Source organism: Ctenopharyngodon idella, chromosome 12, assembly GCF_019924925.1.
Source record: "Ctenopharyngodon idella isolate HZGC_01 chromosome 12, HZGC01, whole genome shotgun sequence".
Lineage (NCBI taxonomy): Eukaryota > Metazoa > Chordata > Actinopteri > Cypriniformes > Xenocyprididae > Ctenopharyngodon > Ctenopharyngodon idella.
In genome coordinates this window covers 26,203,437-26,343,542 of record NC_067231.1, presented here as the reverse complement: position 1 = coordinate 26,343,542, position 140,106 = coordinate 26,203,437, and the positions used below count along the sequence as shown (strand labels likewise).

Sequence of the window (140,106 nt, the reverse complement as noted above, 5' to 3'; positions counted from 1 at the left end):
TCCGATAGCACTTGAAGGCAGCATTAGTCACAAATCCCTCACAGCCTCGCTTTCATAACTGTCATGGCGTTGCTCTCAATTAGTAATGTTTGATTCTTGAACGAATCATTTTTTTTGAGCCGGTGTCCTGACATTTCATCCTACCCATCAGATTGTCCTACCCGGGCTTACTGCACGTGTGCACATCAATATTACATCATTTTTGTCATGATAAATTACACAAAATTACTGTATTTGCATTATTGTAAGGGTAGGTTTAGTGTTGTGGTAGGTGTAGACATTAATAAAGCACAATCTGATAAGTAGCATTTTTCGCTATCGATTTATACTTGTTCTAATGATTAATGCTATATCATATTGTGCTACCACTACTGTACTTGCATTATTATAAGGGTAGGTTTAGGGTTGGGGTAGGTGTAGATGTTAATAAAGCCATAAACCACGTTAATATCACACTGGAAGCACAATCTGATAGGTAACATTTTTCGCTGTCAGATTTTGCTACCCACTGTTTCAATGGGAGGTAGCAAAATCTGACAGGGTAGCACAAATTGTCAGAACACCGGTTCTCAGGAAGTAACCGGTCGAGCCGGTTCACTAATCTAACTGAATATAACTTTAGTTCCGGGTTGATGGCGCAAGACGCACAGCCGAAGTAGCACGTCTGACTCAAAAAGAACCGAATGAGCCGGTTTAACCAACCGTCGAAGTTTGCCGAGGATTACCGAGGAGTCTGATGAGTGATGATACAATGCAAGTCTGAGGCACGTACTGGAAATATGCTTATTATGACTACTGTTATTAAATACCATTTTATTAAAACCTGCAAAAACCTTTCTGTCGAGAGATGTTAATAAATTTTACAATGGTTTATTGTACATGCATAATGTATTTTAAGCTGTTAAGCGAAATCAATGAGTTTATAAGACATGTAGAACATATCCGCAATTGTGCATCAAATGTGTGCTGTAGTTGCGAATCTTATCCGAGATGTAGGCTAGCCTACTCAATATTGATCAGTCATATCCGACATAAAGGATCCGCGAATGAAACTGTGACCACAAGCTCCATTAAGTGAATGAAAGGCAATAATGAGCAATATACGTTCAAATAACTTTTTATTTTAACGTTTAAGTATGCGTTGACACAAATGACTTTATTTGAATGTTTCTTTTATATAACATGGCAGTGAGTTGTTAGAAAAGAAATGCATGGTGATATCGTTGCATGATGACGCAGGAACCTATGAATCTGCTGTTTGAACCGGTTCATTGAGCCGAACTGTCCGAAAAGAACCGGTTCGCGGAAATGAATCGGACTTTGCATCTATAATGAAGCTCTGTTTATACTTATGTGAAAATAACAACAGCGCGTGCTTTAAAGTCGGATGGACTGTGATTAGCTGTCAATGTTTTTGTCGTTCATCATCTTGGAAAATATTGCTCTTATAATTCGAATCATATCGTTGTTATCGCTGTTGTGGAATGTTTTTCTCTTAGAGGTTAGCAGTTTCGTTCTTTGTATGAACGAATCTTAAAAAGAAAACATCAGAGAACAAATTAGATCATGAGTGAATGACAATACTGTCATACTCCAAAAGGAAAAAAGTATAATAAAATGCAGTTAAAGTTGTCCATACGATTAGTGCGCAATATGTTTTTGTTGTGTGTAACATAAAAGTGGCGCATTATAGGTAGAAATTTGAATATGTAACCTCACATGTAGTCATTTTTAAAGCGTTATCAATGCCAAATCTTATTCATATATTATAATATATTATTAATATGTTAATTACATGTTATTATTGGTTATTTGCCAAAAACAACTGTTCAACCAAATGTTTCTGCATGTTCTCAACTCCCTGTTTAAACACAAACACACAGGTAATTGTTTTCAAAAAAAATAAATAAATAAAAAAATAAAAATAAAATGCACAATCAATTAAACAAGCTTTAAATAAACTTCAAAAAAGGGAGGAGAAAAACCTTCCCACATTTTTCAAAGCTTGTGTATCAAACCATAACCATTCTAGAAACAAGTCAGATTGCCAACATAAACAATGCGTCATGCCCTCATTCTCAAAAACCATAAACAAAACTGAAAAATTGTGACCCAGACTATGTTAAACATGAGGGGTTGGCACTGTGTTGCCAATTGATGTCCAGTGTAAAACCAGCTGAAAGCTGCTGTCCTAAAGCACTATCGTAACATTATTTTACACAGTAATGTCCATGAAAAACAATACACTCAGGTATTTTGACACAGATGAGTAATGCTTCTGGTAAATGGAGTTGTAGACAAAGAACAGGTTTAATTGCATTGTTCACATGCTACAGAAAAGTTTGATTAGTTTAAACCCCTGAAACTCGTTAAAGATATTTAAAAACACAAATCATTATAGGACAATAAAAAGAGAGGAACAATGATTATTATTTAAACTAAATTGGTTGGAACATATATGATTAATATAATCTATTTCACTATCTAATTTTATCACATTTCATTATATATGCTCATTTATGTTTGTGTGTGGATGATTTATGTTATATATATGTATGTGAGAATAAAAAGTTGAAGGGTGAGAAAATATAAAGGCTCCCTTCCTGCGGAGTGACATTCTTCTCTTTGTCAGTTTCTACATCTTCAAGGACACCATTTTAAGCCTTTTAAGTTCCTTCCATGTATTACAGATGTGTCTTTTTGATGTTTCTTAATGTCATCTCAAAGTTCCTTGACACATTATTACTGACCAGCACTTGTTTTAGCTGAAACAAAGATGGGCAGATAGATCAAAATATATTTTATTTCCATTGTACTCCATTTCTTATTTTAAAATCTTTTTTTACAGACTTAAACAATCAATAAAGTCACCACTGTCAGATATAAAGTCAGAGATATACGATAAGAGACAACTTTTAATTGAAAAGTGTGACTTACTTGCTGCAAAAAATCCTCAAAGTTTGCTTTCTTTGTCAGGTCTAAAAATGAACTAAGTTTTATTTGAAGTCCTAAGACATTTCCTAAAAGGAAACACACACATAATAAGGCATAATAGCGCACACACACACACACACACACACATATATAAACAAACCGATAATAGTAACACATCATTTTGATAAAACTCCTTCCTGTTTATTTTAGTATTTCATTTAGACAAAATGAAAAACAGAAATGTTGCCTTGGTTTTCTGTTAATGCTTATTTTATTTCATGAAAATGTTTTAATAGTGGTTTCAGTTAAGTAAAATAACCCTGGTAAACAGACGCTAAAGGGTGATTTTGGCGTCTCTACCGTGGCAAAAAGAGGTACAGTGGCAGTAACATGTGGTAGTATAAGATGCCTTGAATGTGAGAAAAAGTTCTGCAAAATGATTACTTGTTAGACTGTGCTAGTGGAAATGGTGTCTAAAAGGACAAAAATACAATTACATAACTCATGAACATGTTTTTCCTATGTATAACATAGTGACGATAATTATGAGTTATCCATGACTTATTACCTGGTAGGGCTGTGGTGTTTTTAGTGGTGGTCACTGAAAGAATGAACACATACAAACACCATTAAATACCTCATGAACTCACTTTTTCTGCATTCCAATTTAATCATTTGATCCATGATTTTGATCATTTGACCTTAATTTTATGAAGTGACGAGAATACTTTTTGTGCACAAACACAAAACAAAAATAACAACTTTATTCAACAGTTTTTCCTCTTCCCTGTCAGTCTGTTACGCAATTGGCGCAGTGAACGGATTGCACAGCTGTACAATTTTTGACGTAAAGTTGACGTAAAGAACGCAGTGCAGGCTTCCGTGTTTACATCCGAATGCTGACTCATTATTGGCCGGCTCCTGCGTCAGCATCACACGCATGCGTCGTGCTGCTCACGTGTACAGCATCAGCAAATACTGAACCGGCGTTCGGACGTAAACACGGAAGCCTGCACTGAGTTCTCTACGTCAACTGCGTATGACAACAGTTCAGATTGTTAAATAAAGTTATTATGTTTGTTTTGTTTTTGTGCACAAAAAGTATTCTCAATGTTTTTACTACTTTTCTGGACCTCAAAAGGTGCAATGAAGTTGCTGCCTACGTGTGGTTCAGAAACCCTCGGATTTCATCAAAAACATCTTAATTTGGGTTTGGGACGACATGAGGGTGAGTAATTAATGACAGAAATTTAATTTTTGGGTGAACTAACCCTTAAAGAACTCAATTAAAGAGTGAAGATATACTTCCTATGGAATTATACCATAAGCAGTGTTTTAAGGTGGGTTCTAATTTAAAGGTTCTTAATTACCTGCTTCTGTTGTTAGTTCAGGTGTTGTTGTAAAAATGCCTGTTAATGAAAACAAGCATTACATTATAAAACACTTCTGTAAAATACATTAAAAAATAAAAACAAAAAATGTTGCACAAGCGTATGATGAGTCTTTCGTAATTCGCAGCATTATTACCTGTTGTAACTGAGGTGGTTGCCAATGTGATGGGTCCTGAAAGCATGAAAGCAATTACAAACACCATTAAATAACTCATGAGCACTTAAAGAATGTAAATCTTTTTCCTATGTATAACATAGTGATGACAATAATGAGCTATCTATGACTCGCAGTCTTATTACCTGGTAGGGCTGTGGTGGATTCAGTGGTGGTTACTGAAGGAATGAACACATACAAACACCATTAAATACCTCATGAACTCACTTTTTCTGCATTCCAATTTAAAGGGATAGTTCACCCAAAAGTTGTTCCACACCCGTAAGACCTTCGTTCATCTTCAGAACACAGATTAAGATATTTTTGAAAAAAATCGATGGCTCAGTGAGTCCTCCATGATAATTTACAGCTTTCAATGCCCAGAAAGCTACTAAAGACATATTTAAAACAGTTCATGTGACTACAGTGATTCAACCTTAATGTTATGAAGCGATGAGAATACTTTTTGTGCACCAAAAAAACAAAACAACGACTTTATTCAACAATATCTAGTGATGGGCGATTTCAAAACACTGCTTCATGAAGCTTCGAAGCTTTACAAATCTTTTGTTTTGAATCAGTGTTTCGGAGCGTGTACCAAAACGCCAAAGTCACGTGAAACATTGAAATTTTGAAACACGTAACAAAGCCTCATTTACTGAAATCCTGTGACTTTCACGCTCTGAACCACTGATTTGAAAAGATTTGTAAAGCTTCGAAGCTTCATGAAGCAGTGTTTTGAAATCGCCCATCACAAGATATTGTTGAATAAAGTCGTTATTTTGTTTTTTTGGTGCACAAAAAGTATTCTTGTCGCTTCATAACATTACAGTCGAACCACTGCAGTCACATGGGTTATTTTAACGATGTCTTTACTGATCTTCTGGACCTCAAAATGACCTTGCTGCCTATGTTTGGTTCAGAAACCCTCGGATTTCATCAAAAATATCATAATTTGTGTTCCAAATATGAACAAAGGTCTTTATGGGTTATGGGACGACATGAGGGTGAGTAATTAATGACAAAAATTTCATTTTTGGGTGAACTAACCATTTAAGAACTCAATTAAAGAGTGCAGATATACTTCCTACTGAAACAGGAGGTTTGGGAGGAGGTTTTCACTCACTGATTTCCAGTATTTGCTCACTGATTTCTCAGGTTCATTCTTGAGTTTGTTCAATTCACATCATAATCAGTGTTTTAAGGTGGTGAGAAAAATGGGTTCGAATTTAAAGTTTTATAATTACCTACTGCTGTTGTTATAATGTCTGTTAATGCAAACAAGCATTACATTATGAAACACTTCTGTAAAATACATTAAAAAATAAAAACAAAAAATGTTGCATAAGCATATGAGTCTTTTGTAACTCGCAGCATTATTACCTGCTGTAACTGAGGTGTGCTTACAAACACCATTAAATAACTCATGAACTCACTAGACGAGTTCAGCTCAGCTTTCTTTTTCTGTTTATGTATTTTCTATTGAAACAGAAAGTTGGGATGGGCATTAAAAAAAACAACTGAATAATGCACTGATCTACTGTTTGCTACTTGCTAGTCAGAAGCAGGTGCTTTTAGGGGGAAGGACATTCTTATTCTAAAGAGAATTTGATTGGACAAAAAACTGTATAGAGTCATGTATAAGGAGTATATACAGTATTTTTGGTCCCTTTTCTTAGAAGAGAAAGACTTGTGTATATCAAGAAATGTGTATATCAGCTCAACGTTTAAAAACAGATCTGATTCTAATTCAAAGGTCTAAAAGTACCTGTAAATGTTCTAGAGAGAATTTAATTGGACAAATAATTGTATATTGAGTCATTTATGAGGAGTCATCAATCTTTTTTTCTTGGAAGAGATGGAGTGGGGTCAGTCCATCTCATGTGGTCCAATGGAAGGTGTAATATAAGCTTAACAAATAATGTAATTTAGTGCAAAAGTTAAGGCAAAAGCATATTATGAGCTCAAGGTTAACAGACCTGAACTAAAAGCAACAAAATAACAACTCTGATATCAGTTAAAGCAAAAAAGTATTGAGAAGTATTATAAAATGGATAGTGCCGATTGGTCTATAGCCAAAAACAATCAATATACTGTCAAAACTGTTTTATGTATTATGTGTTTCAGACAAAATTAACTATTTATTATTTATTTAATGAAGTACAAGTCTTCTGGTGTTATGTTATAAAAAAATGACAGCGCATGAGAACAGTTCCTAGTCTCAGTTTTTATTTGAGCGCCATCAGATGAGGCATTATATCTAGAAACATTCTCCTGCCATTTACTGTCACTGTCAAGGACTATTTTTGTTGTGGAACGAGGCATTTAATGATTAATTACTGCAAAAAAGTAACATATCAATACATATATTTTTGGCTATATTACTAGTTTTGTGAATGCAGTCACAACTGCAGGAGTTGCAGGCTTTGCGTTGGTCCTAACAACGCCCTTCAGCCGTGAATGTATTTACAATACAGCACGGCCACTCGTACCTTATTGCTTACATTGCATAGGCATGTGATGAGCCATCTATCAATCGCAGCATTATTACCTGGTAGGTCTGTGGTGGTGGATTCAGTGGTGGATTCTGTGGTGGATTCAGTGGTGGATTCAGTGGTGGATTCAGTGGTCGATTCTGTGGTCGATTCAGTGGTGGATTCAGTGGTGGATTCTGTGGTCGATTCAGTGGTGGATTCTGTGGTCGATTCTGTGGTGGATTCTGTGGTGGATTCAGTGGTGGTTTCTGCGGTGGTGGTTTCTGAAAGAATGTACAAATACAAACAACATTAAAAACCTCATGAACCTTCACTTGATGAGAACAACTTTCTTTCCTGATGAAGATGCTCACTGATTTCTCAGGTTCACATCGGGTTTGTTCAACTGACACCATTTTAAAAACAGATCTGGTTCTAATTCAAAGGTCTAAAAGTACCTGTCATAGTTCTAGAGAGAATTTAATTGGACAAATAATTGTATATTGAGTCATGTATGAGGAGTCATCAATCTTTTTTTCTTGGAAGAGAAGGAGTGGGGTCAATCGATCTCATGTGGTCCAATGGAAGGTGTAATATAAGCTTAACAAATAATGTAATTTAGTGCAAGAGTTAAAGGGTTAATTCATCCAAAAATGAAAATGATCCCATGATTTACTCACCTTTAAGCCATACTAGGTGTATATGACTTTCTTCTTTCAGACGAACACAAGATATATTGAAAAATATCCTCGCTCCTCGAAGCTTTATAATGGTAGTGAAGGGGGTTGACACATTTTGAAGCCAAAAAAAAAATGCATCCATCCATAATAAAAGTAATACATGCAGCTCCAGGGGGTTAATAAAGGCCTTCTGAAGTGAAGCGATGGGTTTTGTAAGAAAAATATCCATATTTAAAACTTTATTAATTATAATAATGTGCTTCCGACAGACGGCTGTACGCTTCGATTTGCAGCGGAAGAGTAACCTCTTATCCGAAGCAATGATGAACACGGAAGCGCAGAGGATAGAACAAAACAAAACACCAGTCACGAATTAGAAGTCTAAAATGAGAAATTTTAAAGTCTAAGCTTACAATACTCCTACACCCTGCGTCATACTGTACATCGCGTCACGGGTTACTAATTTGGCGCAAGTCGACTTGTGCAGTATGCGTACGGTCGTCCACCGGAAGCTAGTTATTTGAATTTAGAAAGTTTTAAATATATTTTTCTTACAAAATCACATGGCATCGCTTCGCTTCGAAAAGGGCTTTATTAACCCACTGGAGCCGTATGGATTACTTTTATTATGGATGCATTTTATTTTTGCTTCCAAAAAAAATTTGGCCCCCATTCACAACCATTATAAAGCTTCGAGGAGCAAGGATATTTTTAAATATATCTCCGATTATGTTTGTCTGAAAGAAGATGGTCATTTAAACCTAAGATGGCTTGAGGGTGAGTAAATCATGGGATAATTTTCATTTTTAGGTGAACTATCCCTTTAAGGCGAAAGGTTATTATGAGCTCAATGATAACAGACCTGAACTAAAAGCAACAAAATACCAATTCTGATTTCTGTTAAAGAAAAAAAGTATTGAGAAGTATTATAAAATGGATAGTGCCGATTGGTCAATAACAGCCGTGTTTTATTTACGATACTATGACTGCATCAGCGAACAGATCTGTGTATCACTGCACAACACCCTAAGCAACAAAAACAACCAATATACTGTCAAAACTGTTTCATGTATTATGTGTTTCAGCCAAAATTAACTATTTACTAGTCTCGGTTTTTATTCGAGCTCCATCAGATGAGGCATTACATCTAGAAACATTCTCCTGCCATTTACTGTCACTGTCAAGGACTATTTTTCTTGTGGAACGAGGCATTTAATGATTAATTACTGCAAAAAAGTAACATATCAATACATATATTTATGGCTATATTACTAGTGTTGTGAATGCAGTCACGACTGAAGGGGATGCAGGCTTTACACTGATCCTAACAACGCCCTTCAGCTGTGAATGTATTCACAATACAGCACAGTCACTCGTACCTTATTGCTTACTTATTAAGTATTCTGTAAAGTACATAAAAGCATTGCATAGGTGTGTGTTGAGTCATTTATTAATCCCAGCATTATTACCTGGTAGGGTTGTGGTGGTTTCTGCAGTGGTTTCTGTGGTGGTGGTTTCTGAAAGAATGTAAAAATACAAACTATTAAATGCGTCATGAACTCACTTGACGAGTACACTTTTCTTTCCTCATGAAGATGCTCACTGATTTCTCAGGTTCATATCAGTTTGTTCAGTTGACACCATAGACAACATTTTTAATCCAAAGGTTTATAGTCATTTATCAATCGCATCATTATTACCTGGTAGGACTGTGGTGGTGGTGGTGCTTCCTGAAAGAATGAACAAATACAAACCATTAAAAACCTCATGAACTCACTTGACGGGTACAGTTTTCTTTTTCTGTATTCCAGTTTAATCCTGCATTGATCCATGATTTTGCTACTCGCCACTGATAGTCAGAGAAGCATTAGATTGGACAAATGTATATTGAGTCATGTACGATAACTCATATTTTTGGTCCTATAAGGAGGAAGACATTTTAATTGTGTATATCAGCTATTTTGTTTTCACTCTTACACTAACATATAGATAAGCTCATGAGTATGAGGTGGTGTATGAGGTGGCTACTGAAAGAATGAATGAATGAAAGAATGAAAGAATTATTCACAAATGCAGTTTTCTTTAAGCGAAGCATTTAAGTGTGCTGTGGTATAATAATAACACTTGTTGGGAATTGTACTGGTGAGCATTGAGACATTGACATTTAGATGAAGTCTGAGCACTGAAACATACGCAACTAAGATTATTCACTAAATAGCTCTTTTAACCACCATCACTTCATCTCCGGCTTCTGCTCTTCCCTGGCTTTCTCAGTCAAACTCTCAGGCTAAAAGAAGACTGATATCTTCTGGCAGGGATTTGGCTTTCGGGTTCATATCTAATATATTTAATATTTTTGATGTGGAGATCCATCCGATCTAACAAATTCAAAGGTCTATATTTACCTATAGGCTGTGTTGATGCTGGTTCTGTTGTTGTGTCAGCTGTTGTTTGAGTTGACGTTTGTGCCCTGGCTGTTAAAGAAAAAGAGACGATTAAATTCAGAAACACAAAATTGTATATTTATATTGTCTTTGCCATAATAAGACTGATAATCAAACAGAAACTAAACCTTACTCAGGGCCAGGACTGATAAGAGCACAAGCAGAAGCTGTGAAACCGGAGACAATCCCATGATGATGATGAAGGTAGAGATTAATCCAGCAGACAGGAGTCCTTCTTCTGTAATCAGTTGAGATTTATTATTCTCACAAAACAGATGTTAGTCTTGAATAATGGAAATAATAATAACTTATTAGATATTAAAAATGTTCAACTTTGAAATATGACTGTAGGAGCCACTTTGTTGGGAAAAAAAAATATTCTAAAGGTCTTATTTTATACTAGACATCTTCAACAACCAATTCCACTTTTAAAACATATTCATTTCAACAAGAAATATATTACACAATAAACAGATTTATCAAATAATTCACATTTTGCCTAACAGTTCAAGAAACAATATAAAGTGTAACTGAATTCCACATTTAAGCCTAATTACATCTGCTATATACCTTAGCAGAACAATTCTGAGTATCACTAAAGGTAAATTTTTATTGAACACATATTGCTGTTTTATAAAATCATAAACACATTAAGCTACTTGATTTGCTATTTGTAGCAAAATATACCCATTATTATAATAATAGAATTTAATGTTGTTGTTCATTCCATCACACAGATAAGGATAATCTATGAAATATCTTACAGAATACTATTACAGATTAGAAAGATTTGACTTACCTTTCCTCTGAGCTGCTCTTGCGCCTGCTGTGTGTGAGCAGGAAGTTTCACTGATTTTAAACTTGTCCTGGCACTGTTTACAGGGAAAACATCTACTGGAATGGAGTCATTTTTAACCGCACACACACACACACACACACACACACACACACACACACACACACAAACAAACAAACAAACAAACAGGGTGAACGTGATTTCACCAAGTACAAAATGTTCCTGGATCAACATCTTTGTTGATCCTGGAACAACATTCCAATCAACCAATCAGATTTGAGGGACAAGTTTACCATTTATGTCAAGTTTAGGCTTGCAACCAGGGTTAGGTGCTTCTACACCAGTGTTATTCACACATCTTTCCCCTCTGATTTTATGGATAAGTTATGGGTAGGATTAGGTTTAGGGATAGGAATATGGTTAAGACTAAATTTTCGGACAGGAATCAATAAAATATGTTGAACATGTCTTACTTGGCAAAATCACGGTGACCCGCAAACACACACACACAGTCTTACCTTTAGAAATAATCTCACATAAACTGCAGATAAGAAAGATATTTTATAAAGCTCTGTTTATCTTTCGCTTTATCTAGTCACTAAAAAAAAGGTACAAAAAATTACTATGGTACATGATTCAGTATTTGAATCAAAATATGATACCATTACACTGCACAATTGTACCATCACAGTATTTACTGTGGATTTTTAGGGTTTACACATCAAATGTCTATCACACACCCTGAGAATATCTGCGCACACATCTCTTGAGTGAGCTCAGAAAGAATAGCATTGGCAATGTAGTACTGTCATCTATTATTAGTTCTATTACTTCAGTAATATTAACTTCCCAGTTCCTTTTACTGGCTTAACTGGCTCCTGTGAGGCCTTTTTTACAGACTGATGATGCACATAAGTATATACTTTGTGTCATACCGGCCTGGCATTTAATTACACAGTACTGCTCCGGTTTCTAAGCTTCTGCTGAGGGGAGTAACTTTTAATTTTACTTCTTTCTCACTACTGACTGTAGCCAATGACTGTGGATTCACAAAGAATGTATAGAACGAGGATCACACAGAATAAAAAAATATCAGATGCATGGTGTTTTTATGGATAACACCAGTGTTACTTTGAGTGAGAGTGACTAGTCAAATGCATTCATTTTTTCTCAACTGCTTACACACAAAATCCTTACTTGTCACACAATTTCTGAAACCTGACACTCAAACAGCAGAAACACACAGCAAATCTGCAAAACCATACACTAATTCTCGGCCTCTGAAGCAGTAGAAAAAAACTGTAATACTACAGTATGCTGTAGCATTTATTAATAAAGTGTTGCAAATACTATAATATATGGGTCAATGAAGTGACAGGCCATTTATTTTTTTTCGTCCAAAGGCCTTAATAATAATAATAATAATAAAAAGATATGACATCTAAAGTATGTAAGGTAGTACAACTAGATCTCTTTAATTGAATCCAAAAGGTTTTAATTATATTTCGCTACATATAAAAGGTATTTTAAAGATTTTGAAGTGTCAAAAGGTCATTCTTAAAATGTATTAAATGTATATATTTTTTATTCTGGCATGATTTTATAACATCATATATCAACATATTGTAAAATGTTATTAAAATTATGTGTAGAAGTCTTGCTTTGTTATGAGAAAGTATGTCCAGAAAAATGAATTTTATTTATGTCATTCGGAGTAACCAATATAAAGGGACCATTTTGGATCAAGTCATGCATTCAATATCATGTGACAGGATGTGACATCATTCAGACACCTGCGAAGGACCACATGGTCATGAAGCAAAGTAAGTAGCTCTCTTTTAACTATTTGAAAGATTTACGTTCTGGTGTATCGGAATGAGGGGTAAACTTACCTGCAAACTATGAGAGTAGCCTATAACGTTACTTCAGTTGGTGAGCGGACCGTGAAACCGTAACTATTTTGTGAGGTTAACGTTACTTAAAAAAATAGGATTCAGAATCTTATTTTTTACAATGAACAAGTTATTATATTTCAACGAAATTTTAAGAAAATATCAACTATGTAGTAAAATATAGATAATGCTGAACAATTTTACTGATTTATTTCTGGTTCATTTACTGCAGCGAACAGCTGTTGTCTCCCTCTCGTGGTGAGCAAAGGAACAGACAATTTCCCTCAGCCACAGGCACCAATTACCTAAAACGAGCTCTTTTCTCAGTCTATATCAATGGTTTGTTTGCCAAAACAAAAAAAGAATTTTTTGTGCCAATTAAATGAACCAAGACCTTTTTTACTTGCTAATTTGTGCACTAACCAGACAAAATAAACCATTTTCACTCAGTAATATAATAAAATAGATTATTTGAAGTTCTTTGAGATGGTGACCAGCAATCTACAAAATAAGCTGATAAGCTGATTCCCGTGACTTTTTAATGTTACTATATTTTATTATAGTATAATTATGTTGAAAGAAATACTATAAACCTGTTGTTTATTCATTAGTTATGTCATTCTACATTAGTTATTTCTATCTACTTATTAAGCCACAAATTAGGATGCCTATCTAAGCAAGCCTAATTTATTTTTAAGGACAAATATTTACAAAGATGTTTACATTTTGTAAATTACATTTTGTAATCTAAAAGAGACTTTTCTCACCACTGAGATTATTCAGGGTGTTTAAAAGTGAAAGCAATAGCTCACAGTTGGGTCAAGTATTTGTCTGCTTGTGTAAGTATGCTTCTAGTAAAAGGAGTTGTAGAGGAAGATCAGGTTTAATTTTATTGTTCACATACTACAGATCAGTTTGATTAGTTTTAACCGCTTGCAACCTTACAAGAGATCTGATAATACAAAAGCGTGACAAGAAAAGGAAAAAAAGAGAATTAATGATTATTATTCAAGCTGTGAACACAGAAATGAGTTGGGTCAAACACAATTAAAATATAGTTCTTTCGTATCATGATGTGGATTTGATTGATATGCATGTGAAATAAATTGAAGGGTGAGAAAATATAAAGGTTTCCTTCCTGTAGAGTGACATTATTCTCTTTATCAGTTTTTACATTTTCAATGGCAATGACATTCAGTATTTTAATTCCCTTCCATGAAGTTGATATTATGGCTGTGTCTTTTTGACATTTCTTATCTTCATCTCGATGCTACTTGAAAGTCCACGACTGACCAGCTCTTGTTTTATCTGAAACAAAGATGAACAGACAGATCAAAAAGTATTTTATTTCCATTATTATACTCTATTATGGAAGTCCATAAAAAAATAAAATGTTCCAGTGTCTTACTTGCTGCAAAACAGCCTCAATCTCTACTCTCTGTGTCAGGTCTGAATATGATCTAAGTCTAATTTGAACTCCAATGAGGCTTTCTAAAGGGACACACAAACATAATACATAAGACATTATAACATAAACAAACTGACACATAATCTTGATGAAACTCCTACCTGATGTACTGATAAAGGCCCATCGACCCGGAATGTTCACGTTACTCGTGTTCTTGAGGTTTTGGTAGTTGCCATTAGTTGAATCAGGAATTACAAAGCGATTTGTGGAGTTTATTGTGTCATATCCAGCCTATTATAAACCATGAAAAACAAATGTTATGAATACACACAGAGCTGGTATAGAGTATAGAATTTTAATTCAATCCTGTGATGTTTGTTTTACCTCCACTTGTTCACTTAACACAGCACAGTCACCATAATTCATCAGGAAGAAAGAATGACCATCACCTGAAATTAAAACCACTTGAAACAGGATTGCCTGAAAAGAAAAGAAACAACATCATGATTTATATAGTCTACTCTACACAGTCTGTGAACTGAAGAAGAAAAAAAAAATTACCGGGTTTGGCTGAAGAAGACCATACTGCCAAGTGACTACAAATACTGAAGAAGCAGTGAAGTTCTTCTGAGGGAAATACTGGTTTATATCCTGAGTGGCGCGAGTGAGCACACTTCCATTAGTGTACTGCTGAAATGAGAACATAATGGTACTGTACTGGTCGTCAGTATCACCCCAGAGAGGAGCAATGAAATCTTCAGCTCCTCTGGTGAGAATGTAGTTGGGTCCTGATGCTGACTGAGGTTGGTTGAATGTAAGGAGTCCATTAAAATGAACCTGTAATATGAGAAATCAGTTCAAATCCACCAGGAAAGTATGAACTTTCACAACATTTGCATTCATATTTAGATGGATATATACATATTGGCAATGGAACGGAATTCTCACGTATAACTGGTTGTATGTGCGGCCAAAGAACGTATATGGAGTGGATAGGCCAACAGATACGTGGCTTTCATCACCATAATTACTAAGAGAATGCTCAGTGTCTCCTGCAGCTGAGCCGAATGGATAGAATATCGCTGGTGCTGCCGAGAGAATGAACACAAAAAACACAAATGAATATGTGAGCAGTTTTTACAAGGAACCTCATAATTAAGGTTATTCTGACATAAACATATAATTAATTCATAGGTCAATAATTACCTGTCCATGGTGCTCCAGCTGTTTGTGCAATGGCAAAAAAGAGATTTCAATTATAAAACATTCTTCTGGACTAGATACGTTAAAAAAAAAAAAAAGCATAATCTTCTATAATTTGCAGCATTATCACCTGATATGGTTGCCAATGTGATAGTTTCTGAAAGAAATGCAAACACCATTAAAGGGGACCTATTATGCCCCTTTTCACAAGATGTAATATAAGTCTCTGGTGTCCCTAGAATGTGTCAGTGAAGTTTCAGCTCAAGGTCATTTATTATAGCTTGTCAAATTTGCCCCTATTTGGGTGTGAGCAAAAACATGCCGTTTTTGTGTGTGTCCCTTTAAATGCAAATGAGCTGCTGCTCAGAAGAGGGCGGAGCTTTAACAGCTCATGCTTCGGTTGCTCAACAACACAAAAGATGGAGAATCTCACGCAGCAAAAATGACGTTGTCAGTAACGGTGTTCAGCCTTACATTGTTCAAACCGGAGTCGGACACTGATGGAGAGACTCAGGAAGAAGTTACAACTTTTAGAATGAAACTGGACATTTCTGAAGGGTTAGTGGATACATTTATGTAGTTGCTGTGGAGTTGATACAACTCATCGTCTAGCATGCGCCATCATGTTAATCTTTTGTGCAAAACCCGTATGGACGCCCACTATACATGGTGTACCTGTTTGCCAACAGAGCCATACACCAGGCTAATGTTTATGATTGCTAACAAATGCTGTGAGTGGTGTAATATTTTGCGAGCTTGCCAGGATCAACTTTTGCCATGGCCTTAGAACTGGTACACCGAAAACAAAATGGCGGAAACGTGCAGATTAAGGGGCGGTGATATTATAATAAAATCCCCTTCCTACGTCACGAGGGGAGCTAAATCTGAATGGCTCATTTTTTCACATGCTTTCAGAGAAAGGCTTGCCAAAAGAAAGTTACTGGGTTGTCCTTTTTCACGTTTTCTGGGTTGGTAGATGCACCGGAGACCCGATTATAGCACTTAAACATGGGAAAAGTCAGATTTTCATGATATGTCCCCTTTAAGTAGACTACACCTCAAGACAGGGTTTCTGTTCTGTATTGATGTATTTGCTATTGAAATGGGAAGTTAAGGCAGGACATATCAAAGAACTAATTTTCAATTGATCCATTATTTTTTACTTGCTTGATTTACTTTTTAATTTTACTTAAGGCAGTTGGTATTACAGAGAAGGAATATTCTCACTCAAGAGGAGATTTGATAGCACTGCAGAATGAGTCATTAATATTTTTGGTCCTTATTCTTGGAATTTAGCATTTTTAATAACTTTTTAATATCAAGCATGTCCCACTTTATTTTCTTAATTATGTTAATTTTTTACAGCTACAGATTAGTTTTAAATTGTAGAAGTCTAATTAGCTTTAGGCTGTTATCTAATGTGTCAAAAACCCACTGAAAGCTGTGCAGAAGTATTTACATACTGTGATATAAACGATATGGCAAAATCTCTGTTGACTGACACTTAATATCGTGACCACGATGTTCAATAAGCAGTGTTTTTATGTTATTAAAATCAGATCATGTTTTAATTTAAGGTCTTTAATTTCCTATTGTCACTACAGTTATTGCAGCAAAACCAGTTAAAGACAAATAGTATTAAAGCATATCTGTAAAGTAGGCATTTATGGTGGTTCCCATTATGGTGGTTATTGAAACAATGAACACAAATACATATATGCCAGTTTTCTTAGATAAATACATTTTATCACATTACCTAGGATTGTGATGGTTTCAGGAGTGGATTCTGAAAGAATGAGCATAGAAACACCATTAAATACTTCATAAACTTACCTGACGAGTGCAGTTTTCTTAGATAAATATAGTTTATGACAAATTACCTAGGACTGTGGTGGTTTCAGGAGTGGATTCTGAAAGAATGAGCATATAAACACCATTAAATACTTCATAAACTCACCTGACGAGTGCAGTTTTCTTAGATAAATATAGTTTATGACAAATTACCTAGGACTGTGGTGGCTTCAGGAGTGGATTCTGAAAGAATGAGCATAGAAACACCATTATATACTTCATAAACTCCCCTGACGAGTGCAGTTTTCTTAGATAAATATAGTTTATGACAAATTACCTAGGACTGTGGTGGCTTCAGGAGTGGATTCTGAAAGAATGAGCATAGAAACACCATTAAATACTTCATAAACTCACCTGACGAGTGCAGTTTTCTTAGATAAATATAGTTTATCACATTACCTAGTACTGTGGTGGTTTCTGCAGTGGATTCTGAAAGAATGAGCAAATACAAACACCATTAAAAATCTCATGAACTCACTTGATTAGAGCCGTTTTCTTTCCTGATGAAGATGCTCATTGGGTTTGTTCAACTGACACTATAGGCAACGTTTTTAAAGACAGATCTGGTTATAATTCAAAGGCCTATAACTACCTTCTGCTGTTGTTTGTGTCCTGGCTGTTAAAGAGACAAAAAGACTATTAAATTCTGAAAAACAAATTTGTTTTATTTAATACTGATAATCAGACAGTAAATAAAACCTTACTCAGTGACAGGACTGACATGAACACCAACAGGAGTGAAATTCTCATGATGAAGTCAAAAGTAAGACCAGCATATAGTAGTCCTTCTGTAATCAGAGAGTACCGAATTCATTATCAAACCCCAGGTCCAACTTTAATATTGGATGTCTTTAACTATATCCTTAATCATCATGTATTACAAAGGACATATTGTGTACCATGAGGTTACTCAATACAATACTGCAGTATTAAAAAATATGGATCTTTATTTGTACCTTAGTGAATATAGCAAACATATATGCTATTAAAAGCATCTAAGATTTAGGGACCCTCTAACCAGAATCCCAAATGTCCATATTATTTAGAGATGTTTCCTTTAGCAGACTTTCATGTGGTATTTGTACACTGTGTTAATCTGGATGAACACATTAGTCCAGGAGTGACCCTATACCCCATGGTAGCAGAAAATGCAAATTCTTTTGATTATTTTGCAAAACAAGCACACACACACACACACACACACACACACACACACACACTGAGAATATAGTTTATCCAACATAATATTATAAGGAAAAAATTAACTTACCTCAGCTTCTTCCTCAGGCTCTTGATGTGGGTTAAATTACAATGCAGGAAGCATCGACTTTAAATGTGTCCCACCCCTGTATTCAAAAGCTGAGCATACTTTGGAATAAAAGAAAACATGTTTTCATGGGAATACTGCCAGTAATTATTGCAACCAATTTGAACAAGGACTTAAACTTCAGATATTCTTTTTATAATGTATTTAGTTATAGGGTTACATATAACAAGCCTTGAGATTGTTTTTATTTGTAAACAATCTAGGACTTGTATTTTTTATTATTAATGTATTTATGAGAATATTTAAATCAGTAGACAGTGATCTCAATCACAAAGAATGTACAGAATGTCTAATTATATTTTAAATGACGCATGAACAGACGTCTCCTAGAAAACAAATGCTCCTTTTTTTTTTAAAATGACACTTTAATATTTCATGTAACAATTAAATTATCTGGTTTTAAATTCAAAAATATTATTTAACAACTAAATCTACAACATGTTTCCACTTTTACCATAGGTGACTTTAGCATTACAGCAACATTCATTCATTCAAATGTAGCCTATGTGTCAGTATGGTCTTTTTAAAAACAAACAAAATTTATTAAGTTTATTGACATTAAAATGGTACTAGCAACACACACATATTTGCTGGTACCATTATATATACACATATATATACTTCTAACAGGACATCTAGAACAAAACATAGGAGACAGAACAACTACTTTTTAAGGGTGAGAACTGACAAGGACTGAAACAAATACGGGGTAATATGTAAAGAGGGAACAATAGGGACTGAACGAGATAATTAACAAGACACTATGACAACAGATGAACTGAACAGAACACAGTGCAAAACAAACTCAAACTCCAAATGAGAAACAGGCAAAATTTGACATTTTTTTATGTCAATGTATTTAACTGTTGAGATACTATAAACCTGTTGTTTATTCATTAGTAATGTCATACAACATTATTTCTGTCCACTTATTAGACAATATACGATATAAGATGCTGTTAAATGTTTCAGAATGAGGTATATGATTTCATTATATTATACTGTGTTGTGTTGAATATTATGTGGTGCCAAAACCTCATGTCTATTTTTTTAATATTTACAATGATGTTTAAAACCATTTTACATTTATGTACTGTAATCTGCTTCTGAAAGTTCTAATCACTGAGAGTATTCAGGGTGTCTAAAAGTGGAAGCAAGAAGTTTACAGTTGGGCGAAGTATGTTTTTTCTTACGTAAGTTTTGCTTACAGCAAATAGAGTTTTACTTTCATTTACTTTCATCTTTCACTTAGTTCAAAAGATGAGTTGAAAATCCTGCTGCTGTTCCAGACTTTTGATAACACAAAGCATGACGAGACAAAGCAAAGAGGAGGATCAATGATGATTACTAAAGCGTATGGATGTTGAATATAAACAGAATGTTCTCCTTCCCGTTGAGTGACATTCCTTTTCAGAACACACTGGTTTCCGAGAAGAAATAAATACATGTAAATATTAAATGTAGCTCTTAACCTGACAGCAGAAGAAATAGTTCACTTAAAAACATGGAATATAAAGACACATTAAATGTACTGAATAAGAAAAAAGCACAAATGAGGATTGAGGCTTTCAAGAATGCAAAAACACCAAAAAAGTGTCATAAATCGTGCATTATATTTTAAAACTTCAGTCAGGAATAGACTGAAATTGCAGCTGTTATCCAGGACTTGAGGACCAGATCATTCTCATTTGTGACTGAATCATTCAGATTAGGTTTGTAACAGCAGCAGCTGATTCACTGAAAAGATCTGAATCAAAAGATTGATTTTTTTCAAAATGGATATCATATCAGAACTCTCATTATCATACAATGAAATCTAGTGTAGATGTCAGAATGTTATACATCTTAAAAGCTTAAATTTCAGTCTGTTCATCACACAAAGCTAATGTAAGACCACTTTTATGGTGTTTATAGCCCTCAAATGAAACCACACTAATGTAAAACTGAGGTCTTTACAGTCTGCACATGATCAATGGGATATTTGTTGTGAGATGCTAAGTGAACCGGATTGTTTTATTTCTTTTCCTAAAGGAGACTGAATTTATGGCTTTGTCTTTTGCGCTTTTCTTAACTTTAGCTCTATGCTGCTTGGCAGACCAAACTTGACCAGCTCCTGTTTTATCTGAAACAAAAGATGGACAAACAGATCAATCTTTCCCACGTCATCCATTAGCACTGTATTTTGTATAATTAGTCAAGTTTGTATCTTACTTGCTGTAAAAAAATCTGAATGTTTCCACTCTGTGTTAGGTCTGAAAATGAGGAAAGTTTCACTTGAAGTCCAATGACGTCTAAAGGGGAACACACATAAACATAGAGTATACATATAATTATTTGTTGAATGTGTACATATTGTATGTGTATGTTGGTTTCTAAATTTGTAAACCGAAATCTTTTCCAAGTATGACAAAACACATTTTATGACGACGAACAAACTGATAGTAATGTGTGAGCTGTAAGGTTACCTTTGTTTGACTTTGCTCCACCTTCCACCCTGAAGGCCCATCGGCCGGGAACATTGACATTACTGGAGTTCTTGAGGTTTGAGATGAAGCTCCCGTTGATTGATCCAGGAATCATAAAGTAGTCAGTGGAGTTTACTGTGTCATAACCAGCCTAAAAAGTATGTAAAAACATTAATCAAACAAATAGTATATACAGTGCCTTGCTAAAGTATTCGTACCACTTCATTTTTTTTTTTTACACATTTTGTTATGTTGCAGACTTATGCTAAACAGCTTTAAATGACTTTTTTTCCACATTAATCTACATTCCATATACCATAATGACAAAGCAAAAAACAGATTTGCGACAATTACGCAAATGTATTAAAAATAAAAAACTGAAATAATTACATTGCATAAGTATTTTTCTGACCTTTTCTCTGACTGGGACACTTAAAATATAGCTCAAGAGCATTCTAGTTTCATTTGTAGATGTTTTCGAGTGGAGTTAACCTGAGGCAAATTCAATTGAATGGGTATGATTTGGAAAGGCACACACCTCAAAATGCATATCAGAGCAAAAAATAAAAAGCTATGAGGCCAGAAGAACTGCATGTACAGCTCAGAGACAGGATAGTGTCAAGACAGATCTGAGGAAGACTACAAAAAAACAAAAAACAAATCTGCTGCATTGAAGGTTCACAGAAGCATGTAGCCGCCTCAATTATCCTTATTGGAAGAAGTTGCGAACAACCATCACTCCAACACTCCACCGATCTGGGCTTTATGGCAGAGTGGCCAGACTCAAGCCTCTCCTCAGTGAAGACGCATGAAAACCCACTTGCAAAAAAATAGACAATTTGCAAAAAACACCTAAAGGACTCTCTCAGACTGTGAGAAACAAGATTCTCTGGTCTGATGAACCTCAGTTCCAAGCATCATGTATGGAGGAAACCAGGCACTGCTCATCACCTGCACGATACCATCCCAACAGTAAAGTGTGGTGGAGGAGCATCATGCTGTGGAGGTGTTTTTCAGCAGCAGGGATTGGGCGACTCGGCACAAGATGTAATATAAGTCTCTCATGTTCCCAGAATGTGTCTGTAAAGTTTCAGCTCAAAATATCCCACAGATAATGTAGCTTGTCAAATTTGCCCCTATTTGGGTGTGAGTAAAAACACACCGTTTTTGTGTGTGTCCCTTTAAATGCAAATGAGCTGCTGCTCCTGGCCCCCTTTCCGGGGGGCTCGCGCTTCGGTTGCTCAACAACAACAAAGCTGGAGAAACTCGCGCAGCCAAAATGACGATTGTCAGTAACGGTGTTCAGCCTTACATTGTTCAAACCGGAGTCAGACACTGATGGAGAGACTCAGGAAGAAGTTACAACTTTTAGAATGAAACTGGACGTTTCTGAATGGTTAGTGGATAAATTTATGTAGTTGCTGTGAAGTTGATTCCACTCATCTACTAGCATGTGCCGTCATGTTAATCTTTCGTGCAAATCTAGCATTGAACTGACCCTTCACAACTTCTGTTTGTGCTAGCATAAAGTAAATAGAGCTTATGGAGGCTAAGGGAAAGCACACGGAAAGTGAAGCTGCCTGAACCAAAGAAAAACATTGCATTACTTAAAAATACATTTTTTTTTTCATCTGCAGCTTTGCCTCAGTTGGAATCGCTCCCTCGTTCGGAACAACTTTGAAGTAAATCCTGCTAAGGTTGAGAAAGCACTCTGGCTTGAAGTGATTAGCGTACACAAGTAGGTTTTGCTTACTGTTTCTGGGGGATTTCTATTGAAAATAAAATAAATCCACTGCTCTTTTGTCTCTTCTGTGCAGCCAACGACAGAACAGTTAGCGTGCTTTGCTCAAACTTTTGCCATGGCATTAGAACTGGTACACTGTTTTCGTTTCCGAAAACAAAATGGCGGAGCCTGGGCTTGATCCCAATCGAACATCTCTAGAGAAACCTGAAAATGTCTGTCCATCGACAACCACATCCAACCTGACAGAGCTTGAGAGGATCTGAGGAGAAGAGTGGCAGAAAATCGCCAAATGCAGATGTGCAAAGCTTGTCACGTAATACCCAAAAAGATTTGAGGTTGTAAAGGTGCTCCAACTAAATATTGAGTTAAGGGTACAAATACTTATGCAATGTACTCATTTCAGTTTTTCCTTTTTAATAAATCTGCAAAGTTGTCAAAATGTGTTCTTAACACAGAAAACAAGTTTCTTTTACCTCCACTGGATGTCCCGTTACAGCAATGTCACCATAATTCATCAGAATAAATGAAAAACTACTGCCTGAAATTAACACCACTTGAAACGATGTTTCCTAAAAAGTTTGGGAAAAAAAAAAAAAAAAAAAAAAAAAAATTAGTAGAAACTTGCTTTCACTGTATCTGGGCATTACTGACAGACCTCATTGTTATTTATTTGTTTTAATTAATTATTATTTTCTCTGTCACTGTCATTTTGTGTACTAATGTATTCAATAAAGTATTTTAAAATTTGACTGAATAATAATTAATTGAATTGTGGATGAAAACATTCACATTTCAGAAGTTTTAAGTATCAATCTTACTGTGTTGGTCAAGGCATAGTAAGGGACTTTATCCCATGTTGCAACAAAGACCCAAGAAGCGTTGAAGGTCAGATTAGGGAAATGATTGTTTATATCCAGAGTGGCGCGTGTGAGAACACTTCCATTAGTGTACTGATGATATGAAACCACACCTCTCGCACGGTTGTCAAGGTCGGTCCAGAGACCAGCAATTATATCCTGGCCTCTATTTGCAGGAAATGAGTAGGGAACATACTGTGATGAAGGCTGGCTGAATGTGAGGTGTCCGTTATTATTAACCTGAAACATGAGAAATATTGTTTCACTGATCACAGATGAGTTTATAAAGCGTTCACCAATCACAGTTAGTGACTTAGTTGGTATCAAATTCTTACATAAATCTGCTGGTATGTGCGGCCAAAGAACAGAAATGGACTCAACAGCTGAACAACCGAGGAGTTTCCATCATCAGCAGCAGGATTTATTGTGTCTGAGTTGAATGGGTAGAATATTGGTGCTGCCAAAAGAATGAACAAAAAACATTTCTGTTCACTGATGTTTACATTTCACACTGATTTATTGGGCTCACGTTTGAATCTGGTTGTGATTAATGGGACGATGATGCAGAATAAAAAGTGCACCAGGTAACAATGTCTTTTATAAATATAATACAAAAATATAAAACAAAAATACACTAATATTGGCACCTTGGTAAATATAAGCAAATTGACCGAGGGGTGCTTCACATACTTTAACTCACAGAGGACGCCCCATTCTCGGGACATTTCTGAGATGAATGCACCATTAATTCAAAACTTCCTGTCTAAAAAGTGCATGTGACTCATCTTTATTCTAAAGAAATGTTTATACTTGATATGATAATAATAAATTTACTCAATAAATTTACCTTTCTGTCTTGTCATTGGTCTAACATAAATGAGTATAGGTGACTGGAAGTAAAACTAAAAGTGTAATTTTAACTATTCAGTATAAAACATATATATAAGTGGGAAACTTCTGATGTCCCTGTGTGTGTGTGTAGATATGTATAGTTGTACATGATGGTCTGAACATGAACTAGTTTCTTTTGCATCTGCAAATTTAAACAGTGTTTTATCTACAGTCTTTGGCTACAGACACAAACACACCCCTACTGAATGATAGATTTTCATGATATGTCCCATCAAAACTTCAGCAGTCAGTAGTAGGCGTTGAATACTACATTACCTGCCATGGTTGTGTTTGGAGTGACAGTAGCATTATTGATGGTAATGTTCCTAACATCTGTAAAACATTTAATGTATATTAATTAATAAACAGATACAAATATTAATTACATATGTACAAAATTCACATGTAAATGTATTTACTTCCACAGTATTCTAACAAACTCACAGATGTAATGCATTACTCAAACACATAGTATATGGGTGAAAGCAAAATATGCTTACCTGCACAGTATGTCAAATAGCAATTAATTGGGCGAACAAACTCATAGACGTAGTAATTGCCTGGGCAGGCTTTCACCTTAATGGGATTGGATTGGAAATAGCAGCAGTCACTCATCCAGTGACCGCAGACGCCTCGGGTGACCACTCCATCCTCAATTTTTGGGTGTGGACCGTTCAGCCACAGTGGGGCATGAGTACCACAGCTTAGCTTATCAACACATGTGTCTGGCATCTGAACGCTCTGACCCTGAATGAAAAGACGGTACCAGCCTTTCCAGATGACATTAGTGTCACACATTACTTTAGAGATAAGTTCATTGTAAAATGATAATTGTAACTGATTGTTGGTGGCTCTCCAGGAATCATCCAGCACAGTGTAGTTATAGCAGGGGTCTGTGAAAACATAAAAATAAAAAACAATTAGAAAATTAAATAATTGAAATTACTTTATATTATACACTTGTCACAAGCAGTGGAATAATAAAAAACACGACACGACAACCAGTGGCATAGTTCCTCAACAAACCGTCCATACCGGCGTGATGAATACGATCCTCAACTGGATGGAACTGGAATAAATACTTTAAATGTTGCGATCCCATCGGACTTATGATAGCTACCTGAATCATAACAAAGCACTGTTCGCCAGAGGAGAACTGGCCCCCCGACTAAGGCTGGTTTCTCCCAAGGTTTTTTCCTCCATTTTAACACCTATTTGCCACCTGATGTCACCTGTTGGAGTTTGGGTTCCTTGCCGCTGTCGCCTTTGGCTTGCTTAGTTGGGGACACTTGACATTTGATATTCAACAGTGCTTTGCATCTGCCTGCATTGACACCATTTTCTTTAAGAGCTGCTGTGCAGCCAAAATTATATACCAGTTTTCACTGTAAAGCTGCTTTGACACAATCTGCATTGTAAAAAGCGCTATATAAATAAAGGTGACTTGACTTGACTTGACTTGACTCAAGCGTTTCTAAACAATTCAAATGCAAGAAGAGGCAAAAGAGATCTCGATTCGCGATTGTGCGCTGTTTTCTGTGCACACACACAGCATGCATTCACACAGAGGTTCTTTTCAGATGGCGTGCGAACAGATAATCGACATCTGTTTCGTGACTCTTTGCGCTCAAACGAACACATACACACACAAAATGATCTCAAAACACCCTTCTCGACAAGTGTTCTTGTTTACAGTTGGTTATAAAGTCTTAAGTGAACCTAAACAGTTGAGATAACTTGAAAAAGAAATCGGATGTATTTCACCATATTGGTTCCGTTTGGTCGTGCATTAGTACCAGAGGTGTAAGTACTTGAGTAAATGTAATTAGTTACTGTACTAAAGTATCTTTTTGGCTACTTTGTAGTTGTACTGAGTATCAAAGATATTGGCAACTTTTACTCTCTACTTGACTACATTTTTGAGCAAGTAAATGTACTTTTTACTCCACTACATTTGTGATGAGTAATGCAATTAAAAATTACATTTTTCATGGCAGCTAACTTTTTCTGCAGCAGTTTATTTCTGCTATAAAGAAGCGATATCGCCATCTAAGGGCATTGAAGGTACTATATCTTGTGCATTTTGCCTTTACTCACCCAAAACTTGTCAACAAGGATTTTTTACGTGAATGTGAGTGCATTAGCAGGTAGTTGCTGATCGCAGATGTTTGATTTATTAGATGAGGAAATGACTGCAGCAGGTGATGAGGCTCAAACCAGCACATACAGTAGACTTTGACTATTTAATTTTACTTAACTTTGTTTTTTATCTGCTATATTGACAAGACCGTTTTGAAACATATTCGTTTACTTATGGCCTTTTTGTGCACTTGAGCTCAACTGAGACTTGAGAGTTTGCAGACGTTTAAAGTTGTTGTGTCGACCTTGATTTACTGCAACACTGAGGTGTTCAATTTTATTTTGATTTTAGAAAATAAACTTGATTTCTCATCTTACAAATCAATTGTTTCTTATTTTCACTGGCATGTCTCTCAGGACTAGTGCATCTCTGAGCCTACATTCAGCATGAGTAAAATACTTAAGTACTGTTAAAATCAGATACTTTAAGACTTTTACTCAAGTCGTATTGGAATTGGTTACTTGTAACTTGTAGTGGAGTCATTTTCGATGTAAGGTATCAGTACTTTTACTCAAGTATGGTTTTCAGGTACTCTTTACACCTCTGATTAGTACATCGGTTCCATGCATTTAGTGACAGCAGCCTAAAAATAACTGCAGTGTCATTAACTGTCAAACAACTTGTTTAATCTATATTTAATTTATACAGTGAACACTATGCATGCAGTGTAATTACAATTATATGTATTATTACATTTCTGTACCTAACTTTATTTGTAACTGTTCTATAGTATTTATCCATATTTTAATTTGTGTATTCTTATTTTTACTTTCTGTTCACTTGTCTTTCATAATAAAACAAAGTATACCCAGGGCTTTACCTTCAAGTGTTGTTGATCCAGATGTTGTTAATGGCATTGTTATTATATTAATGGAAGGTGTTGTCGTGGCAGATGTTGTTGTTGTAGTAGGCGTTGTTGTCAGTGCAGATGTTGTTGTCGTTGTTGTAGTAGGCGTTGTTGTCGGTGCAGATGTTGTTGGCGCAGGTGTTATTAATGGAAATGTTGTTTGTGCAGTTGCTGTTTGTGCCCTGGCTTTTACAGAAGAAGAGAGTTGATTAAATTCAGAAAAGGTCAATTCAGAAATTAGTTTATTTTCATTGTCTTTGCCACATCAAGACTATTAATCAAACAGGAGCAAATCCTTACTCAGTGACAGGACTGCTATAAGCACCAGCAGAAGCTGTGAAACCAGTGATAATCTCATGATGAGGAAGTCTGATAAAACCAGAATGTTTTCTGTAATCAGAGAGCATTATTAGAGCATCATGCACTATTATAAATGCATTTAAACCAATGTCAGTCTGGAATATCTCTCAAAAAAAAAACCATTATTAGAAATCAGATCATTCAATCAAATCTGACTGGAGTCATTTACATCCATTCAAAAACAGCTAATATTCAATATCGAATTATGGTAGCACTTAATTTGAAGTCCTGTTTTGCATGAACAAACTAAGTACTTATTGTAGTAATGACACTAAACTAGCTACTAACCCTGAACCTACCCCTAAATCTTAACTTAACCCATTTAGTGTACACTACTCAGTACTTTTGTGGTTAAGTACATTGTAAGAACATTGAAAGTGCACATACTGTAAAATAAAGTGCAACCCAAATTATTATTAAATTATCAAACATTTTTCTACTATGTTTACCTTACATACTGTGCACATACGTACATACTGTACATTCATACAGTACATTACACTGTACATACTATTGTAAATATGCAAAAAAAATATAGTAAGGATAAATAATCTAATCTGAGAATATAGAAGAGAAAGAGAAAGAGAAAGATTTGACTTACCTCAGACTGCTTCTGCTGCTGCTCTTGCACCTGATGTGGATCAGCAGGAAGTTTCACTGATTTTAAATGTGACCCGTACCTGTCTTTAGGAGGAAACAAACGCTTATCAGAGAAAGAGTGATCGAATGACTGAATGCATTAAGCCTAACGACAAATGTTTGTTGACAGGTAGCCAGCACTACAACAAATGGTTACAGAAGTCATTATGTCAGGACAGCTGTTTTCACTTCACTTTTGTATTGAAATTACATAGTCAAAATACTATAAACTTAGCTGCTATAAAATTATTTTTCAAAATTGTATCCACTTATTAAGATGCTTACATGTTTCAGTTGATTTTACAGACAGAAACCGGCAGGAAAATGCATTGTGACATCAAATGTTAGCAGTGTCTTGTTCAAAGTCAAGGTTTATGTAAAACTTGGAAAGCCATTATGATTTTCTTTAATTTTTTTTTTTTTTTTTTAAAGTATGTATACATCATGGAAGTATTTATTGTGATGCCTTTAATTAATGCTCTTTTAAATATAAGATGTTATTAAATCTGTATTATGGTAAAAACAGTGTAAAACAATGATTCTTTCATTTAAATCAGCTTAAATTATAGGCAGCACAACAAATACTTCTATGATGTATACATAATGCTAAGAAAAAGTATATATACAGTATGGGTCACATTTAACACACAAAAAAAATCATAAGAATAAAAATTACTTTTATTAAAATCTACAGTATATAAGCTAACAATTAGATATGATATATTATTTTTGCATTTTAGTCAAGCATTTTTACCCTATTTTACTTTTAATTTATTTTAATGCTGATTTTCTTCACTGTAATGCAGTATTTTTAAATTAAAATAAATAATTAATACAATTAAATATTAAAATCAGCATGCATTAAAGGCAGAGCATCAAACACCACCACCATCATGTGCACATACTATACAGTGAGATAATTATTTCATATTATGGACATTTTGGAGGGAATGTGTTTATGTGTTATCATGCAAAAAACAAAAATATCACGCGACCCGTACTGTCAAAATGAGTCGGAATGCGCACAGGCTAAACAAGTGGAAAATGTAAATTTTGGTCGAATTTAAGTTCATTAAGCCCTCGTCTAGCGACCACAATGCTCCAAATAGCAATGAAACATCTAAAAGTATCTTTATTTGTATGGTTTCTGAGAGGAGTACCTTTCCTTTGTCCATGAAAAATAAAAAGAAATTTTTCTCTGCTCGCTTCTGGACGACTGGCGCTTCCCCTCAGCACAAGTTTGGTATCGTTGTAAAGCGAAGCATTCCAACTTTGTGACTATTCATAGCGAATTCTCGATGACATGAGTCTGAACCAATGAAAGGTGATTTTCAAACTCATGGTGATGTAAATAAAATGATCTTACTCGCGCTGACTGACAGATCCGAAGCGCGCGCACAAAGACGCAGCGTTCCCGTTATAGCAGTATTTTAAAAAATATATAAATAAATAAATAAATAAACAAAAAAACCAAAAAAAAAACAAAAAAAAATCTGTCTTGGCGAGTATTCACACAAACATTTATGTTATGTTTGGTTAACTGTTGGGGAAAAACCAAAAAAAAATCTGATGTGTAACATTATATTACATCCGTGTGATACAGAAGGTCTTAATATATAGGCTGTCTGTTCCATTAATGTTAATCAAACAATTGTGGAATTATAGGAAAAAAGTTGAATATTTATTTCTTCCTATAGATATGGGTTTTGACTTAGTTTGTTCCAAATTTGGTGTTATTACCAGGGATTTTAAGGTATGGTTGCTGGTGATTTTGTTGTTTAGTCAGTTTGGTCCTAGTTATATTGACTCATCCATGAGAATTAGGTGGAAAACTGATCCATGGAAAATGCTAATCCATGCAAATGTCACATCAGCTATTTCATTTGAGCTTCCAAACCCAGACTTCCTCACATCCCATGATGTGCTACTACTCCACTATTGTTTCGATAGCTCCTGATTACATCAATGTAAATGGTCTCTAGCCTATATATATTTTTATATAAAACTAGAGGCCGAAACACATTTAGAAAGAGGAAACTATCATTACAGCTGTATAAAATAAAGCATCTCCCTCATTTATTTAATAGATTCATTATTAGTCATATAAAGCATTTTCACCAAAACAACATAGAGTTACAATGTTTAAAGGACATTTTAGTCATATGAAAGAACTGGAAAGAAAAGGCCACTTATCTTTCTAAATTCAAACAAATAATATTCCATGCATTCAGGAAAACACATTTTACAACACAATAATGACTTTCAATCTTCCGAGCTATTCTTCCTGTTTCACTTTTTCACTTTTTTAAAGCATTTACAGTAAGTCCAGTCCACTGAAAACTTTGAGTAAATGACAAATGTTCCTTGGCAACTAAAACATATGTTGTATGGAGTTGCACAAATGCCTTTAGACTTCAGCACAAGTTACTATAGCAACTGCTGCTATTTCATTTGCAAGGTTTTGTGTTAGCATTCTCCTGTTGCTTTCAATATACTGAAGGTTAATTGTTTGATCCCAGCAGGCTGTGGCGGCGCAGACAGATCAAACTAGCCCGGTTTCCTCAGAATGTAAAACTAATACAAAATATGTCTGCAATGCAGCATATCTGTCTTCATACAGTACTTTTGGGAATATTTGGTGTGTTTGTGTTGAAATGCTCTGGGCCCTCACCGGGTGTGAAATGTTATTTAATGATGTGACATTTGCATGGATTAGCATTTTCCATGGATCAGTTTTTCATCTAATTCTCATGGATGAGTCAATAAAACCAGGACCAAATTGACTTTATCAAGATGATTTGAAAATAAACTTGCAATACAGTTTTGAACCACTAAATGGCGCTTTAGGACATCAAAGAGTCTCCTATTGGAACTCAGTAGTGTTGATGGTATTTCATCAATAGCATCATTAGTTATGTGAAAGATTTGATCATATATAATAATTCATGAATGTGTAAAGCAGTCAGTCATTCTCATGAAACCTCTGAAGAATATGTCTAAATAAAAAATTCACACCAAAATCACAAAATAAGTAACTATTACTACCTCAGGAAAATATAATATTTTCATTTTTTGCATGATAACACATAAACACATTCCCTCCAAAATGTCCATTATATGAAATAATTATCTCACTGTATAGAAAGTGCACATGATGATGGTGGTGTTTGATGCACTGCCTTTAATGCATGCTGATTTTAATATTTAATTGTATTAATTCTTTATTTTTATTTAAAAATACTGTATTAAAGTAAAGAAAATCAGCATAAAAAAAAAAAAAACTAAAAGTAAAATGGGGTAAAAATGCTTGAATAATTTGTCCAGAAAATAAATGCTAAATATAATATATCTTATTAAATTATTTTTTTTCTTATGATTTATTTATTTTTATTTTTTTTTTTTTTTTGTGTGTGTGTGTTAAATATGACCCATACTGTATATAAATTATATTCTCCTGTTTTCCTGAAATGAGGCCTGTCTTTGGACCATTACAACTTTTTTTTTTTTTTTTTTTGCATTATGATGTATGTAATCATAGAAGTATTTGTTGTGCTGCCTTTAATTTATGCTAATTTAAATAAAAGAATTATTGTATTACACTAATGGCTTTAACATAATAAATATTTTAATAACATCTTATTTAAAAGAGCATAAATTAAAGGCACCACATCACTTCCATGATGTATACATACTTCTTAAAAAATGATCAATATGTTCAATGTTTTTAAGCTATTCAAATATCCTCAGACTCCAAACAGGACATGAACTAGCTCCTAAAACAGACTGCAATGATATCAGATCAAAGCTAGCTCAGAAATATCAGTAAAGACAAGTCCTGCTGGTTAACATAAATGGTGGAACATTTATAGATTGAAAGAGCGTTTACTGTTGTCATTCTTTATCACTCTTAATCACGATTCTTTGCTCTTTCTCACTGTCTTTTCACACTCACAGGCGAAACATCTGTGCTGTGAACAAATATTCATTAATAACTTACAAAGCCAGCTTACATAACATTTAAAGATGTCCTGGCAAGAGGAATTATCACTTGATAAGTGATAATTCATTTGGATGGCACTCAGTTTCACAGCATTATTATGTAGTGTTATATTGCACTATAAGTGACGTACTGTAACTGAAAAGAGGCTAACGTCTAATAAGAAAATTAAAAAAAGTTTTAAATGAAAAACCAAAATATTTTACAAGCAGTATAATTATGCATTCACAAAAAAAGTCTCATAAGAGAGTGAAAAAACAGGAGGAAAAAGAACAACTGCAAATTAAGTGCTTTCTATCCCACTGGCTCAAGCATTTTATTGCATGGAATCATCATGTCACAAACATCATATTCCGTGTCAGTTTTCCTATTATCCAATATGTGTATGATGATGTTCCTATTAAAGCAGGAAGGCAATAAACACTCCCGGGCTGCACGATATATCGTTTTAGCATCGATATCGTGATGTGCACATCCACGATAGTCACATTTCAGGATATACGCCAAGAATATGGACGAAGGACCAGACACCACCGTTCAAAACGCACGTGATTCTCGGATTAATTGCAAAGTTTGACAATCATACAATGAAAGTTTATCATTTGAACTTGTTTTAGGCCCTGTCACTTTAAACATTCAAGTGATTTTAGACCATTTGAACGCACAAAGACGCGAAAGAGAACTGAATTCTGAACGTACAGCTGTTTTCTGTGCACACACGCACACACACACACAACCGCGCAGATGCACGTGACACCGAATGCTGTTCCCTTTCACATCTATTTGTGCCTGACGCGAAAGAAATTGTCAAAAAAAATGGTCAAAATCCATGTAAAACATCTGGCATCCTCGTAAACACAGCTGATTGTGACTTAGGTGAACTAAACAATTGAGAAATAAAACCGGATGTGTAACAGTATTTTGGAATTGGCAGTATTTGGCAACTCTGTCTGAAAGCGACAGCAACCTAATATTCCTTTAACATTTCAGTCATGAATGTTAAAGGGTTAGTTCACCCAAATTAAAATAATAATATGTATTACTCACCCTCAAAACATATTTAAAACAATTCATGTGAGTACAGTGGTTCAACCTTAATATTATAAAGCGACGAGAATACTTTTTGTGCGCCAAAAAACAAAATAACGACAATATCTAGTGATGGCCAATTTCAAAATGCTTCTGCGAATCGAATCAGTGGTTCGGAGCGCCAAAGTCACGTGATTTGGAGTATGCGGTCTCTGCGGAACAAAAGTGGGCATTTCTGTATTTAATGGGTGTTTTCAAACTGGTGGGTGTTTATATATCATGCAATGAAAATGATCCCCTTCACCCGACCCCACCCCTAAACCCTACCCACACTCTGACGTGGGCAAATCAGGTAACGCTCTCAAAAATGCTTCTCTGTTTATGGCCCACTGATCAGCAGTTTCAGCAGTTTAGCAGTTTGATACACGACCCGAACCACTGATTCGAAACAAAAGCTTTGAAGCACCATGAAGCAGTGTTTTGAAATCGGCCATCACTAGATATTGAAAAGTCGTTATTTTGGTTTTTTTGAGACGCACAAAAAGTATTCTTGTCGCTTTATAGTAGGGAGAATGCAGGTAAAGTGGGCCACTTTTCGTTAAACGTTTATTTTAGATACCCAAGATGTTTTTTTTCTTTTCTTTATTACTTTTGTTAACTTTAGGGTCCTGCTATAATATTTCAATTTGAATACAGTTGATATACAGTGTTATTTGCAAGGTATATACCAATAAACATTTTGAGGTCATGGTCTCCCGACAAATTTCTTTTCAGGTAAAGTGGGCCAGTTGTTCTGGTAAAGTGAGCCATCCATGATTTATCAAAAATCATCCTGTATATTAATTAAAAACACATGATTTATAAACACATATTATCAAACAAACATATTCAACAACATATTTAACAAATCTAAAAGCATATAGCCTAGGTAAAATACTGAGTAAAATTAATCAGTTCACTTAATGCATGTGTAAAATTCAAAACAACTGATAGAAAATGTTGTGTTGACATTAAATTTGATGATATCTGAATATCAGAATATTCAGAAATCAGAATATGGATGAAAATGAACTCTACAACATATTAAAAATGGGACTATAACACATGCAACAACAGATAGGCTAACAAAAATTGAATATGAGGAATATTTAAAATGGTAACCAACCATATTGTAAAACTTTTTTCTGTCCACGTTTTCACTAAACGCTTTAAATTAACTTATATTGTGTCCATATTTTAAAATTTTATATTCTGCATCTACATGTTGCTCCTCTCATCCTTTCTTCACTCCACAGATTGAAATTAATGCCTCGACTTATTTTTATGCTCTTTCTTTCCTTTCTTCCAACTCTTGACTTGAATTTCCTAATGGCACACTCACTTCTGTTTTCTAAAAAGTAGGTTATACATGTCAACTATAAAATAATCAATGAATGTCAGTTTATTTAATGAATTTGAACATAATTACTGAAGGTTAAATGTTGCCCACTTTGTCTGAATCCCACTGGCCCACTTTATCTAACAGATTCAGCCAAAGTGGGCCAGTAAAATTTAAATACCTTACAAGAAAACTAACACATTTTTTATAAATTTTATTCTTTGCATTTTATTTCCTGTTTTCTGTTAAAAAGAAAAAAAAAAAAAAAAAGCATGGCCCAGTGTTCCTGTGGGCTGACAGGTTTGGATCAGTAAACAGAAGGCAGGGTGGGATTTGTGTAAACACTAAAGATCTACTTTCTTTAGTGTTTCTACTGGATACAATACTCAGCTAAACCTCATCTTAAACCTGTCTAGCCTGTATTATTTTTGTCAAAGTATAAACGCATTTTATCAGAAAAGCTAAACTGTATTATGAAAAAAAAATGCATTTATTTTGCCCATTACAAGAGCCTATATTAAATATAGACTACAGGGGGCGCTATAGCCTTGCCCCGTATGACATTTTATCCCATTTATATGCTCATTCCTTATAGAAATGTATCATAGTAATCATATAGCTTCGACTAAAATACAGTAGTACTGCTGATTTTGAGATCCAATTTATCATGATTTTACAGTAGGCCTAGAAACAAATAGTCTTTTAATCATATTGTAGCACAGCGATCTCCCCAGTTCTCACTTGGTGTGATATCCTACATGTAAATCTGATAACTGACAGACGGGGTGCTGATAATCCATAAGCAAATAGACCTCATGTGGACAGAGATTAGAGGAGTAAACGGATAGCATGACAGGGGCTTGTGTTCATGGATGGAGGTTTCATCTAATAGGCGACTGATCTGACTACGGTGTTTATGGGGCTGTATAATGGAGCTAATATTAGAACAGGAGATTTGATTGTGCTAGCATACTACTCTTACTTTTCCTGCTGTATAGCTCTAAAACTATAACATTTTAAATTATTTAAGTATAAGTATTCATATTCGCTACTTGAAATAAAATTTAAAAATGTAAACTGGAATATTTTTTAATTTTCATAACGTGATGTAGGCCTACTAAAATAACTAAAACTGAAATAAAATGAATAAAAACTCTATAAACATGTTAAAAAAAACTAATAAAAATGACAACTTTAACTAAAATGAAATTCATAACAGAAAAAGTGTTAAAAAAAAACTGTCAAACTATTAAAAAAAAAAAATTTCTATTAGCATCTTAATGGGACTAAAATAACACTGATATGTTTACTGTGCACAGAATGCAAATGTTTGCATAGATATCTGGATGACTGGCCAATCATATGCCAAAATGTGCACACTCTATCCCAAAATGCAATGCCAAATCCCAAAATTCCAGTCCAACTGAACTATACCCGGGATTGCAATAGCTTACTATGCATGACTGTACTGTTTACTAAACAAAAAGCATATGAAATATCCTCATTATGCCATGACAAACATTTAAAACATGATCTCATTACATGGAATATTTAATTATGTTTATTTATTATCAAGAAAACTTTTTTTTTTTTATCTGTGTGTTAAATTCATAACTTTGGATAACCTAATAAAAAAATTAAAGAAAGAATTTTTTTACTATTAATTTTTTAGTCATCACAGTGTATGACAGGTCATGATGAGTGCATTGCATTGTGGACACACAGGCTACTGGTTGCTTGAATAATATTTTTTTTCACTGAAATTTATCATTGGACGTGATGAAGTCTTGTAAATTTAAACATTCAATTGCTATAAGATGCGCAAGAGAATTCAGTTCGGTTGTGCGCTCAGAGTGACAGCTGCATCTCAGCACCGAATTCAAGCCTGGCGGGGAGTGTTATTGATTTCCTTGAAATAAGACAAGTTACGTGTCGCGACTAGTGTTGGTAGTAACGCATTACAAGTAACTTGAGTTAACGTAATCAGATTACTTTTTTCAACTACAACCTGAATTCCGGAAAAGTTGACGTTTTTTAAATTTGAATAAAATGAAAACTAAAAGACTTTCAAATCACATGAGCCAATATTTTATTCACAATAGAACATAGATAACATAACAAATGTTTAAACAGAGAAATTTTAAAATTTTTTATGCACAAAATGAGCTAATTTCAAATTTGATGCCTGCTACAGGTCTCAAAATAGTTGGGACAGGGGCATGTTTACCATGGTGTAGCATCTCCTCTTCTTTTCAAAACAGTTTGAAGACATCTGGGCATCGAGGTTATGCGTTTCTGGAGTTTTGGTGTTGGAATTTGGTCGCATTCTTGCCTGATATAGGTTTCCAGCTGCTGAAGAGTTTGTGGTCGTCTTTGACGTATTTTTCGTTTAATGATGCGCCAAATGTTCTCTATAGGTGAAAGATCTGGACTGCAGGCAGGCCAGTTCAGCACCCAGACTCTTCTGTGACAAAGCCATGCTGTTGTAATAGCTGCAGTATATGGTTTTGCATTGTCCTGCTGAAATACACAAGGCCTTCCCTGAAACAGACGTTGTCTGGAAACCTTTATATACCTTTCAGCATTCATAGTGCCTTGCAAAACAAGCTGCCCATACCGTATGCACTTAAGCACCCCCATACCATCAGAGATGCTGGCTTTTGAACTGAACGCTGATAACACGCTGGAAGGTCTCCCTCCTGTTTGGCCCGGAGGACACGGTATCCGTGATTTCCAACAAGAATGTTAAATTTGGACTCGTCTGACTATAGAACACTTTTCCACTTTGAAACAGTCCATTTTAAATGAGCCTTGACCCACAGGACATGACGGCGCTTCTGGACCATGTTCACATATGGCTTCCTTTTTGCATGATAGAGCTTTAGTTGGCATCTGCAGATGGCACGGCGGATTGTGTTTACCGACAGTGGTTTCTGGAAGTATTCCAGGGCTCATTTAGTAATGTCATTGACACAAAGATGCTGATGAGTGATGCAGTGTCGTCTGAGGGCCCGTAGACCACGGGCAATTGTCCCTTACGCATAGAGATTTCTCTAGTTTCTCTGAATCTTTTGATGATGTTATGCACTGTAGATGATGAGATTTTTTTTTTACGCACTCATTCACAGATTGGAGAGCCTATGTCCATCTTTAGTTCTGAGAGACTCTGAACACACAAACATGCCTAACTTCATTAATCTAATTTTAACTGTTAAAGTTTTTTTTTTAATTTGACCCAATTCAAAAATTTGACTTACACTGCTGGGTTATATACAGTGAAAGTCAAAAATTTCAAAACACCTGCTCAAAACCATTTTTTTATTCATGATTAATATTGCATTGCATAATGTGTGCTTATACAAACTGACAACCACAAGTGAATCGCATCCAATTATTTAATATAAATGAAAATAATAATTTTTGTTTGCAATTTCGAGCATTTACATTAGGAATATGCACTACGACTAACCCGACAGTCGTTTAAATTGAGGTTTTGTAATGACTAGTGTAAATTTAAAAAACCCTTAGAAAACGGTAAAACGTGTATACATGTGATTCATTTAAATACTTAATTTATTATTCGAATATACAAGTATGATACTAAATCCCACAGAAAAAAAGGGTTTATATTTGTGACATGCTGTCTTTGAATTTGATCATTGCACATTATAAACAAGACAAGCATTAGCTGAATAAACATTAGCCATATTTATAGAAAACATTTGACAATGAATAAACAGGACCAATAAGAGCAAAACGAAACGATTATTCAAGAATATCAAGTATAAGTAAGCTGAGTCCGATATATAACGAGGGGTTGTGTTAAGGGGTTTTATTTAACGAATTTTAAAACAGGGATGATAATACAAAATGCTTTCTGACATTCTGACCTAGCGCGTCAATCAATGATCTTCTCTCTCTCTCTCTCTCTCTGTGTGTGCGCACATTTGTGTTTGTGCAAACGCAAACCAGCAAACTTTTTAAAAAAGTTTAATAATCATAAAATAAATAAACACAAAAGTAAAGTAAAAGTGGCAGCCCCTCACGGACGACTGCCGCACATGCATAAAAATTATGGTCCTGGTCCTCTCTCGTCCTTCAATGAAGCATCAGGAGTGACAGAGACAAGAGAGGAAAAAAAATCTTGGCCCGGTTCCCAAACCACCATCCGGTCAACCACCAGCTGGGTGAACTCGTCCACGAAGCCTGGCAGCGGTGCTGCATAGCCCTCGGCCACCGCCTGGTGGACGGTGACGGCTCGTCCGGGTACCCGGCAGGAGTCCTCCGTTCGACGGCGATCACCCGCTCCCTCACGGACGGCAGCCGTCAGCAGTGTAAATGATCTGATTGAGACAAAATAAAAATCTGATGTCATGTGACAAGTCAAATTAGCATTTCCACTCTTTCAAACAAAGGCATCATGTATCATCGGAACATGAACAGACAAGGCCCAATTTGTAATAATTTTAAAGAATACAATGGAATCAATATAGACTTTCTGGACATCCGACTACTTTCCAACTGATTTACAAATATATGTATGTACAGGAATTGTACAATATCATACAAATATGACAAATTGTTGAATCTTGTGAATCATTAAGACTTTGAGACTATATTCTTACTGACTGGACAATGGAGTTTGTAAACAAAAAAGAAAAAGTTTAAGAAACAACAAATGTCTTTTTAATGCCCTGTGTGTAAAATGTTGGATAAAGGGTTAAAACCAACACATACATACCTTTGCAGCTTTCTGTCTTCTCCACAAACAAGAATGGGCTGACTGAGTCTGAAAAGCCCTTTTGGTCTAATAATTACATAATAACATATATATTTTTTTTTGGTTACTGTGCATTTACAACAAGAAATATCACATTAAAACTATTAATACTGTGGTAAAAGCATGCTAAATGTTGTTTTTACTGTGCTTCTGCTACAAATACCACTTTGGAACTACACTGGTAGTAGTTACTACTACTTTGATCCTCATATGAATTTGATTAACTGATTAAAGGTCTATAGCCTCTCATGTGGAGATGTTTAGTAACTGCATTATATCTGATTAATAACGACAAACAGAAAAGACTTGATATCAAACATTAGGACAACGTATTTACGACTACTCACCAACATGTGGCACACGTAAACTCCTTGAGGGTCAAAATCACCGCCATCATATCTAGGCGGTTGATGACAAAATCGACATAGGGGACGCCCATGAGCCAAAGCCTATTCCGCCATTGCACAGGGCGTCCCAGCCCATCTTGGAGGCATCCGCATGACCCTTCCTGGTAAAAGCGGGGTGATTGATTTCCAAGGGACCCAGGCTTTGACGCATCCATGGGTCACCTTGAGAGCGGGTCAGCCTGTGCGCCACTCATGGGGAGCAACAAAGCCTTTCACCCAAAGCTGGAGTGGTCGCACAGGACTTAACCCTTTCTTCATCCATCCTGAGGCGTGGGCACAGCTACAAGACCGGTGTGGCCCATTAGCACCTGTCATATCTTAGTAGGCAGGACGACTGCTAAGAACAGCAGGCCGGCAGCAAACAAGTTGTCTGGGTTTGTCACAACTTTTGTAACAGAATTTTCCACAAACTTTGCAAATCTACCTAATCTACCCCGTGACCTCTCTCTTTTATTTTTTTCAATGTATTCTTCTGAGGCCATAAGGAGTAAGTCCACATTGGTCCACGTGCACCTCACTTTTTTGCCCATGAGTTCCAAAGAATTCACAGCCTTTAGGGCATTTGCTGCCTGATACCTGTGTCTATAGCTCACAACAGCACTTCCAGTAGACCGTTTGGTTACTGGATGTCTGGAAAGCTGCAAATAAAGGATTGGTCCGTATAGGCGGAATAGTGTATACAACAAATCCTCAGTCACATTTTCGTGCAAATTGTCCACAATCAACGATGGCCCCGGCGTGTATGCCGATGGGTTAAAGGTACTTGTCCCTGCCATTTTCAGTTGTCCTTGATCAAAATGCTCTCAGTACAAAGCGACAGAAGCCTTAGACAGATCACACTAATGATATGAACAGCTCTGCTGCTTTTATATGCAGCTCTGAACGTTCCATTCTGATGACGTCACAAGTCACGCGAAACTCCTCAAAAACAAACTATTGCCTGTGACGTCACAACACGTGAAGCCGAACTGCATCAACAGAAAATAATCCGATTTTAAGGAGAAAACATTATCTTAAGTATGTATTGCTCATCTAAATACACAGTTTTGCTTTGAAAGGTAAGCGAATTAAGCTTAATTAGCTTTGTAGCTACAGCTATATACACTGTGGTTAGGCCTATAATCATGTTGTGCTGTATTGATTTCAGGGTCAAAACAAAATAGTCGATATTTTTAATCATACTTGCCTTTCGGCGAGGAAAGTATATTAGATATTAGATCCGTTCGTTTGTTTGACCCTGCTTCGTTTTACAGAGGTAACCGAGGCAACAGCGATATTCTGCCATCTACTGTCAGAGAGTGTCTGCTTTTTTTGTTCAGAACAATGCGAAGCTAATGTGTGTGGAAGATGTAGAATCATAGACATAATAAATACTTATATTTGTAGAATAATAAGGCATGTAGATAATAAAAAGACATCAGGAAAAATACATGATTCATAAATAACGTTGACTGCGTATCTTAGATAGCCTAGCCTACATAAAGCTTTATTTCCAAGCATTTACACTGACCCCTTTAGCCTATAGTCGAATTAATTACTGCTAATAGCCTAATCCCAAATATATGATCAGGTTTAACATTTCCTGCATAATTACGCACATAAAGGAATATATTTTGCAAGGTTGTCAGCTTTGGTTGCCTGGCTGGAGTGAGTTTTTGATACATCACTGATTCTTGAGATAAAGGACAAAACATGTCCTAAACACAAAAACCCTATTTGTGTTAAAAGGTAAGAATATCGTCAGAATAAAAATACTTAAAAAGTTACATCTAAGTGAAATTTGTACACTCTAGCCTACACATTTTCAAATAATTTCTTTAGTATTGTTTTAAATGCACACTCTATACTTGGAAACACTTGTAATTTAGCCTGTCCTCAGGTCACAAAGTAAAACTGCCAAACAAATTAAAAATGCAACAAATTAAAAAATATACAGTTACATTAAACGGCAGAGATTTTTAAGATATCAAACAATACAAAAAGTAAATTTTGAATTATATTTTCCATTAAAAAAATGGCTATCGACGTTGTGTCCTCAGGTAGTGTCATGGGCAGCTTTAAAGGGTTAGTTCACCCAAAAATGAAAATTCTGTCATTTATTACTCACCCTCGTGCCGCTTTACACCCGTAAGACCTTCGTTGATCTTCGGAACACAAATTAAGATATTTTTGTTTAAATCCGATGGTTCCGTGAGGCCTCCATAGGGAGCAATGACATTTCCTCTCTCAAGATCCATAAAAGTACTAAAAACATTATTAAATCAGTTCAGATTCGACACGCTGATTCATAACGCTCCGAAGCTTCCTGAAGCAGTGTTTTGAAATCGGCCATCACTAAATAATTCGTTATTTTGTTTTTTTTGGCGCACCAAAAATATTCTCGTCGCTTTATAATATTAATATTGAACCACTGTACTCATATGAAGTGATTTAAATATGTTTTTAGTACCTTTATGTATCTTGAGAGAGGAAATGTCATGGCCTCACGGAGCCATCGGATTTAAACAAAAATATCTCAATTTGCGTTCCGAAGATTAACGAAGGTCTTACGGGTGTGGAACGGCATGAGGGTGAGTAATAAATGACAAAATTTTCATTTTTGGGTGAACTAACCCTTTAACTCTCAGGAACACTTACTATTTCCGGCTCATTGTGGATCTCACAGTAGGACACAGTCCTGGAAGTTATATATATATATTTTTATATTTTAAACAAATAATATTGAAGTCTCTGTGGTCACAGCTTTAACATGTCAACTCCGTCATCGCAGTGTAATAGTTTCTGTAAATAATTCTGGGATGAATCTTGCCATTTTTTATGTTTAAGGCAACTACAACTGAGAAAAAAAAATTGGATAGGTTCAGTCCTATCTTTTTTTTCTGCTCGGAGCTTAGTACTCATGTCATCGCTCGGATGGAACATTAAGCAGCACTCCATTGGTTTGCCCATGAGTTCCAAAGAATCCACAGCCTTTAGGGCATTTAGTGCATGATGCTTGTGTTCAGAAGTCACAAAAGCATGTCCACGAGACTCGTTGGTTACTGGATGTCTGCACATTTGCACAGAAAGGATGGGTCCGTATAGGTGGAATAGTGTATACAAGACTTCTTCAGTGTTCAAATTCGTGAGAAGCAATGATGGCCCATCCAGGTATACTCGTTCACATAAATCAAATAAACAACTGTAGGACCCTGCCATTTTAACTGTCTTTTAAAGAAGAGTATTCTCAAAAAGCCAGTACAAAGCTGCAGAAGCTTCAGTCAGACCACACTAATGATATAAACTGACAGCTCTGCTTCATTTTTATGCAGCTGTCAACGTTCCACTCTGACGACGTCACAAGTCACGCGAAATTCCTCAACAACAAAAGAAAGATGCTAGAAAGATGTATTTATTCTTTTGTATTTTGGATGTTTTTAATTTTTTATGTGCCATTTTATACCGAAATACATGATGACAATCATGTAAAAAAACCACTATAGGTTGTTTGCAATCACGTGGTTCTGGTGACGCGCGAAATTGCGAATAATGGTAAGAAGTGAAAATTAGAATGGAAGAGATGGAGAAAAGTCCGTACTGTGCTGGTTTAGAAAGGTATAAACATAAAATCACAACATATGTTGAATGTGATCCTTATATTATGAAGAGGAGTGATTTTTCTACTGAATTGAAAGACTTGCGTGCCATCGAGGCGGTAGATATAGAGAATGTGAAGCCGCCGTCACGCCATGTTCAGTTCTAGTCTGGTTTGTTTATATTACGCAATTTACGCTGTCTTTCTGCTAGTGACGTTAAGGGCAGTATTTTGATTTTCTGTCGTGATTGTGAAAAATGTCGCCATTGTAGGTCATTTATGCTGAATCGAGAATTGTAACAGGAACTCGCATCATCGTTCAGGGAAAAACTGGATGGTGTAATACAATTTTCACCTTTTCTACGTGTAAAAACAAGGAAAGCAGGTTGAGGAGGTGACAGGAAGATGCCGTATAGCAAATCTAATAATGTCACTGATTAAACCCACTGCCTATCATTCAGTGAGCGTTTTGTATTTTGTTTGGTTTAATAATTTACATTTGCAAGTATGACTTTCACTCGGCTTGTGAATGAGTATAACTTGCACACAGCCACTTTAAACCTGTTCACGAGTTTCTATGGGTTTGATTTTGGTTGTCATTTGTTGAAATAAATACAAAAAATACAGTGTGTCGGTACCCTCCAATTCTCCGTGGCCATTTGGGAAAGTGAATATTTACAAAGACAACATTAAAACTACAGCTACATTTACATTTAAATACTGAGTTTGCTTTCAAGTGTTGCACTTGAACGGACAAATTCACACAAAAATTATGTTAACACGCCCATCTCGGGAAGTATTCTATCAAGTAGGTTATGTCTTAAGTGAACGTAAACAGTCGAAAAAGACCACACACCCCTACTAATTATGTACCATCCCTGTAGGTTCATTCAGAATCAGATGTAGTATGTAGTGCTTTTATTAAAATCAAAATGCATACGGCACCAAGTTTGAGAGTTAGGGCAAATTCTGCAAACACTGTCCTGAAAAGTAATGTTTCTTTGTTTTTTTTCTGTCCTTGCAGGTTCGTTCCGGGGATCAACCCTGATGGCACCAAATACCAAAGTCACAGATGAGATGGAAATCTCAAAAGGTCCAAAGAAAAGCTTCAGCCTGAACCCATCAAGGTGTTTCTCATCAGAAAGCTTGTCAACTTTGACTGCCGTAATTACTGAAATGTAACACAACACAAACTGACTTTTAAATCCGATGGCGCAGTGAGTTCAGTGGTTAATATTAATTATAATAATGGTTATAATATTAAGGTAGAACCACTGAACTCACATGAACTGTTTTAAATATGTTTTTAGTACCTTTATGGATCTTGAGATTTTCAATGGCATTGCTGTCTATAGAGGCCTCACTGATCCATCGGATTTAATCAAAATATCTTAATTTGTGTTCCGAAGGTGAACGAAGGTCTTACGGGTGTGGAACGACATGAGGGTGAGTAATAAATGACATTATTTTCATTTTTGGGTGAACTAACCCTTTAAGGCCTGTTTTGCTTTTCAGTATGTGTACTTTTTTTCCATGCTACAGAAGAAAGAAAATCTTTAAAATGATTAAAAAGAATATTATAAGGACAAATGTTCATGAGTTATTGTGATTTTTCCAGCTGCCAGTAAGTTACTGTAAAATTTACAGCAATCTCTTTACAGTGTACAGAATTTGATGCTGATCTGTCAAAGGACTATTCATGTCAGCAGTGACCACCATTAATCATGTCTAAATCTTTTTATAACTCTTAAAATTAGCAAAACAGATGTTTCTGTAGCTTAGATGTGTTATCTAAAATAGACACATCTAAAATATTTATCTCCAACCCTCATCGAGCACACCTGAAAATTTTAACCTTCATGTTTACTTATAGACAATTATAGGCAGGTGGGTTTGAGGTTGGAGCTAAATCTGCAGGACAGTGGATGCTGAGGGCCAGTGTAGCCCATCATTGCTTAAATCATGCAGAACATAAATGGACCTGACTGTCCCTTAAACTACTTAACTGGAATTGTTTGTGTTTTTTGTTTTACTTTTAGACCAGGACTGGAGAACGTCTGACAATGACGACTTCTTCCTCTGGTTGAGAAAAAGCTACACCACATCAGTGATCACATCTTTTGTTCATCAGTTCTACTGTAAGGTACAACTGAACAAACTGTTTAGAAGAAGAAGGACATGCAGACTTATAAGCGACATGCTTTGGCTGAAGAAGCCTTGGTGGTCATCGGCCTGCTGATTCTAGCATGCATCTGTATAAGAAGCGGCCATGGGAGTGCAGCTCATTAAATATGAATTAATGCACACACACACACACACACACACACACACACACAGGAATGTTTTCAGTCTGACGAGTGAAGCTCTGTGGATGTGGGTGTATAGGTTTAAAGCAACAAATATACAGCTTTGGTTCTTGAGTGTATTTGCGGTTGTGTGTGTGGGAGTGAAAAAAACAAAGCCTTTGTGACAAAGCCCTAAAAACATGCTAAATAAATCCACTCCACCATCCATCCATACTGCATCCATACACTCGCTCCTTCACGTTATCTCTCAAAGAATCACTTGTATCATTGTTTCACAGCTGTCCCACTGGATTGAAATATTGATCTGATGGGAAGTTTGCAGCTCGAACACAATTTTAGAAGATTAACAGCTTAACATACTTTAGCTACAAAACAAAAGAAAGAAAAAGAAAGGAAGTGGGACGGATGTTGGATTGTTAAAGCCTTGCCTGCCTAGAGGTTTAATACAATTTGAAGGTTATTTTGAATATTTGAATCGTATACAGGCCTTGTGAATTTAGAATATATATATATATATATATATGTATGTATGTATGTATGTGTGTGTGTGTGTGTGTGTGTGTGTATATATATATATATAGATAAGCCAAAAAAAAAAAAAAATTGCAATATATATATATATATATATATATATATATATATATAGCCTGGTTAAAATTTTAAATCTAATTAATCACAAATTAATTGCACATCAAATTTGGCTGGGAAATAACCCCCAAAAGATCATTTAAAGTCATTATTGTGTAAAGCATCAAATAGACATTACAAAAAAGTAGCTATAGAAGGAAATATTTTATTTGATTCAACATAGAATTTATTGCACAAACTTTTGGACCATGAGGCTGAGCAAATGATGACTGAATTTTCATTTTTGGGTGAACTATACCTTTAATGTTTTATTTTTTATTTATTTTGTCAGTGGATATGGAAATATGAAATTATTTTTTAATTAAATTGTACTCCTAAATAAGAAACTAAAACTGCCAGTACGTGGCGGTAAATGTCTAAATGATTTATGCTGCCTTCACATGCTCTCGGAATTATGGTAAATACGAGTTTCCTAGGTAAAAATTGCACATGAACGCCCTCCCATTTCAAAATGCGATGAGCTCGTAATCACGGCTTCAAAGTGGGAATTGTCAAATTTCCGATAGCATGTGAAGGAAGCGTAAGACATTCATTCTTTCATTCATTCGATTTGTTCAAACAGCTAATTCATTCAGGATTTATGTAAATGTTCCATTGAATCTTTTGCTCACTCCATTCAGATGCGGAATCGAAATTAAATGTCGTTGTGTGTTGCTCGAAGACAAACAGCAACATTTCGTTGGCAAAATTGAGCAAAAACAGACAATAGTGTGTCTAAAATAACACAATATTAACTTCTTATTTTTTGAACTGTTGTATAAAATCAGTATTGCATTTGCACTTGTGCAGTTCGGATACAAATAGCACTTGCTATTACTCGTGTGATAGCTTTACTAGCCTATATCATATGATGTAAATATGAGACAAAAACTCAAACTGGGGCATTTTTACCCCCATATCTTGAATTTTAGGGTCATTCTAACTACATTCTATGCTCCATCAAGCAGTGAGTTGTTGCTCTGGATCATATTCATCATCAATCAACTGTATGAAATGTCAGACTATATAGGTCAGGGGGCGGGGCGAGTGCGTTAAATGCGTTTATTTTAACGTGTTATTTTTTACCGTAACTAATTAATTAACACATTAAATCGAAAGTCCTGCACACACACACACACACACACATATATATATATATATATATATATATATATAAATACACACACAAGTATTTTAAGGATTCTCAATAGCTACATAATTTTGTATCTTAAAAAAAATTTTGTATGTCAAATTAAATTATCTCAAAATGAACCATTGCAGACGGTGATATGTTTGGTGGAGGCAGCTTCAATACATTTTGGAAAAAAAGCTTAACCTTAGTTATCTAATAAAATTGTACACTCTAAAAAATGCTGGGTTGTTTCAATCCATGTTTGGCTCAAATATGGACAAACCCAACCATTGGGTTTAAACTATAATTTAAAAATTCAAACCAACGATTTGGTTTGTCCATATTTGACCCAAACATGGGTTGAAACAACCCAGCATTTTTTAGAGTGTAATTAAAGTCTAATAACAGTGTGGTCAAGTCAATATAATAAATACTAGTTCATCGCTCGTTGTGTATGAAATATGGTCCAGGGTTTCTTCTCTTTCTTTTCTATGCACACAGGCAGAATGAATCTGACAATCTATCAAACAAACCAATTACTGTCATTATTCTCATCCCTCTTCTTCAGAAGCACACTAAACATCGACCACTGCATCGATCAGACGGACATGCTCATTTGGAAAGATTTAGACTCCCTGCTCTTAGCATCTTAAACAGAGGAGTATGAAGAGACAGACAGCCATTCTAATTTAATATGAACCTCATGTCATGCATGAAGAAAGTTGAGAAATTGCTATTGAGATAGATAGATAATGAGATTGATTGATTGATTGATTGATTGATTGAATGATTCTTGGCAACCGCATAGCCACGCCCTGGCAACCAAACACAACGCTCTTGCATCATGGCAGCAAGTTTTCCTCTTTAATCTCAGCGGTGAAAGAGAGGCTTTGTTTTGTGCATCCACTTTTAACCCAAACAGAGAGTTGAGCGCATCTACTCTAATCCTTCTGTGTCTCTCCTCTTATAGGCTACTCCCTGCGTTCTCTCTCTCCGGGCGGATGAGGGTTAGGCAGGTGCATCAGACACAGAGACTCTGTTGTGAGCCCTCTCAGTGATCTATCTATCCTCTCCTTCAGTCTCTCTGCCTCTTCACTCTGAACAGGTGCGTACAAAATCCCCTCTCTGGCAGCCAAAACGCACCCTGTGCCAAACATCCCAGACACTCAGATGAAGAAAAAAAATATTCAATTCTTTCCCAAACTGTTGTTCTGGAGTTTCTCACCACACACTGCTAAGACTTGATTTGCTCTCTCAATGTACTAAGAGAAAAATTTGTATAATTCATAATAAAGTCAAAAATTTTGCAGTTTGATGTCCATGTGTTGTTATTGTTAACTGAAACTAAAATGATTAAAATAGTTGTCGTTAATTAAAGGGTACATAACACACACAGTTTCTACCAATCTCATGTTAATCTTGAGTACCTATAGAGTAGTAGTGCATCCTTCATATCTCCGAAAAGTTTTATATTTATAAAAGATACATATGCTGTACCGAGTCTTTCCAAAAAAAGCAGAGCTCCTGGAGGCGTGCCTGCCGTGGGCAGAGCTAAAGAGTCACGAGCGCACGCAGCTTTTGCGTAGAGATCGTCTGTAAGCCGACATCATTATAAATAAAAAGGGAACAAAAACGTTCGTGCTGTTTACATTATATGCACTTGCGTGCCGATTGCCAACAAAACACAGTCATTTGACGCAGTTTTATATTCATTGTGAGGTGTAAAAAGCTGTAATTTCTTTCTTACTTTGCAATCTAATGGTTATTTTTCTTAAATGAGACTGCCTCGATGATGTATACAGCCTTCAAAGGGTGCAGCCCCTGAATTGGGACACAGCCATTGTTGAAAAATCTCTCGGCTTCCGTATCCCTCTGGGTGATGTGACAAGGAATTCCGCCCTTTATTACGTGATAAAGGGCCATACTCAAAAAAAAACTCTCCGAAACGCAGTCCAAAACCAGAAGTGGTGTATTTGGCACAGAAATACTCCCTCATACGTCCAACTCATGTTTTGAAACTATGCCCATGTTTAGCATGAGAATACAACTCTTTAACAGTGTAAATAAGTCAGAATGCATGAAATAGCATTAGCACCCTAAAGATTAAACATTTTCATGTATTACTGTCTTGGCAACTAAATAAGTTGAAGTTGAAGAACTAAAAGTACTAAAACTAAACATCAATCAATCAATCGTTCCATCTATCATTCGTTCGTTGCATCCATTATTCGTTCCCATCCATCTATTGTTTGTTCGTTCCATCTATCTATCATTCATTCCATCTACCTATCTATTATTCGTTCAATTCATCCATCTGTCTATTGTCCGTTCGTTCCATCCATCCATCCATCCCTGCAATGGGCCATTGGTTACTGCTTTTGTAATATTTTCAACATTTTGAAACAAGCTCCCTTACTGAACAGTGACACATAATAGACTTGTCACTTATTGACAGGAGGTCATCTTAACCAATCACATTTCATCCCTTCTGTCACCTGACTGCAAGCCTAACGATCACTTTGGAAGAAAGAAGCCGTTGCCATGGCGTCTTCAGAGGTAATGTGTTCTGACTGCAGCACTACGGCTCTATTAGCGAATAATCAAACTGCCATTTTGAATGGGCATTGATGAATAGCTCACACTCCAGCATCTAATCAATCATTCCACACCACGATGCTGTCTGAAGATTGCAGACAAATTGGATTATGTGCCTTAGCCTGAAAACAATTAATGAATTTCACAGTATCTCTTTGGCTTTTTTGATTTTGCATTGAGGCAGCTTCAGAGTCTCCTTTTTTCTGCTCTGATCTTCACAGTGTCTTTGTTGTTGTGATGAGTCATTGTTGGCCAAAAGCACTACAAAAATCAAACAACTTTCTCATCTACTCAGATAAAACGAGAAGACACACTGGCCTGCATTCTTTATTAGGAGTCTCTCTGACGTTAATGAAGGATGCATGGATGCATTTAAAATGATGAAAAATCCATATGCACAAATTCATTGCCTTAATGTTTTTCACTAGCTGTTTACATGCACCTTATAATGCAATTAAGTTGGTGCTCATATATATATAGAAAACTGATGATTATGTTACAAGTTACCAGAGTAACTTGTAAAACAGCACTGTGGTATAACCATAGCAACTGCAGTCTTTTGTGCGTGAAGGGAAATCACTGCCTCTCAATTTCTCCTGGGAAATGACAGAAAGGTCAAATCATTTTTCTCACCCTTCAATCAACTGAAAATACTCTGCAAACAGCAAATGAGAATATCACAAATACACAGCGGGATTCTCCACACTCACAAATTAATTTTAGGTTATAGCATCAACAGGCACCACACTTACAAGCTCTCTTCCAACACCTAGTGTGCTGACTATGTAGGGAACATTTTATAGCTCAAAGGCTATGGACATTTAAACAATTTTTTGTAATGTTATATTTATTAGCTTTTTGTGCCTTTATTCAGAGAGGACAGTAGAGAGCAGACAGGAAAGCATTGGGCAGAGAGAGGGGGGGCAGGATCGGCAAAGGACCTCGAGACGGGAATCGAACTCGGGTCGCCGCGAACGCATATGCGGCATATGTCAGCTCACTAACTTCTTCCCATAACGCATTGCGGCAAGCTCAGAGAAAAGGGAGAGAGAAACATGTTACTGGGTATAAATAAACTTGTTAAATAGCCTACGATCAATAAGAACTGATACAAATTATTCAGTGTAATTAAAAACAGATTTATGCAAATTTATGCTTTTTAGAGTACCATGCTATTAACTTAGCAGCATGTTATTGTCAAACTCTAAACTCTAAATCAATTGCAACACAGTTGCTGCATATGTAGATTGTTCCAAATCAGAGCTAGACATTTTGGATGCTGTCTTAATGGCAAAGTATATATATATACTTTTTACACGTACACAAGAGTCAGTGCGCGTGACGGGGATTTCATCATCAGAAGAGTACACGCATACTGGATTTTTGTTTCCGTGCATACTTTGTATGCGCAGGTCGCATATTCGCGTTTAATTTTTTTTTGCAGTAATTAGTTTGTCCACAAGGTGGCAACTGTGCCCTGGGGGCGTCGATTCACAAGGTAGTCGAAGAAAAACTGCATAAACAGAACAGACCGGAACGCATGCAAGCTACAGCGACGATGGAGGCCTATATAGACAAGAGATTGTGTGAAGACGTTAGAAAGTACCCTCATTTGTACAACTCTAGCATGAAAGAATACAAAGATGCTTACATGGGTTGTAACTCGTGGTGAGAGATTGCTCAAAACTGCACATGCATCGAATGCGCGTGTACGCGTACGAGTCAAACGAAGAATACTTTGCAAGGCTGTGCATTTGACTGTGCACGTACACTTGCGTATGCATAAAAAACAAAGTGTATTTTGGGCTTTGGACATCGAATTTAAAAAGAGGCTATGTGAAGAAGTCCGTCGCTACCCACACCTCTACAATATAAAGACAGCCAGATGTGCAATAATAATGATTTGTAATAATCCGTTTGTTTACTGTTCAAGCCGATGTACTGCGCATGTGTGGAACACATCCGCCGAGCAGACCCCTACACTTTCAGTAGTATAAATACAGGTAGTCCGTGTCCGTGTAGTCCGCAGCTGTCTGTGTACGTGTCCAAACGAGTATAACCGAGGCTGTATACTTCGGTCATCTGCGTCCGCATACCGTCCACATGATGTCATTTTTGTCATCAGGAGGGTCCACGGACATCCATACACCCTGTTCGCGTGCAGCCCATTTTTTGAGACCGCGTATGTGCGAGTGACTTAAAAAACAGCAGTCCACTAGAACTCGTCTTTCCGCGCTCACGGCCAAAGGAGTATACTTTGAAAGGGCTCGTGCGCAAGACGGAGCGGAGTGCGGAAAATTAAGTATACAGGGCCTTTAAGCCCAAAGTATAGTTCACTATTTACGTGTACATGATGGTCAGCATACAGTGCGCGTGATGTGAATTTTGTGATTAGAAGAGTACCTGCGTACTGTACGCACACCACCAGATTTTTGTGCGTGCAGGTCGCACATGCGCATTTAATTGTTTTTGCAGTAATTAGTTTATCCACAAGGTGGCAGCAGTACCATGGGGGCGTCAATTCACAAGGTAGTCGAAGAAAAACTGCATAAACAACGCATGCAAGCTACAGCGACGATAGAGGCCTACACAGACAAGAAGAGATTGTGTGAAGAGGTTGGAAAGTACCTTCATTTGTACAATTCTAGCATGAAAGTATACAAAGATGTTTACATGGGTTGTAACTTGTGGTGAGAGATTGCTCAAAACTGCACATGCGTCGAATTCCTGTGTACGCATATGAGTCGAATGGAGTAAGCTTTCCAAAGCTGTGCATTCGACTGTGCGTATGTGTAAAAAAACAAAGTATACCCAGGCTTTAGGAGGCAGCGAGGGTTTGGAATAGAGCGACAAATAGAAGTATAGCCGTATTTAAACGCTGTGCTATTTTCACATTTCTTACGCTCTTCAGAGTCGATAAGAAGCAAATATTCATGTGGCTTTCATATGGGTTTGAAAATCTCAAGTTTTTATTTCCTCCAATGTCAAGTGGTGCAAAAGCATTAACATTATCCTTGAATGCATATAAGTGTACAGATCTCAATTATCACTTTCAAAAAGGTTTTCAAGGCACATTTTTATTTTACAAATACCTTTGATTTTGTGAATAAAGAATATGGTATTTGACAACTTGAAATAACATTGTCATGACATAAAACATCAAGTTATTTGAAATTGTATAGACTTACTGACCTTGACGCACATTTATGAGTCTCAGGGTCAAAAGTTTTTCAAATATTATTATTTTTAAACAAAACATTATTATTATTATTATTATTATTTTTTTTTTTTGAAGAAGAAGAAATCACAATAAAGGATTTCAATATACTTACTGGCCCCATGAGATGCCTGAGAGGCTTTTAATGTGTATATTTGCAATTGCGTATAAATATTAGTCCTCCTGTCAATGTTTAGGAGTACACTAGCTCATATGAACTTGATTTTTATAAGAGTGTGTATGTTCTTGTTCTGTTGAACCAGATCTCTGTTTCTCCTTGACATTCGAGACACACACACAAAAATCACTTTGCATCTTTGATCCGAGCTTCTTGTTGGCTCACCACGTTTTCCTTCCTCCTGAGAGACTTGGACAGAGTCCATCGCACGCAAACAGTCAATAACCATTTCCACCACTTACTCTGCTCTCCAGAATGAAGTGCCAGAAGACACCTGAGCCTTCCGGAACATTCACCTTGAAATAATCTCAACCAAGTCAGGATGAGTTCTCGCTGTAAAGCTGCAAACGGCCTAATGCTAATGATGTCATTACATTCTTAAGAATAAAGATTCTTTATTTGAATTGACGGTTTCATGAAGAAACTTTAACATCCATGGAACCTTTCCATTCCACAAAAGGCTCTTTATAATGGAAAAAGGTTCTTCAGATTAACAAAATATTGTTCCACACTAAGGGAAAAAATGGTTCTTTGGGGAACTTTAACCTTTTGGTCAACCAGAAAAGAAAGAGGCACCCCATTCACTAGACACTAGAATATCATAGAGATTTGTACAACAAAGTAACCAAAGCCCTAGAAACCATTTAGAGCAACCTAGCATCTGGGGAGATGCGTAGTATATTTTTGCAATTTCACAAACGTGTTTGAGACTAACAATAATGTAAACCTTCCATATTAACTGCCACAGACAAAGAGATAAACTCACCGAACAAGGAGGGGTTAAATGAGTTAAATAGTAGTAAATGTAATAAATAATTTACATATTTTATTTAAAATATATATATATGTATTCTTGTGTCATTATTATAAAAAAAATATTTACTTTAAACATTCATTGGCCTCTCTTATACATTTTATTAAATATTATATTGTATATTTTATTTAAAATATAAACATTTTTATTTCATTATAATTTTTTAAAATAAAATAATTGCTTATTAAACAAGTTTATTGGCCTCTCGTTTTATTAGATATTCTATGTATTTTAAAAACAATATATATAAAGATATGTATTTTTATTTCATTTTTATTTTAAAATAAAATATATGCTTATTTTAAACATGTTCATTGGCCTCTCCTCTGATACATTTTATTAAATATTATATTTTATTAAAAATAGCCTATATAAATGTTTTTTTTAATTTAATTCTTTTTATTATTTTTTTTAATAAAATACATGCTTATTTTAAACATTCATTGGCCTCTGCTCTCGTACATTAAATACTATAATGTATATTTTATTAAAAACATTTATTTTTATTTCATTATTTTTATTATAAAATAATTTAAAATGTTTTTATAAAATAATTGCTTATTTTTAACATTTATTGGCCTCTTATTTTATTAGATATTTTATGTATTTTTTTAAAAAATATATAAAATATGTAATTTATTTCATTATTTTTATTATAATTTTTTTCTAAATAAAATAATTGCTTATTTTAAACGTTCATTGGCCTCTCCTCTTATACATTTTATTAAATATTATATTTTATTTCATTATTTTTATTATAATTTTTTCTAAATAAAATAATTGCTTATTTTAATAGTTCAATGGCCTCTCCTCTTTAAATCTCACTGAATTTCAAAACGAATATGAACAGAATTGCCAAAGATTTATACAGCGTGATGCAGTCACACTTACTGAGCTGTGCTGAGACCACAGACTGAATATTTCCATGCCATGAATGACCACATCAGACCTACTGGCAGGGCCATTGCAGGGATCTTAGTGACCAGCCTCATATCTCAGGAGCCAGGACAACATTCCCGAGAGTCCGTCCTCAACAACAGACCTGCATACAAACGCTCACTCTTTCATCCTGACATTCACAGATTAACCACATGCACATTATCATCTAAACAAAGAAAAACAAAGTCTAAAGCTACAGTATTATTGAAGAAACTCAGCCTAAAACACTCAATTGATTTTTTAAATATGTTACTATAGTAACAGGCAAGTTCAGTATTCAACTGAGGTCGATAAAAACAATATTTGGCTTTCTGGCACACAGAGAGGTGATTTGGCATTTATATTGAAATTCAGCCTGCTCGATCTCTGAAGAAAAAATACAGAGCCAAAAAAAAAAAGAAGCTTGAGTAAGGGATGCAGAAAACAGATTCATGAGAAAACAAAATATAGTCTCAGAATCTGATAGATTGCAATGTGTGCAATATTATATTTTCTTCACATCGTCTTCACAAGATTAAATCTCCTACTGCTTTCATGTGATGACTCCACATTTTGGACATTCAATCAAGATTCAAGACTCATTTAAAAGGAACTGTCCTCCATTTCTCTTGCTTCAAGGCCACGCCGGCATGTAGAATAATCATCATTTCAATTCACAACCCATTTTATGATGTATTTCTGAGTTGTTCAGCAAGAAATCTTCTGCATCTTTGAACCCTTTCCGACAATGACTATGATTTTGAGATTCATCTTTTCACACTGGTGACAACTGAAGGACTCGTACAACTATTACAAATGGTAAAAACATCCATTGACTCTCAATAGAGAAACACAGTCAGGGGGTGTAAATATTTGCACATGGGGTAAATTTAATCTTCTGGGAAATATGTAAGTATTCTAGGTAGTTTCTGGACAGTACTAAAAAAATATCTTTAAACAAAATAAGAACAATTTCCACCAATCATCTTGTGCAAAAGTTTACACCCCCCAGCTCTTAATGTGGTGTGGTGCTTTAAGCATCAGATGTTTACAGTTTCTGATCATTCAGGTGAAAACACACAGTATTAATTGATGCACCTATTTATGGACAAAAAAAAAAAACAAACAAACAAAAAAAACTTATGTTATTTCCATCAAGAGGTGCATCAATTTTTGGTCAAGATCTAGTACTGACAATGCAAGAGGTGAGCACTCTGTAAAGTCTCCTCCAGCACATCCCAAAGACTTTCAATGAATTTAAAGAGATAGTTCACACAAATATGAAAATTCTGTCATTAATTACTCACCCTCGTGCCATTCCAAACCTGTAAGACTTTTGTTCATCTTCAGAACACAAATTTAGATATTTTTGATAAAATCCGAGAGCTCTCCGACTCCTCAATAGACAGCAATTTAACCACCACAACAAGAATACTTTTGTGCGCAAAAACAACAAAAGAAACGACTTTATTCAACAATATCTTCTCTTCTGTGTCATTGTCATACACCGTTTACGTTCAGCACTTCCAGGTTCTACACCAGAACGTCGACTCATTATTGGCCGGCTCCTGCATCAGCATCACATTCATGCTGCTCACGTGAACAGTGTCGACCAATACTGAGCCGGCATTTGGACGTAGAACCTGGAAGCGCTGAATGTAAACAGCGTATGAGAATGACACAAGATATTGTTGAATAAAGTCGTTAATTTTTTTTTTTTTTTTTGTGCACAAAAGTATTCTTGTTGCTTCATAAAACTAAGATTGAACCACTGCTGTCACATCAACTGTTTTAACAATGTCTTTACTACCTTTCTGGTCCTTGAAAGTGGTTAAATTGCTGTCTATGGAGGAGTCAGACAGCTCTTGGATTTCATCAAAAATATCTTAATTTGTGTTCTGAAGATGAAGGTCTTATGGGTGTAGAACGACACGAGGGTGAGTAATAAATGACAATTTTCATTTTTGGGTGAACTAACCCTTTAAGGTCAGGACTCGAGGTGCCAATTAATGTGTGAATATGATTTTTCATGCTCCCTCCCAACTATTCTTTAACAATTTGAGCCTGATCAATCTTGCCAGTCATCCTGGAATATGGCCATAATGCCTCTTCCTACATGGTTGTTCAAGAAATAAAAAGCTACACACTTTATCAATTAGGGTTAAAAGAACTGTTCCCAAACATATAACATGCTAGAAACATGATAATCACTACAATAATGATCCAATCACACTCTTAAGTATTTGCCTTTTTATGGATGGATGGATGGATGGATGGATGGGACCTTGAATTCATACACTTATTCACACAATAAAGAGACAACTCATTAGTTCACATATAATAACCTGGGCTTTATTGTCTGATTCATGTTTGAATTGTCACATCTTTTTTTCACTTATTCAATAATATTTTTTCTTTTTTATATTTTCCATATTTTTTCTTTTTTTGCCTCCATCCAGATCAGACTAGAAAAGCCCTGGAGGAGGATGATTCAGTTCAGCCAGTGGACTGGGCATCAGAGATCCGAGCTCCGGACAAGTGTGTACCGCAGCAAACTGCGGTCTTGACTCGGAGCATCCTCTTCACGGAAGAGACTGAGCAGGACATTCCCAAAGGAAGGCACAACCTTTAACTTGTGGTTTTTGTCAGGCCTTGAAGTAGTCCAGAGTCTGCTGGATTAATGCGTTTAGAGAAGGCCAAGGAGATGACGTTCGTTTGGCATCCACCTCTTTTGCTCCTTCTTGGTCTTACATCATAAACCGGAATGATGACTCGGATGCAGCTGTGGTGGGCCGTTGCGCGTGACATTTAGCAACAAAGAATGAAGTCTTCCATTAAAGAAGCGCAAAAGACGCTTCACCACAAGAAAACAAAAAAACAGAACAGAATGCTAGAAATGCAAAACAAGATACAAAAATAACTCTGTTGTACAAAGAAATAAAAACGGGGACAAACCAAACAATTTCCATCGTATGAAAAAGGAACTGAATTTATACAAAAAGCAGCAATAAAATCAACTAAAAAAACAAAACAACAACAATCCAAAACAATAGTGCTTAGTTGACCCGGAAGCATTGGAAGCTCCCAAAGTGAAGACTTCATCCCTTGTTTGTCTTACTTGGGATGATAAAAATGGAAGATTCCTATAACCACCCCCCAAAATTTGCCCTCCCATTAACCCCTGAACCTAAAGGGCATCAGTCCCCCACATGTCCCATCCCTCCCAGAAGAAGAGGGGAAAATGAAATAAAATAAATAAAAATAAAAATGATCTGGGGGGAAAAATTTGCATGATACCATTAACATTCAATCCGATTCACAACGTGAACCAGTCGAACTTGAAAACGGGGAAATTTAGGAATTGACAGCTACCTAAACACTTACAACACCACAGGAAACAACTGAGGGGCACAGTGTACGAAAAAAAAGAGAAAATAACGAACATAAAGAACAAATAATTGTAAACACAGCACAATAAATAGGTAGAACAGCAGGTTTCCTCACCATGCACGATTATTCACACACTCACTTTTACCTGACCTCACGTTCACTCACACACTCCCCCTCATTCGCTTTTTCTCTTTTTGATTCCCCAAGTGCAAAACATCACAACTCAACAGTTCTGTATTCAAGTAGCGTATATACAAGGGTGGTGGTGGGCGTCTACAAATATGTAGTTCTGTACATTGAATATTAGCCATATTCTTAATTTACACATCACTTTTCTTAACAGAAATGGCATATGTTAAAAAACTAAAAAAGGGGGGTGAAAATAAAGAAAAACAAGAGACAAAATTTTGTGTCACGTTCAGACAGTTGCTGTGGAAACCCGCTGTCCTTTTGCTTCCCCAAACCCAATTGGTGCACAGCACCAGAAGACTGGACTGGGCAGAAAAAAAAGAAAAAGAAAAAAAGAACGTCGTCCAGTCACTACGTCACCTCCATGGCCACTGTGTTCTCTGCTATACTGTTGAGGGACTGCTTTTCCTGCTCGTGATTCTCCCTGTAAGCAAACAGAAAAAGGGATCAATAACCTGGTAAATAATCAAATAAAACCTGACTAATGTACTTGCTTAACATTTCCAACACTGCGTGCATATAAACACGAGAAAGCAGAACAGCAACAAGAGTTTAGATTTGACTTTTTAAATGTATTCAATAATAAGAGAATCATGCGCCTAATACGAGAACTCAACAAATGCTGTCTCGTTTCGAAGGCTGCGTCGCATTTGTCTGTTGCATGTGTCATCAAGGATGTCTCATATCTAAAGTAACCATTATAAAATTGACTGTTTTTCCTTGTGAAGCATACATTGTTGTCATTTCTTTAAGACTTTGGAATGATATGATTACTTTACTGAAAAGAGGCAGCCTCGATGATGAATGCGGCAGACAAACGCAACCTCCGGAGGACACAGCCTTCGAAATGATAAACAGTCCCTTTTAAGTCAAGTCAGTTCACTCGGCAGCCATGTTGGCAGTTTCCCAGGAGTGCAGCTCCATTAAATCTACTAAAACAGGGAAAGATCAAAATCATGATCTTGAAATCTTGCCATACATGTGCTGCTTTAGCTCAAATACTATGTGCAAACAAGTTCATGAGTAAAAAAAGAAAAAGGCTGATATAGTGAGTATTGCGATTTCTCCCATTCATTGTGTTGCAGTGTTTGTAAATAAAAAAAAAAAAAAAAACATTCATAAATGGTAAATCTACTTGTCTGTCCCCAGTTTATTTAAATGTAAAGACATAAAAGTGGCATCATATTTTGATGCAGTCCAAAGCAATTTTTCATGCTTTAAGTCAAGTGTGACTGCAGCTGGATTACCACGGTTATAAAAAACAAATATTCGCAATATTTGCAATACAAAAAAGCTAGATTGTTGTTATATCTGCCAAATACAATTAAAAAAAAAAAAAAAAAAAATGCTGGATTATCAATAGTAAACAATTTTCAATATTTTACAAATATTTGCAAAAAAGACACTGGATTGTTACAATTTGCTGCAAACAAAACATTTAAAAATAACAACAGGGTTCCTACACATTTTCCATTTCAAAATTTCATACTTTCCCAGTCTTAAATTTCCAAAGCCCTCTATAGATTTTCAGACCATATTTAACAAATGGTTCATACAGCATTATTTTCAGCTTTATATTTGGTATATAGTTATTTTTTCAGTTTTTTTTTCATTGATTTTCTCGAAGTGACAACATACAGAGCCCCTAAAATAAAATAAATAAAAATTTGTGTCCTTGAGAAACTATTTACATGCCCATGGGAATTTTTTCTGTGCTGACACACTACAATTTGTAGTTTTATTTATACTATAACCCATTTCTCCTTTGTACATCACTGCCATCTTACTATGAAGAAAACGAGAGCACTGATGCACTTGAATTAATAGAGCCATTTGCTCAAAATTTGGCTTTTCTTAGGGTAGTACCTCTAATATCAAGGCCTAATGTCCAATTTAACAAATCCTCTGTGGCGTCGGAGAAACCATAACACAAAATGGGCTGGTGGCACAATACAGCTGTGTGCACTGTCCTATTTGCCAAGTTCAAGGGTCTATATAAAAAAAAAAAAAAAGTTCAAAATTTGGCTTTCGTTAGGGCAGTACGCCATATTTCAAGGCCTTAGTTCTACTTTAACGCATCCTCTGTGGCGGCCAAGAAACCACATCGCGTAATGGGCTGATGGCACAATAAGGCTGTGTGCATTGTCCTATTTGCCAAGTTCAAGGGTCTATAAAAAAGACTGGTATTGTAATAAAGGGTTCAAAATTTGGCTTTCGTTAGGGCAGTATGCCACATTTCAGGTCTTAGGTCTGCTTTAATGCATCCTCTGTATATTTTTTTATTTTTGCAAAGGTCCTTTTAAAGGCTCTGTAATACAGTGCTAAGAATATTGTAAGAAGAAACCCAAAATGCTTGTAACCTGCATTTTTGCATAATGAAAAAGTGCACCTTGAATTCATTCAGTCATGTTTGACAATCACTAAAGAATCACTAAACAGCTGCCATGAAAATTCACCTCTTGTCTGATGAATTTATTTTCTTTAAATTCCTAATTTTCTATTATAGACAACTAAATAGGGGCAATAGTCTGGAAATGCAAGTATTTTTCCATACTTTTCCAAACTGCGTAGGAACCCTGTAACAATGAAAAAAAATTCTGGATTTGACAAATATAGTAAAAAAAAAAATTTGCAAACAACAAAAACAAAACAAAGAGGCTGGATTGTATGGAAGCTTGTTTCCGCCACTATATACAAAAAAACAAAACAAAAAAAACAACAACTTCCAAATCTCGCAATTCTGACTTTTTTTCCCCTCAGAATAGCAGGTTATAAACTCTCAATCAAGATTTTATAGTTATAATTTGTATTTTTTTATTCCATGGCAGAAACAAGCTTCCGTTGGATTTTATTTGCTAAATATAGTAAAAAAATAAAATAAATTGCAAACAAAATATCTGCAAAAAGAAATCGAAAGCATGTAATTCTTTACCCAGTGTTGACTTTGGGGAGCTGACAGTTGCTGGCGGCAGCGAGCTTCAAGGCAGCGGGTGGCACGTTGCTGAGACTTCTGGGAAGGTGACGGGCATTCAGACTGGCGATAGAGGGCGTGGTGACGCTGAGACGTAGGTTGTTGCTGATCAGGACCTGAGAGGTGGAGTTGGCTGTGTTGTTGCCATGGTTACCTATAGGGTTATGGACCGTGTGGGCGGTGCTTGTGTTAGAGTTGCTAGTGGAGGAAAGAAAGGCGGGCGGAGCAGCGGTCGACGTTGGTTGGCTAGTGAGGACAGAAGCAGAGGACGTGGCGGAGATGCTCAACCCCTTGTAAACGCCTGTAAAAGAAAAAATTATTCATTTAAAATGTATTTGAGGATGAGCAAATACAAATTAAAAAATTTTTTAGCTTGTGCAAAACACAAACCTGAAGCTTGGACGACACCGTTGACTCCACCTCCTACGCCATCCTCTTTGACCTTCAAGGTCAAAAGCTGGTCAGACGTCATGAGTGCAGAGGCGGCGAACTGGGCGCTGACTGAGTCCAACGTCTTGGACACAAGAGACTGAGGACACAGCAGCAGATTGTTATAATAACCATCACACTTCCAGACATGAGTGACACTTGTGGCTCTCCGTTACACACCTGACTGGAGCCCGTGTCATTGGTCTGTTGTTGTATCTGCTCCAGCTGCTGTTTTTGCATAAGGGCCAGCTGTTCTTGGTGCTGCTGATACTGCTCAGCTGTGAACGCTGGGAACAAACACGTCCGTAAATATTAGACATCTGACATACAGAACCACAATTCCACAGGATTTCTTGCTGAATGTCAACACAGTTGACTGTGAGTTATGTTATTTAGTGTTATGATGTTATTAGTACAGAAAAGCTGTTTCCGTGGTGGTAAGTCAATATATGTTGATGAAATATTACAAAGAAAAACGTGTTTAGAATCATGTGAACTGATGAATTGTGCACAAGGACAAATTCTGCAAATAAGGTCCATTTATATTTCATGTAAACTTTTTTTTATTTTTATCTAAATTGTATCCCTGGACCACAAAACCAGTCATAAGGGTCAATTGTTTTTAAATTGAAATTTATACATCTGAAAGCTGTTAGGATAGGACCATATTTGGACGAGATACAACTATTTGAAAATCTGGAATCTGAGGGTGCAAAAAAATAAAAAAATAAAATAAATAAAAAATAGAGAAATTCACTTTTAAAGTTAGTAATGCATATCGACTAACAAAAATAAATTGATATATTTACGGTAGAAAATATACAAAATATCTTCATGGAACATGATCTTTACTTAATATCCTAATGATTTTTGGCATAAAAGAAAAATCTAGTTTTGTGGTCCAGGGTCACAATTGTATTCGCAACCCATTTTACTTTTCACTCAAATTAGATATGAATAATATCAAATAATATAAAATCACTATATTCTCTCATAATAATGCAAAAGACGTTGCAAACTTGTACTTTCTTCCTTTAGTTACTAAAGTTGACAGTACTGCAAAAAGTTCCCATTAAAAAGAGGAAAACAAGTGAGCTGCAACAATGTAAATATTAAAAATTGGAGCTGATCACTGGAGCGTAACACAAATATGAAACAGCAGAACAGACTACATAATTTGCAAATGCTGTGCTCTCGCCATCATCTGAAAGAGTTTCATTTAACGCTGGACGCATTTAATGAGGTTTCATGAAAAGATGCAGCTGTGCTTCTGATGAACAGTTGCTTCTCCTGGTTTATTGCTTTCCTTTGACAAAGAGGAGCCAACTGTCAACTGATTTGTCCTCATTTAAATATTTTGTAATAAAAAATTTGTCATTGCTCTAGTGTTGGCAGACATTTATAGACTCTTAAGTAGAGTTAGGAATAGAGCACCAGTTGCATTTAATATATAAAAAAAAAACCCAACAATCAAATCAAATGGTTTATATAATATTTGTTTTTTTTTGCTTTTCCTGTCAATGTTGAGGAAACACTACTAAAACACTTTGAATTGTTAACCTTTATCATATTTTGCTTTAGCTTACATTGGGCATCGGCAAACATTATCAATTATACTAAAGGAAAGTACACAATTTCAAAAATTAAACTAGATAATAATCGATGAGCTAGCGTTACATTATCTGATCATGCTCTTATTCAAGCGCCACAAGACAAACAAGAATGCACTGTGAATGTGTCTGTGTGACACACACATCACTCGTGTACACAAAGACGTGTGCCAGTATCGAGTCCTTTCGTGTTTGAACAAACAATAACACGCAGAATTATGCCAAAATGCCTGTTTTGACAAGTAAAAAAAAAAAAAAAAAAACGTCTTAAATGAACTTAAGAGTTGTGAGAAATTGAGATGTGCATCAGATCCACGTCATGTTCGGCAGCAGCAGCTCTTAAAGTCACAGCATCCTAATAAACCAGTTGCTGTATGTCTGTCATTAATGTTAATCAAAGAACAAAGGTAACAGAGAAAATTGTAGCTTTAATAAGGATTAATCTACAGTCTTCACTGCATAAATGAAATTTAATATAAAGTGTTTGATAACTTTATTCAATTTATTAAATCAAGGCCACAGGTAAATATGACATTTATTATAATGGGTTTATGTGAAGATTGTTTTAAGTTCACTTAAATGAAGTTGTTTTTTTTTAAAGCCTAATAAAAGTTGAAATTGATAGCTTTCAGTTATACTGTATTGTTGAATGTCAAAATGAATTTTTTTTTTTTTTTTTTTAAATATACTGCCTTTAAGTTGTTTTGCTTTAACTGTGAAATTACTACAATATAAAAATATTAAAAACTACAATGTTTTTAATTGTGATTAATTACAGAAAACATAAAAAGGAAAAGGAAAGCGTACTACCCATTGGAAAAGTCCCTATATCGCTCAATTAGAACTGAAATCCAAACAGATGTTTTGAGCCATTGTGAGTCTGCGTTCTGACGTACAACCTGGAAGCACTGCACTGAGTCTACAACATCAACAGCGTAGGAGACTGACAGGGAAAAGAAGAAACTGTTGAAAAGTAATTATTTTTGTTGTGTTTTTGCACACACAAAGTATTCTCGTCACTTCATGGACTATTGTAACAATGTCTTTACTACTTTTCTGGACCTTGAATGTGGTAATTATGTTGCGTCATCTGGGGGATCAGAAACCTCTCTGATTTCATTAAAAATATCTTAATTTGTGTCCCGAAGATGAACGAAGGTCTTACGGGTGTGGAACGATATGTGGGTGAGTAATTAATGACAGAATTTTCATTTTTGGGTTAAACCCTTTAAAACGTTCCCTACGTCTTTTAGGCAAACTACAGAGTTGTTAATTTGTGCACATCCCTGCCTAAAAGGGCACTGCCACTGAAGGGCCCTGCCACTGAAGGGCCCAAAATAACATTCCCAAGCATCGCTGCAGCAAACACTAAGCTTTCTCAATTATAATAACGTCAATCATGCCGTGTTTATTTCCAGTTTTCATTGACGGTGATGAATTAAACATGAGCAAACAAACAGTTCCAGCACTTTGTATGCACACTAGTGTGTTTGAGTTCACTTACCTACTGCAGGTGGTCCCATGCCCGCTGTTCTGCCCAGCGTACTGCCACCCGGCCCTGCACCGCCCCTGACCAACCCCCTAAACGGTCTCCGTGACAGCGCATCCCCTGCGCCTGATTGACTGGTTAGTGTCCGTGGTTTAAAGTGCCTCCAGCGGTACGTTTTGATGTTTCGGAGGATTTGCCTCAGGTCTGTATACGTGGTATGAGAGGAAGAGGGTGACGACTGTGATGAAGAGGATGTGTGGGTTGAGGTAACAGTCTGGGAAGTGGTTTCTGTATGGAGAGGAGAAGCAGGTAAAGAGATGTCCGGCTCTGAGTCCAGACTTTGGAATAATCCGTTCAAATCTGAATAGGCCCGGTCCAGAAGAAACCTGAGGAACAGATTAAATCTGATTAAGAAAACATGAAATACAATTCAAGAAGTCCGAACGACATATGGACTTGACTCACCTGCCACCCCGCCCCACCCGACGCCGTGCCAACCCGACACAGCGACGGGGAATGGTGAGAGAGGTGAGGGAGTATCGAAACCGCGGGTCACATGATGCTCCTTCTGTTTCCCCAGACCAGGGCCAGTCACCGCTCTGATCCAAACGGGCCTGCAGGAACAACAGAAACCAAACGAGAATGAACGTGACCTTCAAGACACAGAAAAAAAGCAGTAAATGAAGCAGTAAAGGAAATAAAATACAGGCAATAAAGGATTGTGACTTGGTTAAAGTATTGTGTACTTATTCGTCAATCATAAAAATTGCTTTCATACTGAAGTCTTAAAGGTATAGCAGCAAATACAGCCTCTAAGTGTCAGTGAGGGTGTTAAAATAGGCTCTGTTCCAATACCTAGATAGCCGCCAATGTTGGCAACGTTTAAAAGGATCATCTATGTGAAGGGATTATTGCGTTCTTGTTTGTTAACTTTAGTGTTTACATGGCTATAATGCACATGGGGATACTCTGAGGTGTAGAACAATAGTGGAGAGGAAAGAGGAACGATGAAAGGATGTGGAACAGAGGAAGTGCAAGGTATGAGATTTGAGGTCAGTGTTTGACACCTACAGCGTGATAAACACATCCTGCTTTCCGCCTGAAGGCAAACACTCCATCGGGCTCGTTCTCTTCCTCGGCCTCTGACGACCCAGAATGTATCTGCACAACAAGAACAGGAAGTCTTTTATGCACTGACTGCATAAACAATGAAGTCCAAAGTTTACAAACCAACACAATAAAATTAATTTAAATGTAAAGTGCTCAATTTCTGTGCAACCAGTGGTACAGGTACTTATGGAAGCTTGTTTCTGCCACTAAAAAAAAAAAAAAAAAGGTAATTGTGACTTTCATCTCTTTATAACTCATAATTGCGAGTTATAAAGTCAGAATTGTGCGTCAAAGTCAGAACTGCTAGATATAAAGTCGCAATTCTGAGGAAAAAAAAAAGTCAGAATTGTGAGCTCTGCCCCCAGATTATGCAATTAATTAAGCCAATGTAGGTGTTAAAGTAATTAAACACCTCACCTTTAAACTGTGATATATCTAGTCAAGCAAATGCCCCGTGTGTGTACCTGTGAAAAGGGCTCGTCATCAGAGCTGGGGAAGTCGTACTGGTTGAGGTCTTTCGGGTTAAACAGGGAGGGGCCAGTATGCAATGGGGCGGACAGAGGCAAGATTTTGGGCTTCTTCTCGTACTTCCTCTTTGTTCTGACAACCTCTGTCTTTTCAGGCTGAAAGAAAGAGATACATGTACTTACATGCACCATATTTTCCGGAATATAAGTCACATGAGTTCAAGTTTCTTTGTATAGTGCATTTCCCACAAGTAGTTTCAGTTTTGCTTTAAATAAATTTATTTAGGCTTTCCATTTATAATAAATGTTTAAAATGATATTTGTTTTACACTTTTTTAATTCCTATTCTGTTCTGAATACTATTAAATGTAAAGGATTTGTTGTGGAGTGAGGGGAACTAAAATACGTTTATAATGATTGAAAAATTTTTTTGTTAATTGATATCTTACACTATTTCTACATGTAAAAAAGTGAATTGTACACCAATGCAACTTGTCTGTGTTTTTTTCTTTCTCAACAGTGCAGTTTTGACCTGGTGTGAAGACATGATGTACCCACCTTGGTCTTGTAGTCTTTGAAGTCCATGTGGTCCTGGTGGCGGTACTGACTGCTGCTGGAGAAGGGCATTATGGGAATCTTGTAAACAGGTTTTACCATAGCTAGTGCTTCTGCCATCACTTCTGAACCAAAGTCTGGCATGGTGTTCCTGAAGGGAAAGAGTGGACAAGTTTAATCAGCCGCCAAACCGATCCTTGAGATCAGCTCGGGACATCCCTAATATTTACATATATACATACACACACACACAAATTACCCAACATATCTCAGTGATTAAAGATGACAAATGAATAATTGAGCTTGATCGTGTGCCCTTTATGAACAAACAAGGTGAACCACAATTGCTCATTTAGCCATATAAAACAAACCCCTTAATTAGGGTATGCAATGATGCCTAAGCCAATTAAAAATACATGACCCATTCTCATTATGCATGAATGCGCACACAGTAAAACACAATTACAAAAGCAATTAGGAAGATTCTAGGGTCAAACAGGCTAGGCATATTAAAATGCAAAGCAAAGTTAAGCTCAATCTTGTATATTCATCATGCACTCGACAGCACTGATAAAAACACTCTCTCAGCTCTGAGAGTTCTTCTATGTACCTCTTTTCCACAACCTCCAATGTGAGGTGAAGCAGTTCTCGTTTGCTCTTTTCTCGCTTCTTGATCATCTCTAAGATGGTGACAGCTCGACTCAGGTCCCTTCTTAGTTTGAGCATCTTCTCATAAGACGCCTCATCATTCTTGCGGTTCTGGGGAGTCATGATCGAATCATTAGTACACTTCATATTTACTTAAAGGGATAGGTTCATCCAAAAATGAACCAAACAGTTGATGGACCTAATTATTCACCATAGAACTGTATTTAACCACCATTAGGCCACGGCATAATGAACTATGAAAAATTATGTTTTTTTTTTTTTGTTTGTTTTTTTTCAGTTCAGTGATGCTCAAAACTCAGTCAACAAATAACGCTTAAGTTTGGTGAGGAGAAAAGACCACACTGAAGGATGATCAACTAAATGCCTGATTGTTTAAGGCAAACTCCTGCAAGTCATTATGAAACTGACTTCAAAACAAAGTTAAAGAGCTGGCAGAGCTTTAGCTTAATAAAACAAGAACATTTGTAAATGCATTAAATGGTTTCCATGGTCATTTAATTAGTTATTCTAAGCATGCAATAGAATAAAGTATGATGTTAAAAGGCTGTCTAGAAGAGTCTGTTGTACTATAAATACATACTCTTGACATTTACAACAAACTCAGTCTTCAGTTCACCCTTCGTGGCTGGTTATCATTGACCAGTTAGATGATTTTTTTTTTTTTTTTTTTAAACTACAAAAGTGTGTACTTCAAGTAAAAAAAAAAAAAAAACTAGTGTCAAATACAGCTCCTTCTAGGGCTTACAGATCGATCAAAGTGACTGTTGTATTGAGTTGCTTTCATCTCTCCAGCCTGTTAGAGGATCAGCATTAAAGGATTAGGAATAAAACATCGATACGGTTACAGCTCTGACTAGGATCGCTCACCTTTCTCGTCTGCATCTTCTCGGTCCTGCGCCTGAAGGCCACGTAGGGGTCATTGGTACTGGATCCATCCCGCTTTTCCTGCTTGATGGTTGGGATGAGGGATCCGTTTTTAGACAGTTTCCTCTTCCTGCTCCAGTACTCAAACACCTCCCTGATCAGATCGTCATCTTCCTTCAGTAAAAGCTTCGCTTCCTGTAGGGTCACCAACTGTGGAATAGAAAATAATAATAATATATATATATATATATATATATATATATATATATAAATAAAAGTAGTTAAATAAAAGAGGATAATTAATAATGATAGACCAATATACTACTAATTATACATATAATAAATATATAACTAAATTAATAATATATAATAATAATTTTTATTATTATTATTATTATTATTATTATATAATACATAATAAATATAAATATTCAGGGTTAGTAAGATTTTTTTTTATTTCATTTTTTATTTTAATTTTAAAGTTTTTACGCTCAGCAAAGGTGCATTTATTTGATAAAAAAAAAACAGTAAAAACAGTAAAATTGTGAAATATTGCAATAACTGATTTCTATTTGAATATTTTATACATGTAATTTATTCCTGTGATGCAAAGTCGCATTTCCAGCATCATTACTCCAGCCTTCAGTGTCACATGATCCTTTAGAAATCATTCTAATATGCTGATTGGCTGCTCAAGAAACATTTATTATCATCAATAATAAAAAACAGTTGTGCTGCTTAATATTTATGAAAACCTTTTCAGGATTCTTTGATGAATAGAAAATAACAGCATTCACTTGAAATAGAAATCTTTGTAATATAATGTGACTTTTGATCAATTTAATGCATCCGTGCTGAATTAAAAAAAAAAAAAAAATCTGGAAAAAAATTAATTTATATATTTTAAGACTATTAGCATTATCTAACAGCTGTTCATCTTTGACTGATGCAGATATCTAGAACATTTAAGTCACCAATTTGGACTTCTAGTTTAAGGATTCCACATAGTGACATCATGAATTCAGACAGAAAGGTTTAGCAGAATCACTTCAGCTTTTCATTTAAAGTCAAGCGTCACTATCTGAAATCCCCAAGGTTTTTTTTTCTTCAGTTCACATTGTAAGCGGTGAATCTTTTTAATAACCTGCTGCCCACTGCCTTTCTCTAATCTGTCAATCATCTCCTCGAACTGCAGGGCCTCCACCTCCAGCTTCTTTTTCAGCTTATTCACAAAAACCTCATCCTCTGAGTCCAAATCATAGTCCGGCTGCTCCGTATCCAGACTGAAAGCTGTGGAGAGAGAGACACAGGAGGTTAAACTCACTCAAACAAAGCTTAGGACTTCTCTCTGATATTAGTTTTATGTTTAAAAGTTTCCTCAGGTCTGACAATATGGGAACTTTTCTACATTCTTTGAAGGTTTCATCGACCCTTTAAGCCCTGAAGGCCTTGAAGGAGTTGTTTTTTTCCTAAGTGAAATACACAAAAGTAAAGACCCGTAACTCAAACTCTAGCAAGGAGAGGTTTCATTTGATAGAAAACTTTACATTTTTAGAGAAAAAAATGATTTTTAATTTGGACATTCTCTGAGAAACTGCTGATAAAAGACAAAATATATAAATTATAATTTTACATATCTTTCTTATTTGACTTGTAATAACTCAGGAAGTTCCCCTACATGTGACCTGCATCTGATTCAAATTTGTGACAATAGCACAAAGCAATCAAAAGTGAGGTAGGCTTTTTGTTTAGCCCTTGACACCCCCCTAATGGGCATTTTTAAAAACATTCCTCCATGAGGAATATCTCGCCATCAACGCAATGGATTACATTGATTTTGGACTCATTTCAATCTGGAGCATCCACTGTAAGTAATGATGTGCCATTTTCTACAATCTATGCATATTTCATGAAGTTACAAGTGAAAACGTAACAAATGCTGCATCTGTATATTATTTACATATGGGTCTTGCGGGGATTCACAAACAAAAACTCACTCAAGTTTAGTCAAAGCCCAAAACAATTATGCTTGTTGTATTCTACTCTGTAAGACCTTTCAAATGAGATATGACTGAGCTGTATGATGTTTTTGACACACTGCAGTACATAGTACAAAAAAGTATTTCATAAATTATGAAAAGTTTTGAAAAATATGATTATTAATTTTTTCGTAGCTAGGTGGCGCCCGCAGGCGGTACACTCTGGTTTAGAGGGACTACTGAGCAGTCGTTTAGAGTTGATCAAAATGGGGAAGAAAAAAAAAAAAAAAAACTGAGTCTCTAAGGTTTTAAATGATTTCTATTTTGTGTTGTTCCTGTCAGTGGTTGGTTAGTTTGTTTTGGCCTAAAATGACATCTACACATCATCAGAAGCATTTTGCACAGATAATTTGCAAGTGCTAACCAAAATAGCCAGTTTAAATCTGATTAGCTGGCTGCTACACAACTTCTGAGTTACACTGAATAGGTTTTAATCATGTCAATATCCCAGCATTTCCCACAATTTTTCTGAAACTAGTAAAGACGTAATTCGCTCAATGTTCGGTACCCAACCCTAATAACACTGCAACATTTACTGGTTCTACATAAAAAAAAAAAAAAAAAAAAAAAAGAATAATTTAGGAGATAAAAAATAAATAAATAAAAAATACTAAAAATAAAATGTAAGATAAAAAATAAAATCACAGCAAAACAAGAAAAAACAAATTCTAACAACTTATAAATCTTCTGTAAAATTTTTCACAGACTCATTTTTCTAAATGGGTTACCACTTTGTTGCATGACAGTCTGTTATTATTGTAGCATCGATTTCAGATTTACTGGCTCCTAAATGGCACAAAACTGTCCAAAATAAACTCCAGTATGGACCAGACTGTGTCTGAAAAGTCTCCAAAATGGGGTTAATAAAAAATAAATCAATGAAAACTCACTTGAGTGAGCGATGCAAAGACACATTTTGTTCATCCTGTATGTCTGGCAGACACCCTCAGAGATCCCAAGAGATGTCTCTTAAACACACTCTTCCCCATCTGAACCGTGTTCCCACTACAGTTCCCAGTGCCTCATCCTTACTTCCACATTTCCTCCCCCCTCTTGCCTGGTGTGTGTGTGGTGTGTGCTCAGACACTATTTGACAGCAGGACGCCTCCTGCTCCTATTACAGACACCCCAGGGGCCGACAAACTCACTTAAACCCAACCAGTCACTCTATCTACCCCTACAACACGCACACACTCAAGAGAGACAAAACAGCCAACAGCCAAGAAATTTTGAGTCATGCCTGTTAAATATTAAATATTAAAATGTTTAAAATTTAAAATGTTTAAAACATTAAATACAAATCAGTGAAATAAGAAATATAACATACATACAACAACAAAACCGGCTGGGATTTCACACAATTTGTCTGGCATTAAATCACAGAATGAAAATCAAATTCTAACCTAAACATGCAATCAGTTAATATGCAAGTGGAATCCACAATTAAAATGCACAATGAGTCAAATTAGAGTAAAAATAGATTTAAGCAAAAAAAAAAAAAAAAAATTATATATATGATTTCACATTTTGTGACAGTCAATTAAAAGATTTTTCCAGTCATATATTTTGCTATTGAAGATTCCTTAAAAATAGTGTTAATATATTGTCTCATTCTTGTGAACAATAGACAGCACAGTGCGAGCTCAGTGTGCGCCAATCTCGATCACGTGACACTGCTTACTCCACACCGCTGGGAGATCTAGTAAGAAAGTGTTTGAATTTGCCGCAAAATTAGTAACATTGCTGCAAGATCTAGTGGGAAGCATTTAAATTTAGTGCAGTGTTCTCTGATTTAGACAACAGATATCAGATCAAATAGTGCTGAGGTGGAAACCAGGAGAAACACTAGAGTTGTCAAAAGTATCGACTTCGGTACTGAAATTTAAAAAATGTTAAGCTTTTGAGCAGATTCGTAAACACCTCTGATTGGTCGATGTGTTCACATGCTCATCGGATATGTCTGTGATTGGCTTCAATGATCAACGCTTAAACGTTGTAAATAGTCAATGACGCTCTTCACCGAGCGCTTGCACAGCGTCACGTTTTTAAAATTTCAGTACCGAACAAGTTAAGGCTCCCCAGTCCACAATCACCATGGATTGAATGTAGTAACACTTACTGAAACTATGGTATTGTGGCAGAAATACTCGAATTCTGTTACATTATTCATTTTAGGGTTCATGCAAACTTTTGAGAGTGAAATTCAAGTACTTTAAGGACTTTTTAGAGTGCTTCACGCTTTTTCCAGCACTTAAAAGCTCCAATTATTATTCAATTTTAATGTTATTTTTAATGTGATGATTTGTAAAACTTAAAGTTTAAAGATGAAATAAAACACTACTAGGCAAACAAAACATGAAATTACCACTAGATGGTTTATTGACTCCTTAATATATGGAAAAGTCTCATGAAAAACAAAAACTTCAAATTGTGACTGAATTACACAGAAAGCGATTAAAGAGCGCTTCTTTTATAATCACTGAAGCTGTCGGTCAGTTCAGTATGGTACATTTAATAGGAGTAGAATATTTAAATTTTTCCCTATAAAAATGTTTCTGCATGATACTGTTAATAAGTTAATTTTATCTGCATCTCAATTGAAGCTCAGTGCTTTACTGTCAAATTTCCAAAGAATAAACATGTAATATTATTAGTAACTGCACTTATTAATGCAAAACTGTAGTAATATGATTAAATTACCTTTATGATTAAAAAAAAAAAAAACAGCACCACCTTCTGTAGAACTTAGTGGCACCAGCGCCACTGCTCTCAAATGTTAGTCTGGAGCCCTGACTTTACTATTAAACGCAAAAGCATGTCAGACTTAATATGCATTCCCAAATGCATGTTATTGGAAACCCAAACAAACAGCACATGCAGAGAGTGAGTTCATGTGTCATATTGTCAATCCAGAGATAGCATCCACACAGCTGACTTATTTAACTGTTGTAGCTTATCCACCTTGTGTGCACGAAATAGACACTGAACACAGTCAAAACATGTCACTGGAGAAGCGCTGATTAAACATCTGTTTCAGTCACTGATTTTGGCCCTCCAAAACTATTTCGGCCCAAAACCGAAAATAGCTGTTTCGGCCGAAAATTTTCAGTAGCTGAAATTTCTGTGCATCCCTATTTCTAAGACATTTTAATCAGAAGAGGTGAAAGCACACAAATGTGTAAGACGTGGCAGATGGCACAGTCTGCAATCCACAAACACTCAAAAAGAACAAAAAAAACACAACAACAAAACATCTGCTGTCCAGGAACTGGCGGACAGATGTCGGTAACAAAGGCTTCAATCACTTTGTTTCTTCCATTCAAACACTTCAATACCTGTCCCTCATAACAATCCTAGCTGGTACTACCCTAAAACACTGCTTCATTAAAGAAATACTCCATCAGTATTTGTTTATGCTCATTAACATTCGTGTACTCACGCTGTAAGTGAATGAGCTGCTTTGGCATCTTGAAGTCTCCAGGGTAGAGCGAGTCATAGTAGGCGATGTTGCTCTCTGCCTCTGGGACGGGAATCACCATGTTATCCCTCTTCTCTCCGTACACCTGCTGGGCGGAAATCGCCCTCTGGAGATGGTGTTCCTATGGCAACCATAAAGAAAGAGACATATGCTTCAGTAAACATTCCCATTTACAAACTATTTTGTCGCATTGTGTTTATTACCATTGTAAAGTCTGATTCATTTTAGTGAATCCCTTTAAAAGTTATAATACAACAAACTGGTTGAGGAAAAGTGAACCACAATATTTAGATTGAAATTTTACATTGATTCAAAACACTTTGCAAATTGTATGAAATGAATCATTAAAAGACTCAAAAGAACAAATCGCTTGCGAACAGAACGTCATTTATATTTACGTATTGCAGAACAATATTGACTTGAAGGCCATTTGCTAAGATATTAACAAAACACTTGACAATATGCCGAAGCAGCGTGGGATAGATTTCAAAATATCGATGTTTTGATTGTCATCATGACAATCCACAGCATCTTTTATTCCACAAAAATGGTAAAAACATGCAGCAATGATCTGCCTTGGTTAATTTTCTCCCAGTAGCCCCATTTATACAAAAACCTGTGCTGGCCCAGACGCAGCAATGCAAGAATCCTTCAGTATCAAAGCCAGTTTGGTCTTTGAACCATCTCACCTAATCATTTCAACAAAACTACACCACATTTACAGTTATGCAACACTTCTGGCTTTTCTTTACCTCCCCTGTGAATTTGTAATATAGATCAGACCACAAAAGAGACGAGCTGTTGTTTCAGAGAAAATGCCAAAACCATTTTAATGCAATAACTTTTTTTTTTTTTTTTTTTTAAAAAACCTCCTCAAATAAGCAGGCCACATAAACAGGCTGCATAAAACATAAAATAAAGCTACTCTAAAAAACATAAGAGAGCGTGGTCTCCAAAAATACATCATGTTGGGGAACGAAAAGCCTGAAAACACAAATTGTAATTGAACTCAAAAAGTCCAAATCATTCGGCCAGTTCACCTGACGTCATGCACCCCAGGAGCTCATCTGAAATGATTACACTTGGCATAAGGAAATAATAATGAACCCCCCCCCCACATTACGCATGATAGCCTAGAAGCATTTTCACCAGAGGAGCTCAAACAAACTTGCTGACGTAATAGCAGTAAGAAAGAAATCATGTCTATTTACTTAAAAGAATCAACACTGTGTTCCTGCCAGCCATCGTTTAAAAACTAGCTTTCAATAGTTCATTAGAGTCACAACTCGCTCTCTCATACACACACACCTCGTCTTAAATGACTCAGCTGCGAGCCCTCATTGAAAGGTCTCTCGAAAGGAGGCAATTATCAGCAGACAAAAGCCAGACTTCCTTTGGCACAGTCCTCTGAATAACCTTCGGATTGCAAATTCTCCCCCGCCGAGGGTGACCCCATCACTGACCTTAGAGGATCATAATTACAAACAGATGAGGGGAGAGAGAACAAAATGGTCATATAAAACTCTGAAAGACTCTAAAAAACAATCTCCAAGTGTTTATAACCAAGATCTTTTGAGACCAAATCCTGAATTGTGAATCCAGATGACCATATTTTATAGTCTGTTTCAGGGGGTATTTCAATTAAGTATTTTATATAAGTGGTTCAGCTGACAAATAAATATTACTCTCTCTTTTGTTTTGTTTTTTTGTTGAATGACTGAAGGTTAACATTCATATTACGTAAGACAAAACAGCAATACATTATAAATTACATGTCTGAAGTCATTGTTAAAACCTGTGCATTTCAGTTTAATTGCAATAAAGCTATCTAAACTAGAAGTCCCAGCCTGATTTTTTAAAACCGCATAGTGGATATATTGTGATATTAACTCGCTGTAGAGCAGAACCTCTCTACTGACACATTGCTACCATTGCATGGTATACAACCGCCCAGTCTTAACAATTACTCCAACCTAAAGTCATCTCAGCATGAAGCCCAAATCCACAAGACCGGGATCATCAAATAATCATTCATGGTGACCTCCTGTTGGTCTGGCTGATCCAGGATCAACTGGAGCAACTAATTACTAATGTGACATTGTCCAAAGCGATGTACTACACTACAACTTACTACATTTATTCATTTACTTGATCATTAATTTACATGTTTATTTACACACTCATTTAATTATTTACTTGGCTACTTTTATTTTCACAGGAAATGACGCGCACAAATTGTGAATTGGTGTCTGTTATGTCATGTCGCAATATTGGATATATTTTAGCTTTTAAACTAAAACAAATAACAAATATGTCTGCGATTGGCTTCAATGATCAACGCTGTAAAAACATTGTAAATAATCATCAATGAAGCTTTTCACCAAGCGCTTACACAGATACACACAGGAGCGTTTGAAAGGAGGCGTCTATCGCGGACCAATCCATAGATAGACGCCCACTTTCAAATTCAAACACTTCTGTGTTCTTTCAAACGCAGCCGTGCGTTGATCACTGTAGCCAATCACAGACATATCCGTTGAGCACGTCAACACAAAGGCCAATCAGAGATGTTTACGAATCCGCTCAACAGCACTCAAATCGTCACATTTATAAAATTTCAGTACTGACTGGTACCGAAGTCGGTACTTTTGACAACTCTAGGTCAAACGCATATCAAACACCGGCACCCGCCATTTTTAAAACGCCATGTAAACACATTTACTGCACAAACATGGAAAACAGCAATAACAGCATTTACTGTTGTCTGCAGATTTGTGCTCTTTTCTCAGCCTCGATGATTTGTAATACTGAAAGTTGTCATAGGAGATTTCGTCTTTTAGCCCCACTTTTTGCTCTTTTGATCACGTGAATTATGCATTTACATTCCATCTCCGTTATCACGAAACCCACGGCACACAACAAACACAGCTCCGATCACGGCATTCTCCATCCACCGGTTTTTAGCGTTTGTAAATGCCGCGCTTAAAAATGTCGATGTCTGCCGCTTCCGAGTTCCTATTCCCACTGCAAATACAACCAGGAACATGGCCCGGGGGGAGAAATTAGTTCTCGGGGAACTATCCTAGTGGCTAGATCTTATAACTACAAGTATTCGGTGCGAAAGCGCCTATAGACTGTTATTTAGGGCTGTCATGATTCTTAGATTAAATTTGAGTACTCAATTTAAAAAAAAACCTTGATGATTGCAATTTACCCGTGTCGAGTAACCAGCAAAATACTGGAAATGGTGCATTCCATGCACGAGAATCCATTAACCACATTATTATACCATTAAGTATGGCTGCACGATGTATTAAAACCATTAAAAAGCCATACTGTAGCATAATGCTATTATTCAATAAACATATGCCCTACGGGTTTAAATATGTATACGCTTTATTTACACGCGTGTAGGTTACGTGCGTCTCAGAGCGGTTCTATTCAAAGTAAATGCTGCTCCACATGAACTGTTATCATTTACATGTGTGGAGCGCATCTCAAACTCCATCTCTGGGTTGCTTATAACATTCATTTGGGAACGCAATGTGCGCTATTTCATCAGATTTTTAAGGTAAATCATTTATAAACGTACGCCAAAACACGAGAGAATACATCAATGTTTCTAAACATGAACACTGTTCACTGCAATTTCAAAATAAAAGTTTAAACCCACACTGTGATTCAATTAAACACATTATCATCAAAGAATCCCAAAAAAAAAAAAAAAAATTATATATATATATATATATATATATCACTGTTTCCACAAAAATATTGCAGCACAACTGTCTTCAAAATGTTATGTTTCTTGAGGCAAATCATTAAGCTTCACAGCAAAACATTAATAAGCTTTACAGAAGTTCATTCTAAGATTCTGGACACAACAAAGTACCGAATTAAAATAAAATCCAATCAAAAGAAATAAACGAATAGTCTGTTGTCTTTCAAGGAAGATCCCTTCAGGCTTCACTTACACACAACTTTAAAGGCCGTTCAATCACCACTTCAACTGCATTAGACACTTCTCTTTCCTTCTCAGCAAATGCTCCCACGGCTGTTTGAAGCAGCAATGCTGATCTTACAGAACATGCTGAGTCATTTACAAAACGTCCTGGCATTACGTCTGGGAACTAGACGGAAATAAGCAGGTCAAACTTGTCTGGAATTCTGCCATGACCTCTAGCCTAGATGACACTTCGAAATGTCGCTGGGAGAAGGAAAGTACCATCTCTGGGAAAACCGGCTTGCTGGATTGACGGTATTTGCCAACACATCTGCCAAGCGTACAGGGCCCTACATAGGCCACTAACAGTCTAAACAATACTGAAAATGAAGCATCATGATATCCAGTGACATATAAAGACAAATAAATGTGAATAAAAAAAAAAATCATTCGTTACATAAAATAAACATGTCACCTACATCTTCAAAATTTAAAGAGGACTGCACAAAAGTAGCTCTTTTGAACGCCAACTGAATGCAAATATGAAAAAAAAAAAAAAAAAAAAAAAAAAAAAAAAAAAACACCTGCAAAAGCATTGACGCTTTAATAAATGTTCGTTCAAGCAGGTAGACTCATTGCTAACTATTTCTATTTTTTTGTTGTAGATATCACAGTTAAGTTACATTTAATACAACAATAACTGTCACTGTTATTACTGAGTTTGTTGATAAAAATCCTGATGGCACAATGACATGGTGTACAATGCGCAGTTGAGACATTAGCAATATCTGCAGAAAAAAAAAAAAAAAAAAAAAAAAAAAAAAGTTAAAACTAGGGGTTAAATGGATCATTGTTGATACGTGATCTGTACGAACCAGGCCCCACAGTTCGGCACACATGTGATTCGCAGATTCATTTCAAGTTTGACCACCATAGACTGAAAGTTTATAATTTGCAAGTGTTTTGTCTTACTAGTTTACACATTCAACAGATTTTAAACCATTCCAGCGCTAGAAGAGGCAAAAGAGAATTTAATTCGGAAGGCCTACTCATGTGCTGTTGTCTGTGTGCATAGCCGCACACACCCAAGGCGCGCGCAGCCGCGCACACACAGAAAGAGGCGAGTTTCAGACAGCGCGCAAACTCCGAATTGATTCTTCTTTCGTGTCTACGTGCACTTTGATGGACACACACAAAATTAGGTCAAAATACCAGTCTTGGCAAGTATTCTCGTAAACAGTCGTTTATGTCTCAAGAGAAAGCGAACAAAAGAAGGATGTGTATCATTATTTTGTATCCGTGAATTCGGACTTAAAGTGACAGCAGCCTATAAATACTTGCTGCTGCCTATGTTATTATTGTTAATCAAACTACAAAACAGATTTAACGAAGATTAATCTATTTTAAACTTATATAGTGAACAGTGTTATTTTACATTTAATTATTACATTTCTGTACCTGAAATGAATACTAGTTAGAACTTTATTTGTAACTTTGCTAGGCTATATTGTATTCATCTATGCTTGTAATTAGTGTAATTGTTCTTAATTTTTACTGACTGTTCACTTGCCTTTAATGTTTTAACTTTATTAGTTAGGCTAGTAGTTTTTGCTGTGGCATGGGAGTACTTAAAGTGTGCTTTAAATAATAAATGGAAAGCAAAGTTACCCCCACTAGTTAAAACAAGTAGAACTAACTGTGTTCAAGGGTTACATTAGTTAAGATTTAGAAGAAAACCAGCTACACCGGATAAATATCCAGTATCGGCATGCAGACGTTTAATTAACAAATGTTTGTTGACAAAGCAGGAGGAATTTGTGGCTTTCACTGAGGTTTCAGGTGACAAAATGGAGCCTTTCTTCTCTCCTATAACTCAGAAGACAAAATGACAGCTATCTGCAAAGAGACAGTCTAAAAATAAAATTCTTTCTTTAAGAAAATTAGAAACAAACTCAAAATAATGACATTGTAAAAGGAAATTCAGAGATATCCATGATCTCTTATTGTGCATACCGGATTTATTGCGAGTGTGGCAACAAACATTTCAGGTGCCATTAGGGGTGTGCTATATAACGATTGTAGATTGTGAACTAGGGGTGTAATAGTACATGTAATCCTCCCGAAACGTCACATACAGTGCATATAGTCAGACGAAGAATACAGTCAGTCACAGGCGATCCAACTCCAATCCAAAAGGGGGCACACACGGCAATGCATTGTAGCCTAACCACTTTTGATAAGAAACCGTGTCATCTTTCAAATTCTTTCCATTTTATCACAAAATTCAAACAATAAATGCCATTTTGACTCTCTTTAAAGCCATGGCAGTTAAACTTTTTATTCAGCAAGCGGTTTTCTGAGCACGTACACCAAGCGATCGCACACTAAAAGCCTGTCAAACAGCGAGTGAGAACTGAACTAAGTTCTCTTTCACGTCTTATTGCGCTTAAACTGTCAAATACACACAGGGTTTACATAAACCGTAGTTTATATTAAGGATGTCAATTTACACAAATTCTCATGACCGATCATCGTTCAAATTAACGATCAATTAATCGATTAATCGTTAGCCTTTAATACTGCAATATGCGTCTACTGCAGTGGCATATAGTCAACAGCATGGCAGGGTGTGTAAATGCTGCTCAAAACGACGTTCATCACCAAATGAACGAGAAGGGTTTTTAATCTAAATAAAAGGCTAATATGATTGTAAAATGAGTCGATGTGATTGATCATTTATTAAATTACTTATTTAATAATCAAATATAACGACTAATACAACGTGTCAACAACGCTGCCTCAGATGCGTGCTTGTCAGAATGTGTAGCCTACTCCTGTTGTGAACGCGCTCTTCCTGGAACATCGCGCTTAAAGGTAACTAAACCAAATTAATTCACAACTATCTATTAAAATAGTGTTCTCAATGTTATGTAATGTGACAGTCCCAATCAGAGTTATTATTAGTCGTGCATTGCTGTTTGAGCTGCATGCGCTGAAGCTGGAGATTATCACCGGCACTTAAATGCATTATCGACAATTAATTGATCGTCGATTAATCGTCAACATCCCTAGTTTATATCTTAAGTAAATGTTAACAATTGGGATTGTTCATTCAATTTCTTACTTGAATGCTACTGTTACAGTAAATAGCTACTGTAACTGAATATTAATGCACTGTATTTAGCCTCGTTTGTATCTTATATTGTATTTGTTCCTTTTATTTGTAATTTGTATATCTGCCTGCAAAAAAAAAAAAATTATATTTTATTAATATTAAATATATTTTCACCACATCGCCCACCCCTAGGTGCCATTACTGGATTCTGTTCATCAACAGTGGGATAATAGTGTCCATTTAAAATATATTTTGTACTTAGACTGCGGTACAGAATGCTTCTATAGGTTTAAAGGGAACCCAACTATTGGAAGCTAGTTACTTGGTAACCTTTGAAAATGCAGCATACGCTCAGAGCACACGCTAATAAAAGCACAATTACAGAGTTATTTATGGTCTCAGAGAGTTCCCACGCTGTGCAGAAGGAAGTTCTTGCACTTAATATCACCTCCCAGTATTCACAGTAAATCCACTAAAATGATTGTTCAGCATTAAAATGACAAACAAATAAAATGTGACATACAAAAATAAAAGCCACAAGACTGCACAGCATGCAATATATTCTGACAAAGCTTGTGTCAGTGCTTGAAAAACATCTTTGGGGAATTGTAAAAACTTGTGACCCCTGACATAACAGCTAAGAGAATTAAATGGACAGAAAATTTGTTTAATCCAGCCTTTATGGATGACAAAACATTTAACCGCTGAGAGAAACCCACTCCACCACACATTCCAAACAAAACATTAACCAGTTAGCCACATCCTACAGTCAATTGCTGTCAGAGAAATTTGTCTGTTTGTCACAAGATTTGAAGGCTAAAAACGACTAAGAAACATTAACTGACATGAAATATCCCCCGCAGTAATAAGAAAGCCCACAAGCATCCACCAATAAACAACACAATGATATACAGAAACACATCCAAACAGGCTTTCAATTGCTTTTAAAAGAATCATAGGGGCTTGCTGAAGATCAGTACCAGAGGTCACCCAGACCACCAGTATTAAAGCTATAAGTTGACACGTAGAGAAAATGCACACTTCAAACTAAAAGCGCTGTTTACACAACACCGTTTTCAACTGAAAACTTTCTTAGGCAGGAACTTTGATTGTCACACTTAAAGAGTTAGTTCACACAAAAATGAAAATTCTGTCATCGTTTACTCACTCTCATGTCGTTCCAAACCCCTAAAGCTTTCATTCATCTTCTAAACAAAACTTAAGATATTTGAATGAAATCTGAGATTTCTGTCCCTCCATTGACAGCTACGCAACTACCACTTTGATGCTTCAAAATGTTGATAAAGAGATCGTAAAACTAATCCATATGAATCGTGCGGTTTAGTCCAAATTTTCTAAAAAGACACGATCACTTTATATAATGAACAAATTGAATTTAGGCTTTTATTAATTTGAGCTCTTGACACCCTTGAAATTTGAACATGGGGCCCAAGCATGCACGCTTCATCTTTCACAAGGGCCTCATGCTTGCTTTGTATTTCTATTAAAAAAAAAAAATCTTGCGTCAATTTAATTCTTCAAACAGCACATACAAATTAAACAAGAAAAGCTTTGTCTACCAACCAAACAGCCTCAAACAGTAAACAACCACTCTTTATGAACCTCCACATCAAGAGTACAAGAGACACTTGACATGCTGCTGTCACTGACCACGTTTACATGCAAATAATTTTCTGATGTTTATTCTAATAAAAGATGCACATGCAACCAGAGCAAAATCAGAAAACCAGAAGCATTCTCTTCTGGAAATACTAAAGATGCTCACTCAGTAATTAAATTATCTGATTAATTTTCATTAACACCCTTTACAGTAAGGCAAAAGAATGCAATGAATTGAAAATATAGGCAATGATGTTTATTTTTTAATGTTTGTAAAATGCAAGGTATTCAGATTAATGTATGCATGTGCCAGGAGTCTTATTTTGATATCAAGAAACAAGAATTTTGGCTTATTCTGGTTAAAGCAATCATGTTAATGTGTTTACATGTCATATATAATTAGAATGACCAAATTCGAAATAAGATCAGTATATTTTGTATGCATGTAAATGCAGTCATTGATGCTAGCGGCCCTGGGGCCCTAATAAGAATGGAAAGCATCTCATTAAGGGGCCTTCAGCTCAGCCTCACTCTCCAGGGTTCCCACACCTTTAGACAAATACATTTTTCATTCATTCATGATTACATGCATTCAAAAAACTGTAGACATGGCATTCACAAAGAGCAATTTATAGGTGATAAAACATTTTCAAAAGCATCACTAGATGGTTTTCAACATAGAAACACCCATGAGTTTTCCAGACGTGGAAAAAGAGACAAATATTAAATAGATAATTCACTCAGAAAATAAATTCTGTTATTTACTTAGCCTTATGTTGTTCAAACTCTGTCTGAGTTTTAGAAGAAGAACACAAGAGGAGAAGTTAGGCAACATGACAGCCTCAGTCACCATTCACTTTCATTGTATGGGGAAAAAAAAACATGGAAGTGAATGGAAACTGAGGCTGTTAAGCCCTAACATTCACCGTCTGTGGTTACCACAGAAGACAGAAATACACATAGAATTGGAACAACAACATGAAGTGGGTAAATTGCAGAATTTACATTTTTGGAAAAATTATCGCTTTCAAATTCGCTGGTATTTCCAGGTTTCCCATGACAGCGGGAATTCCCGCCCTCTGGCTGCCGTTTGTCGCCACTACAGGAAAAAATCCAACAAAATGTCGGTACCTCCACGGTCACATGACTCCTTTTGTGTTTTTCTGCACGACTCGGGTCCGAACGGATTGACACAACCCTACTTTCACACCTCTAGTAGCCATCAAATGAATCCAACTGTATATACCAGACGTTAAATTCGGTGCAAACTGCAAAATGGCTCCAAAATACCGTGTAAAACGCTTCACACACAGTCGGCCATTTTGTTGCATCCAAACCTGCGCAGACTGACAGATAAAAACAAATTTGTATCGCACAAAATCGGAAGTTGCATGGTTAAAATCGTACCGATTCCTCGTCCTTCTCCATGCCTGTGGGCATCTGCGGCACGGCGCGGTTGATGGACGCGTACTCGTGCAGGTCGGGCAGATCCTCGCAGCGGTAGATGGGCAGCGGTTTGAGAGCGTCCAGCGCCCGCGCCCTGAACGACAGTTTACTCATTTTACTCTATAAATCTATCCGATCCCCTCACAATCACCCATAAAACCGCCACAGATCTCATGGAGGAGGGTGGATGGAGTTGGAGAATGAGAAAAAATAATGGAATAGAAGAGATCCAGCGAGGAAAAGCAGAGGCGGGTGTGTGTTTTCTCTCGCTGCCTCAGTGCGCCATTCACAACATGGCGGACATTAAAAACCCCTCAGCCGATTGCGTTCTTCCCTCCTCCCTCACAAACTTCCGTGAACGCGCAACTCAGCCATTCCCGCACGGCTCGTGCACGCGAGCGCGGTCACGAAACATGTATGTATACGTATGAAATTATTTAATTAGGGGCATTTTATTTTCACCATCCAAACAATACACATTGTCATACATTTATGTCAAATGCTTCAACGGAATAAGTTCTTATATTATAGCTGTTAAATATATTAAATCGACACACAGTAACTTTAAATAATGTACAAGATATCATAACACAAAGTTTCTTAGAATACATATGTGCTATTTGAACACTGGTATATTTGTATACCTAGGCTACATGTACATACTTGTTTAGTTTTATAGCCAATATGACCATGCACTCATATGAACTCTCTCCCGCATAAGTAGGCCTACAACTCTTAATTTTAGCTAGCAGTACTGCTTCATGCCATATTATTGTGCATTTGGTAAATAAACTGATATATAATACCCAATGTTGCATTTATATGCATTGGCACTTTACAATTCAACACCGACTTGTTTTCTTTTAGCTTGAAACTTTATAATAACTGTATTATTAGAGTATCTTAATGTCACAAAAGTCCATTTTGTCAATTATGTTACGATCAGTACTATTCTCTTGTGTTAGGAGACAGCGCCCTCTTTTGGTCAAATCAAGTTAAACCAATAAAATGAAGTTGACTTCACTTATTTTAAATTCACACTGCCTTAACTAAAAAGCCAACAAACACGGTATAAAAGCCTTAAAGATAATTCAAAGCCTATTAAGTTTCCCTTTCCCAAAAAAAACATGCCACACAGTCACCACATTAAATTACACAAAATATGGAGTCAAGCAAAGGAACTGTTTACAAGCTAAACAAATGGATTACGCTTTACAAGAAAAAAAAAAAAAAAGTTTCAGCTAACATAAGAACAAAATGCCGCAATAATAAGTTTAATTGAGGCCTATATTAACTCCTTTCCATGGCTCAAATGGAAACAAACAGCACAATTTATTAAGCTTTTGACTAAAGCCATGTCATCTTCAATTTATAAACACACAAATGGCTTTCAGAAAACTGCCACATGGTGGTGTAATGACATTAAAAAAAACATGTCAACACGCTTCACAGAAAAACAGTTTCATAAGGCTGCAAACTTATTAAAGTACATGACAACTACAAAAGTCTGAATGAAAACTATCATGTCGGCACATCTTTATGCAATGACATTCTGACTATAATTTCACACTATAGTTTATTTGCAGTATAATTAAATTATTAATTGTAGCCTAAACAGCCAGACGAACTCATCTTGATGACTGAAGTTCTTAAATCGTGCACAGAATGACAATTGCATTCATTAACCATTATATATATATATATATATATATATAATGTAGAAACCAGTAACTAACAATGCTTGGTAGTACAGATGTCAGAAAGTACGAAAAAGAGAAGTGAAAATAGGTTGGAAGTGGGCATACTGAAAGTTGAATATTAACTAATACAATTGCTCATCTGTTACCTGCTAAAAAATTTAAATAAATGTAACCAATTATAAATATAGACCGTATTTCCCATGACTGTGCCGATCTTTGGTTTATATTTGCACTATATATATAACTCTATAAACGACGGGATTTTGCACACCACACAAAACATTTGCTTGTGGAAACATGACATTATAAATATAAACTGCTTCTAAGCAGGAAGAGGACTTGAAACTGAGACGCAGTTTGAAAAGCAGGTCATTTGAAAGGCCAAACTATATTTTTCATTGGGTTTGAGAAAGATAACAAGCAAAGAAAGCAAAAACAATATGCTTATGCTGCTTCAAGCAATCCCACCCTGTCATTTAGACTATAGTAAGACAATAAAACCTACCATAAAAATCACCCTCAAAGGCCAACCTAAGTGTTTGGGCTGTTAAACTTCAGTAGTTTTTAAATCACAAGTATGAGACACTCATGAAATAGACAGATTTAGAAGGATGGTATAACCAGAATCTCATTGTAACATAAATTTTGAATACATATGACCCCTTTTAGTGGGGCATGTTGTCACATTAAATGAGTAAGATTTGACACTGATTTTGAGAGGGATACCTTAAATAAAGTGATAAATAAGTGATATCCGAAGCATACAAATGCATCATCCACAACATTTCTCTTTAAAATGCATTCCAAGGTCATTAAATAGCTTTTCGGGTATCATTTTTTCTTTTTTTTCTTTTTTTCCCAAAATGAAACTAAAATGGAAAACAAGGCACTAAAGAGGTTCTGTCTTGTAATATTATTTATAATTAAGTTTTTAACTATAGCTACAGGATGCTTTGTCAGTCTAAGTAGCCGAGGCCTCAACTACAATCCATACCATATGTTTCAGCGTAGTCTATTAAACAGTGATATATTGTGAATAATAATACAAATATCTCCAAACAATGCACAATTAAAGCGTGCAACTCTATTCTTTTTGTGCAAATCTTCTTAGGAACTTAATTCAAACACGTCCTCTGTGAATTTTGAAGAAACACACATAAACACATCTATTCCAGCTGAAAGGAAAAACATCCTAAAATGGTTTACTAGTTTCAACTGGTCTAGTTGAACCTGGTTAGCTGGATGGCCAGCTGGTCTGACTAGCTAAAAAAAGCAGCTAACTTTAAAACACATCAGCTTGACCAGCTGGTTTAAGCTGTTTTTAGTAGGAATACATGTATAAAACACATTGTGACTTTTGATTTTATGTATATGAACAATGAAAAAAAAAAAAGAAGTACAATTTCCATTTGTGTTCAACTCCAGAGCTCCTAAGAGGGAAAAAAACCTGGCACTAACACAAGAACAACCCTTATTTAAAGAGGTCCATCTTTAACAGCAATGTAATCACTTTAATGAGGTCAAACAGAAGGTGGTGCGTTTCGTTCAGATTGAATATTTAATACAGATTGAATATTTAATAGGGCAGAAGATACACAACAACAGGCCATTAGATGCCAGTTTATTCACATCTAAAGAGCTCTTGACCAAACCAGGAACAACATAATCTGACGTGAAGCTAAAATCCCCTAATCCTTCAATCTAATCATAAAAAAGTTGTCTATAATAATCACTGAAAATAGTAACTTACCAGTTTTTCCACTAGGGTGGATGGTGACAATACATCTTAAACATGTCAAGACCAGATTCCCAAAGCCATACGAGGGGGATTGGGGAGTTGTGGGAAGAAAAGAGGACATACAGCAAACGCATGTCCAACTCTACAATCATCTTCTTTGGAATGAGATCTGGATAATTATTGCGGCAGAAAATCCGTCTTCATAAACTCGATGATGATATAATAATCCGCGCGTAAAAATCACCGATGGCCGCATCGCGCGCATATCCACTGCGCTTTCACTTTGAATTAAACTCAATCGAGACTGCTAGCAAAAGTACCGACCAAACGTTTGTTTTACGATGAAGTCCAGCTCAGTACACGGTCCTGGAAAGATCTGGTTGGTCCAGTAAAGGGTTAATAAGTTTTGCGTCTTCATTGGTTGGAAAGAGACACCGATCACCTGTGGAGAGCAGCGGGGTTGGTCGAGCACTGAGAGAGGGCAGGAAGAGAGGCAGCTTTACACAGCGAAACTTTAAACAGACAGAAGCATTTTGATAGAAACCTTAAACTTCATAAAGTATTTATAATACTTTATAGGTATTAATCACTTTTATAAAGTGTTTTAATTTGATTGTTTTTATTATAACAAATATTTATTTATTTTAATTTTGTATTTTAATTTAATTATTGAATAATTATTTTTGCATCTTCATTAACTGGAAAGAGACACTGATCAGATAGATTATATTGTGTGTGTGTGTGTATATATATATATATATATATATATATAAAGTACTGTAAAATTAATTATATATATATTGAATAAAATGCTGTCAAATCTATTATATAAGTATATAATATATATTTATGTATATATATATATATATATATATATATATATTTAATAAAGTGCTGTCAAATCGATTAATCATGATTAATCGCATCTAACATAAAAGTTGGTTGAATTTTTGCATCTGGTTGGAAAGAGGCATGCACTGATCAGATTATACTGTATATATATATACATATACACATATATACATATACACATATATACACACATACTAACATAAAAGTTTGAATTGAATACTTATTTTTGCATCTGGTTGGAAAGAGGCACGCACTGTTCAGATTATACTGTATATATATATATATATATTGCTGTCAAATCAATTATATATGTATATAATATATATTTATGTATGTATATATATATATGTGTCAAAGCAGCTTTACATTGATAACTGGTACATTATTTGGCTGCACAGCAGCTCTTAAAAGAATAGTGTCAATGCAGGCAGATCAAAGCACTGTTGAATATCAAATGTCAAGTCAAATGTCAAGTGTCCCCAACTAAGCAAGCCAAAGGCGACAGCGGCAAGGAACCCAAACTCCGACAGGTGACATACATACACACAAACTTTTATGTTAGATGTGATTAATCACAATTAATCAATTTGACAACACATATATAATCGATTTTACAGCACTAAATATATATAGTGTCGTATATGCAGAGCTGAATAAAATGAATGAATAAAACGCTGAAAGAAAAGTATGTAATATTTTCACTCAAGGCAGAAAAAACTCTTGCTGGGTTGATACGATGTGACTCACGGCTAAATAATGTAGTCATAATGTAGTCTCAGAACAAGCAATATGAGCCCATCACGGACTTGTCTCAACATGTAGTGAAGGCCTTTTACGACTTTTAAGAAGCACCACTGACAGGAAATGATCTGTAATTTACACTCTTCACTTCAATTCAGCACATTTGCAATTGAATCTTGTAATACAATGACATAGAAAACTCACACTGAAAATCTTTTTTTATTAATTTGTAGTGTCAGAGTTGACTTTAAAGGGCTTCCTGGTAGCTAGGCCTAAGACCGTCTTCCATTTTGTATTAAAAATAGTGAATAATCGTAAATACTTCTTTATTTCACATTAATTTTTCTTTATTTGAATTTATTCAAAATCATACAACTGTTGGTTTATTTTCAGGGAACATATTGGGAATGATTCATTGTGTTATTCCAAAAAAAAACTATTCCAACTGCTTTTACAATCCAATATGTGCATGTTGACAGTACAGCAGTGTTGTTCCAGAGCCCATGTTTGTGTGACTCTCACATATACAGTGAGAGTTGTTTCTGTGTTATGTAACACATTCGTTTGGGGAAATGAGCTTTACCTCCCTCCTAAACAACCTGTCTTCTCTGTGCTCATCTCTTCCTTGTTTTTCTTTTTTAAATGTTTTTTTTTTATTCTCTGTACTTGTACTGCAATCTACAATACTGGAAAAGGCAAATGTTATGTTCATGCAAAATATTACACTTACCAAGATTCTTTGACCATGAGGTATCAAAAGCTTTTATGCATAAATAAACTTTAGTTTAGCATTAATTGTCACCAGATCTATCCTTATATGAACTCTAGTCAGTGCACTCCTTGTTGTGATGCAGAATAGCACCGGTCACATGACTGGAAGACATTGATCTCTTTACGCCCTCTCGTGGTCAATGATAGACATGCACATTGTCTCCACTTCCTCATGAGATTCATCCTGCAGACGTCCACACATAAAAATAATTGGATTTGGTTGGTTGCATGAATGTCATGTTCATTTTAATTCACAGTGTAAGGAAACAGTTTGCCAGAAATAAACATTCTGTCATTATTTACTCACTGTTCATAGAGTTCTGGCACAAGCACTGTCCATTAAAGTAGTTTATACAACTCATGCACTAACTATCTGTGGGAGCCGCCATATGGTGAGTGGAAGTAACACGGGAAATGAAGGTCAAAGAGCAGAATTGTAACTTCACTAATCTACATTTACATTTAACTTGACCTTTACAGTTATTCATTTAGCAGATGCTGTTTATCTAATTCAACATAAGAAATTCATTTGGTTCATTCATAAGCGACCTTTGACCTTCAATCTTTTATAGGCACCCTCAACTGGAGGGTCGTGACACAACATTGTGTTCTAACAGAAAAAAAAATATATATATATAATAAATACATAAATAATGGCAAAAAAATACTCCAATGAGATACACCATATGGTGAGATTATATCCCATAAAGCCTTAGAAGCCAGTGTTATTTTAGTGTCACTGAGTTACTATTATAGTTTTAATTAGTTTTTATTTTAATTGTAGTTAATTTTTTATTAATTCTGTTGTGTATTTTTTTGGACATTTATGTTATTATTATTAATGAATTTTTAAAATGTCTATATAGGTTTTAATTTTGATTTCAGATTTAGTTACAGTATTTTATTACATCAAGTTAAACTAGATGAAAAATATATACACACACACACACACACACACATTATACATACATACACATTGTTTTATTTCAAATTTAAAAAAATAAATAATAATTTCTAGCTCCTAATTACATCTTCAACAGTATAATTAGATTACTGTAATATTTACTTTATCTAAAAAGGATTGCATTATTACTTTCTAAATTCCAAATAAACCTCAACCAGATGAATAATACAAGGATAAACATGAAACTGCTTTTAATTCTTTCAAATAAATAATATAAAATTACATAATAATTACATATTACATTATTTAATAATGTAACAATAATTACATTATTCTTGAATTCTAGTTCAAGTATTTAAAGCAAGAATGTTACATTAAAAACATACATTTTAACACGTAAAATTTTGATAAATGTTAAATCCACTGTTGTTTTATATAGAATTGTTCAATAGTCAATACAGTTTTTAATGCAATTACATCAGAAGTAACTGTAATTAAATTACAGAAAAATTAAGAGTAATCCCTTACTTTACTTTTTCAAGGGAAAAATAATTAAAATACAGTAATTTATCAGGGCTCCTATCAGGGTTATTCTAGTATTAGTTAACTAGATGATAGGAGCCAAATAAAAATGTCAGAAAACCGTCAAGCAGTTCTTTTAGGTACCAAGAACATTTTTCCCTATGGTTAAATTTTACAACATAATTCTTAACAGACTGAATTCCTACGTTCATCCATACTAAAGAACTCAGAAGCAGCCAAGGTCTTCATGGTTATTTTATAGCTAATTCTGTTTCATGTTGAGGATTTTTCAGTAAAGTCATCACATACGTCATTAACAGATATTGAGCTGAGAGCAGAACGGCCCACTGCACAAAACAGCTTTACATGAAGCTGTATATTGAAGATGTTTAAATATTTCCCACCAGACCAAAAGAAAACAGACCCAAAATTAATTAAAATCCACATTTAATGGGTAGAAGAAAACAAAAGTAATGATGATTACATCTAAATTAAAATGTATCTATTGCTTCTCAGTATATAATAAGCATAAGAGAATTGTGGCCCTAACAGCATTTTACCACATATGATGCATAAATTCGTATGAAGAAACATAACACTAGATAATTTTCCTACTTATGTAATGTAAAAACTTATGTAAAAAACAAACAAAAAATCAATGCAACTGAATAATTGTCCAACAGAGGGCACTCACTACCTATTTTTTTCTTTTTCTCCACAAGGGCATTACCTTACCACACCATAAAGCTACGTCATAGCTCTGAAAAAGGATGTTTAATATTACCAGAGTTTCACAGAAAACAATCACATCAGTGATGTGGCAAGGAAAAATATGTCAAAAGATCAAGTCAAAATGTCAGCAGCCTATATGCTTGTCTTGTTTTTAGCATGACTTAAAGCAGTAGTTCACAAATATGAGAATTATCCCATGATTTACCCACCCTCAAGCCATTCTAGGTGTATATGACTATCTTCTTTCAGACGAACACAATTGGAGTTATATTAAAAAATATCCTGGCTCTTCCAAGCTTTATAATGGTAGTAAAGGGGGCGTGAGATTTTGAAGCCCCAAAAAGTGCATTCATCCATCATAAAAGTAATCCACATGGCTCCAGGGGGTTAATAAAGGCCTTCTGAAGTGAAGCGATGGGTTTTTGTAAGCAAAATATCCATATTTAAAACTTTATAAACTATAATAACTAGCTTCTGGTAAACCGCCTTATGCAAGTCGAGTTACAGAGAAAGAGTAACCTCTTTACTGCCACTTTTGATAAATTTAATGCATCCTTGCTGAATAAAAGTCTTAATTTCTTCACACAATCAATCTAGAGGGGCTCTTCACCAAGTAAAAACAGTAATATGAAGAAAAGCAGGGCAGAAAATCTGCAGATCTGACCATTAGAGGTTACACTCCCTTTCCATTTGCATTTTAGTCTGGTGCATGGTCCTTCAGGGGTGAAAAATGTACATTTTAAAATAGAATGGTGAGTTTATATAATCAGTTCATCCTCATCTGATTAATGAAGGAATGAATGTGTCAGAAGCGAGCAGAGGTGCTGATCTGTGGTTTTCTTTTTATAGAGGGGACTTTAAACTCCTTTGCTGTTCAACATGAATAGGAGATCACAAATATGCTGAAGATCTTGAAAAACATGAATACTATTAGCACAAATGCATCATAAATATATTAGTATGGATGGATACATGATTTACCTTTCAAAAAACAAGGTCTGTATTTCTACATTAAAGTTTATCTACAAGTTTTAAGGAATCATATTCACTTTTCATCCTTTAATTTTGTTCCTTGAGGTCCACTTATAATGTTCAGAATTAAACAGGCTGTTTTGTTCTCTTTCACATGGGGAATGAGTATTGGGCCTCTCACCTAGAAATCTTGTAGTGGAAAAACAACACCACCAACAACAACAACACCAACAACAAAAAAAACACTTGGTCCATGGTAACCAGCCAAACCTCGACCCTTTAAAGGGGACCTATAATGCCTCTGGTTACCCCAGAATGTGTCTGTGAAGCTTCAGCTCAAAATACCCCACAGATCATTTATTATAACTTGTCAAATTTGCCCCTATTTGGGTGTGAGCAAAAACACGCTGTTTTTGTGCGTGTCCCTTTAAATGCAAATGAGCTGCTGCTCCCAGCCCCCTATACAGAAGAGGGCGGAGCTTTAACAGCTCGCACTTCGGTTGCTCAACAACAACAGCAAAGCTGGAGCCAAAATGTTGATTGTCAGTAACGGTGTTCAGCCTTTGTTCAACATTGTTCAAACCAGAGTCGGACACTGATGGAGAGACTCAGGAAGAAGTTACAACTTTTAGAATGAAACCGGACGTTTCTGAATGGTTAGTGGATAAATTTATGTAGTTGCTGTGGAGTTGATTCAACTCATCGACTCGAATGTGACATCATGTTAATCTTTTGTGCAAAACCCGTATGGGCGCCCACTATTACATAGAGTACCTGTTTGCCAAACAGAGCCATACACCAGACTAACGGTTATGATTGCTATCAAATGCTATGTATGGTCTAATCTTTTTGCTTGGACAGAAACGCTCCTTTTTTAGCAATCGAGCTTGCCAGGGTCATCTTGCAGGCTGTTCATGCTAACGAGACTCTAATAGTGTTCTGAGCTCGTCTGTGCAGCCAACGACAGAACAGTTAGCATGCTTTGCTCAAAATTTTGCCATGGAGTTAGAACTGGTACACCGTTTTCACTTGCGAAAACAAAATGGCGGCACCGTGGGTGGAAACGTGCAGATAAAGGGACGATAATATTATAATAAGATCCCCTTCCTACATCACAAGTTTTTGCTCGTTTTTTCACATGCTTGCAAAGAAAGGCTTGCCAAAACAAAGTTACTGGGTTGTCCTTTTTCACATTTTCTGGGTTGGTAGATGCACCGGGGACCCGATTATAGCACTTAAACATGGGAAAAGTCAGATTTTCATGATGTGTCCCCTTTAAGTAGCGATCTTCAGGCACTGTGATTTGTTGCTGACCCCTAACCGTGGCCCTGAAACTGGCCGTGACCCAGACCTCATCGAGATCCGTGACCCAGGAGTAGAGCCCGAGCTGGGGCAGCGAGAAGAGGCCCGTGAAGCCCGCCGCTGGAGGTTTCGGGAAATGGAGCGGTGAAGGTTCTTGTTAGATGAACAGGCTGCCATGCTGACCAGCCACGGATGCTTAAGAGCTTCCTCAGCGGTCATTCGATGCTCAGGCTCAAGGGTCAGAAGGCCATCGATGAAGCTTTTGGCCAATGTAGATACTGATTTCCATGGCTGAAAGAGAGAGATTGAGAGAGAAAGAGTTTGTCAGTATAATAAAAGTCCATACATAATGTTAAAGGTGCAATATGTAAGATTTATGTCCGCTAGAGGTCGCTAGAGGCCTATTCAAAACAAATGCGTAGCTTGATGGCGCCAAGTTTGAGTGCGGAATCTTGGGACATGTGGTCTTCACATCACAGCCGATGGAAATAATCGAGACAGGACTCAGGAAGAAATCATGTTCATGGATGCAATTATAAACGTTACTGTAGTATAAAGCAGAGCAGGACCGAGTGTTGTGGAAGCTGAACGAGGCCGCTGGAGCGATTGCACAACACACGCCTCACTACCAGCGAAACTTTTATTATGCCACAGTCGCCGGCGCTGCTTCCACTTTTCCGGTCATGAGTATGAGGTAACACAGCTCTGTTTATCATATCAGATACATTTGAGAGTGTTGAAAATGATATTATAACGTTACTCTGTGCGTTCGCTCGGCGGCTGCTGTGAGACACTTGTTGCACACTGCAGTGAGATAGATTGATTTTAGAATATCAAATTAAATGCTGGATGGCTTGTGTTGATAAATGGCATGCAATTAATTTTAAAACGTATTGTATGATGGAGAAAATTCTGTATTACTGTTACTAAAAATAAAGCTGCATCTGATTATGCTATGTTAGCTACTTCACAAAATAGTGTTTTACTCTGAGGCATGGTGAATCATGGTACTCACAAAAAAAAAATCAAGAAAATTTGATTTAAACAATAAGACTAAACGTGTTGAGCTATATAACAACAATTACTTTTCTGTCTATAAACGTAACCAAACATTTGTTCCCTTGTCTATTAAAACATGTAACATATTAAAGCGTCTTTGGTGTTTCCATGGTTTCTACAAAATAAAACCGGAAACCGAGGGTAACGCGGGTATGACGCCTTTGACAGGCGACTCCTCACACGTCCCGGAGCCTTGGTTAAAATTGCAATTTTCTCATGATTTACAAATAGTTGGAAACATTTGGGATATTGTAAGTACTCAAGTGAACAAAATATAGAACACTGGCCTAGTGGTTTTTGGATATGTTACTGCAAAAATCTTACATATTGCACCTTTAATCAAGGATTCTTTCATTAAAAAAAAAAAAAAAAAAAAAGTTCAGGCCGAGTTGCTGAGATTTGTGAATGTGGACGGTCATATGTTGATGTGGTCATCAACAAAATGATGCTGCATGTTCAAAATAAAATAATAAAATAAAATAAAAAAATAATCCACATTGAAATGTGCAATACAATAAATGCTTAAGGTCAATAAAATAAATCAAATGAAATAAATAAAAACAAAAAAATAAAAATAAAATGAATTATTTAAAAACAAATACAATGCATATAAAACACCCCTGTTAAAACAGCATTTTATGATGTAAAAAATTAAACAAACATAAAGAATATCAGAACTTTTGCACCTTTAATGCAAAAATGACAACCTATGTAATGCCACTGAAATAACCTAACTAAAATAATACTATTATTTTTGTTTCTTTTTTTTTTTACATCATCAAAACAGGGGTGTGCAGAATTTTTATATCCGCTATATATAGTGGATATGTATAATATAAAGAAACAAACAAACCTAGCCAAGAAAGTTTTAAGTTGTGAAAGTAACAGTATGTTTTCGTAGCACATCTTTTGTCTGAAAACATCTAGGAACATTTTATTCCTCATACAACAAAAAAATTAATTAAAAAGGACATTTTTAGTTTAACACCAATTGTCTGGTGTGATTCAATAGCCTTGAAAAGTCCCCAAGTAATGAAAAAATCTTTATCAGAATCCTTATATCGATCTCTGAATCAGTAACTCAGCTTTGTAACTCAAAAGTCCAGCAAATTCTCCTGCCCACACTTTTCCTGCATAAAAACCAACCATTCTTTCCATTCATTGCTGGTTTTGCATTCAGTCTGTGTTTAGAACAGCATCAACTCATTACCGATCACAGCACAGCTACGGCTGTAAATGTCACTGAGTACACAGACACGGATTCTGCCTGAATGGAGGCCGGACCGTCGCCGTCTGACCACCGGTGACCTGTGCTACCGACGCTTCTGCCTCTTAAGCTGCATTAGATATACAACATGGCATTTTCGCCTCGTCACCGTCTGAATGTGAAGACATTAGTCAGTAAATGTCAACGGTTTTGAATAGATCTGTGACTCGCCGCTAATTTGAAGGGGTTAATAACCATCTCTGGTATCTGAGAAATGTGTTTCATGGTATAGCAGGAAGAAAAACAAGAAAAGCAAGCAAGATTAAGGGATTGAGCACTGTGTGAATCAAAAAGAGTTCATAAAAGATGATTCTGACTCTAAATTCTGATTGGATAAGCTACACAAAATTATCTGGTGGAAAAATGGTTCATTCTTAAATAATTAATATTAATACAGTTTAGAATATTTTTTTCTTCAAATTGAATAATTATATACATTTAATTGTTAAACATTAATAATAAATAAAAATAATAATTACAAAAAACTAATGAATTAATTTTAAAAAGCCATGCTGAAATGTGATAAAACAGTCAAAATAAAACAAAATTACTGTAGAATTAATATCAGTTGTGATTTTAACAGCTTTTCCCCTTCCTCATTATTTGCATGGACTGCAAAAAGTACAGACATTTTTCAATCTGATCGGTTGATGAACGTTCAGAAACGCACGGCTGAAGTAGTTCTAGACAGGTTTTGATCGCACTGTAGTTCCATATCACTTCACCAAATGATTTCAGTTATTTCAATAGGTCCTGCAGCCTACAACTGCAAAAGAAACAAAACCCACATAGACACCGACCAAGCAAATAAATATAGTAAACAATAGGATAAAAACGTCTAATTAACATGGTTTTTGCCACAAAATACATTTTGCATACATTTTCCCGCTCTCTCTTTCAAACGTACTGTATAGTACGGACACACACTCGCACAGAAACGTGTTGTCCGCACTGCTCTGATGAATTAATGAGTAAAATAATTTAAAAGCTACATGACATTTCTCACCAGCGAGGTAAAACTGTGCAGTTCTTGAGGTAGATAAACTTATAGTTTCGCTATTAGAGACACTGCTGCTGTGAGAGATGCACAGACTCGGGTAGGTTAATTCACATATTCTTATTCTCTCTCTCTCTCTGTATTAGGCCGTGTTTACACTAGTGCGTTTTAGTTTTAAAACGCATAAGTTTTGTCGTTTACACTATGCCGGCATTTTCGAACCTCGAAAACTGAGACTTTCGAAAACGCTGCAGATCCCGTTTTAGTTTGAAAACACCGGGGTTGCATTTCAGGCCCCGTTTACACTAGTGTGTTTTCGTTTTAAAACGGCATTTTAAAATGAAAACAATCTTCGTCTACACTGGCGTTTCAGAAACAATCTCCATCTACACAGTAAAATCACCAGAGTTAAATCAACTCTGCTCAGAGTACATATGGTCCCTCTCTAAATAGTGTTAAAGTAACACTGAACCAGAGTTAAAGTTAATGAGATAATTAAGCAATTAATATGGCTGCGACTGAAGTCAGTTGTAGTTCTTGTGTTTCTCTTTTCTTCAGTGATTCTGCTTGTTAGCAGCAGGTGTTCATCACTAATGCGCAATCATTACTTAATTAATTGCTTAATTATCTCATTAACTAACTCTGTTTCAGTGTTATTTTAACACTATTTAGAGAGGGACCATATGTACTCTAAGCAGAGTTAACTCTGGAGATTTTGCTGTGTACACTACACGACCGAAAACGCATGTCACGACCGTTAATGCACACTGGACATGCGCGTAGAAGTGTAAACAGTTGCCTCTTGCGCATGTAGGTAGCTGCAGTATAAAAAAAAATGCAGAGTTTAACTGCACAATGGCTGCTAAAAATGACAAAGCCAGCAAAGATTGCAGTTCAGTTTCTATGTTATTGTTTACACGGTTGTCAAGGATATGCAGAGCGAATGTGGGCAGCAACGCCATCGTTTTCAAAAGTCTCTGTTTTGGTATGTTTACACTGAAACGCAACCCTGGCGTTTTCAAACTAAAACGGGCTCTGCAGCGTTTTCGAAAAGTCTCCGTTTTTGAGGTTCGAAAAAGCTGGCGTAGTGTAAACGACAGGCGTAACCATAGCAAAACTTGTGTGTTTTAAAACGAAAACGGGGCCTCTGTTACTAGTTCTGAAATGACGTTTTGGAACTAGCAACGAACGGAGACTTGGGATGAGATGCACAAGAAATTAATCCCACACAGAAGAGTGTTTTAAGGACAAAAACCTGAAAAATGTCTTGAAATACAACATCTAAACAGTGTCTTGAGGTGTTTAAGCGGAATAATTGACTCAGAGTCTGGACCGTTGAATTATTAGAAAATAATGCACACACGAAGTGGTAATGTGGCCACGAAGATGCTGAAGTAAATATGCAACCTGATGAGGTCACATGACAATGTTGCGTATGCATACTAAACTGTCGCACAGCAAGTAAAGCTAGTATTCCATTCTGAACATAACCTCTCTCGTCATCACTCGATCTCACACACACGCATTGGATTTCCATGTTTTATGTGGAATTTACAAAGACACAATGATTTTTATACTGTACAAACTGTATATTCTATACCCTAACCATAAACCTACACCTAAACCTACCCATCACAGAAAACTTGCATTTTTACATTTTCAAAAAACATCATTTAGCATGACTTATTAGCTGCTTTCGACCAAAAAAAGTCCACACTAGGTACAAAATTACTGGTATTACTATACTTGGGACATTTTGTCACCAAAACATTTTACTACACACACACACACACACACACACACACACACACAGTAATGACAATTAATCAGCCATGAAATTGACAACTGCAAGTCTGCTGCTGACGAAGGGATTTTAAAAAGCAAGTTTCATTCAAACACACACGAAATACATTCAAAAAATAAAGTGTGTGTGAGTTTTACAAGAAAACATTAAAGTACATTAGTCTTGCTGTGGTCTGTGTCAACTGAAGTAAAGAATCCAGCAATTTCATCAAGGAAAAGAGAGAAATCTGACATCAATAAAACACAGTGAGAGCCGAACAACTACCTCTGGTGTTCTGCGGTTCAATCTATCATTCTGTCCTGCAGAGTGATTGTGTATTCATGTGGTTAAATATATATCTGCGCAGAAACATGGGTCTGTGCGCTGCGTGTGTGCATGTGCTTAACCTATAAAGGATGGCCGACTAGTTTCTAATCACACACCATGGCACAGCATTTGAATTCACAGTGAGGCGCAAATAAAAAATGAATTCTGAAATTAGGCTTTAATGAAAAAAAAAGGTTCAGTCCTTATTATAAGTTGTTTTTAAACTTTGTTGTGTTGCGTTCTCCAGAGTCTTTAATAAGTGTGTGAGTATCATCTGTGTAGTATTAAATGAGAGAGATGAAACACATTTGAGTGAAATGATCAGGTGTGTTCAGTGCACAGTGTGTCGCCACAGCGAGATGTTTTGATTAACTTTAACATTAATATACAGGAAACAGAAGTAGCCGAGGGGTTTAAAAATAGAATGCAAATGAAAAATACATGGAAACATGAATAAATCAGAAATCAATAACAAAACTGCATGAACTAAGTTCTTTATTCTTTTTCAATATTCATGCCGTTTTCATATATTTTTGAAAAGAAATACATTAATATTTTAAGGTGTCCTTGTTGTGTAATTATACATTTAAGTACTGAGTAATATTAATTAATTACATGTATTTACTATAGGTTTAGAGTATGGTTAAGGGTTAATTGCATGTAATTATTCATAATTTATAATTATTACTAAAGTAACTACAACCCGAATTCTGGAAATGTTGGGACGTTTTTTAAATTTGAATAAAATGAAAACTAAAAGACTTTCAAATCACATGAGCCAATATTTTATTCACAATAGAACATAGATAACATAACAAATGTTTAAACTGGGAAATTTTACACTTTTATCCACTGAATGAGCTCATTTCAAATTTGATGCCTGCTACAGGTCTCAAAAAAGTTGGCACGGGGGCAACAAATAGCTGAAAAAGATTTGAAAAGATTCAGCTGGGAGAACATCTAGCAACTAATTAAGTTAATTGATATCAGGTCTGCAACATGATTAGCTATAAAAGGGATGTCTTAGAGAGGCAGAGTCTCTCAGAAGTAAAGATGGGCAGAGGCTCTCCAATCTGTGAAAGAGTGCGTAAAAAGATTGTGGAAAATAATGTTCCTCAATGTCAAATTGCAAAGGCTTTGCAAATCTCATCATCTACAGTGCATAACGTCATCAAAAGATTCAGAGAAACTAGAGAAATCTCTGTGCGTAAGGGACAAGGCTGAAGACCTTTATTGGATGCCCATGGTCTTCGGGCCCTCAGACGACACTGCATCACTCATCGGCATGATTGTGTCAATGACATTACTAAATGGGCCCTGGAATACTTCCAGAAACCACTGTCGGTAAACACAATCCGCCGTGCCATCTGCAGATGCCAACTAAAGCTCTATCATGCAAAAAGGAAGCCATATGTGAACATGGTCCAGAAGCGCCGTCGTGTCCTGTGGGCCAAGGTGTTTCAAAGTGGAAAAGTGTTCTATTGTCAGACGAGTCCAAATTTGACATTCTTGTTGGAAATCGTGGACGCCGTGTCCTCCGGGCTAAAGAGGAGGGAGACCTTCCAGCATGTCATCAGTGTTCAGTTCAAAAGCCAGCATCTCTGATGGTATGGGGGTGCATAAGTGCATATGGTATGGGCAGCTTGCATGTTTTGGAAGGCACTATGAATGCTGAAAGGTATATAAAGGTTTTAGAGCAACATATGCTCCCCTCCACACGACGTCTATTTCAGGGAAGGCCTTGTGTATTTCAGCAGGACAATGCAAAACCACATACTGCAGCTATTACAACAGCATGGCTTTGTCATAGAAGAGTCCGGGTGCTGAATTGGCCTGCCTGCAGTCCAGATCTTTCACCTATAGCGAACATTTGGCGCATTATTAAACAAAAAATACGTCAAAGACGACCACGAACTCTTCAGCAGCTGGAAACCTATATCAGGCAAGAATGGGACCAAATTCCAACACCAAACTCCAGAAACGCATAACCTCGATGCCCAGACGTCTTCACACTGTTTTGAAAAGAAGAGGAGATGCTACACCATGGCAAACATGCCCCTGTCCCAACTATTTTGAGACCTGTAGCAGGCATCAAATTTGAAATTAGCTCATTCTGTGCATAAAATTGTACAATTTCTCAGTTTAAACATTTGTTATGTTATCTATGTTCTATTGTGAATAAAATATTGGCTCATGTGATTTGAAAGTCTTTACCTATTTTTTATTTGAATAAAAAATTAGCATTTATACAGCAAAACAAAACACAAATGTATGTCAGTACTTTTGTTAATTAAATAACATAACATTTTATTTTATATAGTAATGTTTAAAATAGTAATAAAATAGTTTTAATCTCTTTTTTTTTCTTAGGATGCACTTTATGTCCTACAAAATATGTCAAAATTAAATTTGGCAATTAAAACATGTTTATTAAAGAGGTGATTGGGCTGTATATAAGCACGCAAGACAACTTCTTATGGATGCATGGTAAAGCCACACACACACACACACACAAAGGTATTAAAACAATAAATACCCATGCAATTTACCAAATGGGTCAAATGGTCCAACTTTAAATGCAAAGTCAATTAAGATGCACCACAGGTGCAGTACTGTGGCTTTATAGCAAAGGCATGACATGGTGGATATTAACTCACTTAATATTGTCTTTCTCTACAACTACCTGTTATATTGTGTCTCAGTAGTCCCAGAGTCCTATATCAAACAAAATAAATAAATAAATAAAATAAAATAACAATAATAATTCCTGCATGTGCTTGATTACTGTCTCTGAGCAGCAGGATTATAAAGAGCCTCATAGTTTATGTTCTTTCTCTTCAAGAGTACAGCAATTATTGTTGTACTACTGCACCTATAATTTCACAGCTCTAGGGGTTGAAAGTGGTAAAGAAATGTGTGTGTCTGTTTGCAGTTTAAAGGTGATAAAAGCCCTGTGGTGAAGCTCCTCTCCCCTCTCCTTCCCCTCTGATTACAACCTCTCACCTCACACACACACACGCGCACACACACACTCACACCCTTGAGACAAAGCAAGCTGACGTGCTGTGGGTGGGCGACACATCAGTCAGGTAGCTGGTGGCTGTTTACACAGGTGACCAGATTCACCTTCCCACACACACAAACTCTCTTTGCCCTTTACTTTACACTCGGCTGAATGTTTCATCGCTCTGGTTCATTCCAGGTGTCTCAGTGCTGGTGGTCTGGTTAGGTCATCACAAGCTCCATTTTGATTATGAAGATCATGAACAGAGTATACAAAGAAAATATAAATATATCACAACATAGGCCAAAAAAGTATTTGGATAATTAAGTCACAGTTAAAAAAATAAATAAATTATTAAATGTCATTATGGCATTAAAACAAAATTTACACTGTCTGTCGTTCAAAATGTTAGGGTCAGTAGGATTTTTTCTCTGTTTCTGAAAAAGTCTCTTAAACTGTGATACATTTGTTGGTAACAATTTACTAAAAGCCTTTATATATATATATATATATATATATATATATATATATATATATATATATATATATATATATATATATATATATATATATATATATATATATAAATAATTTATTCTAAATGTATTTTTAATGCATTAATTATGCCTTGTAATGCACCTTATTATGCATTGTACGGTCTCATGAATAATTGTAACCACAGTTATAATACATTATTAAAATACTTATTTACTCATTGTTACACCTTTAGAAAGTATAAAGCATTAAAACATGACAGACAACCAATTTCTGCAAATATTATAATGCATTTTAACTTTGGTTACAAGTTGTAATGCATTAAATGTACATTATCTTTATAATACATTATAAATAAAGGTTTAAGTAAAGTGTTACCCATTTTTTTTCAGGCAATTTTTTTCGGGCAATTTTTGATCAATTTAAAACCATCAGCATATTGGCTATAGCATAAAAAAGACAGATACAACAAATCGATGGTTTATTAATTAACTGCATGAAGGCACTGCCACTGAGTAATGTAGTATAATGTAAAATGTCTGTTGCAAAACCCAACATTTTCTCTGGGTAAAATAATTAATGTTGTGATTAAGAAATAGTTGTTTGTTAAAATCGGTATTGGCCGAAAAAATCCTATCGTGCACCCCTAGTCTTATGTGTCCAAATTCTTCTTAGGCCACTGAATGTGTGCATTTGTTGTCTCAAACCAATTCTAAGATAACAGTAAGGAAAGGCATTGTGACACTCACATCACCATGGAAACTGTAGCTGCCCCTGAGAATGGCCCTGAAGAGCCGCGGTCGGCTGCTCTGGTCGAAGGGCAGTGAGCCGCTCAGCACGATGTAAGTGATGACGCCCAGCGCCCACATATCCACAGCGCTACTACAGGGTCTCCGAGCCAGCATCTCAGGGGCCAGGTACTCCGGTGTGCCGCAGAGCGTCCTCACAGCCCAATCTTTACCCTGATGGCTCTTCTCAAAGTCTACAGTGCTAAAGGACGAGTCGCAATTTGTGCCGTAGGGTTGAAACATTCTTGCTTTGAAATGAGACCGGCGTCTTGATGTCCCAACAGGCGAGCCCAAAGTCTGTTATGATCAAGCGCGAGTCCTGTCCCGGGTGGTAGTACAGCAGGTTTTCGGGTTTGAGGTCCCTGTGGATGACACCCAGAGCATGGAGATAGCACAGCCCGCTGGCCACCATCTTTAAGGCCTTGGTGGCGTCCCGTTCTCTGAAGGTTCCTCGGGCGACCATGCGCTCCAAGAGCTCTCCTCCAGTGGCCAGCTCCAGAACGAGATAGACGCGATGTGGCGTTTCGAACACCTCAGCCAGGCGGATGACATTGCTGTGGTTCACCCTTCGCAGGACACCGAGCTCTGCCTGACAGGCCTCGTGACCCTCACGACCTTTGACCTCCAGAAGTTTAATGGCGAAGGGTTGGCGCGAGCGCCGGTGCTCAGCACGAACCACGCGGCTGAAGCTACCGCAACCAATCAGAGCCTTGATGTCATACCTAGAACAGATATAAACACTTTTAGTATCATTTTAGTTTTTGCTTAAGAGGCTCTTTTTGTGTTCATTTTGTTTTTGAGGTCTGCTAGAATAGGTTTTCATGCTTTTCAAAAAACACATTATTTTTCACATATTTTACATTGTTGCAGCACCTCCCTTCCCAGTCTGGGACTTAAAACTTAAGACTACAATCAAGGCGTTTCAGGAAGTTTAGAAACAGTGCGCACTGATATAGAGAATAACTCCTTTTGGAGTGACTTTGTAACTTTGCAGACCTTTTTCCATGCTCAAACAGCAACATTACGCAATAAAAGAAAGTTGAAAATATAAAAAAGAATAGTAGGTCCTCTTCTCTTTAATGTTTTTAATTAAGCTTTTATTTTTAAATTTTCCATTTTCATTTTACTTAATTTTTTTTTAAATGTATGTATAAATGGTTTTTATTAATTTTTATTTGTTTTAGTTATTTTATTACAAGTTAAATGAAATGAAATGTTTTCTTAGCAACTAGCTGAAATAAGTTACAAAAGAAATGATAAAATTATAAGTAATACAATTATGAAATAAGTGATTTTTCATATTTTATTTAATTATCTTTATTTTATTTCAAGTAATGAAAATGTTTTTTTTTAATGATTTTAGTTAACTTTAATAACCCTGATGAATACTGAAGCATCTGCTATGAGAGACTATTGTGCTGCTGTAATTGGATGCCTCAAATTAAATTACATCACATTATTTCATAAATTACATTTCATTATTACTTTTAGGCTGATATTAAATGCTGAGAGTGGCACTGGTGGACTAATAAATATAATAAAGCATTTAATTACAGCAGAGATCTCTAATCGACATGTCGTGTTTGATATCTTAATTCTGTCATCCAGTCTAAAGCAATAAAGTTTATGGCATTATCAAGAATCTTTCATAAAGGTTATGTTAGAATGGAATACTAGCTTCCTGTTTACTGCACACTGAGTATGCATTGAATACTGGCTACTATTTATCTAAGAATAGCAAGAATGTAGTATGTAACAATGACAAACAGCAGTTAGTCAAATGATCATCATCACCTCATTACATCCACGTTCAATTCACTGAGAGGCATCCGATTATTTTACATTTTAAATATAGTTTTGTATCATGGCCATATTCCAGTCAAGATTCATCAGGCTCAAATTGTGAAAGAATGGTTGGGAGGGAGCATGAAGACTCATTTTGACATGAATTGGCACCTCTGAGTCCAGACCTTAAATTCACTGAAAGATTTTGGGATGTGCTGGAGGAGACTTTACAGAGTGCTCACCTCTTGCATTGTCAAAACAAGATCTTGACCAAAAATTGATGCACCTCTTGATAGAAATAACATCACAACATTTATGCATCAATTTTTCATGCTCCCTCCCAACCATTCTTTCACAATTTTGACATTGTCATCCTGGAATATGGCCATGATACGTCTTCCTATGGTTGTTTAAGAAATGAAAAGCTGCACACTCCATCAATTAGTGTTAACCCAATCCCAAACTCTTGAATGGTAGTGTATAAAACAATATTTTGGCTCAACTTAACTGAAATATAGAGAAAATTCACATAGTGTGCATATTCTGAGTACTATTTTTTGCAGTATGGTAGTATGCTATTCTAAACTCAGCCCAAGTAAACACATCAACATTACCTCGCCGTGACGCGTGGATCAAACTTTGCACGAAACTTTGCATTAGGATTCTTCATCCTCTCCTCCAGATGAACCAATTCTTTGACTCCTTCTGGTATTCCTTTTTGGGAAGCTCTTCTGTCACTTCTCCTCCTCCAAAGCCAAGCGTGTTGTTTCTCTTTACACTTTTCCCCGTTATTCTCTTGTTTCTTGAAGTTCACAACAGAGTCGATAAGGGAAAAACATCCATTTTTGGAGGGCTCAGGTAACACTTTGCCAGAACTACTTCCCATTATAAACACCTTACAGGGTGAGAAATATGGAAATTATCCATCCAGATGGTGTTAAAGGACTGGCACTTGCCTAACTGAATAAAGCTTCACAGATCCCTCTTTTAGACACATGACTTTGGGGCTGGTTTGGAAGATCATGCGCAGGGAACAGCAGCTGTTGTGCACCTGCGCACGACTGGTGCATTTTTAGCACAGGTGCAACAACTCACACCTGAGTGATAGGTGTTTGATCCACGGCTATTTCAGGGGCCTTTTAACAACACTATCATTGCCCTGTAACATAGGCAGCTTGATCACCCGTGGATGAAACCATACATACTTGTATTATTTAAAACCCTGATGCAGTAAAGTTTGAAAATGATACACAGCTGTGTATATAGCAGGGTTTTATCTTTAAAAAATTGTAAACATGAATCAATGACATATAAAATCAATGAGATATCAATAAAAGAAACTTACCTCTGAACCGTGTGGGCATAATTTTGTATTGTCACTAATTTAAAAATGCCAAAAAGAGGAAACCATGATTATTAAAAGGGCAAATGTCATGGCACAATTGTAAATTTCATTCATTATTACAGATTATTCACTATAGTTTAAAAAATGGTAATAAAATCTGACAAGATCTCAGAGTTAAACTGTGTCAGAAAACATTAATCTTAATTATGTCAGATAACACTTAAGCAAAACATGGTCAGGTCAAAGTGTCTGAATAATTTTTGGTTCCAAATTTTTATCAATTTTACTGGTAGTCCACTGTATGAAGAATTTTTGGGTATAATATGTCACAGTTTACTTTATTTTACTATCCTCACTTACATAAATGAACTATAGTGTCCTGGACCCACTAGTAAAAATATATCAAAAATATCAAAAATGTCTGAATAATTTTTGGTTTGACTGTGTGTGTATATATATATATTATATATATATATATATATATATATATATATATATACACACACACACAGTATACACAATATATATATATATATATATATATATATATATATATATATATATATATATATATATATATATATATATATTATATTATATTATATATACACACACACACAGGTGCTGGTCATATAATTAGAATATCATGAAAAAGTTCATTTTTTTATTGTAATTTATTTAAAAAAATGAAACTTTCATATATTCTAGATTCCCTACATGTAAAGTAAAACATTTCAAAAGTTTTTTTTTTTTTAATTTGTTGATTAGAGCGTACAGCTAATGAAAGTCCAAAATCCAGTATCTCAAAATATTAGAATATTTACATTTGAGTTTCATTAAATGACCATCCCTACAGTATAAATTCCGGGTATCTCTTGTTCTTTGAAACCACACTAATGGGGAAGACTGCTGAATTGGCAATGGTCCAGGAGACAATCATTGACACCCTCCACAGAGAGAGTAAGTCACAGAAGGTCATTATTGAATGGGGTGGCTGTTTACAGAGTGAAATATCAAAGCATATTAAATGCAAAGTTGACTGGAAGGAAGAAATTGGGTAGGCAAAGGTGCACAAGCAACAGGGATGACCGCAAGCTTGAGAATACTGTCAAGTAAAGCCGATTCAAACACTTCGGAGAGCTTCACAATGAGTAGAATGAAGCCGGAGTCAGCGCATCAAGAGTCACCACACTCAGACATCTTCAGGAAAAGGACTACCAAGCCACTTCTGAACCAGAGACAACGTCAGAAGCATCATACCTGGGCTAAGGAGAAAAAGAACTGGACAGTGAACAGTGGTCGAAAGTCCTCTTTTCAGATAAAAGTAAATTTTGCATTTCATGTTGAAATCATGGTCCCCGAGTCTGAAGGAAGACTGGAGAGGCACAGAATCCAAGCTGCTTGAAGTCTAGTGTGAAGTTTCTGAAGTCAGTTATATATATATATATATATATATATATATATATATATATAAAGTCATGTGACTTCATGTTCAGAAGCATGTTTTTTTGTTTTTTTTGTCAGTAAATGAAGCCAGTTAATTGTCAGTAAAAAGGCACCATTTACTCAAAATGACCCAGGACCCTTTATGTATGCGTATTAAGATATGAAGTGAAATATATGGTAATGTGACATTAATATAAATGCAACATAGCAATATATCATAGACAAATATCCACCCATTATAGCCCATACTCAGTTTAATGGTATTTTTATTTTCCAATTATCATTAAAATATAAATGACAGTCAGGCCAAAGGCTGGAAAATTCTCAGTTTACACTTCTTATATGTTCGTAGAAAGTTAAAATCCCAAAAGAGATCTCTTTAATATGTCAAAAAAAATGGATATTTGTTTTTATTGATTTTTGTTCAAAAGTAAAAAATCTCAATATGAACTGAAACATTTCTCACCAAATTCTTCCCAATCCAATTCATTAAAGTTAAGCCTAAAAAAAGCATCAGAGACAAAGTTAAAACATTGCAATGTAATTACAGATTTCATCAAGTCCCATTAATTATTATTATGAAAGAGCAACAAGCAAGCAAGCAATAAAATCTCAATAAAAATCACATCTTAACTCAGTAAATCATGCTGTATAAAACACAAAGACTCAGACATGACAGTTCTGTAAGTTTCAGGCAAAAATTGTGAAGGACTGGTCATTTCTTTTCTTCACTTTCATTTCTGGAGTTCATGACTCCTGCTGTAATATACCTGCATAATCTGGCTAACAGCTAAGCATTAATCATAAAAAGCACAAAGACGTTTTCCATCACATTTAAGTGTGCCGTAAATGAAGCTGAATAGACTGAGCCCATTTAAAACAATCTTTCCATGAAATGAGGCCACTGTTAATACTGTGCACATTGAGTCAAACCGTCTGGATCCTTATCAGACACGATGAAAACACATCTGATATTTGTTGCTGACACTATAAAATAATATTAATATACTGAATGCATCTTCAGTACATGAGTATGACAAATAAAGTTGTTAGAAATCATCGTCTCAGTGTAATTTTCGATGCCTCCACTAGAGTGCAATATTGAGTTTTCTATGTTTATCAAAGTTGATTGAAATAAATGGATGAAGAGCATAATTAACTTGTTTTGACTGCTGCGATCATCCATCGTAATCCCCAGATAATCCAAGCCTAATCCATTGCCTAATCTGAAACCTTAATTGCCATGGAAACGACACAATGCCGAGGAGCCCAGCAATTATGAGCAGATTTACACTCATATGAAGAGCTTGTTGTGTTTTGCTTATGATGTCACTTATCAGGCAGCATGATAAATGCAGTCGACGCACATGACAAAGTGAATAATCAAACCCATTTATAATCGTTCAGATGGAGTTGGCAAGAGAAACTTGAATTACTAACCTTTGTCTCGTACAAGAACTCATCACTGACAAACAGGAAATGAGCGGGAGTGGGTGTCGGTAACCTGTTTTAATCAATGCAAGTGGTCGAGCTAACTTGAGACTGAGCAGCAGAGCTAAATTAGTACCTTTGCACTGATATGCTCAAGCTGAAACAACTTTGAAACAATTTCGTCTTGAAAAATAACACTTCTGGAAGCTTATTATTTACTGTATACTGCATGCTATACACTGCATACTACTTTTTGGTAAGTGGAAAAAATGGTAAGTGAAGTAGGCTTTTATTATAAATGCTAAACAGTAGTATCCTAGTTGTCACAATGCTTTGATGTCTGATGTGGCATCCAATTATTATGCTCTCTAAAAAAAATTTTGGGTTATTTTTTCTATCTAAGTCCTGGGTTGAGCCATTTGGGTCATTTTTTGGGGGGGTTATTTTTCCTGTGTTTGGGTAGTTTTTGTGTTACCCAGATCCTGAGTCAGACATGACATAACTCAGGGGTTGAGTTATTTATCGCGGGCATTTTGCGACCTCTTCAGGTGAGAGCAGAGCAGTGCAGCTCCGTTAAATACAGGTTTGTTTACGTTTTATTTTATCTAAAAATTCGTTATTGTTCTGTATATCGTTTAATTTTATGCAAAGCAACATACAGAGGCGCGATGTGAGTCACCTAAACGAGTGTCGCGACGTAGTGGGTATTTTAGCGTGATGGAAACGCCTGATGCCTTACGTAAAATTTTATAATTTTATTCTAAAAGATGCAGAATATAAATACTTAAGATGTTAAAAATTGTACACTGATTATTTATGGACAGGTTATGGAGTCAGTCACAGCATTTTTCGGCTACGAGTGAAACGCAGGCGGCGGTCTGAAGTTATCAGTTTCCCCGCCGAACGCGAGCCATCTCCGGCACGAGATCCAGCGCTGTTACGGTGGAAACAGGACAACAGAGACTGGTCGGTCGATTACTCTTGAATTTCTTTTAAATGTTTAATTTTTACTTCTAATATTTGTTAAACGAGCTTAAATGTAGGCAATATGTATTAAAAAACAATATAAAATATGCTATACTATGAAATATGATCTAAAATAACGGAACTAGCCTATCATGCAAACCAGTGGTTGTGTGGATTATTTAAAAAGGTTTAGAGGATTTAAGTTAATCCGTAAACATTAATTCATGTATGAAGTAAAAGGGAAAAAAAGAAGCTAGTATTATAGTAAAATGAATCAACCAATTGCTGGGTTAAATAAACAACCCAATTTGCTGGGTAAAATTAACCAAACATGTGTTTTGTCCTATATTTACCCAGCCCTTGGGTTGAAAACTGAAAATAGTGTTTTTTCTGAAAATAGATTATAATAAATAAATAAACTATAACAAAATAGCTATTTTGCACTTTTTATTACATTTTGTGTTAAAATACAAAAAATTATCAAATGAGTCAAAAAAAAAAGACATTCTAAATTCAGCTTATGCTTTTAAATTTTTAAAATTTTATATATATATATATATATATATATATATATATATATATATATATATGTATACTTCTCTTTTATTCTTATTTGTCTTTATAACATTTAAAATCAATTTTTACTTTTCATTTTTTTTTCTTTTGGTTATGGTTATTTTATAATAATTGTTATATTTTTATTATAGTTTCAAATGATTTTTTATGTAAAGCACCATTGTGTATGTATGTAATGTGCTACAGTATATAAATAAACGTGCCTTGCCTATAAGCACATTTTAGCAATATATTGCAGGTCATTCTTTGTGCACAGTATGCAAATAGTAGGCCTATATTAGTATTGCTATTCTGAACATAGCTAATGTGATTTAGTCAATTAGAAAAGCTCTCTGTCAATCATTTTGAATGTCCCAGTTTGGCTGATATCGGTTTGATGGACATGTCTGTGGAGGGCGGGGTTTTGGAGAGATTCTGTATATGCTGGAAATGAGCAAAAATCACTTACAGCACCTTTAATACTACTGGCACACGAACACATGGACCCGAATTTTACCAAAAATAAAGTTAAATCACCCTTCAGATGTCTCTCTCTCTCACTCAGACTGTTGTGCTCTATTGAACTGATTATTGCACTCCGGCCATTGCAAATAAACTACACATTTTGTGTGTGTGTGTGTGTGTGTGTGTTTATTGCCTCCACCATTAAAGTTTACACTCCTCCAGTGCAGTGACACAAAATGTGATCCCAGCTGCTGGAGTACTCCTGTACTTATGAGTAGAAATGTAATGAAACGTAATAGAACATTTCTCTGCGACTACCAATAACAAGTCCAGTTTTATTTAATCCAAAATCCAAATTTTACATTCTTGGTAGTGAGATGATGAGGCTGTCGGGAGGAGGGATAGTTCATCCGAAAGGAAAATTCTGTTGTCATTTACTCACCCTTATGTTGTTCCAAATCTTTATGGTGTTATTTTTCTCTGCGTGACAAAACTGTGAATTCAGAAGAATCTTCACATACAATAAATGTTTTCCATTCAACAATAAATTTGAATATGATTGTGACAGACCTTCAGCTCTTAAAACATTTTGTCTATAACTTTCACAAAGCTATCATATGGCTTCAGAAGACTTGCATGAAAGCCGAATGAACTCATTTTATAATACATTTATGGTGTTTTTTAAAGCTTGACAGTCATAAAGACAGCAGTTGAATGGCTGTGAAATTCACCGTGATTCATGGAAAACGGCTGGTAGGGACTACACTGAGCTTCTTCCTGGGTTAATGACATCACTAACCCTAAATTTTACATAATATTATAAAATAGTAACTATATATTATATGTAATTTATATAATTAATATATAATTAATATTATATAATATTAAATAATAGTATATTGGGCTGCTTTAGAGAAGAGGAAGAGCTGTTGTAGTAGAGTGTTGTTGTCATGCCGTCATTTTACACCGGACTGCTTCACAAACGAGGGTCAATTCAACGCTGGATTTGCACAAAAGATTAACATGACGGCACATGCTAGTCGATGAGTTGAATCAACTCCACAGCAACTACATAAATTTATCCACTAACCGTTCAGAAATGTCCAGTTTCATTCTAAAAGTTGTAACTTCTTCCTGAGTCTCTCCATCAGTGTCCGACTCCGGTTTGAACAATGTAAGGCTGAACACCGTTACTGACAATCCTCATTTTGGCTGCATGAGATTCTCCAGCTTTGTTGTTGTTGAGCAACCGAAGCGCGAGCTGTTAAAGCTCCGCCTTCTTCTGGAAAGGGGGCCAGGAGCAGCAGCTCATTTGCATTTAAAGGGACACACTCAAAAACGACGTGTTTTGGCTCACACCCAAAATTTGACAAGCTATAATAAATGATCTGTGGGGTATTTTGAGCTGAAACTTCACAGACTTATATTACATCTTGTAAAAGGGACATAGGTCCCCTTTAACGTTTTTTAAAGAAGCCTCTTATACTCACAGAGGCTGCATTTATTTGATCAAAAATACATTAAAAACAGTAATATTGTGAAATATTATCACAATTGAAAATAACAATTTTCTATTTGTATATATTTTAAAATGTAATTTATTTCTGTGATGCAAATTTTCAGCATATTCTTCAGTGTCACATGATCCTTCAGAAATCATACTGATTTGCTACTCAAGAAGCATTTCTTACTATTATAAATGTTGAAAACAGTTGTGCTGCTTAATATATATTTGTTTTCAAAGTTCAAAAGAACAGAGTTTATTTTAAATAGAAATCTTTTATAACATTTAATGCATCCTTGCTGAATAAAAGTATTTACTAAAAAACATCACTAACCCCAAAATTTTGAAAAGTTGTATAAAGAGACTAAAATGTTGATATCTGAAGAAACATGACTTTTCAGATAAGACATCTTCTATGTTTGTATTTTATGGACTCAAAAGGGCTTTTAAAAAGGGGATTTTGGCTCAAGGTGCTGTCGTAAATACATATCCATTCATCCTTTTGCTTTTAATGAACACTATGATGTGCTCTGAGTCTTGCATATTAGCAAGACTTGTAATTGAAGAATTGATTGCAGGCACTGTAGTTCGTTAGACATCAGTGGGGAAAAAAGGGACTTATTTACCTTTCAGGTCTTTGAGAACTGGACGAAATCAATCACTCATTCCACCCACTCTCCTGTTCCTTGCATCCATTTGCGTAGATTCTTTCTGCAAAGATCTGGTGAGGCTGTTTTTTCTGGTCATCCTGCTGAGCTGCTTCTGCAATAAGGAGCTCGGATGTGTCCCTGCGGCGTGAAAACTAAACTAATCAGCGTGAGGAGTGGGACCGGCACTGACTCTGTCTGCTGCAGCAGAGACTCCTTCGTCACAGCAATGGCCTGTTTCTCTCGGGAGACCCTGATGAATACGCTCATTTTCCTGCGGACAGTCTGTTGGAGGAGCAGGGGGAGGTGAGGTTGGAAGAGGTCAGCGGACAAATAGCCCATGACGCCTTGATTGAGCAAATCATGAACATCGCACCAGTCGGTAAAAACTTGATTAAAGTGACGGATTGCACCGCCTGTGTCCCTTGCTTTATGAAGCCAAGGAGATGTGCAGCTCTCCAATGTGCAATTAATGAACATGTCTGCTAATTGGTTTCTGCTGGTGTTGGCCTCAGGCAGACCATCACCCGGTTTAGGCTTAAAGGGATAGTTCACACAGAAATTAAAATTCTGTCATCAATTACTCACCCTCATGTCGTTCCAAACCTGTAAGACAAGACTTTTGTTCATCTTCGGAACACAAATTAAGATATTTTTAATGAGATCTGAGAGATTTCTGTCCCTCCATTGACAGTCTACACAGCTACCACTTTGACGCTTCAAAAAGTTAATAAAGAGATCGTAAAAGAAATCCATATGAATCGAGCAGTTTAGTCCAAATTTTCTGAAGAGACTCAATCATTTTATATGATGAACAGATTGAATTTAGGCTTTTATTCACATATAAGCATTGATCAGTGAACATAAACAAAAGCTCAACCCAGCATGATTCAAGCACGAGAACAATCTCTTGCGGAAGCTCAAACATGCTGGAGGGACAGAAATCTCTCAGATTTCATCAAAAAGATCTTCATTTGTGTTCAAGATGAACAAAAGTCTTACAGGTTTGGAATGACACAAGGGTGAGTAATTAATGACATAATTTTCATTTTTGGGTGAACTATCCCTTTAAGGCCTATTCACACTAAGAACGATAACTAAAGATAACTATATTAGCGTTTCTTGAGCAGATGATATTGGACTGTTTATTCTAAGCGTCTGTCACTTTAGGGGCCCTATTTTAACAATCTAAGTGCATGGTCTAAAGCGCACCGCGCAAGTGCACTTAGGGCGTGTCCAAATCCATGTTTGCTAGTTTAAGGATGGGAAAAATAGTTGCCGCACCCGGCGCATTGTCTAAAAGGGTTGTCCCTTTTCTCTTAATGAGTCATGGTTGTGTTTTGGGCGTAACGCGCAATAAACCAACCAGAGTCTCGTCTCCCATTCCCTTTAAAAGCCAGTTGTGCTCGCGCCATGGCGGATTCGCTACATGGTGGAATTTGCAACCAGAAAAACTGAACGCATCTATAGTAAGGAAACGGATCTGCTCGTGCATGAGGTTAAAGCACGCGAGCAGACCATCTACGGGAAAAGCCTTATCTTTATGCACACAATAATAATCTTTTACATTGTAATCCTTTTCTTTTTAATATTTGGCATGTTTGTGTGCTGCTGCGCGTCCCTGTGTGTATAATAAGCAGAGTGTACGCGTGTTGTGCACCCGCATATAGGCGCATATTACTATCGCGCTCTTTAACAAAACAAATATTGCGCCATTGACTTTAGACCAGGTTTCAGTTGGTCAATGGCACAGTCATATTTCAGTTGCCTCAAAATAGTAACGCGCTGACAATGCGCCTGAACACACCTCATTTTCAGACCACAAATGGGCGCAAATGCATTTGCTATTTAAACAAGGTGGCACAGGTAACTGTGAAAATGATAACTGTGTCGGGCTGAAACTAGCAAAAAATACTTGCGTCGCGCCTGACGCCACATTGCACCAGGTGTATGATAGGGCCATAAATGTTCGAGCTCGTTACAGCAGGATGGATTCTGATTGGCTGTCGATGTTTTTATCATTCATCAGCTGGATAAAATCATTCTGAAAGTGATTTCAACGATATCGTTTCTCTGTGCCGTTATCATTTTCTGTGGTGTGGACTCTATTGTGGATGCTATTGAGAGTCTCTTTTTTAAAACAGGTTGTGTAGATTTAAAATATTGAACCTTTTGTACCTTTTTTCTGAGAGTGTAAGAATAAGCAAAATAGCAACAGAAATATCACACAAGTGAAAATGCAGTTTTTCCCTTGGGGTTGAAATGAAATGTGAGATCAAATGTGAGTTCAAGTGAGATCATTGGTGTTCAGCTGTTTAATGTTAAGATGGCTGTTTCCATTCATACAAAATTAGTTGTCAGAATTTTTTTAAAGGTCACCCACATTAACTCACTGTCGTTCCATATGGAGCTAAAATATGGTGAGTGTCATTATAATGCCATTAATGTAAGATCAAAAGTAGAAGTGTGATATTCCAGCGTGTTATTTTTTGAACGTGTTATTCCATATATAATGGGTGGAGAATCTCAATGACACATTTTTACACATCCTTGACAAGAATTCTGCCAGTGAAACACTTATTAATGACATGTAGTTAAAAATAAGACTTCTAAAAGTACACTCATGCCTTAAAACTAGAACAAAACAGACAGATGAAGCATGCTAGAATTGCTTGTTGCATCATCTACATCAGTGTTGAGAAGAAACTAATTAAACTTAACTATATGTTTTTTGTTTTTAGAAGTGTGACAGTAGCTCTTCTGATTTCAAAACAACTTTTCAAATTACAGACTACTTTTGCTACTGTGCTTTTCGACACATTGCATTGCGTACAGTTTTACAGCTGAGGTAATAATCCAGCATGCTCTCCTGAAATGCTATTTCTATTATGTGGCACTTGGAAAGACAAATCCTGTAACAGTGAATCTGTTTATTCAGATGTTTCATGTAAATAAACTCGGTGGAAAATGACTTACCAAGTACCTGTTCAGATGTTCCTGTGTTTCATCTTGTTATGTAGTAAAATATTTCAGTGCTGCAATTTGTCACTATATAACACAATTCTATAAATATAGGGAAGATGCTACTTATTTACAAATGTTATTTACACTAAGTGCAAGTAGCAATAGATTCTATTTACAGTAATTACAGTAAGCATTTAACGCTATTTGAACTTAGTGCAAATTAGGGGTGGGCAATATTTTTTTTTAATGCAGGATCACAATCCATGATTTCATTTTAATGTTCATTTTTAAGATTATTTTGCAAGTCTGTGTAGCCAAACTAATTTTCCTGTTTTGAAAAATAGCGATACAAAATCTTATTTCACTTTATTTTATTTCATTGTTTTATCTAAAAATAAGAACAAAGATGAAAATTACAAAAAATAAGACAAATACAACATAAGATACAAATGAAATAAATTTCAGCTACTGTAGGTGTATCTAAGTATTCAAGTAAGAAATTGAATAAACAAATGTAAAAATAACACACTTCACTTTATGAATTAAATATCCACTGATTCTTATGAAAGTTACTGAAGTTATTCAGTCAAGAGCAGGAAGTGATTTTCTCTTTGATTAACATTAATGACACAAGCGGCAGAAGGTTTATTAGTCTGCGGTCCCTTTAAAACCGGATGCACAGATCTACATACAGACACGCAATCGCTTTTCTCCCAAATTTTTACGTTCAGTAAAGACATAACTGCCTGCATTTATGTAAACCTTGTATGTATTTGACAGTTAAAGTTAAATAAAAAAGCGAAAGAGAACTTAGTTTAGTAGTCACACGCTGTTTGACAGGTTTTTAGTGTGTGTTCGCTTCAGGTGTACATGATCAGAAAAGCTTAGTATGTCAGAACAGCTAAAAAGCTTAACTGGCAAGGCTTTAAAAAGCATGCAAATAAACTTTATTGATTACGAAGAACTGCAATGGCACATGTGCAGGGGGGCATTCTGACATGACCTGCCCATCTGAGATGAATGAATTTTAGACGTGAGGAAAGTGGTTCATTTTTGGTCACTTTGAATGGATCTTCATTAGACATTTTATCCCTCATTTTTATTTAAAATAAATGTCTGTCCAAGCTGATATGAGATGGGAATAGATCAAAGAACGGGATTGGAAAAAAAAAACCTCAAACTCTGTTCAGTTGGTTCAAAAGCTAAATCCACTATCTTTACTCTCCACACCACTGTTACTGTTACCGTTACCGGACGGGTTTCTTTTGTAATTTTGTCTGTCTCAGTGTGACAATGGTTGGCTGAGTTAGTGTAAATTGCCATTGCCAACAAGATGGCTATTTGCACTTAGTGTAAATAGATATTAATACATTTATTTGTGTTTTCTAGTGTGTGTTTAGGCAAGAAGTGTATGTGTATATATCGTACATTATTGTTTTCTAGTGTGTTTATACAGTATATCCCATCTAGACTATACACTTAAATACTATAAACTAGAAAAAAACACTAGAATGTTTGTTTAATTTAGATTCGTATTATTATACCAGATAAATTGTTTTGTGATTACAAAGAACAGATATAAAATATATTGCTTGAAGTTTAGATAAAGATTTATAACAGCTTCTCCAGCACTTATTTTCAGAGCTTACTGGGAGGGGGGAAAAAACGAAATGTGGGTGAAAGTGAGCAGCTTAAATGATTGAGATGGAAATAATTCAGAGGAGATGGTTTCAGGGAGAAGCCTCTAGAAATGTCTAAATTGCAGGTGCGAAATCACAGCTCCTGAATAAATATGAATAAAGACTCCAGAACATATATTCAGTTTGAACTACACAGTTTACGGTAATGCGTGCTCTCATACTCTGATTGGCTGATTTGGTAAGAAAGTGTCTTCTAACGACATAAATGCAAATCCATCAATCCACAGTGAACGCACAAACTGCTGTCATTACGACTAGATGGAAAGTAGTACATTAGCGTGTTTTTAACAGTACATTTAAAGTATTTTGTGTTTTTGAGTTGATAAGTGGAACCAGAATCCTTTAAATTCCTAGTCACATGATTTCTATCATCTCCATGACTCGGACAGTGTGACCGGAGCATTTTGGTGACCTTTCGGTTTCTGTGATTGCGTGCAGGTGTGTTTGCTATTATCATTTAAACCAAATTTTGCTATTTTTTTCCACATCACCCCTTCTCTCTCTGTTTTTCTCAGATCCTTCATCCTGTCATGCCCTCTCTCTTTCTTTTTCCCTCACCAAGGATTATCTTATTGAGTTTCCCAGAATGCCGTGGGAGGTTGAAAGCTGTAGGTGGGATAAGACATTTAGTGGTTGGCTTCCTGTTGTTACTCTGGTGTATACTGCTCCATCTTTGCGGTCTCCTTTTTGCTTTGACCTTTGGCACTGAAAGGAAAACAGGAATTCTGGAGTGCAGATGCCAGGGAGTCTTTAATAGTCCTTCGCCACCACAGAAAGTCAATTCTTTTGACCTTAGCATAGCAGGACAGAGATAAATGTGCATGCAAAAATAAGATGCTCACTTTAAGGTCCACTTAATGTTTTATTTTTTAACACACTTTAGTAGCATGTATTTTGTTAAAGGGGACCTATAATGCCCCACTGTAAGTCTCTGGTGTCCCCAGAATGTGTCTGTGAAGTTTCAGTTCAAAATACCCCACAGATCATTTATTATAGAAATTTGCCCCTATTTGGGTGTGAGCAAAAATGTGTGAGTGTTTTTGTGTGTGTCCATTTAAATGCAAATGAGGGTGCAGAAGAGGGCGGAGCTTTAACAGCTTATGCTTCGGTTGCTCAAAAACAACAAAGCTGGAGAATCTCATGTAGCCAAAATGAGGATTGTCAGTAACGGTGTTCAGCCTTACATTGTTCAAACCGGAGTCGGACACTGATAGAGAGACTCAGGAAGAAGTTACAACTTTTAGAATGAAACTGGACGTTTCTGAATGGTTAGTGGATAAATTTATGTAGTTGCTGTGGAGTTGATTCAACTCATCGACTAGCATGTGTCGTCATGTTAATCTTTTGTGCAAATCCAGCATTGATTTGACCCTCGTTTGTGAAGCAGTCTGGCGTAAAATGACGGCATGGCATTGTTGCGTGTTCCTGGGGGCAGGGTTTATGTAAATTTTAGGATTAGTGATGTCATTTACCCAGGAAGAAGCTCATTGTAGTCCCTACCAGCTGTTTGTTGTAGTCGTTAAACAGCAAATTCTTTAAAAGAAAATATCTCCCTTTGCATTGAACTTTGAGCGTTGTAACTTTGCCAATGTTGTTTATGCTCAAACAGCAACATTACACACTAACTAAAATTAAAAAAGTGAAATCATAACCAACCACCCCTTCAAGTAAAAGTAGTAAAAGCATGTGTTTCTCTAAAATGCTGTAAGATGCATGATGTCATCTGTATTTTGAAGTAAACATCACACATTTACTTTGAATTTTTTTTTTCCATAAATTTTCTGTAGACTCTCTAGCACCCCTTGTGGCCCCAGATTAAAAACCCTTTTATTAATAAACAACCATTTTATTTGATTCATGCATGAATAATAATGCACAATTTTGCCATTTATTTATTTATTTTTCTGTGATTGGTTATGTGCCATCAACTTATCTTGCTTTGTCCCTTTCTTTCTTCCTTCCCCCGGTCTTGTAGATATGGCCCAATATTCATTTTGACAGTGCCAAGACTGTGCGTGTATGAGCTGGTATTAAGATGCAGTGCTTGCGGTGAAGAAAATGGTTTGATTCTATAGAAAGTGGCAGCATTCATTTGTGGTGATGACAGCATGACATTGCAGACAGGGGCATGTTAAAATGTCATCTATTGAGTCACAGCTTGCGGAGTTGAAGGGAAAATGAGGGTGAACCTCAAAGAGTGCAACACTTTTCAGTTTTACTACAGGAATCTGTCGACACCCGCTGCGGCGCAGTTAATCAGACTACTGCGCTTTCCCCATCATGTCACTGGTGTGAATATGTTCCCTTCCCACACCAAAGCATCGTTTCTTTATCTTCTGCCGCTTTAACGCCTTGATAGTGATCTGATCACACGTGCTTTGATCACGGCATGGGCTTTCAGACTGCAGACACGGGCCAGAGCTCTCCGAGAGGTAATCCGAAGTGCTCTGCTGTCAAACACGTTGCTAACTCATGCAAGGAAGCCTCTTCCAGCGGAGTACATTCTGCCAATGCTTTCAAATTGGCTTAAGGGTCTTGTGGCACTTTTTTTTATCTGAACTTCAATAACGGTTCAGCTTCTCTTGGTGTATCTATTCAAAACAGGGCTTGGCTGTGCTGCTTCCCCTTTAACTAAACCAATACCTCATGAATTATTTACTCCCTCCAAATTTGGGGTGGAAATAAAAAAAAGAGTATTAAAGGACTTTTGATTTAACAAAGGCATCTTCTCAATTGCCTACAGCAGGATTCTGCTAACCTAAGAATAGCTGGCCTGTAGTTGTGAGGATTTTGCTTCTTAACAATAACTGAAAGCTTTTGAATCTGTTCACAAAAAAGAGTTCTTCACTGGCCCCAGTAGGTGGTGACCAAGGGCTCAAGAATTGTCTAGTTAACACAGGGGTGTCCAAACTCGGTCCTGGAGGGCCACTGTCCTGCAGAATTTAGCTCCAACTTACCACAACAGACCTGCCTGGAAGTTTCCTGTATGCCTAAAAGCCTTGATTAGCTGGTTCAGGTGTGTTTAATTGGGGTTGGAGCTAAACTCTGCAGGACAGTGGCCCTCCAGGAGCAGGATTGGACACCCCTGAGTTAACATGACCACCTCCTGGTAGATGTTGGCTGCATCCGAAAGCTTAGGCCTTGCTGCCTTATCAGGCAGTGACTTTGCAGGCAGCGTTTGCACACAAAGGTACCTAATGAAACTGATTTCAGACAGACTTCTAAGGCAGCATAACAGTTTAATGATCTACATCAAAATCGAGAGAGCTTTGGTGATAACTAAGCGAATATTTAATTACTTTAATAGTAATTTCTCGCTAGAAATGACATAAAAAGTGGAAAACGTTAGTCAAATACGTACATTGACGCACAAACTGACCACCGACCGCAACTTTCAGACAGCATCTTTGTTTTTAGCTTAACAGAGTGGTGGAACTATGACGTCACTTTGTAGGCCAGTCGGCAGTTAGCATCGCGCTGGTTCCCTTGACAAAAAACTTTTCCTGTAGGCTTTTGGATTATCGCAAAAAAAAAGCTCTGTGATCAACAAAAGTTTATGATACTTACACGTTTTGTCCATCAAGATCATTTTCACAGATGAACACAACTTTTATGAACTTTTATGACACAATTTCAATGTCACCAACACTAAGCTTCCGACAACTCTTTCAGTCTTTATCTAAAAACATTTTACCTGAAAGTTTGAATTAGAATAGTTTGTAAGAGCGCAGTTATAAGCATAACTATGTTGTAAAAGCGGACTGAGCTTACCTGTTCGGCGTGGTGAAGCTTAATGTCGCCGACAGCCTCTGTAGTTCGATTTAGCTACTTGTTAGCAACATCATTTTTAAGACATGTAACTGAATGGGTAGGTTAATACTGATGTATTTCATGTCATAGAATAAAACGTGAAAGTATCTTGAGCTTGTGTTGACCACGGACCTTATAAACTGTTCAAAAAGCCCATTGACTTTGAGACGATGGAACCGGAAGTGCTAAAATGCTAACTCGCTCTCGGGTTTTGGCCTACAAAAATGCGTCATGGTTCCACCACTCTGCTGTCACAGAATGGAACGCACAGGATTGTGGAATATCAAAGGCAGCGAAGGATACATCTATGGTGCCTTCAAAAATCGATCAGATGAAGGTATCTCAGGAGACAGGAAGTGAAGAAAACCATTAGATTTGGATGTGCCTTAATGCCTTGGAATGCATCCTCCGAAGGCAGCAGTTTTCGGATGCAGCCGTTGTAACTACATCTTGCAGGGAAAAAAAATGTTTTTCCATAAATGGCAATTCTGTAAAAGTTTTGTTTTTGCAAGCGACATATAAATGCAAATATTTAATTGAATTATAATAGATGTTTTACCAGTGTCAGATTCTCTTGTTTTTTTTTGTTTTGTTTTTTTTTTACTTACCTTATTTTTTAAATTCAATTTTATTTTATTTTTCAGGGATCTTAAAAGCTCTGTCTTCGATATCGCAGCTCAGATATTCGTGAAGTGTTTGGGACTATATGTGTTTTTGTGGTGTCATCGGTGCTGTCTTGATATGACTATCTTTTTGTGCATTATTAACATTGAATCATTCACTTAGTCGTTTGTGACCAACAGTATTATCCTTTATTAAGATTCATGCGTGTCCAGCTTTGTTTTGTTTTTACGCTTGACAATAAAGTAGATCCATCCATTTTGTTGACTGCTGGGCTTGATTTTATCAGGCTATAGAAAAAAAGATAATAGCCTAAATAAAATAACAATGCATTTTAAGTCATATACACAAACTAAACAACCACCATTTGCTGATATTATCCCTAACTTAACTAACTACCAAATAAAGAAGCTTTTTTTATCAGCCTGATGGAAGCTGACTGTTTCTAGGAAGATTTCCTTGACCTTCATGTATTTGATTTTGTTCTTGTACCTGATTTGTCACAAGGAAGAATGAAATTAACGATTAGTACAAGCACACATCACGCAAACGTATTGTCATTCGGCTCATGTTTCCAGTGTTCATGCTGGAATGAATAGATGATTTTGAATGAAGTGCTAAAAGCAACAGAGGAGAAACAGAAGAGAAAAAAGTGACTCCAGAGACTGAGGCTGGACAGAGCAGATATGAAGATCACGCAGCTGAGCCGTGACCAAAACCCAAATACACGTACCTACACACACTCCCTGCTGCCCTCGATGCTCTGCCTCCTCCCCTTACTCCACTTTTTCTGGCATTGCACCTGTAACCCAAATTCGTACTCAACACACAATTTCTGAAGGTTAAAGAATAGCAGGTCCAGACATGTTTTGTTGATAAAACAAAAGTCATTCAACTTATACTGTTATACTGTGTGATGATTAAAGGGATATGACATGAGGATGAGTAAATGACAGGATCTGACAGGTTCAGATCTGACGTGACACGTCTTGATGCACCATATTTGAATATACAGAACTGAGATGAGATCTGAGAATGTGTGAACACATTTGACTTGATTTTAATATCTTTTTATATGCATACAGTCATTCAAAAGTTTGTGGCTGGTGAGAGTTTTTAATGTTTTTGAAAGAAGTCTCTTATGCCTACCAAAGCTGTGTTCATTATCAAAAACAATATTGGAATATTATTACAATTTAAAATACCTGTTTTCTATTTTTATATTTATTTTAAAAAGTAATTTATTCCTGTAATGGCAAAGCTAAATTTTCAGTATCATTGTGTCACATTTGAAAACAGTTGTGCTGCTTCATATTTTTGTGGGAACTACAGGATTCTCTGAGGAATAGAAAGTTCAAAAGAACATATTTTGTAACAGTGTAAGAGGCTTTACTGCCATTTTTGATCAATTTAATGCATCCTTTCTGAATAAAAGTTTTCATTTCTTAAAAAAAAAAAAAAAAAAAAAAAAACTTACCCCAAAGTTTTAATGGTATTGGGCCAAAATACCAGATTAGAGAGTAGGAACATGTTGCGAAGAGTTTTGAAGTACCAAGGTAAAAAGATATGAATCTGATGTGAGTATGAGAGAGAAGATGAAAGGGACAGTTGGAGCTCACCTCAAAAATGAGCTGGGACTTCACTGATGTGTATTTGCATTCATTTCATCACGGTCAGTTAGATGTAATATTACTATGATCTTAGGCTCTCTAGCTCAGGATGCAGGTGATATTCTATGTGATCAGATCATTTTAGGTTCAGAAATGGTTCCCAGATCCACAGTCCTACTTTATAATGTTTTTTAAAAAATCAGCGCAGTACCCATCTTAATCTGATGTTTGTTATTTACGTTCAAATAACAAACTGTAGTGTATTTGACAGGAATATTTAGCTTTTTTTGCTTTTAGGAGACCAAATTGCCTGCCTGCGGGGCAATTTAGTCCTGCTAATGAGTGTGTTTTTTCCTGGTTGAATAAAGATGTGATGAAAAATAGCCATCGAACTGTAAATTGAAGTCTTATTGGGTAGAAAATAAAATCATTACTTGTGCTTGGTTCATTAAGTTGACTGTAGATGTTGTATAAAATAGTATAAAGTTTTGAAAAGAACTAAATAAATCCTTTTAGATAAGTCATACTTGAGGAATACACTGAGTTCAGGTTAGAATAAGGTTTTCAGATGGCTCGTCTGTGCACTGACCATAAAAACATTTTACCAAAGGTTTGAGAACAGTTTATACTCTGTGATTATTTTACACGACACTGAATATTTTAACATGCAGTTTTTAAAAACAAATTCCATCGATCAGATGCGCGTGAAAGTTGTATTTGTTACTATAGCAACAGTAGAACCCGAGTGCAGTGTGTTTCAGAATCAAACAATCATTATAAAAATAACTTTTGTTATGTCAAGATGAGGAAATTAACAACTGAAAAACAAGATAGTAAAAAAAATAATCCATGACCTTAAAAAAAAAAATAACTTGTGATCACGAGAAAACTACAATGACAAACACAGATATGAGCAATCAGTGTATGAATCTCAACAATGGTGACAACAAAATATTCAGACAATCAGATCAACTCTGGACATCACAAAAAGCTACTAAAAGACAGAACAAAAACCACAGCAAAAATAAAAGCAAATAGAATTAAGGAAAACAATAGGACAATTTAGCTGCATAATTTATTCATGCTGTGATGCATGCTGGGAGTTTTGTACTACTGTTCCCAGCATGAATTGCTGCATGACACTTCTGATTGTCGCCTTTGTTGAGATTCATGTGCTGATTCTTGATGTCTTTGTGTGTCATCTTAGAATATTTATTATTTTTTTTTTAATCTTCTGATCGGTTTTGTCCATTATATCATTTCAGTGACGGTCGGTTTTATTTTGCTATGAGATCTCAATAGCAGTCAGTTTCATTCCTTTACGAGATCTCAATGACTGTCAGTTTTGTTTCATTATGAGATTTCAATGACGGTTGGTTTTGTTCCTTTATAGGATTTCAATGACAGACGGTTCTGTTCCTTTACAAGATTTTAGTGACGGTCAGATTTCTTCAGGAAAAAATCTTCGGTTGCGAGATTTCAATCACTGTCAGTTTTGTTTCATTTACGAGATTTCAGTGACGGCCTGTTTTGGTCCATTACAACATTTCGATAATGGTCAGTTTTGTTCCTTTATGAGATTTCAATGATGGTCAGTTTTGTTTCGTTCCGAGAGTTCAATCATGGTCGTTTTTTTTTCTTTATGAGATCTCAATGACTGTCGTTCTGAAACGAAAACTGACAGCCATTGAGATCTTGTAAAGGAACAAAACTGAATTTACAAGATTTCAGTGATTTTCAAAGATGGTCAGTTTCATCCCATTATGAGATTTAAATGACAGTCGGTTTTGTTTCGTTACAAGAGCTTAATGATTGGTTTTGTTCCTTTATTAGATCTCAATGGTTGACGACTTTGTATTGTTATGAGATCTCAATGACGGTTGGTTCTGTTCCACTTCAAGATTTCAATGACGGTTTGTGTTTTTCCTTTTTGAGATTTCAACAACGGTCGGTTTTGTTTCATTATGAGATTTCAGTGACGGTCGGTTTTGTTTCGTTACGAGATTTCAGTGATGGTCGTTTTTGTTTCTTTATGAGATCTCAATGATTGACGGTTTTGTTCCTTTGTTCCTTTAAGAGATTTCAAAGACAGTTGGTTTTGTTCTATTGCGAAATTTCTATGGTGGTTGGCTTTGTTCCTTTACTAGATCTCAATGACAGTCAGTTTTGTTCCTTTATGAGATCTCAATGGTTGACGGTTTTGTTTTGTTATGAGATTTCAATGGCGGTTGGTTCTGTTCCCCTTCTAGACGGTTGGTTTTTTCACACACACACACACACCCCACACCCCCCACACCAGATAGATAGATAGATAGATAGATAGATAGATAGATAGATAGCCCTAGGCTATTATTTTTAGGCCCACATTATTATTATTACTATTATTATTATTATTATCATCATCAGTAGCGGTAGGTAGGCCTATTATCATTACTAGGCTATTGTTATAATTGGCAGTAGCACCAGACTTCTAATGTGAGCTTGCAGGCATTATTATTGTTATTATTATTATTATTATGAGTAGTAGTAGGCCTATCATCATTACTAGGCTATTGCTATATAATTATATGAGGTTACATGCTTAACTAAATACGACCTCACGTTTTATACGTTTGCAGCCTCTGAAACTTCCGTCCGTCATAAAAATTAATTCGGATGGTTCGATTTTCTGCATTTTTCGCATCCGTAGCAAATATTTTGAGGGGTGTTTTTGACAATTGAGAGCCACCAAATGACGAATATGAAAAAACTAATACAACAGTGTCGGACTCAGTCAGGGTGCAAGGACCTTAAACTTTTGAGGCTTGCGCAGCTTCTCGAGGAGAAATCAAACAAATGAACGCCGTTTTCTAAAGTCTATGAGCGCAGCACACACAAATAAACTAAATTGACATACTGCAGTTAAATTTCAAAATGTGGTGTTTTTATATTTATAACATTTGAATACAGTTAAACAACATACATCACACAACCTGACGACCAAGAGAGCTGACAACTGACCATCACTTAATTTACCATCACCTCGCGATTGAAAATGTGACACTGATATGACAGTTCAACAAACAAGTTAATAATATTAAGTCACTTACATTTTAGACAAAATAATGACTGTTTTGGTCTATTTTAGCAGCGAAAATAGATCCGATGAATCCAAACAAAGATCACAGCAACACTCAATCGTGTTTTGAATGATTCAGTGTTTTGAACAAATCGTTTGAGTCAAAGATTCAATGACCCATTCACAAACATCTGTCTCATTCTTGATGAATCGGCCGTTTGAACGAATCGTGAATGAACGACTCAATGACTCGCTTAATAAAACCGCTTATCACCTGCATTTGCGCTCACTATCGACAAACCAGTCAAATTTGTTCAAAACTTTTTTTTTTTTAAATCAGTCCAAACACATTTTAATTTTATTCAGGAGTTATGTATATACAAAACTATAACTTTTTTTTAACAGTAGTTTAGTGATAAAAAAAATTGCAATTTTTTTTTTTCAGGTTTTTTTTACCTCCCATCCTGTAGCCTACTCGCGCCCCCCCGGTTGAGAACCACTGGGTTACGGGATCTTGGTTGGTTTTGTTCGATTACGAGATCTCAATGACAGTCAGTTTTGTTCCGTTATGAGATTTCAATGATGGTTAAATATGAAACTGTCGGTTTTGTTTGTAAATAATATTTTAAAGTATATTAAAATAGAAAACCATTATTTTGAATTGTAATAATATTTCACAATATTACTGTTTTTCTGTATTTTTGATCAAATAAATGCAGGCTTGATGAGCATATAAGACTTCTTTCAAAAACACTAAAAATAGTAATGATAAAAATAGAGTGCTTCCAAGTAAGTTGTAAGAACTAAATAGTACTATATCATTTGTGATGTGAAACTAACTAACTAACTATCTGCATGGTATGTGATGTAATGTTGGGATTATTTTTGTCCCAGGGTTGCCCCTGGGGTTTATTTTAACCCTTTATTCAATACAGTTTACAGTGATTGTACTGGGGCATTGGGCGGGATGTGGTGTGATATATGGATTATTTCACACCAGGGTTATACCGTTGATACAGTACAGCTTATTGCGACTGTACTGGGGTGTTAGGACCCACTGGTCCCTCTAACACCTCTTCCCATAGCTACCCAGTCTCCCAGGAGGGAGAGACCAAGCTCAACCCTGCTTAGCTTCAGTGGGTGTGCAGGTGAAAGCTTCAGGTTGATTGCTGCAGGACATCTCAAGTATCTTTCCAACCACTACCCTCTTACGTAGAAATATAAATCTCAACCATGGTGACATGCTTCATGCCGCAATACATTGTATAACGGACTATTATTAAGTTGAAATTAACTGCATTACATCTACATGATAAAAAACAACAACAAAACTCCCAGCATGAATAAATTATGCAGCTGAATTGTCCTATTATTTTCTTTAATTCTAACTATTTGCTTTTATTTTTTTGCTGTGGTTTTTGTCGTCTATTAGTAGCGTTTTGTGATGTCCAGAGTTGATCTTGTCTGAATATTTTCTTGTCACCATTGTTGAGATTCATACGCCGATTGTCTGTGCTTGTCATTGTAGATTATTTTCTGCTCATCTTTGATTTTTGCAATTCAGTGTGATCTCATGTCTCAGTAAAACAGTGTTTGTAATTTAAATGTAACAAGGGCAAAATACAATAATTACATTTCTAATGACATCAGTGATTCATGCTATTTCACAATGATTATTGTAAGAGTTATATATTATAAGAAAAACATATTATAAGAGTTAAGAGCCCAACGAATTGAAACACAAATCACCATTATGGTGACTACAAATGAAACAAACATGAGTGTTAAACTTCTGTTAATTGTCAATAAGAACCCCTGTAGATGAATGATAGAAATAAAGTCAATCTGGTTAGTAATATGTGAAGTTGTAATGCTGTTTGTGGAGTTGTTTAATCCTCCTCTGCTGAGATCTGGAGAGGTCTGGGGCCTCATATATAAAATGTTGCGCAGAAACCATCCTAAATTTGATCTTACGGTCATTTCCCAGATGTGTGTACGTGTGATTCATAGAATGAACCTGCACACGGAAAATGAGCGTACGCCTCTCTTTCAGATGTGAAATCTATAAATCGCAAATGATCTTGATCTTGCGCGCAGCTGAATGGTTTTAGTTCTCCGCGTTTTAAACGACACCTAATTAATGTCATTTACATATAAAATATCACCAGTCATCGTCCAAATCCTTTAATTTAGAATGGTGAGCTGCAAGAATAGCTTAGATTTCCAAAAACCTGCAGTACTCTGACAAGAAAAAAAAGTGTGTACGTCTGCTCAGACCCTGTCGAGAGACATGAGGAAAAAATATAACAAAGAGAATAAAATAAACACTGTAGCATTAAAAGTACATTATCTGTAATTTCATAAGTAATTTGTGCTGAAATACTACACATTTTCCATAGAACAGGAATGACATTGTTTTTGTCTTTTTCGGAGCTTGACCCCTTGCTGCCCTCATTCACTTTTAAAATACGGAAAAGAGCCTAGCATTTCCTTTTGTGTTCCACAGAAGAAAGAAAATCAGATGGGTTTGAACACTCTGCGGATTAGAATAATTAGTGCCTTGGTATCCATGAAAACATATATTATCCGTCACAAGAAACATGCACCTTTAAATCGCTAATTACATGGTATTACATCACTGCTTTTGTGGCTAAGCTTGTGATCTCTCTAACGAGAACAAAATGGCTCTGATGGGTGCTCGTGAGTGTGGTCTAACAAGCTTGTTAGATGTGTAATTAGTAGATGTGTGCGGTGTTCTAGTCACACATTATCCTGTGTACAAACACAGGCGGGACCAGTTTCTGTGGAACTGTCTAAAGAGGGTATTTAGAAAGGTGACACGTTGCTCATTAAACAAAAGGTGTCCTGGATAGATTTTGAAGACCCCTGCTACATTTTAGTCTGTTTAGTTTAGCCACAAGTTTCCATGAATATAGCTTTTTCATATTTTGGGGTGCTGAAACCCTATTGTAATTGTAAGGATTATTATTATTTTTCTTGTGCCGTAAAACTGATCGTGCAGACCAAACCATAAGTGCTAGACTTGAAACTTGGCCAGATGATAGGTCTCAGGGAGAGGTTGACAGAGTATGACCCAGATTGGCCAATAGGTGGCGCTACAGCGATCAAAAGTGTGAAATGGCTCATAACTCCTAAACCGTTTGTCAAGTGTTTTATATCATTGGAAAGCTGACAAAATGTATATCGCCGGTTTAATTTCCACCTGGAAAAATTTTCCGCCATTTTGAATTTTGTCCAAAACCTAATTTTGCGAACTAGTCCTACGTTTTTTGCCTGATCGGAACCAAACCAGTGCAGAAATATTCTCTGGAGTCTGAATATCAAAAGTTTAAAAAAAAAAAATTTAATTTCGATTCACGGTCGCTAAGGGGCGCCAAATCGTTCGAAATGGATGAGCCACTTTTTTAAATTAGAAATTAGATATTTTCACCAAACTTGGTACACATCTTTGGTCACAGTAAAAAAAAAAAATTACGGTGATTGGACACTTGGTGGTGCTATAACTTAAAAAAAACATGAAAACAGCTATAACTACGCAACCATTAGTCCGATCGACTTGAAAATTGGCATGCGGTGCCTTGGTCCAAGGGGGCATGATAGTCAATGAGGACATTGCTGTATCTCAAAAAACATGGCCACCATTGGTCAATGAAGTTTCAGCACCTATTAGACAAGGTTAACAGAGCCCGATCGGTGCATGTTCGACTCATGGTCCTAGAGGTCTGTAAGAATTTTGAAAGAAATCGGCCACTAGTTGGCGTTAATGAGTTTTATGGCTCTGTAATCACGTGGTGTTTCACACATACACACAATATTCATATAATTTGATAGATCTCCTCATGCTGAACAACTTTGCCTCAAGAACCACTGCTGTCAATCAAATTGTTCATTAAATATTCACGATTATGTAAAAAACTTACTTTTGTGAACTAGTCCTAGGTTTTTTTGCCCGATCGTAAAACCAAACAAGTGCAATACAATTCTCTGGACTCTCTAGATCAATAATTATCATAAAAAAGTTATTTTCATAACTTTACCCTCTGGATAGCTATTACAGGGTCAATTAGTAAATGGGCGTGGCAGAATATACTCAAAAGCCAATAAATCCTAAACGAAAACTCAGAACTTCACGGAATTGAGTGAGCACATGCAGCATATAACTCTAAAGAAGCATGCCAACTTTTATGGAGATCGGACCATAGGTGGTGCTATAACTGTTAAAAAGCTTTAAAAAACATATATTTTTAATGGTAAATTGCCTGTTTTGGTTGAAAAAGGTCTGTTCCTTCTATGATTTAAAGGGTTAGTTCACCCAAAAATTAAAATAATGAACGGCATGAGGGTGAGTAATAAATGACAGAATTTTCATTTTTGGATGAACTAACCCTTTAAGTGGTTACATGCTTGCTAAATAAAACTTAATATCTCTTTACACATATGTGCTTAAAGGCCTTAAATATTTGAAACCCAATAAATGCTGCATGCAGCTTATTATATTTATTATATTATGCATTCCTATACCTCAAACAGACGCTTGCAACGCCGAGCTCATGGTTTAATTCGCATTTAATGGAGGAACTATGTAAACTGAAAGCAATGTAGGTCACTTTAGATGAAAGTTGTCATGTAAATATTTTATTCAGTTAATATTACATTATTGGATGCTTAGCAATTCTAATTATGTCTACACACATTTTCACTCATTTATTTTTTGTATTCGATATGCCAAAAGTCTGGCTATGTGACTCTAAATCTTGACTAATGTTGGATGTGATTATTCCTAACACATTTAAACATTAAACGCATTCATTCGAAACCCCTTTTCCACAAAATTACCGTAGCTGAGCATGGAAGCCTTTGTATGCTGTCAGCTCAAAAACACATGCTGCAACCACAAGTCATCGTCTCAACAGTCCCGTGAGACAGTGAGAAACAGCACTTGTGTATTTCAGCATTTAGCCCACCCTTGGTTAAAGACCTAAAAAGCCTTGCTGATCTAGTTTTTTTATGGAGTCTGTTACATCCCTTTCGAGCTTGTTGAGGCTCAGGCAGGGCATGACTACATAATGGTTATGTCATTATGCAGTCATGGCCATATGACATTTAAAGAGTCTCTGCCTGTCAGCCAGTCCCAGTGTGTCTAGCATGAAAACAAGGCGGTAATGTGTATTTATAGAGCTGCGGCCACGCGGAGCGCACAGGGCTGAATGGAGCCGTGTGGCCGATGTGATTGTTTGACCCTCGGTTGAAGGGAAGAGTTGACTGACATCTTGAGGCATTGTATTCACAGTCTAGATCCGCTCGGTGAAGGGCAAGAAGGCCCTTCGCTTTTGACATAAATGTGTTTTCCTTCTCGAGCCGCCAAGACAGTATCTGACGGTCAGGATTAAGGGTTTCATATGCGTCTGTCTGGTCTGTTACAACCACAGTATAATCTTTATTTCCATTTTGCTGTGTCTCGCTCTTTTGAAAGCTCACTCAGAGCTTGAGAAACTAACCTTTTAAAATGCAAATAAAAGAAAGTAAAAAGGATAATGTCACAGTTGGATAACACTGCACTAGAAAGCTTGTTTTAGTTGGTGGCTTTGTTTTTGTTTTTTTAGGGATCTGCATCTCTGGTCTTTCTCTTCCAAGAAGCTTCTGGAAGACGAATCAATATTTTATTCATACTTACACAGACTATAACCCTGAGAAAACCTGATGCCACAGACAATGGGAACATACAAGAGAAAAGGAATGACAAAGGAGCATTTTGAAATAGGATGAGACAGATAACGGATGAGAGAGTTGAGGTAAAGTGCACTGAGTTTCTATCTCAGCACTTAAAAGGACCCAAAAACTTGTTTCATGACTGTTCTGTCCTTAAAATCTCAGAAACATAATCAAAAACCATCTTATAACTTAAAGGTCACTGACATCCATATTTCAGTTTCCGCAAAATAATGTTGTTGTTTTTTTTTTAATGTCATTAATTTTCCTGTTTAATTTTCCTCAGCATGTTTAACTTTTTACGTTTGATCCTCTCTATAGAGCTTGCAGTCAGTTGTTAGAAAGGGATGGGATTTAAGTGGACTGGAAGATGAAGTTATATATATATATATATATATATTTAAAAATGACTATATATACAGTCAAACCAAAAATTATTCAGAAACTAGATATAACTTTTTGTATTTTTTTACTAGTGGGTGCAGGACACTATAGTTCATTTATGAAAGTGAGGATAGCAAAATAAAGTAAACTGTGACATATTATAGCCAAAAATTCTTCATACAGTGGACTACCAGTAAAATTGATAAAAAATTTGGGACCAAAAATTATTCAGACACTTTGACCTGACCAGACCTGACAGTGTTATCTGACATAATTAAGATGAATTTTTTTCTGACACAGTTTATCTCTGAGACCTTGTCATATTTTATTACCATTTTTTTAAACTATAGTGAATAAACTCTATTAATAAATGAAATGTTCAAGGTGTCTGAATAAATATTATTATTATTATTATTATTATTATATATTAACTCTTTCCACTCCATTGGCAGAATTTTCCATCATTTATGACACAATGCTTCCCCGCCATTGACGGAAATTTCCGACAATCCATGTTTTCAGTAGCTGCGTTTACATTGACCCTAATAATCTGATTGTAATTGGACTACTAGCACAGTCGGAATAAAAATGTAACGTCACATGTAACCACATCAATCAGAATGAATTGGCCAAATCCGATTAAAATTTCATTCAAATTGTAAGGAGTGGTTTAAACCTTTTCTAATCCGATCAAAAGGACATGTAAACTTGATCGGATTTAAAACCGTACTGTGCACGTGCAATGACGGAGAAATGGCGTAATGACATATGACGCAAGGAATGAGTGGTTGTTGTTGTCATAAATGACAGTTGTGTCATTCTAAAACTTTCCTTCCACTCATCATCTGTGAAGTGGCGCAGGACATCGTCCCACCAGTCCTTGTTTCAGACTCTCATCCTCAGATTCCTTGTTTGTGTACAGGAAGTGGCGTTTTAACGGTTTGATAAATATAAGCAGCACTGCACAACGGTTCATGTGCTTGTCGTCTCCTAATTAGGACCTGGAATAGATAAATATTAAGTCTGCTCTTTAAATCAAAGGAAAGAAGAAATTTAGGAAAATAGTATGCGTAAACAGCGGGAAATTTTGTATATTCTTGCAGTGTGCGCAGGTCAAAAAAATCTATTCCGATTTGAAGCTTGTAACATAAATGTGCACATCAACCCGATCACTTTATTTGGTGTTCATGTAAACACTATATTCGGATTCATCAATCGAAATGATTTAATTGAAACAAAAAGCGTCCATGTAAACGTAGCTACTGTTATATGGTAGGGGGTGCTAATACACATCTTCTGAAAGATCAAAACACAGATGAAGAAGAAGCAGAAACAAGCAATAGAAGCATTCCTCATGTATATGTAATCTAAAGTGATCATCAAACATTTAACGGCATATAAATCAAAACTGAAATGTTACCCAATGAAATGTCAATCCAGGAAGAGCTATAGGACAGTCTGAGCTTTGGAGGTGTTGATGGACTCGATCTACTACATTTGATGATCGTTCAGAATCCAAGTTGCACAGCTTTTTGTTCAAAATATTACTTTTTTTTTTTAAATGAAACTCACCCACATTCAAGCGTTGATAAAAAAGAGTGCATGAAGCTAGATTTTTCTTTTTTTTAAGACTCGGTTTCTTTTCTTTTGATATATTGTATGTTCAGATATTCAAACAACAAAATATTCTGTGTGAAATATGAAACTCACCCCCATTCAAGCGTTGATAAAAAAGAATGCATGAAGCTAGATTTTTCTTTTTTTTAAGACTCGGTTTCTTTTCTTTTGATATATTGTATGTTCAGATATTTAAACAACAAAATATTCTGTGTGCCATGAACAAAAAAACAAAACAAAAAAATGCTCGCTGGCAGAGGGCACCAGTTATGCATTTTTTTAATTTAATTTTTGGTATAGTGTAACAGTCATTTCTACTCTGAACTGTCCTTGGAGAATCAAAAGCAAAAAGAAAGTAACCATTAGGGTGAGTAAATCACGACAGAATGTTTTGGTACTATTCCTTTAATGTTTCACTTTGCTGTCTTCATCGGCTTTGTATAATCTTTGTACAGTATAGTTATTTTTATTTCTGCATTTGTTTGGCCAGAATACAAGTCGTTTTATGTTCTGTGTGTTTCTGTCTGAACTCATATCAAAGGCATGCAATTTTGTTGCAGTATTGTTCATTTTGTCCTAGACTTGTGTTTGTGAGTGAATTGTTTAGCGCTCTGGCTCACAGCTTTCCCTGCTGGGTCTTGACACCTCAAGTAATTTTTCTCTTCGGAAACAGTTTTAGACTTCTTGCCATGCCCAGTGGGGTTTATTCTGTTGTTTTTTTCTTCCCATCTCGCTGGTTATGACATACCTACACCTCAAAGATACATAGTATTGGAAGGACTGCTGTTTTTATCTCACAGTCCTTCACAGGTTTTCACTGAGCATTTCCCTCAATGCCACCTCTGAACCAGAACACAAGTATGTACTGTATGTTCTGTATGTATGTATGTGTTTATTTATTTATTTATTTTCAAAAATAGCTTTCACATCAATACCAGTAGTAGTACCAATTTCCAAGATCCAAACTGACCAAAATATAGTGCTATTTATTATTTCAGAGCTTCAGTGTTGGGCAAGATTTTTAGAATGTAAAGTTATAGTTCACCCAAAAATGAAAATTTTGTCATCACTTGCTGATCCTCAAGTTGTTCCAAACCTGTATGAGTTTTTTTTTTTTTCTTTTCTGTTGAACACAAAATAAAACATTTTAAAGAATGTTGGTAACCAGACAGTTGATGGAAGCCATTGACTTCCATAGTAGGAAAAAAAATACTATGGAAGTCAATGGCTACCATCAACTGTTTGATTACCAACATTCATTAAACGGGACCTATTATGCCCCATTTTACAAGATGTAAAATAAGTCTCTGATGTCCCCAGAGTGCGTATGTGAAGTTTTAGCTCAAAATACCCCACAGATAATTTTTTATAGCATGTTAAAATGGGCACTTTTTGGGGTTGAGCAAAAACGCGCCGTTTCAGTGTGTGCCCTTTAAATGCAAATGAGCTGCTGCGCTCGGCCTAAGAGGGTGGAGCTTCAAGAGCTGATTCTCCAGTGTCAGGATTCAGTCAGGACGCACTATAATGTCAGAAACTGTGAATATATGCTGCTGGAGATAGAACAGGTATAGTTTAGTTTAATTACGGTTATAACTTATATTGTCTTCTTCCACTATATTAGTACAAGCCTGTTGTACCGGACCCCGTCCGAATGATGGCCAAAACTTTACAAATGCGTTTTATGATGTTTATTGTACTTCACACAAAAGATGAAGCGTCCGTTTTCACTCTAGAAAATCACTGTAAGAGCTTAATAAAACACAGTGCAAGTGTGCATCAAAATATTATCCATAAACTCTCTCTCCCTTGCATTATCATCAAAATACACAGCAAAGTACACAGAAACACTCGTTACAACTAACAGTAAACAAATATATAAAGACCTTTTTTTCAGGTGGTGCTTAATAAACTTTATATCTGTAAATCAACTCCGATGAACTGTAATAAAGTGCTCTCACCTTCATTACTGCCGTATCCAGAATCACTCTGGAGACTGTAAGCTGGATCACGAACAGTACTGATCTATCCTTGAGTAACAAATTTTTAACACAACCTCTGTTTTGTATTGTCCCTTTGTATTGACATTCGTTCACAAAGCAGTCTGGTGTGAAATGATTCACGCAGATATAAACGAATTTCGGTAGAGTTGAGGGAGCATTTTCTTCGAAAACAAAATGAATCCACCTTGTCTTCAGCGGCTCAGATTTCGGGAGTAAATGGAGAGAGCTATGTGGATTAATCCATCGAGCTACAGAACAAACGCTTGGGAGATGTTCTTGTCAGTGCAGCAGTGGCGGACTGTGTACAACTCGCTGTGAACTCGCTCAGGGCGGTTCTATGTTAAAACGGCAGTGTCTGTTAAAAACGATCCCAAGTCAATTTTTGAGCAAGTACATAACCAGCCAGTGTTCAAAACTATCTCCTTGCCTTAGCCTGATTCACAATAGTAAGCTTGTAATAATGTTTTATAATAAAATCGGTACTGGTGGGTTTCCGCAGAAAATTCAAGTATGCCGCCGTTCGTCTTTGCGTCATTACGTCACGTCTGTTTACATAAAGAACGAGTCCCAGCTAGTAGGCTAAATCACATGTGAGGATGCTGCAGGTGACAGATCATTTATAGCCTTTTCTCACAGCAGCTTCAATAATTAAACTTGTCATTTGGATGGTGGATTTTAATCCAGAAAGGTCCAAATGACAATCATCAGTGACAACTGGAGATTAATCCCTAGTCAAAAGCAAAAGACTTTGGACTGCGGAGTGGCAGAAATTTAAGTCTACAGGTAACACTAATACCCACTAAATACACATAGTCACGCAATGCTGATGTCGGTAACATTAACATTTTAGAACAAAGTATAGCAATAATAATCATTTACACGGTTTGATGTGATTAATCACCATTGGTTTATTTGTAATGCTTTTTTTTTTCTCAGTTGGTCAGAACAAAAGTGGCAGATTTGTTACTTGTTCAGATGACATTTTCCGGTGAAAATTTTTATTTTGGTCATACTTCCAAGACTAGAACCTGTGATTTCGAAGTACAGTATCCACACCGGTGTGGTGACAGACAGCAAACATTAGATTCATCCGCGCTGAGGAGCCGTGCCGATGCACAACCCACGTAAAGATGATAATTCCGCAAATAACTGCAATTGCAGGTTTCAAACAGAGATGGCGACAAAGAGGCAAAACTTACAGAGTGTAGCTTTAAACTATCTTCTTTTGTGTTCAATAGAAGAAAGAAACTCATACAGGTTTGGAACAACTTGAGGGTGAGTAAATGATGACAATTTTTATTTTTGGGTGAACTATCCCTTTAAATTCTCACAAAGTTATTGTGAGGCTTCTTAAGAATTTAAATATAGTGCATGTACCATATGGACTACTTTTAAACCTTTTTGTGTTTTTATTTTTTACTTCTTTGTTCCTTTTTGTAGTTTGGTATTCATGAATAACTTTGGTGGTTCGGACTCAGACTTTGGGATGGGTTTAAGCAGGGGAAAGTATCAATAACCAGCCAATTGTGACTTTAATTTCTAGTTGACACAGTAAAAGATGAAATGTGACTGGCTCACATTTCACACATTTCCACAATGACACTCTCCTGCAGCTAAAATTGTGCATTACAACTGTTGCAAAGCAGGATATTTATTATTTCTTCATGACTAATCATAAGCA

At 36.0% G+C, this 140,106-nt stretch overlaps 5 protein-coding genes and 1 long non-coding RNA gene across 11 annotated transcripts; all 6 read right to left on the bottom strand.

Annotated features, from left to right (window-relative positions):
* Window positions 1–2,286: 2,286 nt before the first annotated feature.
* LOC127524038 (integumentary mucin A.1-like) lies at window positions 2,287–11,013 on the bottom strand. Of its 2 annotated transcripts, XM_051915344.1 has the most exons (12): window positions 10,877–11,013; window positions 10,211–10,315; window positions 10,039–10,107; window positions 9,334–9,363; window positions 9,103–9,150; window positions 7,031–7,237; window positions 4,626–4,658; window positions 4,462–4,497; window positions 4,305–4,343; window positions 3,503–3,535; window positions 2,938–3,020; window positions 2,287–2,765 (listed from the first exon to the last, which is right to left on the bottom strand). In XM_051915344.1, exons 2-12 carry the CDS (start codon window positions 10,266–10,268, stop codon window positions 2,685–2,687), a joined length of 717 nt encoding a protein of 238 aa, XP_051771304.1. In that variant the 5' UTR covers window positions 10,269–10,315; window positions 10,877–11,013; the 3' UTR covers window positions 2,287–2,684. The 2 variants fall into 2 exon arrangements, with proteins under 2 accessions (XP_051771304.1, XP_051771305.1); XM_051915345.1 differs by lacking the exons at window positions 3,503–3,535; window positions 4,305–4,343; window positions 4,462–4,497.
* Window positions 11,014–13,637: 2,624 nt separating this feature from the next.
* Window positions 13,638–18,557, bottom strand: LOC127524036 (sushi, nidogen and EGF-like domain-containing protein 1). 3 transcript variants are annotated; one of them, XM_051915339.1, is made up of 16 exons: window positions 18,498–18,557; window positions 17,932–18,015; window positions 17,820–17,843; window positions 17,627–17,656; window positions 17,505–17,534; window positions 17,381–17,410; window positions 17,257–17,286; window positions 17,133–17,162; window positions 15,507–15,533; window positions 15,380–15,397; window positions 15,122–15,261; window positions 14,735–15,010; window positions 14,558–14,653; window positions 14,335–14,464; window positions 14,174–14,256; window positions 13,638–14,073 (listed from the first exon to the last, which is right to left on the bottom strand). In XM_051915339.1, exons 2-16 carry the CDS (start codon window positions 17,975–17,977, stop codon window positions 13,993–13,995), a joined length of 1,071 nt encoding a protein of 356 aa, XP_051771299.1. In that variant the 5' UTR covers window positions 17,978–18,015; window positions 18,498–18,557; the 3' UTR covers window positions 13,638–13,992. The 3 variants fall into 3 exon arrangements, with proteins under 3 accessions (XP_051771299.1, XP_051771300.1, XP_051771301.1); XM_051915340.1 differs by lacking the exons at window positions 17,381–17,410; window positions 17,505–17,534 and having other exon boundaries at window positions 18,498–18,556; XM_051915341.1 differs by lacking the exons at window positions 15,507–15,533; window positions 17,381–17,410; window positions 17,505–17,534 and having other exon boundaries at window positions 18,498–18,556.
* A 504-nt stretch (window positions 18,558–19,061) lies between these two features.
* On the bottom strand, window positions 19,062–28,543 carry LOC127523751 (uncharacterized). The gene is made up of 11 exons (XM_051914814.1): window positions 28,460–28,543; window positions 27,799–27,888; window positions 27,472–27,684; window positions 25,012–25,404; window positions 24,788–24,844; window positions 23,956–24,077; window positions 23,582–23,860; window positions 23,237–23,332; window positions 21,020–21,170; window positions 20,766–20,845; window positions 19,062–20,676 (listed from the first exon to the last, which is right to left on the bottom strand). Exons 2-11 carry the CDS (start codon window positions 27,854–27,856, stop codon window positions 20,596–20,598), a joined length of 1,530 nt encoding a protein of 509 aa, XP_051770774.1. The 5' UTR covers window positions 27,857–27,888; window positions 28,460–28,543; the 3' UTR covers window positions 19,062–20,595.
* A 10,333-nt stretch (window positions 28,544–38,876) lies between these two features.
* Window positions 38,877–40,900, bottom strand: LOC127523986 (uncharacterized). The gene is made up of 2 exons (XR_007932987.1): window positions 40,029–40,900; window positions 38,877–39,244 (listed from the first exon to the last, which is right to left on the bottom strand). It is a non-coding gene; the product is annotated as an uncharacterized LOC127523986 (long non-coding RNA).
* Window positions 40,901–57,779: 16,879 nt separating this feature from the next.
* Window positions 57,780–88,667, bottom strand: epc1a (enhancer of polycomb homolog 1 (Drosophila) a). Of its 3 annotated transcripts, none has more exons than XM_051914614.1 (14): window positions 88,284–88,667; window positions 74,671–74,830; window positions 70,337–70,482; window positions 69,196–69,402; window positions 68,270–68,418; window positions 67,663–67,810; window positions 67,102–67,260; window positions 66,599–66,688; window positions 65,993–66,141; window positions 65,543–65,913; window positions 62,609–62,715; window positions 62,390–62,528; window positions 61,961–62,300; window positions 57,780–59,452 (listed from the first exon to the last, which is right to left on the bottom strand). In XM_051914614.1, exons 2-14 carry the CDS (start codon window positions 74,768–74,770, stop codon window positions 59,380–59,382), a joined length of 2,178 nt encoding a protein of 725 aa, XP_051770574.1. In that variant the 5' UTR covers window positions 74,771–74,830; window positions 88,284–88,667; the 3' UTR covers window positions 57,780–59,379. The 3 variants fall into 3 exon arrangements, with proteins under 3 accessions (XP_051770574.1, XP_051770572.1, XP_051770575.1); XM_051914612.1 differs by lacking the exon at window positions 88,284–88,667 and adding an exon at window positions 84,795–85,162; XM_051914615.1 differs by lacking the exon at window positions 88,284–88,667 and adding an exon at window positions 76,018–76,152.
* Window positions 88,668–92,231: 3,564 nt separating this feature from the next.
* On the bottom strand, window positions 92,232–115,273 carry si:ch211-27e6.1 (serine/threonine-protein kinase H2). The gene is made up of 5 exons (XM_051915715.1): window positions 115,125–115,273; window positions 107,187–107,474; window positions 105,062–105,509; window positions 104,749–105,000; window positions 92,232–95,358 (listed from the first exon to the last, which is right to left on the bottom strand). Exons 1-5 carry the CDS (start codon window positions 115,271–115,273, stop codon window positions 95,041–95,043), a joined length of 1,455 nt encoding a protein of 484 aa, XP_051771675.1. The 3' UTR covers window positions 92,232–95,040.
* Window positions 115,274–140,106: the final 24,833 nt, after the last annotated feature.

What these genes read in the sequence shown, in the direction of transcription:
- LOC127524038 (XM_051915344.1), bottom strand. Translation starts at nt 10,268, where the DNA reads ATGGGATTGTCTCCGGTTTCACAGCTTCTGCTTGTGCTCTTATCAGTC. An exon ending in AGCATCAACACAGCCTATAG is followed by an intron (nt 9,364 to 10,038) that starts GTAAATATAGAC and finishes TCATTCTTTCAG; the next exon opens with GAAGCACCACCACCACCACA. An exon ending in AAACACCACAGCCCTACCAG is followed by an intron (nt 3,021 to 3,502) that starts GTAATAAGTCAT and finishes GTTTCCTTTTAG; the next exon opens with GAAATGTCTTAGGACTTCAA.
- LOC127524036 (XM_051915339.1), bottom strand. Translation starts at nt 17,977, where the DNA reads ATGAGAATTTCACTCCTGTTGGTGTTCATGTCAGTCCTGTCACTGA. An exon ending in GACACAAACAACAGCAGAAG is followed by an intron (nt 17,657 to 17,819) that starts GTAGTTATAGGC and finishes TCATTCTTTCAG; the next exon opens with AATCCACTGCAGAAACCACC. An exon ending in GTCTTCTTCAGCCAAACCCG is followed by an intron (nt 14,654 to 14,734) that starts GTAATTTTTTTT and finishes TTTTCTTTTCAG; the next exon opens with GCAATCCTGTTTCAAGTGGT.
- LOC127523751 (XM_051914814.1), bottom strand. Translation starts at nt 27,856, where the DNA reads ATGAGATTATCACTGGTTTCACAGCTTCTGCTGGTGCTTATAGCAGTC. An exon ending in TATAGCAGTCCTGTCACTGA is followed by an intron (nt 27,685 to 27,798) that starts GTAAGGATTTGC and finishes CTTCTGTAAAAG; the next exon opens with CCAGGGCACAAACAGCAACT. An exon ending in TCCAAACACAACCATGGCAG is followed by an intron (nt 24,078 to 24,787) that starts GTAATGTAGTAT and finishes TTCTTTTGGCAG; the next exon opens with CACCAATATTCTACCCATTC.
- epc1a (XM_051914612.1), bottom strand. Translation starts at nt 84,947, where the DNA reads ATGAGTAAACTGTCGTTCAGGGCGCGGGCGCTGGACGCTCTCAAACCG. An exon ending in CAGGATGTGTTTATCACGCT is followed by an intron (nt 66,142 to 66,598) that starts GTAGGTGTCAAA and finishes TTGTTCCTGCAG; the next exon opens with GCCCGTTTGGATCAGAGCGG. An exon ending in CTCCCCAAAGTCAACACTGG is followed by an intron (nt 59,453 to 61,960) that starts GTAAAGAATTAC and finishes GTTTGCTTACAG; the next exon opens with GGAGAATCACGAGCAGGAAA.
- si:ch211-27e6.1 (XM_051915715.1), bottom strand. Translation starts at nt 115,273, where the DNA reads ATGGGCTATTTGTCCGCTGACCTCTTCCAACCTCACCTCCCCCTGCTC. An exon ending in TTGGGCTCGCCTGTTGGGAC is followed by an intron (nt 105,001 to 105,061) that starts ATCAAGACGCCG and finishes ACAAATTGCGAC; the next exon opens with TCGTCCTTTAGCACTGTAGA. An exon ending in GCTACAGTTTCCATGGTGAT is followed by an intron (nt 95,359 to 104,748) that starts GTGAGTGTCACA and finishes TCTCTCTTTCAG; the next exon opens with CCATGGAAATCAGTATCTAC.